Source organism: Lygodium microphyllum, chromosome 23 (assembly GCF_053477565.2).
Source record: "Lygodium microphyllum isolate KBCC chromosome 23, Lygodium_microphyllum_v1.1.10, whole genome shotgun sequence".
Taxonomy (NCBI): Eukaryota; Viridiplantae; Streptophyta; class Polypodiopsida; order Schizaeales; family Lygodiaceae; genus Lygodium; species Lygodium microphyllum.
This window is the reverse complement of record NC_141157.1, coordinates 132,414,663-132,558,841: the sequence shown is the minus strand read 5'-3', so window position 1 is coordinate 132,558,841 and position 144,179 is coordinate 132,414,663. Positions and strand designations below refer to the sequence as shown.

At 42.3% G+C, this 144,179-nt stretch overlaps 1 protein-coding gene across 3 annotated transcripts; it reads right to left on the bottom strand.

The window, feature by feature from the left end:
- Positions 1-32,982: 32,982 nt before the first annotated feature.
- Positions 32,983-104,093, bottom strand: LOC148016761 (filament-like plant protein 4). Of its 3 annotated transcripts, XM_087664278.1 has the most exons (6): positions 103,344-104,093; positions 102,374-102,496; positions 68,286-68,406; positions 65,602-68,185; positions 65,438-65,492; positions 32,983-33,923 (listed from the first exon to the last, which is right to left on the bottom strand). In XM_087664278.1, exons 2-6 carry the CDS (start codon positions 102,485-102,487, stop codon positions 33,312-33,314), a joined length of 3,486 nt encoding a protein of 1,161 aa, XP_087520404.1. In that variant the 5' UTR covers positions 102,488-102,496; positions 103,344-104,093; the 3' UTR covers positions 32,983-33,311. The 3 variants fall into 3 exon arrangements, with proteins under 3 accessions (XP_087520404.1, XP_087520407.1, XP_087520405.1); XM_087664281.1 differs by lacking the exon at positions 103,344-104,093 and having other exon boundaries at positions 68,286-68,396; XM_087664279.1 differs by lacking the exon at positions 103,344-104,093 and having other exon boundaries at positions 102,390-102,496.
- Between the last annotated feature and the right edge of the window lie 40,086 nt (positions 104,094-144,179).

Sequence of the window (144,179 nt, the reverse complement as noted above, 5' to 3'; positions counted from 1 at the left end):
TGCTGAAACCTCTAACCTAAGAGCCGTGACAAGAGGCCAAAAGGCTAAAGAGGTTGACAAAGATAAGGAAAAACCAGTTGAGGGAAACCCTAAGCAAGGGGATAAGGGGACGCAAGTCCAGAGTCCTAGCATGGAAGGTGGACCGCTAAGCCCCGCTGACAAGAAAGTCGACCCTAAAAAAGATGAGGAAGTGCCAAGAAAGAAGGCAAGAGCTAAGAAAGAAGCACCAAAACCGGTCCAAAGACCAAAAGAGAGGATGGTTTGTTGGCGAGAAAAGAGAGCTTTGGCTACCTATCATGACTTTGATTTAGCAAGTTCTCTTTGCGAAGTTAAACCAGATGTGAACCTCTTGCAATTGATTAAATTATCTCCTAGAGTACAAAAGGAATTTAAGAAGATCCTGCGTATTGGGTATATTGTAGAACCTTTGGGCATAGCACGAGTAGGGGAAGATTGGTTTGATCATGCTGAAAAGAATTGCCCTAGGGTTCCAGCTTATGTGGATAGAATATTGGTGGAACATGCTATTGTAGACAGTGGGTCCTCCGTCAATATCATGAGTTTAGAGTTGATGGAGAGGCTGGGTCTAGGCATCCAAAAAGATAGCTCCACCCTTCTTAGAATGGCTGATGATAGTTTGAGACAACCAGAAGGCTGTGTTACTAAGTTCCATGTTACAGTGGCAAGTGTAGAATGCTTCTTGGACTTTAGGGTAATTAGATTTGCAGGACATCCTAGCTATCGAGTCTTGTTAGGGAGGCCTTGGATCTTACGAACAGACTGTTAAGTCGATATACCCGCCGGTCGAGTGGTTTTAGGTAGAGATGCTAATCAAGTAATAGTCGATGCTTACCCAAAGTCTCCTCAGAGTGAGAGAGCTCCTTTATCCTCTACTGAATTAGAAACAGTAGATGATCCATCTAGTAGTGAGACATCATCCAGTGACGAGTCTAAAGAGGGGTCCACTATAGAGGATATTTATCAGATAACTCTAAATGAGCCGATAGAACCGCAAGATAGGATAAGAGATGCGGATGTGATTGAGTTGGACCTTGGCACGCCGAATGATTCGCGGCCAATTAAATTAGATTCCATGCTCAGTTTAGCCAAAAAGGGAGGACTATGTGTCCTTGATTCAAGAATTCCGCAACATCTTTGCTTGGAGTTATGATGAGCTGAGAGGCATTCCTCCCAGCCTGGCTGTGCATACTATTCTTGTAAAAGAAGGCAGTTGTCCTATGCATCAGAAGGTAAGGCGTATGCCTTTTGAATTAAGGGATGGGCTATTTGAGGAGTTACAGAAGTTAAGGAAAGCTGGTTTGATCTTCCCTGTTCAGCACACAAAATGGTGTTCACCAGTTGTCATCAGGAAGAAGCAAAACAACTAGATCCGACTATGTGTAGACTTTAGAGAGCTGAATAAGCAGACAGTTAAGGATTACTACTCGTTGCCATTTATTGACCAGATTTTGGATCAATTAGCAGGTAGGAAAATATATTCGTTTATGGATTGCTTTGCGGGATATAACCAGATGGCAATTGCAGAAGAGGACAAGTTGAAATCAACTTTTATTACTGTCTTTGGTACTTTTATGTACCATGTGATGGCCTTTTTGTTTATGCAATGCACCTGGATCATGGCAACAAACAGCAGACAAGACCTTTGGTGACATCTCCCCAGATGAGTTGAAAGTATTTATCGATGACCTAGGGGCAGCCACTGTAAGGGAAAGGATGTTGATTATTTTAAGAAAGTGCTTTGAGCGGTGCAAATAATTTTGTATCACTCTTAATCCACGGAAGTGTGTTTTTGGAGTGCCTTATGGGCTATTGCTAGGTCATGTGTTCAGTTCAGTAGGGATAGCAACTGATCCTGAAAAGATCAAGGTCATAGTCGCTATGAGTCCACCACGCACTCCAAAAGAGGTTCATAGCTTTTTGTCATCGATAGGATATTATTGGAGGTTTATAAATGCCTTGGTAGAAAGGGCATTGCCATTAACGAACTTATTGTCCTTTAGCTATCTATTTGAATGGAGTGACCCTTGTAAGGTAGCTTTCGAGGATGTGAAACAGGAGCTAGTAAAAGCACCCTTTTAAAAGCACCTAAAAGGAGCGAGGTATTCTATATATTTTCAGCAACCACCATGCATAGTATCAGCTTTGTTTAGCCCAAATTTGGGAGGAAAAGTGGTATCATCCGATAGCTTTTGCTAGTTGAAAATTGGGCATTTCAGAGATCAATTATACCTACATGGAGAAGTTGTGTCTTGCGATGGTCTTTGGGACTAAAAAATTCAGGCACTACATCCTCTATGAGAAGGTAGTTTTCTATACGAAGGCGGAAGAGCTTAGATTGCTTATGAACAAGCTACAACTGCCTGATCGTTTGGCAAAGTGGTTAATCACTTTGCAGGAGTTCGATTATGATATTAAGAGTAAGCCGCCGAGGTTGCAGGGTATTGTGGAATGCCTTGTGGATTTCGAGGAACCGAAAGAGACTTTGGCTGAAGGAAGTGATATTGAAGAAATGTTTAAAATTGATATAGCTTCTATTCCATCTTGGTATGCTACTATTACGCATTATCTATCAACAAGGGAGACTAGAGCTGGTCTATCAAAATCAGAAAAGAGGAAAATCAAACAACAGGCTTTGAAGTTTTCCTTGATCGCAGGGACACTATATCGGCAGGGTGTTGATGATATCTATCGCTGATGTGTGATGCCTGACAAGGTTCCTTTCATCTTGGAAGAGTGTCATGACTCTACATGTGGAGGGCACTTCGCGGGACGGTTGACAGCACAAAAAGCTTTACAAGCTGGATATTGGTGGCAGTCCATCTTCCAAGATTCTTTTGAGTATGTTAAGAGATGTGATACTTGTCAAAGACATGACAGCCGAGAGAATAGGAAACGTCCACTTACGCCTATCATGGCTATCCTTCCATTTGAGAAGTGGGGCATTGACTTTGTGGGTCCTATCACCCCGTCGTCTACTACCTAGAAGAGGTACATTATAGTATCCACCACTGATTATTTCACAAAATGGTCAGAAGCGCGAGCGACGAGGCAGGACAATGCAAAAGAGACTGCAAGTTTTCTTTTAGAGCAGATTATCTGTCGTTTCAGTCCCCCGAAGGAGTTAGTGTCGGACCGTGGCACTCATTTTTTGAACAAAGTGATCAAAAGCTTGACTAAAGCTTGGCAAATCAAGCATAATAAAACGACCCCTTATAATCCGCAAGAAAACAGGCAAGTCGAAAGTACTAATAAGCAGCTTGTGGGTATCTTGTCTAAGATAGTCTCTGAGAAAAAACGAGACTGGGACAGGAAGTTGTATGTGGTAGTATGGGCGTATAATACGACGTTCAAGCGAGCTACTGGCCATACTCCATTTAAATTAGTTTATGGGGAAGAGTGTGTGTCACCCCTGGAAATTGATGGCCCCTACAAGATTGTTAGGCAGGGGAAAAATAGGTCTACGGCTCTATTAGCTGATCTATAGGGAGTAGAGTTTAAAAATAAGGTTAATCTTAATAAGATTAAACCTTATTATTTCTAAGTATGCTAATACAAAGAAAATGCATTGCAGGTCCATGCTGGGGATGATTTGAGACCTCCAAAAGAGCTTAAAAGCTGGTTGATGGGTCGGTTAATTCCTTATTTGGCGCACCCATATCTGGAGCAAAGCTACCATCAGGGGAAACGTATCTGGTGGAGCAAAGGATACAAAGTGATTGAGCAAGAAGATGGAACCTTTGTGTGGGAGATCAAAGTCTTCTGCCATCACTGCTTACGACTATTGACAAGTATCCCTGTTGAGTTCAATGAAGAAGGTGGGATGGAGCCATCAGTTCATCCTCTTAACATGCTAAATTTTGATTATCATAATTACGAATAGAGGAGTTCGTGATGGCAGGCTGTGTAAACCCATTATGGACGTACACATTATATTTTGACGGAGCATCCAGGGGTCCTAATAAAAAAGGGAGTGTTGGAGTAGTAATTTGAGATCCCCGACGTAGAGTTGCAATGAAGTTAGCTGCTTATCTCGGGGTAGGATTCACTAACAATATGGCGGAGTATAAAGCCTTGATTATGGGACTGCATATTGCCAAGCAAGGTGGTATTCGGCGGTTGTTAGTAAAAGGGGATTCCCAGTTGATCCTGAATCAGCTAGATGGGACATACACAGTGTGGAATCCCATCCTTTCTATGTATCATCAAACTGCCATGACCCTACTTGAGGAGTTTGAGAGAGTGTCTTTTCAGCTGATTCCACGTTACTGGAATCAGTTTGCGGATTCACTGGCAAATCTTGCTTATGAAGAAGACATTTTCTTCAACTGTGGTCCTAGTTTGGATATTGTGATCAATGATGAAACAGGACCCGGTCGCTTGTGGGGAATGTTATCAGAGCATGCAATAGATGGCAGACGATTGTTGATATGGGTGATGCAAAGAGTAGCTGCGACCAATCTACTGTTGTTATCCTGGACCCATAGGCTGATTAGACAACATGTTATGCGTACGCCTCTTGCTATATATGCAGGAGGGATGGGTCATAACCTTATGCATTTAGTTTAGGACTGCGAGCCTGTTTTTCCTCCTTGGAAAGGAGCATATTATTGTAAATATGTACTATTTCGGGGAGGGATGTGTAGATGCTATTCTGTTTTATTTCGTTAGGCCAAGAGGGCCAGTTTTGCGAGGTTTTACTGTTTTATTTCATTAGGCCAAGAGGGTCGATCAAGTTTTGTAGTGAGGTGATTTATTTCATTATGCCAAGAGGGCCAGTTGTCTGTTTAGTACGGGTGCGGTTAATAGTTTCTTGTTGTAGTTCTGTGCTAGACAGGTTTGAAGAAGAGCTTGGAAGGAGCCTTTGTTGCGTGCGAGCTTCTCGTGGCCCTATCCAAGTGATATCTCTCCTTTATAAGTACCGTGTTTTATGCTCTATGCGTCTGTGTACTTGTTGGGGGATTTTCTTTTCTTGTTGGGGACCGACAACCAAGGCATGAAGTCCCAGGTTTAGGATAGGTATGGCTAAGGGAGGTCCGAGTAGTCGTTGCCTCCTGTAAAGACATTGCCAGACATTGAAAGACCTATTTTAGACAGTAGTCCTAGTGACCCTGTCCTGCTAGCCTGCTAGACGACCGTTCTAGGAGTTCTTGTTAGTTGTGAGGCAGTTAGAGAAGCCTGCCAGAAGAAAAATAATGATGATGATAAAAACCTTGAATATCTTAAAGAAAATAAATATATACAAAGGTGTGCAAAAAGAGGTTCTAACCCCCTATAAAAAATTGAAAAGAAAAGAAAGGAAAATTTATAAGCAGTTGATCATTGCCTTGCGAAGGCCTAGTAGGTTCTGGGGACGAGTCAGACCCGGGGCCGATGCTTTGTCTTCCGATAGGTAGCATCTTGCTAGAAAAGAAGAAAGTCAGGAAGGTTGGAGAGAAAATAAAAGTGAGTATCAGAAAAGGATTAAGTGTCGCCTTGTGAGGGCTTGGTAGGTTCTTGGGTACCGAAACAGGACCTGAGGCCGATGCCCTATTCTCCTTGGGTCACTACGCTCAGCTCCCTCCTTTTTACATGCCCGAGTATGGAAAAATACAACCCTAAAAGAAGAAATGTGCTAAACGAAAATACTTCTTGATCAGGCTATAGGAGTCCTCGCCTAGTAGGAGCTCCTGGTTGTGTTGTCCTTAGTTAGGTAGGTAGTTCAGACCGTCACTTAGGGCAACCTCTTTGATAGTTCTTTTTAGTTTGGCCGTGTTGGAGCAGTCGGTTAGTGACTAGCTTCGGACCTCCTATCACATTATGCTAGCCCGACTCCTTGTGGATGTCATGCCTTGGTTTTGTCAGGGGGTAGGGTGAGCACTGTGTTGTGTGTTTAGTATGTATCTATTTCGTATCAACTTGATGCTTCCTTTGGTTGTTTTGTGCAGATTTGTTGTGGGATTCGACATGCTGAGTCGCCCTATCCCGTGGTCACCATTGAGAGCGGAGTTTTGAGCTCGAGATGTACCTAAAATTTGCCAAAAAATCTGGAATTTAGGGGAAAAATATTTGACATCGAAGGCGGCGGCTCCAGCTAGGACGATTTTAAGCACCAAGTGAAATACGACTTTTAAAAGGCGCCCGAGCAACAATTGTTGATTTTTTATAATTTTTCAAACTGTCCTGCGGGTTGTTAGGAGTTGCCAGCCAATGCGGGATGTCAAGCCCGACGCCCAGGATTTTTCAGAGCTCGATTTGGAGCCCGAACAGGGAAATGGCCAAGAAATCGGTCACAGGTGGACTTATTTTTTGCCAAAGTGGGCATGACCCTTGGGGCCTTAGATACCATTTGATGTAGCATGAAATCGTGGGTACGTTGGGGATGAAGAAAACGTGGAGAGAGGAGGTGCCAGGATGCGCCAAAAAATGCGCTTGATTCTTGGAGATGGAGGTTGCAACCTCAATGCAACCTACTCAATGGACATTGGGCCTTGATTCCCCTCTGCCTGTTGATCATTTCACCGCCCTTCGCCCGAGCAATGATGGCCTGGATGAAGAATTCTGATTTTAGTCTTTCTCTCTCCTCCCTCTCTCTCCCCTAAGGGGCTGTTCTTGTGTGCAAGAGGAAAATGAAGAATGGTGAAGGAAAGCTTGTCGGGATGAGACCGGATTGCTTTCGGATCAATGAAGACATGAAGATTGCTGATTTTGAAGATGTTGGAGATTAAATGAGGGCTGACCCGTCGTCCCGTAGCAAAATCGAGATCCTGAGACACAAAGCCTAAGCGGTAATTCAATTTTTATGAAGGAAAAATGAGTTTTTATGCTATTTGGTTGATGAAATGTTGTTCCCATGGGCTGATTATGCATCATAATATTGTTTGCTATGAGTTTTATCAGTTTATGCTCTGAAAGTCAGAAAATCATAAGTGATATGGCTGAAATTAGTGTTATAAAACCCGTAAAACACGCGTTTAAGGGGTAAAGTGGGGGTTTTTTGCAAGATAAAGAGGAAATATGAGATATAATATCAATAAAACCTAAAATTTTGCTGTCAAGAAACCTAAGCGCCATAGCCCATAATTAATCTTAATTTCTAGTCATTTTTTATTGAAGAAAATAGAGGAAAAATGGTGAAAAATAGATTTTAAATGGGAGAAATTTAGGAAACGGTAAAAAGAAAATTCCAAAAAATTATATGTCTGTTTGTGCAATGTACAATGAAGGTAGAGCACGAGGTTGGCCTTGGTTTACCCTCGTTTCTATGTTTCTGTCCGTGTTTATCGCTTTCTTTATAAAGAAATACACATAAAATGACTCTTTCACCTATCAACGAATGCAAAACATTAAACGGTAGGATGAGAGGGGAGTTTGAGCATCAAAGTATAATGTTAAATCTGATTTATGTGTTGCATCATGCCTTTAGAGCATTGTTTTAAAATAAACGGAAAGGCAGCATGAGCGTAAGGCTCGGTGTCTCTCCTCGTTTCATTACATAAACGTTAATATGGAAATCATGGAAAGATTGGTTTTGCACGATGCACAATGCTGACTTTCTTTTGTTTGTGCACTAAACCATTCACATTTTGCACTATGCACGGTTCATGGTATCGAAGGAAAAGCTCCTGGACTGCATAGCAATTGTTTTCTTAGGACTTTGACCCACGATTGAGAGTGTGAGGTTATCCCTTGCCGTAGGATAGAGGGTCGGTTTCCTAAGGGACTGTGAAGTGAAGACACATGGTATATCTCCTGGAAATACGAAAGATATAAAAGAGAGGAGTTTGTATTTGTTTGTGTCATATATTTAACAGCGCATCAAAGGGCCAATCCCTACGATGTAGGAGAGCTGCAGTGGGGCCATGGTGTTCCTACCGTGAGGTTGCCTCCATATGTGTGTGATCGTGGAATTGCCAATGTGTATGGGTTCTCCCTCTGAGGATTTTAAGGAAAACGTTGGACTATAAACTATAAATGCATAGATTAAGCTTTAGGGTAGTTTATCCTTTAGCATTAGATTGACGCTCCTAGTCCGTGAGGCCGTGAGGGTGTTTGTGCGTCATGAGCATGAGGTCCATCTAGTGCTATAGCTAGTGTCGGCCCATTTCAGGTCCCATCAAGGGCCCACATGGGGCTACTTGATGAGTGGAGAGTGTAAGGTGGGCACTAGGAGTACCGAAGGAAGCCTTCGGATAAGCTCAATCAAGCTTGGAGCAAGCCAAGGCTTCAAGATGAAGCATAGCTAATCGTTGCTCTTGTAAATGACGTGCTAAGCTGAAAATGAGCTCTAAGATGATCTCAACCTAGCCCTATTGATCCCCTTCACCAAGCTCCAATAGCCATGATGAGTGCCAAAGCAATGAATAACTATTACAAACCTCAAGGCATGGAGCTATGCTACCAATAGACCCTATTGTAGGTAACTCAAATGAAAGCTAAATCAATGTCAGGGGCTCGAGCTCTCAGGGAATATAGATATAGCTCTGATACTAGTTGAAGTTAGCGAGTCCTGAAGTGGAAGCATGGAAGGAAAGCAAGAGCTATGATGGAAGGAGCAAGAGCAAGAGAGAGACACATACGATGTGGGAACTCCAATAGTCACAATGTGTGATGATCTAATTTCCCTTTATTCAAATGTCATTGAAAGAATAAAGAATGAAGTGATAGTGATGGATACATGTTGCATGTAGTGTACAGGTGTGCAGGTAACTAATGCACGGTGTGGGTACTATCAGTGTAACTAATACATGAGTAGCTAGGCACATGCTCGTTTAACCCCAACAATGTCAACTCGTCAAATACTACATCCTTACTCATTAGTGTCTCACAAGTAGAAAAATTGTAGAACTTATAGGCTTTTATGTCTTGTGCATAGCCAAGAAATACATTCTTAATAGCTTTCAAATATCTAACTTATTTATCTTCTCATCAGGCACATGTACATAAGAAATGTAGCCAAAGACTTTAAAATGGTTGATATCCTGTTTGTAGCCATGCCATTTTTCATACAATATGATATCATCAATGCCAGCTGTAGGTATCCTGTTCAAGACATAAACTATAGTTACAACTGCTTCATCCCAATAAGCATTCAACAAATTCTTTTCATTGAGCGTGGCCTTGGTTGCTTCCATAAGCACCCAATAACTACATGTAAGCTACCTTTTAATGCCATACTTAGTGAAGTACCTATCAAACTCACGAGAAACATACTCACCACCTCCATCACATCTCAAGCATGAAATATAACATCCAAATTCATTTTCAACCTGTGTTTTCAAATCCTTAAAAACATCTAGTACCTCATCTTTTTGCTTTAGAATATACAGCCATGTATATCTGTTGAAATCATCAATAAGCAATACATAATAGTTGGCACCACCAAAATATGCATTATGAGCTGGACCCCATACATCTGAATGCACCAACGGCAAAGGTCTAAAATTGTTTTTGATATGTCTAACAAACAGAAACCTTGTCTACTTTCCAAATTGACAAGTAGAACATACATGTCCTAAATCCATATACTTGAACTTTGGCAAGTCAAGTACGATCTCCTTCTGCTACATAGTTTTCAGCCCTTGTAGGTATACATGACCAATGCACTTATGCGAGGTTTTCATATCTCTAATTGCTCCATTATCATGGATAACCATGGCTACCTTAAACTTAGGAATATAAGTATCCAAAGTGAACATCATGCCACCTCTTTTGCCTTTAGCAATCAATTTGCAGCCATTTCCATACTCTTCTATAAAACAACCATCTCTATTGAATCTAACTTGCGGATTCCACTTTGGCTACCATTTGTCCAACAAACAATAGTTTGTTAGTAATAAAAGGTACATGCAACACATCATTCAGATTCTTTTTCTTGCCATCATGCACGTCTAATGGTACCAGTCAGTTGCTCTACGATTGGATTCCTTTTTGGGAGTCTCCATTTAGCTTCATCTCCTATGCAAAGATCCCAGTAGAATCTTCCAATCATGAAGTTTTGCATCCTGAACTTGCATAGAGCAAAGTTCTTGTTGTCAAGCTTGTCACCCACAAACTGAGTGATATTATCACTACCTATTGCATTTGCCATATCTTTAGCTTCTGTAAGTTTTTATTGCAGTATACAAACTGTCAATGCCTAACTCCCTCCAATCCAAGATGTCTTTTCACTAATAAAATGCTTGCATAACATTCAAGCAATACATGTACATTTCTAGGTACCCTACATCAAGTTTAGTCAAGCTCTTCTAAACATGTATTAGACATCAATTCATCAATTAGAACCCCAACACTTTCACCCAAGTAGCATAGATATGCCACTGTTCAGATAGGATAGTTTCAGTCCTAGAGTAAATGATAGTAAAAACTCTATAATAACCAGTGATATTTTAGCTCAAAATCATGTCAAACGTCTCCAAACATTCGTCATACTCTCTAGGAATGGTAACACTTCATGTAGACAACATTGACAACATAGTAGACATGAATACAAGTCTTCCAACCAATGACAGAAAAATAGTTTGTGAGACAACATACGTAAAATCTCTATTAAGGATAAAGTATTTTTAGCTTAGAACCAACTCAAAAACATCTTAAGCAAGTGCCATGACCTCTGGAACATGGGCGTAAGATTATCAATGCTTGTACACTCATTAAATAGTAGTGAGAGAAAGACTGCAAAAAGGTTATGACCAGCCAACTCTCTGATATAACCAACTGTAACTCAGCTTACAACTAAGAATTCGGTACTCAAAAAACCATTAGCCATTCTACAGCCATGTGGCATTATCCAAGAATAGGTAGCTACCAAAAATAAGTTTCAGTGAGATTCGAGTGTCAAATACAGGCTATCACAAATTTAAGACAACATCCTACTTGTGTATTCAATCAGCGACAGATCTTCAGAACCTTTGAATGGCATCCAGATGCATAAGTATATTTTCAAACTCAATGCCAAGCATCCTTCTAGTGTTTAGGCATAATATATGAACACCAAAGTAGAGTACTTTATGCAAGGACACAATCAACCTATTCATTCTGGCCTAAGAAGGCTTTTAGCCTGCTACTCACTGATACATATTGTGCACTTAGTAGTCCTGAGAATATCCACTCAATGACCAAGGTTGTTACTCAATATAAGGAGTGCAACAACCACGCAAACCTTCCTGCCCATTTGCAATAGATTGCATCAAGAGAAAAATAGGCACAAATCTTGATAGATCATGCTAATCTATTGCTATTAATGTTGGTCATGATGAACACTTCTCCAATCTCCAATGGATACTAATTAGCTTTGCAAGCGTCAATGGGCTGTCTTAGGAGTAGACACCAAAAACCATTGATACATACCACATCAAGTGTAAGCTATGTCTTCCAATGTTGCCAGGAAATATTCTTCACAAGCTACATACCACAGTCACTCTCTAGCTTCTAGTTCCTTCAAGATTGCACTCATGATCACCGTGACAGTGAACTCTCTAGCTTTGATATTGATCTGGGTTTTTTACAAGCCAGATTTCTACCTCAAAATTTGGTCAAAACCCCTATCAAGAGCCTTACCATATCACTTTGGGTTTACTCTTCAAGCACTAGGTATGCTACATTGCTTCTCGATTATGATAACTCTAGCAAATGGGGGGGGAACAAGTTCCTAGGAGGGATGTCAATGTAAAGGATAAAAGGTATGGTTTTCTTAGTGAATATGGAAATGGATTACACCTAGGAGTTGAGTGAGTGCATAGATTTTTCAAAGAACTAGCCTCCAACTATACGTGGATTCTGTCTGCATCACTAAGATTTGGAATCTATCACCATTATTAGAGGACACCTCACCCTAGTACACAAGTCAATATCCACATCATGGTGTCATTTGGATCCTACACAAAAGCTTACAAGCATGGACCTCTTCTGTCACATACTTATATGTATTTATATATATATATATATATATATATATATATATATATATATATATATATATATATAAGGAACTAAAGTCAAAGCAACTTTTCAAAGCCATTTTTTATAATCTCAATAACTCCCAAGGAAAAGTGAATTTCAAGAAAATTCTCGTGCAGCCTGATTGGTTTTGACCTGGTCTACAAAGTTGCAAAAGAAACTTTTTTCAGATTCTTCACCGATTTGAAGTTAAGAAGGCGCAGACTGCTGGCTACATGCAATTTTCTTCTCTCTTTCACCACATCAACTTTCCATTATATCCTTCTTGTAAATATATTATAATAATAGCTTTGGACACCCACCTCTTGTAATATAGCTCCCTTTCTCTATTTTTTCTACCACCACCCTTGGCTTCTTCCATGATGACCAAGATGGGGACTTGTCCCATCCACTATTCTCCATATTTTCAAAGATGCCATACATCATCTAGGGTTATGTTAATCAAAAAGATTAGCTTAAGCTAATCCCTCATAGAGGCTATATAAGGAGCCCATGGAGATGTAAAGGGGAGAAGGAAAATGACAAGCATATGAGAGCACTCTAGAATACCCTCATGCTAGTCCATCTCTTTGAGGTAAGCTATGAGTGAGTTCTTTTATTATGTAGCATAATGCCAAGCTTCCTCTACCTCTTCTCCTCTTGTCTCCCTCTCTTCTCATCTTCTCATTTCATGAATATATAATGGCAAGATTCCTCTACCTCTTCTCCTCTTGTCTCCCTCTCCTCTCATCTCTCTCTCTCATATTCTAATATGGTGTCTAGTACATATATTCTCTCTTGTGAAGTTGTGTCTTGGTTCTTTTGATTCTCTTTGAGAAAACGGATGTCCTAGCCCATCCTCCCTTTAGCTAGGTGGTGCCCCTCTTTAGTTCTCTTAGTGAGGATTGGAGGTTGGATGGGTAAGAGACAACCCATTCATCATTTCAGCCCTCATTTTTTGTGCTCCCACTGAGGAGTTCTCAAGCTACACTCTACAACTTCTATGAAGGAAGAAACATCTAAGGAGTTGTCCTCTTCTTCAACGAGTGTCTGTCAAGGAATCACTAAGGAGGAATCTTCATCAAACCCTATTCAATGGATTCATTGCTCGAGAGTACCACTATGGTCTCCAAAAAAATCTCAAGAGAAGAAAAATACTTATCGGCAAATGGCACGTATGCGGGTAAAGCAAGTTAATTACACACACCCTTCTTTGCTTCAAGAGAAATCTTGCTCTCATCAAGTCTCTAGGTCAAGGCATTGTGTTGAGTGCTAGGTGCTGAGTGTAAAGATACTCCCTAAGGAGCCTCGTCTTCAAGTGGTGAATGCGCTTTCAAATTCAGGGATTAACAATTTTTTAGAGGGGGAGTTACATATCAATGGTGTGCGGTATTGGTCAGAGGCTACATATGGTGATGCGCTTCAACTACTACTAGCAAGAAGACTCAAAGTAATTGAGAAGGTAACTATCGAAGCCTATGGCTTTACAAGGCTGATGATGGTCACACCAAAGCTACGCTAATCAGTGGTAAGAAAATCCTTCGCATCTCTCGAATGGTGGGATCTAAGAGGCTAGAGCTTCAACAACACGCTTTATGAAAGTTTGTAGTGGAAATTTGTAGTTAATGCATAAATAACTACTACTACTTTCTACAACTTTCAATCGGTTCAAAACATTTAGATGGATGTGTGCATTAGTAGAAATATACATTTTCAACAAAGGTTGGGTCTTCTATTTTGGAGCTGAGAGTATGAGAGACATCTTGTTGTCCCCTGATACCATAATATTTTCTATTTTGGATTATAACATCTCCTTTAATGTACACATATTCATTCAACTCTAAGTGTATCCCATGAACCATGGGGATTTGTACAGACCTATCCATCCACTTGCTAGGTAAAGTGTGCATATAATAGTTAGCACAAATCTTTATTTTCAAAATATCATAAGGGGCTTATTGGGCCCTCGTCGTCTTGATGAGATTAATGCATCTGTGAATCCATTTATTCTACCCTTAATAAGATATGACTTGGGTCTAGACGTGTTCATCTTTATTTTGTATTGAGCTAGATCAACATCTTCCTATCATGGATTTTCCAAGTTTTTTTGGGCACAAAGGGGATAAAGCTCTAGACTTTCTAGATGACTTAGAAATGGCCTTCCTAGTTACAGGTCGGGACGATGAAGCAACCAAAGTACGAGCCTTCTCTTTAGTTCTAAAGGGTGATGCTCGAGTCTGGTATCAAGCTCTCCCGGAGGTTACAAGGGGTAACTGGGAGGATCGCAAGACCGGATTCTTGCATGAGTACCAAGATACAGAGCCTCCTGAAGATATTTGGAGACAGCTCCTAGATCTTCGCCAAACCTTACCAGGGGAGTATCAAGCATATAAAGACATGTTTATAAAATTGTGGGATAAATGGACAGCCTCCTTAGCCAAGGGAGAGAAAGTACCTGGTTGCCTTAAGAAAGATTGTTTTCTAGCCGGACTCCACCCTCTACTAAGGGAGAAGGTCAAACGCAAGTTTCCCACATCCTATAAAGAATCAATCACTTATGCTAGGGAGAAAGATAGAAAACTAAAGTATCAAGCCAAGTTGAAGGGGGAGTTGAGCCCATGCAGGTTTTACCAACCATGCCAAGGCCTAGAGAAATAGTAGAGGCCCCACCCGAACCAGAGTTGCCACAACAAGAGCTCCTACAACGCATTACTAATCAACCTGAAAGCCTTTCATTGAATTTGGTGCAAGGAGTATGGCCCCCTCCCCTCACAAATGAAGGCAATCGGGATCCAAGGAGATAAGAAAGAGAGTATGTTTGCTATAATTGTGGGGAGACTAGCCATGGTATGTATTTTTTCCCTCATCCCAGGTGCTTGCCAAGAAATGGGTTCCAACAAAGGAGGGGACAACAAGTGACACCACCTAGGGAGAGGCTTGTTCCACCGAATCCAGGGCCTCCACCACCGATTCAAGTTCTCCAGCATCCTCAACAACTTGCAGAGGGGCCGCCCTTGCCTGTCCAGTCACCAGAGAATCGTGACGTCAGGATGATCAGTTTGGATGAGAGTGATGTCAAAGGAAATGTCAAATTAGTAGAGGTTGAAGCATTGCCTCTAAAGAAAGCCCGTAGAGTTGAGAGGATGGAGCCTACACCACCAGAGGAGGTTGAAAATATGGAAGAGGAGGCAGAGTCTTCAAAGGTTGCAAAGACACATGGCAGTAAAAAGAGTATGGCTTGCTCACGCCAACGCATTGAACTAGATGATTTTTCCTTGGATAAAGATACTAGAGCTTATGATTTTCTTGCTGATGTGAGGGATCAAGGGCCAAAAATTTCATGGCCACAATTACTATATCTATCTCCAACAGTGCGGCGACAATGGTCAAAGATGGTAAGCATTAGACCCATGAAGGATAGACATGTGAATGCAATCCAGGCTAGAAAGATGAAATATATTGTGCCTCTAGTGGAAGCCGAAATCAATGGGTAGAGAGTGTCAAAGACATATGTGGATGGAGGTGCAGAGATTTGTGTCATGACGAAAAAGTTGAAGCATCGTTTGGGATTAGAGATAAATGAAACTATTGAATTCAGGGCCAAAATGGCTAACAATGTAGTAGTAAATTGTTTGGGAGTTATAAAGAAAGTCAAGGTAAAGGTGTGTGGAGTGCAATTGGAGCTTGACATGTATGTGATACCAGTGAAGGGGGACGGCTATCCACTCATTCTTGGGTGACCATGGCTAATGGAAATAAAAGCTAGAAAAGATTGGGAGACAGGGGTTTTAGAGCTAAGGCCACAGAAGGGGTTGCAGAAAAAATGGAAGAGCACTATCTACTACATGAAGAAGGGCCGACAAGAGGATCTTGTGTTAGAGACCACCGCTACTGATGAATGGAGTTCAAGCAAGGGTCGGTCATCTACAACAGAGGGAGAGTCTTCGAATGAGGAGGAAGAAAGCTCTCTAGAAGTGATGGGGATTACATTAAAAGGGCCTTCTAGTAGTGAAATTTCACAGCAGCTTCCAAAGGTCGAGAAGGAGGGGTTAGAAAAAATGTTGGCTAAGGATCTATCAGTTGAGGAGAAGGCAGCCTACATGGAAGTGGTGACAAAACACTCTGCACTTTTTATTTCTGATTATGAACACATCACAGGTGTGACAACAGTACAACATCACATTAATCTAAAAGAGGGAGCAAGGCCAGTGGTGCAGCAACTATGATGGTTGGGAGTAGTTCAACAAAACGCTCTACTCATACTGAGATGCACCGACTTTTGAAGGCAGGTTTCATCTATCCAATAGGGGACTCGGAGTGGGTTTCAGCTATAGTGGTAACACCCAAGAAGAATGGCAAATGGAGGATTTGTGTGGACTATAAGCCGCTAAATGCTGCAACAAAGAGTGATCACTTTCCTCTTCCCTTTCAAGATGAAATACTCAACGAGGTGGCCGAGCATGAGAGATACACTATTTGTGATGGCTATTCAGGTTATTTTAAGATTTGAATAGTTGAGGAGGATCAACAGATGACCACCTTCATCACACCTTGGGGGTGTTTTGCTTACAAAGTAATGCCATTTGGATTAACAAATACCCCGGCTACCTTCCAGCAATTAATGAATTATGTCTTTCAACCATATTTTGGTAAGTCCATTAGGGTCTTTATTGATGATTTTTGTATTTATAGCTCTAAGGCTCTACATCTAGGAAAGGTGGATGAAGCTTTCAACCACCTCGCACAAATGGGGGGGCAATTAAAACCATGAGAAGTGTCGCATTGGCTAAAGTAGTGTAACTTTGTTAGGGCATGTCGTAAGTGAGAGGGGCATTGAAGCAAATCCAAACAAAGTTAAGGCCCTATTGGTGGTGCCATCACCATCTTCTGTGAAGCAACTAATCTCTTTCATTCAGAAGGTGTGATATATGGGGTGGTTCATTCATCTCCTCTCCCAATTAGTATTTCCATTGCAACAGTTGACCCACTCTGAGGAGCTCCTGTGGAGTGACGAAAGCGAAAGGTGCTTTCATGAGGTGAAGAAGGCTCTTAGCACCCTTCTTATAATTTTACAGCCGTGCTGGGATCAAGAGTTTTTTGTCAACCCGAGTTTTGGGAAAGATGCTCTAGGGCCAACACTAATACAAAAGGATGTTAAAATTGTCCTAATGAGGCCGGTTTACTTTTCTAGCAAAGTAATGACACCATCAAAATGAGGGTACAAGATGGTGGAGGTGATGGTTTTGTCTCTAATGTTTGATGTAAGAAAGTTTCATCCTTATCTTCTCCCTAGGCCATTCAGAGTGATCACGACAGAAGAGCATTTTCCCTATGCCTTATAGCACATGGATGTTTCGACCAAAATCGCTAAGTGGGTGATACAACTCCAAGAGTTTGACTACACCTTCAAGGTGGAGGACTCTACTCGGGCCTTCCTAGATGATTTGTTGACCCATAGATGCCATCAAAAGAAGGAAAAAGAGAAGGGAAAGGTAAAAGAGGAGACATCTCCTCTTGACGATCCACCATGGGTGGAGAATGCCCATGCCCTCTACTTCGATGGGGCCTATAAGCGTATTAAAGACAAAGCAGCAACAGCAGGAATAGTGGTGTTTAGTCCCGAAGGTGACAAACTTTATGGAGAAGGTATCATCTTGGAGGATATCCATTCTAACAATGAGGTAGAATATCAAGCCTTGCTTTTAGGTTTGAGGTGGTGTCTCTCACATGGTGTCACTCGACTTAATGTTTTTGGGGATTCTATGCTAATTGTTAAGCAAATGAAAGGAATCTGGGCTTGTAAAAATGATAACTTAGTAGTGAAAATGAGAGAACCTAAAACTCTCATGAGGAATCTACAGAAAGCCCAAATCTATTTTGTGCCAAGGCAAATAAACGACAATACAGATGCTCTAGCAGCTGAAAATTTGAAAGAGGTAATGGTGGGCATCATTGCAGTAAAGCTTCCCTTGTTTCAGGGTAAGTTTCAACTACAAGATGTGCTTTATTTTCTTAAGCATGGTGAGACACCTACACATATGAGTAAGAGTGAGAAAAGGTGGCTAGCTACTAAGGCCACTAAATACCACTTGATAAATGATGTGTTGTCTTGAAAAGAAAAGGATGCAGTGCTTAGAAGGGTGCCAACAGCAAAGGAGATTATGGATGTGATTAAGAGCTGCCATGAGGGGGTTTGTGGCGGACATTTTGCTCAAGAAATAACCAGCAAAAAGATTCTCCAAGCCGGTTTTGTGTGGGCTAGTTTGCATCGAGATGTATAACATTGGTGCCGCACTTGTGATGATTGCCAAAAGGCCGGACCAAGGAAGCTGATGCATGAGGAACAAAATCCCATAACTACATATGGCCCATTTGAGAAGTAGGGGATTGATGCAATAGGGCCACTCCCACGAACTCAGTCTGGCAAGGAATACATCATAATGGGTGTGGACTACATGACGAGGTGGGCAGACGCTTTAGCAACTAGTAGGATCACAGCCCAAGAAGTGGAAAATTTTGTGTTTGAAAATATTTGTTGCAGGTTTGGCACACCTTTGGAAATTATATCGGACCAGGGTCCTGGTTTTAGGGCCAATCTAGTAGGGAGAGCTACTGAAAAGGCTAAAAAATCAAGCGCGTGCATTCTACTCCCTACTACCCACAGTGTAATGGTTTGGTCGAAAAAGTGAATGGGTTGATTTGTAAGATAATTACCAAGCAAGTACACATGCACCCCGAGCACTCGGATAAAAAATTGAGTGCAGCTCTTTGGGCCTATAGGACTTCATTTAGAACCTCACTTGGCTATACTCCATTTCACCTCATCTATGGCCAAGAGGCTTTGCTTTCTATAGAGGTGGAACTGGCTAGCTTACGTATTTTAGTAGCCGATCGAGAGAAGAATCAAGATAAAAAGTTAGAGGAAAGGATCTTGGATCTAGAGAGGCTAGAGTTAGACAAAGAAGCAGCAGTCCAACATTATTCCATGCAGGCTGAAGAGAGGAGAAAGACATTTAATAAGAAACTCACTAGCAAACACATAAGGGAACGATCACTTCTACTACGCTATAATAACCGCTTTGATAACAGAAAGGATGCTAAACTTGTGTTCAAGTCGAAAGGGCCATTCATGGTCATAAGGAGATATCCAAATGGCATCTATAAGCTAGGTGACATGGATGGGAGAGTTCACAAGACAAGGGTAAATGGATGGCAACTCAAGCCTTATTTTCAAAGAGACATGGACACTTTGGAGTAGTCATTTGATGAAGAGCCACTAATGACGCGGTGCAGTCCTCCCTGCTCTATTGGACCATCATTAGCAAGCTAGACCCCTATCAAGAGCCTAATCATATCACTTTGGGTTTACTCTTCAAACACTAGGTGTGCTACATTGCTTCTCGATTATGATAACTCTAGCAAATGGGGGGGAACAAGTTCCTAGGAGGGCTGTCAATGTAAAGGGTAAAAGGGATGGTTATCATAGTGAATATGGAAATGGATTACACCTAGGAGTTGAGTGAGTGCATAGATTTTTCAAAGGACTAGCCTCCAACTACACGTGGGTTCAGCCTGCATCACTAAGATTTGGAATCTATCACCATCATTACAGGACACCTCACCCTACTACACAAGTCAATATCCACATCATAGTGTCATTTGGATCTTACACAAAAGCTTACAAGCATGGACCCCTTCTATCACATGCGTATATATATATATATATAAGAAACTAAAGTCAAAGCAACTTTTCAAATCCGTTTTTAATCATCTCAATAACTCCCAAGGAAAATAGAATTTCAAAAAAAAACTCATGTGACCCGATTGGTTTTGATCTGGTCTACAAAGTTGCAAAAGAAACTTTTTTTAGATTCTTCACCGATTTGAAGTTACGAAGGTGCAGACTGTTGGCTACATGCAATTTTCTTCTCTCTTTCACCACATCAACTTTTCATTATATCCTTCTTATAAATATATTATAATAATGTGCTTTGGGCACCCACCTCTTGTAATATAGCTCCATTTCTCTATTTTTTCTACCATCACCCTTGGCTTCTTGCATGATGACCAAGGTGGGGACTTGTCTTATCTACTGTTCTCCATATTTTCAAAGATGCCATACATCATCTAAGATTATATTAATCAAAAAGATTAGCTTAATCTAATCCCTCATGGAGGTTATATAAGGAGCCCATGGAGATGTAAAGGGGAGAAGGGCAATGACAAGCACATGAGAGCACACTAGAATACCCTCATGCTAGTCCATCTCTTTGAGGTAAGCTATGAGTGAGTTCTTTTATTATGTAGCATAATCGCAAGCTTCCTTTACCTCTTCTCCTCTTGTCTCCCTCTCTTTTCATCTTCTCATTCCATGAATATATAATGGCAAGTTTCCTCTAACTCTTCTCCTCTTGTCTTCCTCTCCTCTCATCTCTCTCTCTCATATTCTAATATGGTGTCTAGTACATATATTCTCTCTTGTGAAGTTGTACCTTGGTTCTTTTGATTCTCTTTGAGAAAAGGGATGTCCTATCCCATCCTCCCTTTGGCGAAAGAGTACTATCATTGCATTAGAAAAAGAGTGCAAGTACAATGCTTTATAGGAATTGAGTGGTAGCACTTTCTCCTACTGTCATATGGGATTCTAGTCTTGAGCCCTCACTGCTTCTTACAAAGGGACTGAAGTAGGTGTGATTGCAAAATATCTCAACACCCCTCCTCGATCATAACCAGAAGTACAAAGCGTATAGAGGCTTTAGTGAAAGAAACACCTACAAAGTTTGGGCACACCATAAACATGGCAAAACACTAGAGGCTATCCACAAAAAAGGCTAAGTGTGGGTACCACAAACATGATGGTCATCCAGAGGCTAGGGCTACGAAATACAAAGCTAAAAAAGTCTATTTGAATAGGAGGACTGATGAGGTTTGTCCTTCTCCTGGTGGTCTTCTTCTTCCTTTGCTCCGTTTTCTTCTTCTTCTTTGACTGCAACTAGGTAGGCCTTTTGGGACCTTTTTCTGGCGTGGCAGAACTTCTCACTGTGTCCGGTCCTTTTGCAGAAGCCACAGAAGAGCTGATCTCTCTTGCCTTTGTACCTGTTGCCAACATATAATGCATGTTCATATCTGGAGATGCTTGGTTCTTCCTTAGTTTTTAGCTTATTTTCCTCCTCTCATAGTGATGCTTGGATGTCAACAAGTTCACGGTTTGTCATATTGATTAGAGTTGTTGATACATTACTATATTCAGGAGGCAAACTCTTAAGTAGAACACCAATGCAAATATCTTCTTCCATTTTAATGTTGATTCCTGCAAGGTGGGTTAGAAGTCCTCCCATGTAATTCAGATGTGTGGCAAGTGATGTACTAGACTTTTTTTCAAGCCTGAAAAACTCAATCATAGGGTCATACTTTGATGATTTAGACTATGCACCAAACAAGGTGTCAAGTCTCTTCCATGTATCCTATGAGGTCTCACAGTTATCCACATGGTAGATATAGCTGTCATCTAGCTCCAATTTGATAATGGCATGAGCCTTATCATCGTTCTTTTGTGATAGCAAGGTTCCCATCATGAGGATTCTTTTCTTTTCTAGTGGTAATGGCCCAGAGGCCCTTCTTCATCAGGATGAGTTTGATGCGGGTCTGCCAGGTGTGAAACTCGACTCCTTTGAAGCGAGCAGTTGGAGAGTCTTTTCCCATGTTATACTAGTGGAAATAGCAACAAATTAACTTCAAAATTATTAAATTTTATCAGTGGAAGAGCAGATTACAGTGTTTTAAGAGACACAAGTAATGACAGTGTGAAAAACACACTATGTAAAGACTATGTCCGGGTTTATGTCGAACTCAAATCTTCTTAGTTCGGGGTCGTTGATCTTCCCTCAATGAATCCAAGTTCTTCTCCTCCTTGATTTGATTTTGGGATAGTAGATCCAAGTGGCAGTGGGTTGTTCCAGGTGGCAGAAGAGAGAAAATGACGAGATTTTTGAGCTTTAGGTGAAAATGGCTATGGAGTTACAGTTAGGGTTTCTGGGGGCAACCTGGTTTTTCTAACATTACAAGAGCTACATTTGATCATTTTGAAAACTTTTTTTATGGAAATCAAGCTCTCTTCATGCTCTACCGAAGCCCCATGATGATGGTCATGATTGATGCTGGATTTAAGCGCGCAAGGCGAACGACAGTAGCATGCGAATTTTCTAACAGTTCTCCACATTTTCTTCAATGCTAGTCTCAACATGCATCAATCTAGACAATTTTTATGATAGGATGGAGTGTCTTGATCTATCTAGGGAAGATCTTCATAGAAGGAAGCTCTGGGAGATGTGCCTTGGTTGAAGAGATCTCAGCCCTCCAAGTTAGGTAGGTCCTGCAAGTTAAGGCAGACACACAGTGCAGCAACTGTGAAGAATCACAATGCTGAGTTTGAAATGGCCTATTCTTGAGCTCTAAGATGACCAGGAGGAGCTCCAAGTGTAGGGCAACACTTCTCCATAAGAAACTTGTTAGGATCTCTTCTGGTTGAAGAGATCTAAGGGCTTGGAGCGGAATAGGTGCAAGGTGGCTATGGCTACCACAAGGTCAAATGGAGAGGAAGGAGTAGGAGATGAGCTCCTAGACTTAACCTGAGCTGGTGGATTGAGCTCAAGTTGAGCTAGATGAGAGTAGAATGAACCTGGAGGAGCAGTGCCATGCCCGACTGTGCTCTAACACCATGTTAAAATATGCAGGATCTAGAGCATGGCAGATACAGAAGCTATGGAGGTTGAAAGAGGAAGAAGAAACTCATGAAGACATTGACCCTGACAAAGACAAATTGTCACACAAGTGAATTAGGTTCCAAGATTGAGACTTGGACTCATAAACACAATCTTGTGTATTGACAGTGACAAGACACTTTACTGAAAGAAAGGAGTACTATCATCCCATTAGAAAAAGAGTGCAAGTACAATGCTTTATAGGAATTGAGTGGTGACACTTTCTCCTACTATGCATATGGGATTCTGGTCATGAGTCCTCATTGCTCCTTACAAAGGGACTAAAGTAGGTGTGATTGCAAAATATCTCAACAACTATGGTTGATTCTAACCAACTCATTTATTACCACACACATGGATGATGATAGCTAGGATTATAGATGTCTGACAAAGTCGATGATACTCATGAGCTTGATTTTCAACAAAAATTCGAATGCCAAACAAGCATAAGAATCTCAACGCATCATGTGTGTGGCATCTAGGCATTCAATATCCATATAGCAAACATCCAAAAGCATGGAACCCAAGCAATCTGAGGTAAAGCTCTTATTGTGGCATCCAAGTAGCATCCATAACAATGAATGACATCCAATCTCAATAAAACCAAGCTCCAAAAATTTGAGCTCAATATCATGTTAGGAGCACAATCAAGCATGTAAGATCAATGGTATACCCTAGTGTAGCATCTTAAGTACCCGGGAAGCATCTAATGGCAATAGGCATACAAGACCACTAATATAAGAGTATGCTACCCTATTATTCCAGCAAGGAGATCTCTAAGAAAAATTAGTCAAATGTGTGCTCAAATCTGTTTACTAGTATCTCACATCAATTCCATATCATCCTCCAAGTATCGTGCATCAATACGTGTGCATATAGGCATCCTAGGAAGCATATACAAGCTCCAAACAATGAAGTAAAGCCTTCATAGACCTATAAGCAATAGGTCTACTACTATTGTATACAATAGTGAACTGAAGTGTATGATTTGAAATATGATGTCCAATGCTCAATGCCAATGCTAAGGGTTCTGAGGAGTTGAGGGAAGAAGACCAAAGTTACCTAGAGCAGCTCACATGAGCTAAAGAGGAGATGCCAAATGGGGCCACAAAGTGGGAAGCATTAGCAACAAGCACAATTTATGCTATTGTTTCTACTCCTATGACTACTATGTTTATTGATAGCAATGGGGGCGGGGAAGCACTTTAGAGTGCTCAAAAAAGCCTACTTGGGACCCAGAAGAAGCCCACACAAAGCTAGAAGAAGATGAAGATTAAATCTGACCATGAATGAATGAAGTCGTTGCTACCATTGAAGAATATCTGAAACTTTCAAATCTAGGCTAAAGTAAAATGAAGGGAACAACTCCTCGATCTCAGCTCTAATACCAAAAGCTAAAGCGAGTAATCCTAGAGTGGAAGCAAGAGCTATCGTGGAAGGAGCAAGAGAGCAAGAGCAAGAGACACAATATCTAGGAACTCCAACTACCTATAGTGTACAAGTGTGTGGATACTATCAATGTAAGTAATACACGGATGGCTAGGCATAGGCATCTTTGCCCCCAACATGGTAGAGTCCAAGGTGGTACTCGTGGTCAAAGTTATGATGCATAGCAAAATAGAGGAGGACAATCCCAAGGGGGAGTCAAAGATACCAAGTTGTAGATTATAATAGGCAATAAGATTCTAATGATAGCAAGTGCTAGAATTGTGGTTAGAAATGCCACATTTCTAAAAACTGGTTCACAAGGAAGGCTAAAATTAAAAATGGGAAAAATTTGCAAGGCAATTATACATCCAGTAGTAGCAAAAACAATTATGACAAATGTGAACACTTGTTTGTTATACAACATTTGATGAATACTATGATTACTCATGGTTCATCAAATAATGATGTATGGTATGTACACTTAGATGGTGCCTCTAACCACATGACTTCTCAAGAGAGTGGTTTAGAGAGATGTGCAATCTAGAGTCTCCAAGCTATGTCGAGACAGTGGATGATATAACTCACCCCATTACTCATATTGGAAATTGTTCCTTTGATTATGCAAGATGTCGAAACTAAGTACTTGGTTGATGTGCTGCATGTACCAAATATTCCAAAAATTTTAGTTTTTGTTGGTCAGTGGTAAAACGGGGATTGCAAGTTCGGTTCACATCTTATGATTGTTATGTAGAAGATCCTAAAAATGATTGCAAATTGATTGAAAAAGGAAAACGTACTAGAAGAATATTTACTCTTGATGTAAGTCTACCTAAAATGTATGCAACCATGTTTGCACAAGGTTCAAGTATTGTAGCTAATATTGAAATTTGGCATAAGAGAATTGATCATGTGAATGTGCAACAGGCTGAAAGACATACAGTCAAAACATTATGGATGGTTTGCCCAAGTTTAGAGTTGATGGGGTGCATAAATTATATGAAGTGTGTCAATTCGAAAAGCAAGCAAGATATGCATTTTCATATGAAAACCATGTATGCAAGAAGCCACTTGGATTGATACATTCTGATATGTGGGGTCCTACAAAGACTCCAACTTTGGCTAGTTGCAAGTATTATGTTTTCTTCATTGATGATCAAACTCGAAAAGTATGGGTTTACTTTATGCATAAGAAAAGTGAGGTGTTCACTCACTTTAAAAGCTTTGAAGCTTTGGTTGAGAAAGAGATATGGTTGTATATTAAATGCCTTTGGTCAAATGGAGGGGAAGAATATCTCTCTAGTGAATTTTTTATTTTTTACAAAAAAAGATATATAGAAGTAATATGCATGTAGATATACTCCACAATAAAATGGAATTACTAAGCAAAAAAATAGGCATATTGATGAGGTGGCTCGTGTATTGATGTCACGAAGAAACTTGTCTCGTAATTATTGGGTTGAAGCAATTGCTACTACTGTATACATTATGAACTAAACACCCACTGATGTTGTACTTGGTATGACACTCAAAGAGACGTTTATGTGCAGAAAGCTGAATCTATCCCATCTGAAAGTATCTGGATGTATTGCTTATGTGCATACATCTAATGAGTTGCATAGTAAATTGGATCCCAAAGCAAAAAAAATTATATTTATGAGATATTCTCTTGAGAAGAAGATATATAGATGTTAGAATCCTATTATACATGACTTGAGAGTTAGCAGGGATGTTGTTTTTTATTAAATGAGTGGTTGGTAGAGTAATGTGTAAAATGCACTTGGGATTGATGACCATGAGATTGTGGCTATCCAGAAAATAGGTCATTAGAGTCACACACATTGAGTGGATCATAAGAGTCTCCTACTCATGGTTCTGTTGATAACCTTGCAATGGTTAGATTGAGGTCACATATTACTCCACCAAGTACCTCATAGATGTCAAGAAAAGGCAAAGAGAAAGTTGGGGACTCGCCTATTATGATAGATGTATCATTAGGTTTCTCTCACATTGATGTTGATTCAGATGGCTCTGAGCAGAGACCTTGAATGAAGAGTTTGGGATCCCGTTTATTAAAACAGCTAGTGCAGAAGGCATAAGAGGATGCTAAAGCACTTGGTTGTGATCCAGGCCCACGTAGGTCAACTAGAGTAAGAAATCCAACGCAACAATTGACATATGATAGCTATGTAGCTCATCATTATGCATACATGGCTAATGTTATGCAAGATGTGGAACCTACTTGTTTTGAGAATGCAGTGGGTAACAAGTCTTGGGATCGTGCTATGGGTGAAGAAATGGCTACAGTTAAGAATAATGACACATGGGAGTTGGTGCCTTTACTTGAAGGTAAGAAAGCTATTGGTTGCAAATGGATTTACAAGGTCAGATGGATCTGTTGTGCACTATAAGGCATGAGTGGTTGTCAAAGGGTGTGCATAGACCCATGGCACTATTTATGAGGAGACTTTTGCTCCAATGGCTAAAATGGCTGCTATAAGGACTATTATTGTAGTGGTTGTATCAAAAGGTTGAATCATGCATCAAATGGATATTAAGAATGCCTTCTTACAAGGGGAGTTGCAAGAGGAAGTTTATGTGGAGCAACCACCTAGTGATGTGAATGAGAGTCATCCAGTTCATGTATGCATGCCTTGTAAGGCCTTATATATGGGCTGAAACAAGCACCCAGGGCATGGCATACATCAAATGGACGCATTCTTGCAAGACAAAGTTTATGTGGAGCAACCACCTAGATATGTGGACGAAAGTCATCCAAATTATGTATGCAAGCTTCATGAGGCCTTATATGGATTGAAACAAGCACCTAGGGTAGGGCATGTTAGGATTGTAGAATACCTTGTTAGCATTGGATTTCATAGACCACATGCTAATTACTCACTCTGCATATGTGACAGTGATGCAGGTATTGTGGTTATTACTATATATGCATATGATTTGATCATTGTGGGTGATTATGGGATAAAGATTGCCAATGTGAACGATCTCCTCAAGATTGATTTTGAGATGAAAGATTTAGAGTGATGCCTTATTTTCTCAACATAGAGATAATCAGGACTCTAGAGAGAATATGGTTGTCATAGAGACAATATGCATTGGGTATGTTGAAGAAGTATTGGTATGGTTGATTGCAAGTCTATTTCTATACCTTTGGATACTAATGCTAAGCTTAGTGCACATGAAAGTGACTTGATTGAAGATGTCACTATGTATTGGAAGATTGTGGGTAGCCTTATCTATTTGATGATCGCTAGGCCAGACCTAAACTACACAATTGGTTTGGAGAGTCAGTCTATGCAGCTTCCATGGAAGCCACGTCTCGATACAATGTGGTGCACATTATACTATGTCAAGTCCACATTGAATTATGCCTTATTCTATGGTACATGTGTACCATTGAACTTGCATGGTTACACAGATGTAGATTGGGCTGGTAGTATTTCAAACAAGAGACCTACCCCAGTTTTATATTTTTCTTTGGTAGTGTTCATGTTACTTGGAGCTAAGAAGCATCCATCAGTTAGCTTGTCTAGTATAGCGACAAAGTACAAAGGTTCTACTTGGTGATTTGGGGATGCAAATGGTCAAGAATATTATCATATACTATGATAATCTTAATAGCATTCAATTGGTTAGGAACCTAGTGTATCATGTGTGGACCAAACACATAGAGGTCCGTTACCATTCCATTCGGGAGCGAGTTCTAGCAAGTGATATTGACTTGATTTATGTCACTGCACAAAGGATCAAGCTGTTGAGATTTTCACTAAGGCCTTGGGAGCTAAAAAGCTTCAACGCTTCAAGACTATGCTTCGAGTTTACAAGCTCATGCTAAGCTTGAGGGGAAGTGTTGAGACTTTATATGAGCTAGAATCCACCATGCGCCTTGGTGATGTAACAAGATATTATTCACTAGCATATTAGGTGACCTGCATGAGAATATGCCAGTGATTCTATAGTTGGACTACACCTAGGTATTCCATTCTTAGTTATGGCACATTGATTGTGCGATCTCTTCTTTCCTTTTTAGCGTGTTCACAATTAGTGACCACATGTACATACATTGTGATGCTTTCATATTATTCTTTTATCATGTTGTATACTTAGTTCTTTTGTGTGGAAGAAGAAGATTTCATCCCTATCTCTCTGTGTGTGCTCAAGTCTCCATTGATTTTGTGTGTGTACTCTTGGTTTCTTCACCTCTCTTTCACCTTGTCTATTTTCTAAGACATCATATGGACATTGCAAACTTTTCCCATAAGCATCAATTGAGCATTAAGTGATCAAATGCTTGTTGTCCAAACAATGTACATCTATCTATCCTAAACTATAGAGCAATGGTTGATCCACAACTCTTCGAATGATGCAAGATATCAAGCCAAAGGAAGTTGAGAAGAACCACAAAGTGTTAGACAATGGCTAGTATGAATAGTAGGATGAACTAAGGCTAGTGAGCCATGCAAGGAGAATCCCTAAAAATACGCCAAAAAATGTGAGTTATTCCTTACTCTCCTACCTAGCTACAACTAATAATGTTGGGGCTCTTGGCACTCACAAATACCTTAGGGAAGGCTGAGAAATGGACTTCGAAGTTGGGGAGCCCATTTGAGTATAATAAGGCTAATGTATACCTCAATGAGTCGCTACCATGGAAGCTAAGAATAAAGCTCATTGCTTAGGCTGAAGTGAATGTCGATGAAGCTCCTCAAATGCCCACTTTGATACCAATGGAAAGGTGGGGCAAGAGTGAAAGCAGAAGCGGAAGCAAGAGAGAAGTAAGAGCTATTCAAGTTCAAGCAAGAGAGAGCAAGACAATGTGTGGAAACTCCAACAATTACACTATGTGACCTACCTTTCCTTATTTTATTATCATAGTAAGAATAAAGAATAAACTGATAGTGACGGGTGGCCACCACCTATAATACACAAGTGTGCAAGTAGTAAGTACAAGTAAATGTAAGTAACTAAACATAGGCTGCCTTTAACCCCCAACATTTTCCTCATTGGTCACTAGCGCTCCACTTTTCACTTTCACTTACTAGACTTTTATTTAGGTTTCTTATGACAACCTAACCCAAAAAAATTTATTTTATTCACACAATATAGCAATGAATTTATAGTTATTTCTCCTCCAAAGATACCAAAAATACATTTTAGGGCCTTCAAGTGAGCACTCTGATACCAATATTGTTCAAATGACCGGAGGCCCTAGCATTATGAGACACTCCCCTCTTTCTTGTGATTAAAATCCCTAGGATTTCTATATGATGGAAAAGCCATTTTAGAGTCTCATGTCTTGCATTAGGTATTTGTGCTATACCTATCCAACATGGATCATTTTTCAAATTGAATACGTGAAGCTCTCCTTTAAAATGATAAATCCCTTACATGTTGTAGAGCTCTTTTCATGAGTGCAATTGTTACCTATTCCATTTTTTTATGTCTCAAGTTTTTTCTATCATGAAGATAAGCCCCCCTTACCCCTCCCCCCTAGTCCATCCACAATGTTTTTTGGAGTTGTGCTATAACCATGCACCATTGCCATTTATACCCTCCTAACTCTATTATGTTGAAATGTATGTGTAGTATTTTTCTTTTTTAGAAGCATTGAACGTCTTATGTGTTTGTAATCTCTCATACGTTTTGTGATTGCTATATTTTGTTGATGTTTCTCCTTTCCAATGATGCATAATCTAGGAAGAGAAAAAACATATAGATGATATTGACAAAGATTATTTACCACTAGTTTAGAAATTGTATATTGTCTAATATCTCTTCTTGCGAATTGGAATTGTTGCATGCTTCATGACTTGATTTTGGTTAGACTCAATTTTGGCAACCCTTAGTTATTTCCGTTCACACATTTGTATATAATGAACTTAAATTTGGATCCTTGATTATATTGATAATGTCTTCTCAATTCTGATGTGGTATTTTTCTCCAAAAGCGTGCATTTTTTAAGTCAATTTTTCATGTGCCTTGTTTTATTCTTAGCTTTAAGTTGTAATCCCTTGGTGCCAAGCCTTTGAGGCTTTATAGCTATGTATCTTTTGCTTCTTATTCTCCTTTTTCAAATTCTTATTTACTTATACCATCAATGAATTTGCCTTTATCTCTATCTCTATCAACTTATTTTTTTCCAATCTATACTTTTCATCCCAAGACACAATGGTTTTGATAAAGCATTGTCTACCCTTATTCATCTTAGTTTCTTGTTTGATATGCAAATAATTATAAGATCCAAAAAACCCACTATTTTCGAACCCCCTATCCAATAGATTAATAGTATCGTGAAACGTGCAAACTTTAGGTGATTCACCTATTAATAGCTCCACTAGATTTAAGCCTCCATACTACTAAATATCAATGTGTTTTTTGCATTCATCTATTAAACTTTTAGTTTCAACTTGATCAATAAGAATCTTGTAGCTTCTTCCTCCCCATGTTCAATACAAGTCTTCCATTACTATGCAACTATGAGTCTTTCTTTCTATTGGAGCTTTGTTTCTCTCTTTAGGCTTCACTTTTGGATAATATTTCAAATTTTTGCTTGCAAGGGGAGAGAGAGAGAAAGAGAGAGGTCTCCAACATTCAACACAAATATATTTAGTGCTTTTTAAACATATTGTAAACCTAAAAAGAAATAGAAAAAAAGGATTCGAATGTAAATGAAAACTATTTTTAAAATACTAGTGATATAAATACTAATTTCAAGACTCCCCTTCACTAATGGCTCATACAAGCACCCAACAATCCAAAGGACACCTCAAGTTATTCGCTTGTGTGTGCGTGGGTAGAGAGAGAGAGAGAGAGAGAGAGAGAGAGAGGCCTAAGATAGTCAAATATCAATTCACATGTACTTCCAAAATGCATTAAAATGCAAATGCAAAGAGAAAAGGAAGCATAATCTAAATGAGAAAGAGTGCTCTTGGTATTCTATATAATAAGTTGAAGACATCTTGCTTTTGGTACATGTAAGTACACCTTGTAATCCAAATGATACCTCGTGCTTCTTCCAATGGCAAATACAAATACAAAAAGGGAAAAACAAAAATAGAGAAAGAATGCGAAAATAAGAAGATGAAGAAGAAAATGAAAAAAACCAAGAAGAACAAAAGATGTAAGTGAAAAGAAGAATAAGAGTAAAGGTGTTGAGAAAACCAATCTCATAAATAAAAGCAACTCAAAACTTTGACAACTTACTTTTGAAGGATGCATTCTTAGCTATGTACTCCTAAATAAAGCCTCCTCTGTGTGCTATGAATATGTGACTCTGTTTGGAGGAGAGCCTCAGCCATCATGGGGGCAGCAACTAGCTCTACTTGTACAATCCCATGTAACACATGGCTTGTTATGCATCATCCTGAAAATCATCAACACTAGGAGCCTCTCCATTGGCCCCCATCCTGAAAATCATCAGCACTAGGAACCTCTCCATCCGCCCCCATCCACTCTGGAGATCAAGCCCCCACAAAGCAGCTTGCGGTGACGTTTCTATGGAAAAGCCATAGCTTCATGTATGGCTCTTGGAACTAGATCTGGGCACATTGTTTCTACAGGGCTACCAAGACTGCCTGCAAAACCTCATGTGAACAGAGCATCAGCACCTCTCCTCATGGTGAATCTGAGCCCAGAGAAGGTGATCCCAAGGTAAACATAAGACAATACTCGCTCCACTACATTGCCCCAATAGATAACTTGTGCTAAAGTGGCAATCCAACTAGCTGAGGTATTGAAGCTCATGATCTTGGTCTCACCATGGCATACCTCTGTGCAAAAGGCATGTAGGAAAATCTTTTCACATTGACATTTATCAATTCAGACAATTCACTATCTTTAGAAAAAAGCAAACCCACTCCAATTGCTTTTTCTCAGACCCACAAATAAATCTTGTTCTTGATCTTTGGCAATTTGCTTCTTATGTTGCCTCCTCGTTTGGTCAGTCATGGTCTTTCTAGTGCATTTCTCACTTTTGCTTTTACCACAACATCACATATAAGATCCCTCACTGGCCCAACCCTCATTAATCAAATCAATAACATAACACACCAAGCACTTGTTTCACAAATGGTGGAAGAGTCAAGAAAGAGATTTGTAAATTGTAGTTACAATCCAAGGACCAGACTCCTACTTTTCATCAAGCATTCTCGCTTCTGTATTACAACCATGCTACGAGCTTTCAACAAACACAGGTCTCAACTGCACAGTTTCTGTATGTTTCACTGATGTTGGTTGGCACGAGTCCACTTCTGGGGTACTTTCTAATTTATCTTTTTTAGAGTTCATAGCACTTCAGGGATAAGAAGTTACTGTGTTACTGACATGTCCAATGTTGCATCACAACCACTGATTTTATTAATACTAACGAAAGCCTATCCCAAAACTGTTTGACCTGCTGGGAAAAGCATGCGCAAAAAATGCTTGTAGAACACTAGCAATACCTAAAGGTGGCTGCAAGAACGATGTCAAGAATCATTGCAACTCCTGCTTACAATTGGATCACGCATGATTATTGCACAACCACAACGTTGTGTGGACTCTGAAGACAGAAATATTACCATGTAAAGTGCAAGTTTGCCAAAACATTCTCTATTTACTTTCTAAGGTTGCCAAATCCACCTTTGAACAGGAGAGTTTAAAGATTTTACTAGCAAAAGGCCATGATAGGAAAGGGGGGGTATGGGTAGCTGGCATAGCATCAGTCTTGAAAAGTGGATGCTAATGGCAACCATAGCAATCAATATCAAGCTCCACAACTTCCAAACAACCAGTATCAAGCTCCACAACTTTCAAACAATCAATATCAAGCTCCACAACTTTCAAACCACCAGTATGATGCAGATTTGAACATAGACCCAGTGGATATATATACCAACAGTACAAACGTAGGCCTAAGGTTGTGTACACTTCAGCTGAAAGTCCAACAATACTGTGGGTAGTAATGGCAAAACACAACTACAGTATATGTGAGCCAAAAAGATACAGTTGCAAGGATAGTTCCCCCATTGTACATATCATCTTATTCCACTCATGCAATCATGCAGAAATCTGGTGAAACTAACATTATTAGGTTCGGGTAAAAAATCTTGTTAGGGCTATTTGTACCATAACGCACCTCTACACTCAACAGCAGGCCACTGGCAACTTAAACAGCTGCTAGATCTGTACATCTCATTTCTTGTTTCTTGAGAAAAATCTGCTAAAGCTGTTCCCATGCTTATATGGAGAAGATGAAGGTGCAATGCCTGCAAATGTGCGTGCATTCTTCTTGGAGGCTGGCTTTGGAACATATTTGACAATCTTTTGATCTGCATCCAAATCCGGTAATGTCTTTGTTAGAGCTGCAGCTTCTACGTAATCTTCATGAACAGGTGATTTGGCACCAAACAAATCTGACATTTTCCTTCCTGAACCATGCACGCCATTCGCTGTAGAAATGTGTGCATCATCTGTAACATCAGATATCCGTGCATGTCCAGGGTCACTTGACACTCTTTGCTTAAACTTCTGTCGGCTGTTCATGTCAATATGCTCACTGTTAGGAGAGCTGCCTTCTTGATTACTCCTGCCACTTCTTTGACTTTCTCCTTTCAATGGTGACTCATTTCTGTCTATTTCTGCTGCCTGTAATCCTGCAACCATGACTTCTTGATCCATATTTACATCTGAAAGATTGAACATTGAACTCTTGGGGGATGCAAGCTCTTTCAACTGCCTTCCCAAAACTAAAATGGTGCGCTGACATTCTGCTAGTTTCTCTGTTGCATCTGCAATTTCCTGTCCCTGATAACACATGTATTTCAGAGGGTAGATTATAAAGCCGGAAAAACCTTATAATGGTATAGCATGAAACCAATCCTTTCTAAATAACCTGACATAAATTGGATTTAAAGGTTGATTAATGTAGCAGGAGATTCATTCTTAGCCCATTAATTGGCAGTAAGCATCAATCAGAAAGATATAGCATCTGAGAAAATCATACTTCCACAGACATATAATACTTTTACAGGTGAACAACAATCAAAATGCTCATTAGTACAAAGTTGGATCACTTTTCAAGTCTTTGTTTGCAAGTTTAAAAAGAACTGACTATTGGATGATCTATAAGAGAAATAAAGCTTGAAGGAACATGAACTCCTTGCAGTCTAGTCTCAGCAAAAAATTTATTCTCTTTGAAGTCTAGTCTCAGCAAAAAGCTTGAAGGGACGTGAACTCCTTCCAGTCTAGTCTCAGCAAAAAAGCTTAAAAGGGATATGAACTCCTTGCAGCCTTGTCTCAGCAAAAATTTATTCTCTTCTGATTTAGCGTGTTGCTGAACAAATAACAGTAGTGGATGCTTTGAGCCATCACCAATACTGGTCTCTCCTGTTCTGATTTAGCACAACCCTGGAGGAAAACACAATATTGTTAAGTCATGACCCAAGCATATGTTCACACAAACAATGTTTCCCTCAGCTAACGCATTCAGTAAGAGGCAGGCTTATGTAACAGAGTCTCACCAACTAATTTCTCTTCTGAGTCTCACAGACTAATTTCTCTTCTGAGATTTAGCATATCCCAATGGGATAGCAGATGCCTTGGCACCTCACATGTATCTTGTGTATTGACCAAAATTTCCTTGTAATCTCAATATTAGCAAAAAATGCCACCATGGGTGTTAAGCTTTTGCCTACATCAATCATATCTAATTACTGTTCAGGTTCTTCTTTGGGACGAATTGTTTGGTTAGTTTTCATGTTCTTCTCCTGCAAGGAGCTCATGATTCAGCTTTGTCAACCGATAAAAAGCCATGCACCAAAACCACAAACACGATCGATGCTAGCAGGAGATTGGAAGCATGACCTTACCATTGTGCAGTGGGCCTATTGTACTACAAAGAAGTCAAGGATCACTGTCAGTAGCACATGAACTTACTCTGAGCCTTGGCCCCTAGGGTTGATGGACATTGCGTTAGTGGTATGGTGGTATGGCAAATGGACACTCTTTGACCTTAGTGTTGTCAAAATGTGCAACAGTGCAGAGAGGCAGTAGCTTAGTACACTCTGATGTGTGCACTATGCCTGTTAATTCGTATGGAGATGCATGCTACTTTGTTACTTTCATTGATGATTTCAATAGAAAGTCATGGACGTATGTACTTAAGAGTAAAAAGAAAGTGTTGGATGCTTTTAAAAGCTTTCATGCTTTGGTTACCACACAGAAAGGGCTTAAGTCGAAAGCCATAAAAACAAATAATCGGGGTGAGTATGTCTCAAATGAATTCAACAAGTTTAGTGAGATGCATCGCATTAAGAGGGAGTTGACAACCCCTTATAATCCTGCATCAAATGGCATGGCTGAAAGATTTAATCGCACACTTTGTGAGAGAGTCAAATGCATGCTATCCACAGCTAATCTCCCGCATCAGTTTTGGGGAGAGGCTCTTGAAATTGCAGTTCATGTATGCAATCCCTCTCCCGATTGTGCATTGGAAAATGACATTCCTAAAGAGGTTTGGTCTAGCAAACGTGCTTCATATGACCATTTGCGTGTCTTCGGTTGCGATACCTTTGTGCATGTACCTCTAGAACAGAGGACCAAACTAGACATGAAATCCATCAAGGGCATCTTCATGGGATATGGAGATGAGGGAGAGATGGGTTATAGAGTTTGGCTTCCTTAGGGCAGGAAGATAGTACACAATTAAGACGTAGTATTTAATGAGGTAAAGTTGCTGAAAAATGCTACACATGGTGATCTTGACAAAAAGAAGGTCAAATTTCAGCATGAACAGCCAGCCATTCAGCAGCCACCATCAGCTGAACGTTCTGTCCCTTTTGATGCTGAAAATGAGCAGCAAGCTATTGTGCTACAGCCAGAAGATCATGGACAGCAAATAGATGCACAAGATGAAATAGGACAGCAAGAAGAGCATGCTGGAAAACAAATTACAGCAGCAAGAAAATGCTGCAAATCAGCCACCTGATGATGGTGTGCACATTCCTCATAATATAGGCCCACTACCTGATAATACAAATCATTGGATAAGAAGGTCTACACGTGTCAAAAGGCAGCCACAGGGGTTTCAGCCATCTTTGGATTGCATTTTGTTGACCGATGAGGGTGAGCCTCAAACATTTAAAGAGGCACAATCATGTGAAAACAAGAGAAAGTGGGAGCTTGCTATGCAAGAAGAGATGAAGTCTCTACATGCAAATAACACATGGGAGCTTGTACCTTTGCCCAAGGATAGGAAAGCTATTCCAAATAAATGGGTTTACAAAGTGAAATGTATTGATGGGAAGCCCAAGTACAAGGCACGGCTCGTTGGTAAGGGCTATTCACAGAAGGAAGGCATAGACTTCCTGGAGGTCTTTTCACCAATGGTGAACATGACTACGCTCCGTATTTTGTTTGCTCTCACTACATCCTTGGAGTTAGAGTTGGATCAAATGGATGTGAAGACAGCTTTTCTTCATGGTGACTTGGATCAAGAGTTCTACATGAAGCAGCCATAAGGATTTGTTATTCCAGGAAAAGAACATTTGGTTTGTAAGCTAAAACGCAGCTTATATAGGCTGAAACAAGCCCCTAGACAATGGTACAAAAAATTTTATACCTTTATGCTCAGCCATGGATTTAACCGCAGTCATGCAGATCACTGCTTATACACTAAAAAGACTGATGATGGAAGCCGTATTGTGCTGGTTTTATATGTGGACGACATGCTGATTGCAAGACAGCATAACATTACATTGAATGCTCTTAAAAGGCAGCTGAGTTCAGCCTTCTCCATGAACGATTTGGGGGCAGCTGAACACATTTTGGGCATGCACATTAAAAGAGACAGAGGGCAGCATTTGTTGTTTCTGTCACAGGACAAGTACATCAGCAAAGTACTTCACAGGTTTAACATGGCTGTTGCTAAGCCTCTTGGTGTGCCTTTACCACCACATGCAAAGCTTAGCAAAGTTGATTGCCCTAAGGATGATGCAGCTGCTAGTGCTATGAAGGGTATACCTTATGCATCAGCTTGTGGATCTTTGATGGATACCATGGTTGCAACTCGCCTTGACATTGCTCATGCAGTGGGAATTGTTAATAGATTCATGTTTAATCGTGGCAAGCCACATTGGGAAGCAATGAAATGTATATTCGGATACTTGAAAGGTATACGAGAAAAGTGTATATGCTATGCAAAGGGTACACTAGAGCTGCAAGGATTTTGTGATTCGGACGTGGCAAGAGATCTTGATGCTAGGAAATCTACCAATGGATATGTTTTTACTTTGGCTGGTGGGGCTATCTCTTGGTGTTCAAGATTGTAAAAAATTGTGGCACTAAATACTACAGAAGCTAAATATATTTCAGCCACAGAAGCTTCTAAGGAAGCTATTTAGCTTGGCTGTATGGTCAAGGATTTTGGCCTTTCTTCACGTACTCCAATGCTTGGTTGTGATAGACAAAGTGCAATATGTCTGGCTAAGAATTCCATGTTCCATGCACGTACCAAACACATAGATGTTCGGTATCACTTCATTCGACAAGTCTTGGATGTGTTAGCAGAGTATTTGTCAGCTCATGTGTGAGTCTGAGTTTGATCTAGGCTGGGCATTTTTATTAGGTATTTTAGGTAATTTTAAGGTGTGGCATTTTATGCCATTGGGGCATTTTATGCACCAGCCGGCCAGCATTAATGCTGTCCGACCAGCATTATTGCTCCCCACTTTTTCAGCCTATTTATACTCAGTGCTCCTCCTCAGTCAGTATCATCACCTTCACCATCTGCAGACTCTGTGGAGAGAGGAGCCAGAGCCAGTGCCAGTGCCAGTGCCCACGCAGCCAGTGACTCACTGTTGTATGCGACTGTCTCGTGTTCAGATATATGGATTCCATTTCCCGTGCATACATCTGAGTTCTCATCTGTATCGTGTTCTTTTCTTTTCTCTTTTTGTCTTGTGTTTCAGCAGTTTATTTCAGCACATGTTTATGCTTCCACTGCTGCTCCACTTCTGACAGGATGATGGTCTTGTCACACTGACTAAGGTCAAAACCCAAGATAACCTTGCAAATGTTCTCACTAAGTGTCTTGCAAAGACTCAGCATGAGCATTGCATTCGTTTAGTGGGAGTTGGTTAGCTTAAAGATACCACTTCGGGCCTTTAAGTGGGAGGTTGTTGGGTGTAAAGTGTCAGAGTGCAACGGTGCGGAAGCGTAGGACTGAGAGAGAGAGAACGCAGAGAGAGAAGAGAGAGAAAGAGACAGTGGAAGATGAAGATCTGCTGTATACAGTGTGCTGTATACAAAGATATGCAGATATATACACGGGCGCAGTGCGCTGGACTGCGTGTCTCCTCCTCGACGATGCAACCTGCTGTTCACCTCGAAGTCCGCTGCAGTCTGCACTGTCTCCTGTCTGAAATCTGCAAACAGAGACGGAATCTGTGCGAGCCACTAGTCTGTAATCTGCGAGCAGAAAAGTGTGGAAGACTGCTGAACAACTCGGCTATAAATAGCCAGGAAACATGCGCCAAAAATAGACCTGTCGGCTTAATGTAGCCGACTGACGGGGACTGCCACGTGGCAGTCCGACTGCACCTGGACAAAATCTGTCCGACTGCACCTGGACAGGATCTGACTACCTGCTAACACCCCTTCTCAGAGCCTGGGCGGGGCAGAAGCCTGAGGGATCTGGAATGTCTCCGAAGTAGAGCCTGGGGAAGTGCCTTCGTAAACAAATCTGCAAGATTGTCCTCTGTCTTGCAATACTCCACAGTGATGGTCTCATCCAGAAGCTTCTCGCGGATGAAGTGGTACTGGATCTCTATGTACTTTGTCCGGGCATGAAAAACAGGATTCCGTGCCAAGGCAATGCAACTCTCATTGTCGCATTGCAACAACGTAGGACGAGTCTGGAGGCAGCCAAGCTCCTCCAACAATCTCCGAAGCCACACAGCCTCACATGTGGTCGAAGACGCGGCCCGATACTCCGCCTCAGTAGACGAAAGGGCTACCGTGGGCTACTTCTTGCTACTTCATGAGATAACACCTGCACCCAAGGTAAAACAATAACCTGTAGTAGACCGCTTGTGGTCCACATCACCGGCCCAATCCGAGTCGCTCCAACCTGCAAGTACAAGATCGGAACCATCTGTGCCTCCTGGATAATGAATCCCTAAATCAGACGTCCCCCTCAAATACTGAAGTATCCTCTGAGCAGCCTGCCAACGCACTGTCTGAGGTTCACTCATGAACCCTGCCAAGAGCCCAACAGCAAAACAAAGATCAACACAAGTGTTGAGGAGCCAAATCAATGATCCAATCAACTGACGATAGCGGGAAGCATCCGCCATTGGAGAAGCTGAATGGGAAGTGGCCTTCCAGTTCGGATCCATAGGAGTAGAAAGAGTCTGACAATCCTCCATCGCAAAAGAAACCAAGAGCTCCTGTACATATCTCTGCTGAGAATGAAGATCCCCCTCGGAGACTGATAAATCTCATGGCCCAAAAAAAAATGAAGTAGAACCAAGTCCGTCATCTCGAACGTCCGATGTAAAGCTGCCTTCGTCTCTTGGACCTTCTGTGCATGATCACCGGTGACAATCAAATCATCAACATACAACACAAAAAGCACACAACCATCCTCGAAAGTGTGTACATAAAGCTGCGGATCGGCCTTAGAACGCCGATATCCCAACTGTGCTGAAGGAACGAATCAATCTTCTCGTTCCATGCACCCGGAGCCTGCTTGAGGCCATACAAGGCCTTCTTCAACCTGTAGACTTTCCCATCTGAAGATCCAAAGCCAGGAGGCTGCTCGACATAGATCTCCTCCTTCAAATCACCATTGAGGAAGGCCGACTTCACATCCAATTGGTAGACAGGCCATCTCCTATGGCCAGCCAAGGCAAGAATAGCTCGAATAGTCACCATACGAGCAGTGGGGGCAAAAGTATCATGACAATCAATCCCTGGGCGCTGTGCAAAACATTTAGCAACAAGGTGAGCCTTGTGCTTGTCCAAAGAACTATCGCTAAGGTACTTGGTCTTCAAGACCCATTTGACTCCAATCACCTTTTTATTCGGGGGGCGTGGCACGAGTGACCAAGTGTCATTCCTCTCAATAGCCTCCAACTCGGCTTCCATAGCTTTCTTCCATGGTACGGACTATAAAGTCTCCTTCAAGGAGGTGGGCTCTCGATCCTGCATAGCACGGGTCATCAAACAATAGTTAGAGCAAACAAGCTCCGTAGAATGTGCCTGGTGCCGCCGTGACTGCCGCGGACCATCCTGCGGTCCCCACTCCTCAGGAACTCTCTCAATCCCTAAATCACGGAGTGTGTCACGGGCCCAACGAGGAGGAGGCCGGTGGACCTCCCCTCGTCTCTCTCCATCAGCTGAAGACTCTGGAAACTCCACCGGTGGTAACTCCTCAGGGGTGGCCGGTGGAACAGTAGACTCTGTATCGGAAACAGAATCTGAATCAAAAGGCACGGGCTCCAAAGGAACTGTAGCAAGAGCCCAACTCTCCCCTGGATCTCCAAGAACGGAATGCTCCTCACCCGCTGGTATGGCCAGAACCTCCACAAACCGCACATCTCGACTGGCCGCTTGACGGGATCATACAAACGATAGCCTTGGGACTGGGAGCTGTAGCCAACAAATACCTGTCTCCGGAAAGCTGCTTCAAATTTATCACGATGAGCCTTGGGAATGTGAACATAGGCATCACACCCAAAGACTCTAAAGTAAGAAACATCGGGCTTAGTCCCAAAGTAAGCCTCAAAAGGTGTCATCCCATCAACGGCCGAAGTGGGGGATTGATTAAGGATGTGGACTGCAGTAGCCACAGCCTCGGCCCACAGAAATTGAGGTGTCTGTCGGTGCTCCATCATGGTGCATGCCATCTCGATCACACTACGGTTTTTCCGTTCAAGAATGCCATTTTCTTGAGTGTTGGTATTAGCAAACTCCTGGTGAATACCTTTATCTGCACAAAAACGAGAAACTCATTAGAAACAAATTCATCACCCTTGTTGGATCGCAAGGTCTTCAATCTCCGGCCTGATCGGTTCTCCTCAAAGAGAAGCCAATCTTTAAAGTGGGAGAAAGCTTCTGACTTCAATGCCAAAAAATAGGCCCATGTCATGCTGCTGTAGTCATCTACGATCAACATGAAGTACGAGCTCCCTCGCAAGGACTCGTTCCTCATAGAGCCACAAAGATCAGTAGATACAAGCTCCATCGGTGAAGTAGACTGCCGCGAAGTTTTGTGGGGAATGGCATCCCTATGCTGCTTCCCACGAATGCAGAAGACACATGGCTGCTGGCTCACCACTATATCCGGCAACCCTCGAACAAGTTGTCCACGTGACGCCCTCCGAAGATAATCATAGTTGAGGTGACCAAACCGAGCATACCATAACTCTGACTGTGTCTGAGAGGTAAGAAGAAGAGTAGAGAGGGCAGTGGAAGACTTCAATTTATAGATGCCGTTCTCCTCATATCCGAATGAGAGAACCTTCCTTGACCCACAATCAAGGACTCGCACCGAATCACTATCAAACTCCACCAAAAGTCCAAGGGAGCAAATCTTACGAACTGACAGTAGATGATACCCTAAACCTGGTACATGCAAGACCCCTGAGGTATGGTACCACCACGGCCATCTGGAATAAGCTGCATCTCACCCCGTCCTGCAATAGACATTGAAGAGCTATCTCCAATGAGAATTTGCCCACGCGAAGGTCGCAACTGGGCAACACCATCTGATGAAGGAGTCATGTGCCGGGAGGCACCACTATCAACGATCCACTCTCGAGCCTGGGGAGCCATCATCGCAGCATCAGAAGCATTCGGTGAAGAGTCCTCAATGACAGCTAGATGAAGAAATGCAGCTGATAAGGGTGCAGCCACCGCTCCAGAATCCTTCGTGTCCTTCTTGTTGGTGTCCTTCATGTCTTTGTCAGGGCAATCCTTCTTCCAATGGCCAGTCTTTCCACAAATATGGCATGTGGATTCTTTGTCCTTGTCCTTGTCCTTCTTTGACTTGTTATCCCCCTTCTTCTTCTTTTGGTCCTTCCCCTTCTTCTGAGAGGCTTAACCTGTCAATGCCTCCGACTTGGAAGCATTTGTTAGAGATCAGCGCCTGTACAGACTGCTGCACAGTCCAGTCGGACTGTGCAGTCGGACTGCCACGTGGCAGTCCGACTGCTTGCAGTCCAGTCGGCTGCATTTAATGCGGCCGACCAGCCCTCATTTTCGCCCAATTTCCTGGCTATAAATAGCCGAGGACTTCAGCAATCTCCTACACTTCTCTGCTCGCAGATTATAGACTGGTGGCACGCGCAGATTCCGTCTTTGTTCGCAGTTTTCAGACAGGAGACAGTGCAGACTGCAGCAGACTTCGAGGTGAACAGCAGGTTGCATCGTCGAGGTGGAGACACGCAGTCCAGCGCACTGCGCCCGTGTATATATCTGCATATCTTTGTATTCAGCACACTTTATACAGCAGATCTTCATCTTCCACTGTCTCTCTCTCTCTTCTCTCTCTGCGTTCTCTCTCTCTCAGTCCTATGCTTCCGCACCGCTGCACTCTGACATGGTATCAGAGCAGTGTTAGAGGGCTGATTGAGCACAGAACCAACCTGAAGAGGAGTTTCTATTGCGACACAAATTTGCGTTTTCAGCGTTTGAGGGCAGGCAGGAGGGCTGCGCCTCGGAACAAGGCTGAAGCGAGCGTAGGCGCGCAGGAAAGGAGTCCAGGTGGTGGATTTGCTGCTGTTTACTGCTGTTTGACGCGGAGGAAGTTTGAGTTTTCAGCTTTCAAGTACAGGTTTTGCTTTTTCATCGCCTCCGGCGGGTGAAGAAGTTTCAGGACACGGAAGAGCCTTAGCAGGCTGAGTTTTCACAGTCAGAGGGGGCTGCTTTTGCGTTTGTGAAGGCATTACAGGTGAAGATGTCTACAGAGATTGACTTGGAGTTCCAGACGATTATGGACCGGAAGGTGCCTGTCTTACCGGCTCTTCCCGCAGATCAGAAGCTCGATGGCGACAACTACCGCATTTGGCGTGTCATGATGTTGGCCATCCTTGAGTCCTATGATTTGGCGGAGCTTGTACAGGAGGAGATCGACCGGCCCTCGGTGAGAGATGAGTCCAAACTCTCTTCCGATGCTCGTGCGGAGTTGGCCAAGGCTTAGTCTCATTGGGACAAACTGAATGCCAGGATTCGTTCCTTTTTTTTTCTATCTTGTACTACAGTCGTGATAGCTCACATCGAGCACTTGACGGTGGCTCGGGAGATATGGCTGGAGCTTGATCAGATGTACAATCGGATGACCCTTATGAAGCGGGTTTCTTTAGAGGTACAGATGCAGACCTTGTCCGTAAACAAGTCTTCTTCGCTGCGGGAGCACATCAACAAGCTAAGGCAGCTTCAGATGCAGGTTCAAAATGCGGGGAAGCCGATTTCCTCCGCAGACATGGCAATCACACTATTGTCCCAGTTGCCGCCACGATTCGGTACATTCTACTCCGCCCTTATTGCTTCGGGGCGAGAGTCTACTCTTCGTTGGGAAGAGTTGGTTCCTATGGTCTTGGACCAAGAGGAACAATTAAAGGGACAAAATGCTTCCAAGTCGGAGGCGCTGACAGGTCAAGTCTCTCAGAAGAAGGGGAAGGACCAAAAGAAGAAGAATGGGGATAACAAGTCAAAGAAGGACAAGGACAAGGACAAGGACAAAGAATCCACATGTCATATTTGTGGAAAGACGGGCCATTGGAAGAAGGATTGCCCTGACAAAGACAAGAAGGACACCAACAAGAAGGACACAAAGGATTCTGGAGCGGTGGCTGCACCCTCATCAGCTGCATTTCTTCATCTAGCTGTCATTGAGGACTCTTCACCGAATGCTTCTGATGCTGCGATGACGGCTCCCCAGGCTCAAGAGTGGATCGTTGATAGTGGTGCCTCCCGGCACATGACTCCTTCATCAGATGGTGTTGCCCAGCTGCGACCCTCGCATGGGCAGATTCTCATTGGAGATAGCTATTCCGTGTCTATTGTAGGACGGGGTAAGATGCAGCTTATTCCAAATGGACGTGGTAGTACCCATACCTCAGAGGTCTTGCATGTACCAGGTTTAGGGTATCATCTCATGTCAGTTCATAAGATTTGTTCCCTTGGACTTTTGGTGGAGTTTGACAGTAACTCGGTGCGAGTCCTTGATCGTGGGTCAAGGAAGGTTCTATCATCGGGATATGAGGAGAAGGGTATCTATAAATTGAAGTCTTTCACCGCCCTCTCTACTCTTCTTCTTACCTCTCAGACACAGTCAGAGTTATGGCATGCTCGGTTTGGTCACCTCAACTATGATTATCTTCGGAAGGCATCACGTGGACAGCTTGTTCGAGGGTTACCGGATATAGTGGTGAGCCAGTAGCCATGTGTCTCCTGCATTCGTGGGAAGCAGCATAGGGATGCCATTGCCCACACAGCTTCGCGGCGGTCTACTTCACCGATGGAGCTTGTATCTACGGATCTATGTGGCCCTATGAGGAACGAGTCCTTGCGTGGGAGCTCGTACTTCATGTTGATCATAGATGACTACAGCAGGATGACATGGGCCTATTTCTTGGCATTGAAGTCAGAAGCTTTCTCCCACTTCAAGGATTGGCTTCTCTTTGAAGAGAACCGATCGGGCCAGAAGTTGAAGACCTTGCGATCCGACAAGGGTGGTGAATTTGTTTCTAATGAGTTTGCTCGGTTTTGTGCAGATAAAGGTATTCACCAGGAGTTTGCTAATACCAACACTCCTCAAGAAAATGGCATTCTTGAACGGAAGAACCGTAGTGTGATCGAAATGGCGCGCACCATGATGGAGCACCGACAGACCCCTCAGGTTCTGTGGGCCGAGGCTGTGGCTACTGCAGTCCACATCCTTAATCGATCCCCCACTTCGGCCGTTGATGGGATGACCCCTTTTGAGGCACCGACAGACCCCTCAGGTTCTGTGGGCCGAGGCTGTGGCTACTGCAGTCCACATCCTTAATCGATCCCCCACTTCGGCCGTTGATGGGATGACCCCTTTTGAGGCTTACTTTGAAACTAAGCCCGATGTTTCTTACTTTAGGATCTTTGGGTGTGATGCCTATGTTCACATTCCCAAGGCTCACCGTGATAAATTTGAAGCAGCTTCCCGAAGACAGGTATTTGTTGGCTACAGCTCCTAGTCCCAAGGCTATCGATTGTATGATCCCGTCAAGCGGGATGTGTACACTAGTCGCGATGTGCGGTTTGTGGAGGTTCCGGCCATATCCACAGGTGAGGAGCATCCCGTTCTTGGAGATCCAGGGGAGAGTTGGGCTCCTGCTACAGTTCCATTGGAGCCCATGCCTTTTGATTATGATTTTGTTTCTGATACAGAGTCTACTGTTCCACCGGTCATCCCTGAGGAGTTACCACCGGTGGATATTCCAGAGTCTTCAGCTGATGGAGAGAGACAAGGGGAGGTCCGGCCTCCTCCTCGATGGGCTCGTGACACACTCCGTGATTCAGGGATCGAGGGGGTTCTTGAGGAGTGGGGACCGCAGGATGGTCCACGGCGGTCACGGAGGCACCAGACACATTCTACGGAGCTTGTTTGCTCTAACTATTGTTTGATGACCCGTGTTATGCAGGATCGAGAGCCCACCTCCGTGAAGGAGGCTTTGCAGTCCGCACCATGGAAGCAAGCTATGGAAGCCAAGTTGGAGGCTATTGAGAGGAATGGCACTTGGTCACTCGTGCCCCGCCCCCCGAATAAGAAGGTGATTGGCGTCAAATGGATCTTCAAGACCAAATACCTTAGCGATGGTTCTTTGGATAAGCACAAGGCTCGCCTTGTTGCTAAAGGTTTTGCACAGCGCCCAGGGATTGATTGTCATGATACTTTTGCCCCCACTGCTCGTATGGTGACCATTAGAGTTGTTCTTGCCTTGGCTGGCCATAGGAGATGGCCTGTTTACCAGTTGGATGTGAAGTCGGCCTTTCTCAATGGTGATTTGAAGGAGGAGATCTATGTTAAGCAGCCTCCTGGCTTTGGATCTTCAGATGGGAAAGTCTACAGGTTGAAGAAGGCCTTGTATGGCCTCAAGCAGGCTCCGCGTGCATGGAACGAAAAGATTGATTCGTTCCTTCAGTCACAGTTGGGATATCGGCGTTCTAATGCTGATCAGCAACTTTATGTTCACACTTCCGAGGATGGTTGTGTGCTTTTTGTGTTGTATGTTGATGACTTGATTGTCACAGGTGATCATGCACAGCAGGTCCAAGAGACGAAGTCAGCTTTACATCGGACGTTCGAGATGACGGACTTGGGTCTACTCCATTTCTTTTTGGGCCATGAGATTTATCAGTCTCAGAGGGGGATCTTCATCTCTCAGCAGAGATATCTACAGGAGCTCTTAGTGTCTTTTGCCATGGAGGATTGTCGGACCCTTTCTACTCCTATGGATCCGAACTAGAAGGCCACTTCCCATTTAGCTTCTCCCATGGCGGATGCTTCCCACTATCGTCAGTTGATTGGATCATTGATTTGGCTCCTCGACACTCGTGTTGATCTTTGTTTTGCTGTTGGGCTCTTGGCAGGGTTCATGAGTGAACCTCAGACGGTGCATTGGCAGGCTGCTCAGAGGATACTTCGGTATTTGAGGGGGACGTCTGATTTAGGGATTCATTATCCCGCAGGGACAGATGGTTCAGATCTTGTACTTGCAGGTTGGAGCGACTCGGATTGGGCCAGTGATGTGGACCACAGGCGGTCTACTACAGGTTACTGTTTTACCTTGGGTGCAGGTGTTATCTCATGGAGTAGCAAGAAGCAACCCACAGTAGCCCTTTCGTCTACTGAGGCGGAGTATCGAGCCGCGTCTTCGACCACATGTGAGGCTGTGTGGCTTCGAAGATTGTTGGAGGAGCTTGGCTGCCCCCAGACTCCTACTTTGCTGCAATGTGACAATGAGAGCTGCATTGCCTTGGCACGGAATCCTGTTTTTCATGTCTGGACAAAGCACATAGAGATCCAGTACCCCTTCATTAGAGAGAAGCTTCTGGATGAGACCATCACTGTGGAGTACTGCAAGACACCGAGGACAATCTTGCAGATTTGTTTACGAAGGCACTTCCCCAGGCTCTACTTTGGAGGCATTCCAAATCCCTCAGGCTTCTGCCCTACCAAGTCTCTAAGAGGGGGTGTTGGAGATCAGCACCTGTACGGGACTGCACAGTCCGACTGCCACGTGGCAGTCCGACTACCTGCAGTCCAGTTGGCTGCATTTAATGCAGCCGACCTGCCCTGATTTTCGCCCAGTTTCTTGGCTATAAATAGCCGAGGACTTCAGCAGTCTCCTACTCTTCTCTGCTCGCAGATTACAGACTGGTGGCACACGCAGATTCCGTCTCTGTTCGCAGATTTCAGACAGGAGACAGTGCAGACTGCAGCGGACTTTGAGGGGAACAGCAGGTTGCATCGTCGAGGTGGAGACACGCAGTCCAGCGCACTGCGCCCGTGTATATATCTGCATATCTTTGTATTCAGCACACTTTATACAGCAGATCTTCATCTTCCACTGTCTCTTTCTCTCTCTTCTCTCTCTGCGTTCTCTCTCTCTCAGTCCTACACTTCCGCACCGCTGCACTCTGACAACATTCTGTCCCTTTAGTTGTTCCTCTTGGTCCAAGACCATAGGAATCAACTCTTCCCACCGAATAGTGGACTCTCGCCCCGAAGCAATAAGAGCGGAGTAGAAAGTACCGAATCATGGCGGCAATTGGAATAAGAGTGTGATCGCTATGTCTTCACAGGAAATCGGCTTCCCCGCATTTTGAACCTGCATCTGAAGCTGTCTAAGCTTGTTGATGTGCTCCCGCAACGAAGAAGACTTGTTCATGGACAAGATCCGCATCTGAACCTCCAAAGAAACCCGCTTCATTAGGGTCATCCGGTTATACATCTGATCAAGCTCCAGCCATATCTCCCAAGCTACGTCAAGTGCTCGATGTGAGCTATCACGGCTGTAGTACAAGACAGAAAAAGAAAGGAACGAATCCTAGCATTCAGTTTGTCCCAGTGAGACTGTGCCTTGGCCAACTCCGCACAAGCATCGAAAGAGAGTTTGGACTCATCTCTCACCGAGGGCCGGTCGATCTCCTCCTGTACAAGCTCCGCCAAATCATAGGACTCAAGGATGGCCAACATCATGACGCGCCAGATGCGGTAGTTGTCGCCATCGAGCTTCTGATCTGCGGGAAGAGCCGGTAAGACAGGCACCTTCCGGTCCATAATCGTCTGGAACTCCAAGTCAATCTCGGTAGACATCTTTACCTGTAATGCCTGCACAAACGCAAAAGCAGCCCCTCTGACTATGATAACTCAGCCTGCTAGGACTCTTCCGCGTCCTGAAACTTCTTCACCCGCCAGAGGCGATGAAAAAGCAAAATCTGCACTTGAAAGCTGAAAACTCAAACTTCCTCCTCGTCAAACAGCAGTAAACAGCAGCAAATTCACCACCTGGACTCCTTTCCTGCGCACCCACGCTCGCTTCAACCTTGTTCCGAGGCGCAGCCCTACTGCCTGTCCTCGAACGCTGAAAACGCAGCCTTGTGTCACGATAGAAACTCCTCTTCATGTTGGTTCTGCACTCAGTCAGCCCTTTAACACTGCTCTGATACCATGTCAGAGTGCAGCGGTGCGGAAGCGTAGGACTGAGAGAGAGAGAACGCAGAGAGAAAAGAGAGAGAAAGAGACAGTGGAAGATGAAGATCTGCTGTATAAAGTGTGCTGTATACAAAGATATGCAGATATATACACGGGCGCAGTGCGCTAGACTGCGTGTCTCCTCCTCGACGATGCAACCTGCTGTTCACCTCGAAGTCCGCTGCAGTCTAAACTGTCTCCTGTCTGAAATCTGCGAACAGAGACGAAATCTGCGCGAGCCACCAGTCTGTAATCTGCGAGCAGAAAAGTGTGGAAGACTGCTCAAAAACTCGGCTATAAATAGCCAAGAAACAAGCCCTAAAAATAGACATGTAGCCGACTGACAGGAACAGGTCGGACTGCCACGTGGCAGTCCAACTATGCAGTCCGACTGCACCTGGACAGAATCTGTCCGACTGCACCTGGACAGGGTCTGACTGCTTGCTAACATAAAGTCCCTTCATCTCCATGTAAATAGTCTTAGGGGTGTGAACACACGCTTATTATACCCTAACATATAAATACATTCTTTTATTCTTTGTGTACCATCACGATCTAGTACACCTATCTCTTCGTTTACTCTCTCTAACTCTCAACTCTGCAGCTCGTGCCTCGCTCTCGCACTCCATTGCACTCTCTCTTCCCTTGAAACAAATTGAGCATAATCTCATCATAAACTGATCTGAAAACTAGTCACTAAGTTCTGCAAATATGATTCCAAATTGATCACAAACTGAGTACAAAAACTAATTATAGGCTGATGCAAAAGATGTAAAATTGATGCAAAAGGGACCATGATCCGACCTCCTAAGTAATCAAAAACTGAGCTGAAACTAATCAATAATTGATCTCCAAAACAATGCAAAAACTCATGCATAAGTATAGTCTCAGAGCCCTGATAACAACCATACTTGTCTGCATACATCTCACAGTGACTAGTACATTGTGTTATGACCTCATGGCAAACATACTATCAGCACAGGTACCTTAGATGCATGTTGAATACATCTAAGATCCACTACATACGATAGCTATTTGCAACTAGAGGAGTGGAAGTGCTACCTCCCCCTTGAGCATTAGACAATGCTCCAAACCCCTGCTTTGCTTAACTTGATTGACCTCATACCAAAGTTGGCTCTAACTGAAAGGCAACTAAGAATGGTCTGCCAAGTCATCCTTTTCCATTCACTTAGCATCCATTGGTGAATAGTTCTGAAACTTCGCCAAATGTCTCCTGGCAACTTTACCTCTGACCTTTATTTCCTTATGTGTCAAAATCTACTTATGTAATATCTCATACAACTCAACCTCAAGCTCAATTTCAGCACATACATCCTCTGGCACATCACTAAGAAAAGGCCTTAATAAACTAACATGAAAGGCATTGTATATTTGCCAATGTGGAGGTAATTTCAGCCGATATGTCACATCTGTGATCTTTTTCAATAGTTGGAAAGACCCATAGTATCTCATACTCAACTTTAGATACAATCTCTCTCTTCCTTTCATCTTTTTCAGCCTCACCTTTTCAAAATGCAGCAATACATAATCGCCCTCTGCAAACTGCAAAGCACGTCTATGGTGATCAACTACCTTCTTTTGCTTTTCCTGTAATCTTTGAAGTGCATACTTTATCTTTGCATAGGCTGCATTCAAATTTTTCACATGGAGATCAACCTCAAAGATCTTATCCTTAGTCTATAAAATAGATGGTACCTTCTTGCCACCCTCAACCACTTCAAATGGAGCTTTGCTAATGGAACTATGCGCCATGTTATTATAAGCAACTCAACCAATGGTGTATCTTATGGTCTGAAACATAGCGCCTCAGAAGATCCAACACTCTAGAATTAGCCTCTTCACACTGACCATCTGTCTGTGGATGAAAGGATGATGAGAATTTCAATGCAGTACCCATATTCTCAAACAACCCCTTCCAAAATAAACTAGTCATCCGAGGATCTTGATCACTGACGATCAACTTTGACATACCATGATACTTGAGGATGCGTTGTAAAAACAATCATGGCATATGATCAACCTTTATTTTTTTCCTACCTGAATGAACTGGACTTGTTTGCTAAACCTACACATGATAGTCTATATCCCATCATTCCCTATAGATGTCCTAGGAGGCTTAAAAATAAAGTCCATTGCAATGCTCTGTCAAGGCTTGTTTGGAATAAAAAAGGGATGCAATAAACCCAATATCTTTTGTCTATCATACATTACCTTCTGACATATCATGCATATCGTGACAAACTACTCTACATCATGCCTCAAAGCTGACCAATAAAAGAAATGCTTCACTGCCTTAATTGTGGCATCAATACCTCTATATCCTATATATAAAGGAGCATGACTTTTAGTAATCACTCTAGGCCTCAACTGCTTTGTGACACACAATCATCCATGCATCATCAGAAATCCATCTCTTAGCATAAAGTGCTTATATCTTTGACCATTGCAAAGCTAATCATAAACATTAGCAAAATCTAAATCAGCAACTTATTGGTCCTTCATGGTATCCAACTCAGTGTGATAAACCATGCTGATGGCTGAAATTTGCGGCTTCCGTGATAGTGCATTAGCTACAACACTCGTTTTACGATCAATATATACAATTTGAAAATGAAGCATAGAAATTTTTCCCATCCCATATGCTTCTCTAACAACTTTGTGTGTGTCCAAAAGTATCTCAAAGTCTGATGGTTTGTCTGCGCTGTAATATCAACCCCTAACAAGGTTTCCACATAGATAGTGCAAGAATTACAACCAAGAGCTCTTTCTCATAGATCTGCAAATTTCTCTCTGCGCCGTGGAGACGTCGGCTCTCATAAGCCACAACTCGGTCATCCTGCATTAAAACAGTCCCAATGCTATTTCCACATGCATCACACTGAACCACAAATAACTTCCTTAGATCAAGCAATATAAGCATAGGATCTAAAGTCATCTTTTCCTTGAACTTTTCAAATGCCGAAATTTCCACTGCTATTATCTAAATTGCACATTTTTCTTCTACAAGGCATACAATGGAGATACAACTTCAACAAATCCTTATACATACTTTTTGTAGTAAGAACATAAACCCAAGAAGCTGCAAATCTCATGTATATTCTTCAAACATGGCCATGATCGTATTGCTTTAATCTTTGCAAGGTCTATACAAATACTATCAACCAATATAATATACTCCAAAAAGAAAATTTCATGCAAAAAAGATTCACTTTTCAGCATGTGCTTACACAACTCATTGAATACAATGTCCAAGTGCTTTCTATGTTATGCCCCATTCTTTGAGTAGACAATTATGTGATCAAAGAAAGTGTCCACAAATGCTCTATGTGACCTAAAGATGCAATCCATCATTCAATTAAAAGTGATATGAGCATTCGTAAGTCTAAAAGGCATGACAAGAAACTCATACAACCCAAAAGATGACTTGAGAGTTGTCTTATGCACATCCTCCGAACTAACACGTATCTGATGACATCCACCCTTTAAATCTATACAACTAAATGTGATTGCCCCCTACAATCTATCTATAACACCATCAATCCAAGAGATCAAGAACCGATTCTTTATCATGATTTTGTTCAAAGCACGATAATCAATGCACATATGCTAGAACCACCCTTTTTTTGCACCAAAAGCACTGTAGAACAAAAAGGAGATGAGTTGGGCTGAATCACTCATTTTTCTACCAGCTCATTCACCTAACTCGTAATCTCCTCCTGCTGGGTTGCACTAACTCCGTAGGGTGGCTTATTAAGTAGGCTACTTCCACGGACAAGATCTATGCCATGATCTTCAGGCCATTCAGGTAGTAGCTGTCCTAGAAATAACTGAGAGAAGAAATTGATATATATTTTCAGAAATGACATGCAATCCTTCTCTTAGGCATATTCCCAACATTCTCACTATGATCCTTATCCTTAGTAAAAGCCAAGTACGCTGAAAGATGATTTTTCATTACTTTAGAAATGGCAATAGCAAATACAACAAGGACGAAATTCCCTTTCAACTTTACATCAAGTATAACAATCTTTTCCTTATGCTAAATAGTAATCTCTTTTGCATGTGAATCAATCACTACATTCATATAGTGACACCATGGCATTCCAAGTAGCACATCACAACCCTTAACTAGAGTAATAAAGAAGTATTTATTGTCCACATATCCCCAAATGTGCAACCGAAGCTTTCCAATGAGCAGTGTGACAAGCTTTGCACAGCCTTTACATACCATTCCAACTTTCTCCATGGGTCCCATCTCATGCTCTCTAATGCCTTGACAAGAGCCCATGTCTACAAAGATAAAGTTAACCCGTGCACCATTATCAAAGAATATCAAGGCATGCTAATCCCTAATTTTGCCCAATGCTTTGCATAACTCCGTAGCATCATCATTGACTTTATCATTAACAACATTGGGCACCAATCTCACTTATGTTTTGGGCTTCTTTCCTTTAAGAGCTCCCTGATTTTCTGATTTTCCAACTTGCTACTATTGACCTAACATGAGTATTACATGCTGAACTAGCCACTTAAACAACCCCAAAAATGCTTAATTAATATAAACCCTAAATTGGTGTGTGGTTTGAGAGTTTTTTAAAATGGTGCGTGGTAGGAGGTTCTAAAACTTTCTATAAATAAGCAAGCTGCCCTCCATTCAGTCCTATCTTGTTTTTACAAGTTTCAAGAGCTGTCTCTACTGCCCACACCCCGTTCACGAGGACATCTCAATCAAAGCTTTCCCTTGTTGTCTACTACTATCTACCAGCTAATTTCAGCCTCTATCTCCTCGATCCAACTCTTGCCTACTAATCCAATCACTCGCAAATTTGTATTTGCTGCCAAGTGATATTTCCCAACAGAAGGCGACCACTTTTGTGCTGCATTTACACTGTCCAGGGGCTTAGAAGGCTGATGCCATCACTCCTACACTGTCGCCCCAAAAATTTGTTGGCTGTGTTTGGTGTTTTTCTCTCTCCACTGCTTGTTGCCTAGCTCCTACTGCTTGCATTTGCACTCCTCTATTATCGCCCAATTTTTCTCTCTCCTCAAGCACTTGAGTTTTCAGTCTTTCTCTCTCTTCATAGCCTATCTGCATTAGATCCCACTTTCATAGTTGCGTTTATTGGTGTTCAACTCTCAAAGCCTGCCTTTCCTGCATTTCAGGATCCATCAGGAGTAGGATACATTGTTTTGCTTAACACCTCTGTCTCGATCCTCAAGATATGAGAGTTCACGGCACAGCTTTCATTTTTACACAATTTGTTTACTACATAAGCATTGTATATTCAATATTCAGTCTTTCATTCAAACTCCATTGTGTTCATTGTCCTTGAGTTACCCTGACCCTAACTGTGTTCTTTAGATTTTATGCTTTGTCCTATACTTTCATTTATGTTTCTACGTTAGGGTATTTCTTCACAATCGCCTATTGGGACAATCCTTTGCACAATGACCCTCCTATTCACAAATAAAATATTTATTTGCAACCATCAATTCCCTACACTGTGCCAATGATTTCCAACCCTTTCTTTGTTGTTTTGACCTCTTTTTACGCTAAATTTCAGATCTATCCCTTTTCTCAACCTTAAACAACTTTTTATTCAGCTTATTCCTACTCTCTTGAAAGCCCAAATCCTTCCCACACAACAAAGCATCGGCTGTAGCAATAGTCTCTATGAGCTGAGATATGCTAGACATAGTGGATTTTCTACAAAAATCCCAAATTCCTTTAGGTAGTCCACATACGTACTTTTTCACTTGCTCATGAAGGGGTACCGGATAATAAGAAGTATCGAGCAGCAATGCATCTCAAAACGTCTTATTGTATTATTCTAAATTCTCACATTCCTTTGCATCAAGCTTATTCCAAGCTGTCATGATGTCCACCTCAAAGGTACTTGTCAACCAATTCGACGCATACATTTGCTTGAATTGTACCCATGTTGACGGTGCTATACCTTGCATCGATAATGTGGAGCACTACTACAATGCATTCCCTTTCAAGAAAGCACCTACCTTCTGAATAGGATTCAAGGAAGTTTCCCCCTAAATAGGCTACATCAACCTGTTGAATGAAAGTCAAAGCTTTCAACCTATCTTGTGTACCACTCAAGGACTCAAACTTTACTCCTTTTCCACCCCCATCATAGTCTTTTGCTTCCCCTTTGGGAGTCAAGTTCGCATACGCTAGATACTACAAAAAGGGTGCATTTGCTATATTTACATCGTGATCAAGCCCAAATGAAGCATTTGCATGACCAATACTCATTCCTTGATCCCCATAAACATTCGAGGGTGCAAATGCATTACCAAGCATGCCACTTTGTGCCCCGTGCATCAAACCAATGCTGCCATACATAAGGTTATGCACATTTTCAACCATATCCAAATACATTGGACCTTACACACCATGCATTGGTTGTTGCATACCATAGGGATTTGTGCCATACATTTCCATATGCGGTCCTTGTCCAACCATTGCATGAAAAATAGTTCTACCACCAAAGTATCCTAGCTACCCCATCATTGCATACATACCCAATTGTCCAAAATCCGGTGGATTGGCACTTCCATGATGGCCTTGCATTTGCACACCTTGCCATATAAATGTCCATACTAAGAGGCATCATCACTGCTTGATTCCATCTCTTTATGAAGGCATATTGCTATAATTTCTCAGCTAAGTGTAAAAAACAGCACTAGCACAAAGTTGTGGCTTACAATCAAGTGCCTCGGGCCCACCAAATCAAAGGATTGAGTGGTATCCTAAAAATGGAACCATGGAACCAATCTTCCTTCTTAGATAAGGGGGCAAAACTTGGTCAAGCACTTGAATACAGCATCTAATTAAATAGCATAAACTGAAATGTAAAATTTACCTCGACAGTCTTGGACATTGGACACCCTATTGACCCCAAAACCGATGTCCATTTCAGTATTTCTTTAACTTTAATTACTAATGGATTGAGTACAAGCTAAGATTCCACAATCTCCTTTGCTCATCCAAAAGCACCATGCTGAACAAACAATTAGCATACAATTCGAGCCAATTGCCCCTTGATTTTCACCCAAGACTTGCACAAATGGAATCCCAACTGGCCAAATGCTGCCCCCAATTCACAATGGATGAGCCGGCATCTACAATCCTTGACAATTCCTTCAATTTCAGGTGCTGATTTCAATGTTTGACACCGTTAACTGATGGCACGGTTCCTGAGGTGGCTACAAAACCCTAATTTTTTAAGAAATTTAGGGTTTACAATAGAATTCTTACAGCTATCCACCAAATTTGGCTGAGATCTTTTGAGAATGGCTAAGAAATGCTGAGATTTGCTGAGAGAAGGTGTGAGAGAGCTATGTAAAGAGAAATTCCATAAATCCTTCAGAGAGAAGCCCCTCAATTGGTTGTTGCTCTACCCGGATCAGCCCAAAGGCTGTTGCTTGCCGCCTAGAGAGGCCCAAATTGTTGTCACATGCTTCTAAATGTTGTTGCCAACAGCTGGAAGGCTCATAAATGTTGTCGCTTGCTCTCTCTAGCCTCCTAGCTACTGTCCTCTACCTCCAATGGCTGAAAATTGATCTGTAGCTCTCCCTCTCTCTTTTTCCCAAAACTAAATGAATTCAAATAGCCTCCACCAACCCCAAAAACGTTTTTCTCAATTGCATGGGTATTTATGCCAAGTGGCAGTCTTCTAATCCCACTACCTAAAGGAATCGCAGATTTTTTCATTAATTCACCATATCTAGCATTTCTTAGCTCATAGAAACAACTATACAACGGATGCATTGTTGTATGGAAAAGATTCGGGCTTCCAAGGGATGGATGAGCAGCCCATCAAGAAGTTTTCAAGGGCTAAGAAAAGGGGTAGATCTGAAAATCAAATTGCACAACGAAGAAAATTAAAAGCTCCAAATAAATGCTTTGTTTGTGAACAAAAGGGTCACATGGCTAAGGACTATCGCAATAGGTAGCAAGCTCAAAAATCAAAAAATCAAGAAGATCCAAAGGGAAAGAAGCCCAAAACATTTGTTGGTTTGATGCAGATGTTGTTATTGATCAACCCAATGATGATGCTACTTAGTTATGCAAAGCATAAGGGAAAATCACAAATCAGTATCATGCATTAATCTTCTTTCACAATGGAACACGAGCCAACTTTATCTCCACGGACATGGCATCCCATCTAGACATCAAAGAGGATGAGATGGGACCCACAAAAGAAGTTGATATGGCATGCAAGGGCCATGCAAAGCCTATTACACTGCTCATTGGGAAACTTTTCTTGCACATTCAAGGATATGTGGACAGAGGATATGTGGACAGCAAAGAGTTTTTCATTGCACCACTTGAGAATTGTGATGTCTTACTCGATATGCCTTGGTGCCATCATGTGCATATAGTGATTAATTCACATGCTAAAGTAATCACTATTCAACATAAAGGCAAGGCCCATACCTTGAATGTAAAATTGAACGGAAAATCTCTCCCTACTGTATCAGTTGTTGCCATTTCTAAAGTAATGAAAAATCAATGGTTAGCATACTTAGTTTTTACTGAGGATAAGATTGATAATGAAAATGTTGGGAGCATGTCTAAGTTAGAAAAGGAACGCATGTCATTTCTAAAAATATATGTTAATTGCTTTTCTCAATTATTACTAGGGTAACTACCATCTAAAAGGCCGAAAGATCGTAGCATAGATCTTATCACTCGAAGTAGCCCTCCTAATAAGCCACCCTACAAGTGTAGCCTTAACAAGAGGAGAGAATGAGTCAAGTGAATAAACTGTAGGAAAAAGGGTTGATTTAGCTTAGCTCACCTCCCTTTTGTTAACCACTGCATTTGGTTCAAAAAAAAGGGATCATGGTGTATGCGCATTGATTATTGTGCTTTGAATAAAATTGCGATAAAGAATCAATTTTTGAACCCCTCAAATCGATGGTGTTATGGTTAGATTGCAAGGGAAAGCCATATCCAACCATAATTGATTTGAAAGTGGATATCATCAAATTTGCATTAGACTAGAGGATGTGCCTAAGATAGATTTCAGGACATCTTTTGGGTTGTATAGGTTTCTTGTTAGGCCTTTCGGACTTATGAATGCTCCTACCACATTTAAACCAATGATGAATCATATCTTTAGGCCACAAAGGGGATTTGTGGGTACTTTCTTTGACAATATGATTGCCTATTCAAACAATTAGACAAAGCATAGGTAACATTTGAACATTTATTTAATTACGTAAGCATAAACTAGCTATAAATGACAAGAAGAGTGAGTTTTTCTTGCATAAGATCAACTTATTGGGCCACATTGTATTGACTGTTGACATTCATATGAATCTTGCAAAAGTTAAGACAATACGTTCATGGACATCTTTAAAGAAGTGTACGAGATCCGCAGTTTCTGAGTATATGTTTCTATTACAAGAAGTATGTGCATCGCTTTGCTGAAATTGCATCTCCACTATAAGAAGAAACGTGTGCCTTAGACAAAAGTGAAAATTTCAACATTTGAGAAGCTAAAGGAAAAGATGACTTCAAATTCTATGCTTATATTGTTGTCTAATCTAAAGAAGTCATTTGTTGTTCAGTGTGATGTATGTGGAAACAACATAGGGGTTGTTTTAATGCAAGATGACCAAGTTATGCCATGTAAGAGTTGTGTTCTCCATGGTGCAAAAAGAAATTTGTAAGTTTATGAGAAGGAGCTACTTATAATTCATGTACTTTCGACATGAAAACACTCTCTCTTAGGGGCTGATTTCATAGTGAAAATGAATCATTAGACATTGCCCTACCTTTTAACACAGACTTAATTGTCTAAGAAGCATGTGAGACGAACCAGCTTCTTATCTATATTTCACTTTTAGATTGTACATATAGATGGAAAAAAGAATGTGGCGGCTAATGCATTGTCTTGTAGGCCTCAGATTTTCAACTGTCACTATGTGTATCACACTAAATTGGATGCCATAAAAGATCAATATACTGCTAATTAAGATTTTGCAAATGTATATGATCAGCTCTGCAATGGCCAAAGACATGAGCACTTTGTACTTAGAGATGGTTTTTTGTTGATGCATAGATGAGTGTGTGTTATAAAGTAGTTTAGACCTGAGGTGATCATTGAGAGTCATGCTCCTCCTTATACAGGCAAAGGTATTGATACTATAGTTAAAGCAATGGAGCATTTCTTTTATTGGCCTTCTTTGAGACAGTTTGTCAGGACATAAATTGTATGTCAAAAGGTTAAGTATAATAAGCAAAAGATGCTAGGTTTATTACAGCCCTTGCGAATTCCAAATAGGCCTTGACAGAGATACCTACTGGGAATGATAGGATATGGACCATTAATTACAAGTTTAATAAGCATGCCCATTTCATTCTGTTAAGGAAGAAGATAAAGGCTAATCATATGACACACTTATTTTTATAGCGTTTGTTTAAGTATCATGGCATTCCAAAGTTCGTCATCAGTGATTCAGACCCTCAGATGACTAGTTGTTTTGAAATGAGCTAATTGAAAATATGGATGCTATGCTGAAATTTTCTTTATCATTCCATCTGCAAACGGATGGTCAGTCAAAAGAGGCAAATTCTATAATGCTTGACCTCTTGAGATGCTATTTATCTAAGCATAAGTCATAGTGGAAGCATTATTTACCTTTGGTAGAGTTTGCATACAATAATACAGTGTATAATTCCACTAGCAAAGCTCCATTTGAGGTTATGGAAGGTGGTAAGAAAGTATTTGCACATAAAGGACAAGATCTTTGAGGCTAATCAATATGTAGAAAACATGGATGTAACCTATGCAAAGGTTAAGTATGCTCTTCAAAGGTCTCAAGAGAAGCAAAAGAAGGCAACTAATCGCCCTAGACGTGCTTTGCAATTTGCAAAGGGCGACTATGTATTGTTATGTTTTGAAAAGATAAAGCTGAAAAAGATGAAAGGTAGAGAGAGGTTATTTCCAAAGCTGAGTATAAGATATTATGCACCCTTCCAAGTGTTGAAGAGAATCAGTGATGTCATTTATAGGCTGACATTGCCTCCACACTGGCAGATACACAATGCGTTTCATGTGAGATTGTTGAGGCCCTTGCATAGTTATGTGCCTCAAGATGTATCTACTGAAATGCAGCCAAAGGTTGAGAAATTGGCTGAGATATCGGTGCCCAAGCAGATTTTGACACATAAAGAGAGAAAGATTAGAAGTGAAGTTTCTAGAAGGTACTTCATAAAGTTTCAGAATTATTCCCCAATAGATACTAAATGGATGAAAGAGGATGACTTGACAAACTATTCTCAATTGTTGTAGCTTTACCTCGAGGCTTGTTAGTTAAAGTTAACTTTGGATCATGCTCAGTCAAGTTCAACAAAGCAGGGGTCCAGGGCATTGCCTAATGCTCAAGGGAAATGTAGCACTTCCAATCCTCCACTAATGGACAGCTCTTGTGTATAGTGGATCTTAAATGTATTTAGCATGCATCCAAGATACTATGCTCACAATATATCTGCCATGAGGTCACTATTCAACTAGTCACTACAATTGGTATACATATGGTATGGTTTTTCACCTGTAACTTTGAAACTATACATTTGTATTAGTATGCATCAATTTGCATCAATTTATAATCATTAGAGATTGATTATCAGTTGCTGGTTTTCAATGGATGATCATCAATTCTCAATGGTGTTCACATGGTTTTATGGACAACCATGTGTTTTATGAATGCCATTGATAGATTAGCCATGGTTTATGCTCAATTTATGCTTTGCTATGGTTGTTTGACCAAAACACTTGAGATACACTATTGAGAAGTACATTCTATGGGTTTCTAGTAGAAGTCTTAGATTATTTATGAGTCTTATGCTTTTGTTACACTTTTCGTGTTTCTCCTAAGTTCATGGTATAAATGCTCCCTTATCCACGTGCACTTTTTTTATCTTCTAGCTAGAGAAGGGTTTTCCCTAGTGTGAACACCCATCAATGGGTATGGTACTTAGTACCTTAGGGATTGTACTTTCATATCATTCTCACATAGTGGATGTGACATTCCAACATTCCCTTCTCTCTTGCGGTTCACTTGTTCACTGAGTGTGTGTGTATGTGTGTGTGTGCGCGCGCGCGCGCGTACGTGCTACTAAACCCTAACCTAACAGTGGTAAAAGAACCATACCTCTTTTAGTAGTTGCCGCCACCATTGAGCCTCGCACACAACTCATATACTCATTTCAGTCACCTATCTACTCATATATGCTGTGACTCGATAACACAACTTGCCTTTTGCACATTGATGAAGGAGTCTGACATTGACTATTTGCATTAAAGTCGCTAGTCTTGTATGCACCCAGCAGTAGCCCGATAGGCCTGTCGACATTCAATGTGTCCCTCGCCATCATTGCCTGTCAAGCACCAGCTATTCAACGCCTATTTGTCACAGATAGATTGCGTATCCAACTCGGCAATCCTATCACATCACCGCATCAGCCCAAACAACATGTTTCATACTTCGCCTACTTGCATAGACCCAACAGCTTGCTAGTGGAGACTCAAAAACTCCCATTTCGTCAACTAACATCCACTTCATGCTGCCGATTTAATACACGTGTTGCGTTCCTACCCGACAATCAATAAAATACTAAAATATATATGCTCCCTAGCCTTAATCAACATTTAGCCATACAAAATAACTCCTGTTCGCGCACAATCTCCATCTAGGCACAAAATTTTGGGGACTTTACAATAGGCATCAATTTCCCCAGAATTCCTTCAAAATTTTTGGGGCTTTTGCCTAAAATTGCTACAAGGCACATCTTGTTGCCACAGGACATGCCCAACCGCATGGGATGGACTATGATGAGACATTTGCACCCACTTCATGTATGAACACCATTTGTAATTATTATGATTGGCATGTGCATCAGTTGGATGTGAAGATTGCTCCTATAAATGGTGATCTTCGTGAGTAGGACTATGTCACGCAACCTCCTAGCTTTGTTCAAAAAGAGTCAGAAAGTAAAGTGTGCAATTTCAATAAGGCCTTGTATGGTTTGAAACAAGCACCTAGGGCATGGTATGGAAAGATACATGAATACTTGATTGCTCTTGGCTTCAACAATTCACACACTGAAAGCATACTTCATGTCTACAAAAATAGGGATAATCTCCTGATTCTCATTCTTTATGTGGATGACATGTTGTTGACTAGACCTCATGAGATATAGATTTCAGCCTCAATTCATTCTTTATGTGGATGACATGTTGTTGACTAGACCTCATGAGATATAGATTTCAGCCTTAAAAGTTGAATTGCAATATACTTCTAATGTGACAGATCTTGGCCACTAGCACTACTATCTTGACATACAGTTTACTGCAGTTGAGGGGGGGATTATTTTGCAGCAGTCTGCGTACCGAGCAACTTCTTGAGCGTTTCCAAATGCAAGCTTGCAAGCCTATCTCTATTCCCGTTGAGACAAGCCATAGATTTACACTTGAGGATACAAAAGAACCATTTGATGCTTCTCTTTATCCGTAAGATGTTGGTTGTGTATTATATTTGTGTAATGCATGGCCAGGCATTCAATTTGGGGTCTCTCACTTGGCACCCTTTATGTAAAGGCACTTCTCTCTGCTTGCATGCATACACCAACAGTGATTGGACTGTTTGTTTTGGCACGAGGGTGATTGAGCTAATTGTTTTAACACAAGGGTGTGAACTAGTGGTAGCTTCATACTTGGTGATTCATGCATTTCTTGGCCGAACAAGAAGCACTCTACAGTGGCCACATCTAGCTGTGAAGCTGAATACAAGGCAGCATTTACAACTACACTAGAATGTATATGGTCAGACGCCTTTTGGTCAACCTTAGTATGGGACAGTAGTCACCCACTCCTATCTATACAAACAGTCAAAGTGCCATGGCAATTGCCAAGAATCCAGTTTTTCATACTCACACTAAGCACATTGAGGTGCATTATCATTATGTCAAAGAAAGGCTCCATGCAAGGCAGACTAACTCAGTTTACATCCCTACATAGGATAACTTGGCAAATGTGTTTACAAAAGCTCTCTCTAGAGAGAAGTTTGAAGCCTTTCACAAGGTTCTTCGCTTGATACCATTTGGGGATTGATTTACCTACCCCTTGCATACCTTCACATCGTTCACTCGAGGGGGGTTGGTTATACTTATCGTGTTCCTCCTAAGTTCTGGTGTAAACGCTCCCTTATCCACAAGTACTTTTTACCTTCTAGCTAGAGAAGGGTTTTTTCCCCATGTGAACATCCATCAATGAGTGTGATACTTAGTACCTTAGGAATTGAACCTTCATATCATTCTCACATAGTGGATGTGACATTCCAACACTCCCTTCTCTCTTGTTGACTTGTTCACTCTAAGTGCATATATGCGTATATGTTGTTGAACCCTAACCTAACAGTTTTATTTATGCTGGCTGAAAATTTTCAGCAAGTGTTTGGCTTTAGTATAGTTAAACAACATTGGCCAATGTTTTCTTTACTATGATGCCTTTTGGAAAATTCTAGTACAATATGCTTTGCTTTGGCACATTATAGTGCAATCAATGACGATTGCAAGGATTTCAAGAGATGGTTTGTCACAAGGACGTGAAATTTTAATACTTTGCTTAGCATTTGATTAAAAGTTAATCAAATGTGTAAATGTGATTTGCACATATGAGGTGCAAATTAATTATTTTGCAATGTGGGACCCACAACCCTGATATATCAATTGGTGCCAAAGGCAAAAGTTGTAATAAGTTATGCCTGATACATACTAGATAGTACCCGGTGTCAACTTGGTGTAGAACATTTAAGTAGCCATTAGTGTTAGTGGTGACACTAGGGAATTGGCATTAATAAATTGATTAATACACATAGAGAGAGAGCAATGTTCATTCTAGTCTAGAGAAAGCTTATTTTGTGTGTGTGTGTGTGTGTGTGGGAGAGAGAGAGAGAGAAGGCTGCTATTGTCGTTGTGCAGTAGTTAACAAGCCAATTCCAACTAGTATGAGACCCTCCAAGAGTTGGTGACATGCCCAGAAGAGACTACAATAATTGCTAATAAGATTTTGAGGGTTGTTTCAGCCAAGCAACATCATATTTGGAGAGTTTCATCAATGGAGAGAGCTTACATGGTTGTCTAGATAGGGCACCAGTTAATTTCTTCCATTATGGAAGCCTGAAATTTCTCTCTCTTCAGCATTCTCTCGTATCCTCCAGCACCTATCTCATTCTTCCTCAACAATTTCTAGGAAAATCAGCCATTCAAGGTGGTGATTTTGACTAATCTTTGTTGTAAACCCTAACTTATAGCAAAAAGTAGGGTTTGACAACCACCTTGGGAAGCGTGCTTAAAGATTCAAGGCCTAGAGACTTGAATTTTAGTCACTAAAATAGGGGCCATCTTAGGAGATATAAATGGCCATCCAACCAACAAACATTTGGGGCTAAACTTCTCACCCAAGGAGCACAATTGAAGGCCAGTAATTCAAGGTGCAAATTAGTTTGAAGGCTTGCTGGTCATTTATGATAGCAAGAGGTAATTGGACAACCATGGAGATTCAAGGGATCTCATTGTATTCTATCCAAATTGCAACTCAAGATAAAGAAATGCCGCAAGGGGCACCAGTTTTGGGACCAACAAGCTGTCCATTGTCCAAGATTAAGCAATAACATTTGCATTTTCAGTTTATGTGAAAATTATGCTTGCTGTAATTGTTAATTAATTTTCAGGTCATTACCACCCTCTCCGAGAAGGCAAGCTGGCTTTCAGCACCTTGAAAGGGGGAAGGCAAGGGATAGACCACCAATCAGCATTCTTTGAAGAAAGACCTTGCATTTAAATGGGGTCTTATTGATCCACCCTTCCAAAATAGTCATTTTCCACCAGGCCCTGCTTTTATGGAGTCCTAGACGGCATTGGCCTTGGCCACGGACCAATAATGGCCGCTAATCAAGAGTTAATAAATCCGGTTAACTAAAGCACCCTCCAAATGCAGCCGACCCACATGTTTCCAATCCTGTGAAGGATGATCTGAATCAAGGGTGGGGGAAGGCTACCAATCTTGCAATTGCATTGAGATCATGCTCCACAAATCAGGGTACCTGAGAGGAATATGGAAAAACCATCTGGCTGGACAAAAAGACATCAACAAACTACACATGTATACATACATACATATATGCCCACACACACACACATGTTATGTATGTATGTATGTATGTATGTATGCATGTCACTCTCTATCTCAGACCATGCATTTGCTTTTGCAACAACAAAATCCATAACACAATACATGAGATGTACTGTACAAACCAAACATGTGAATGGCAGGTGCGGTGAACAGAAGTACCTCTGCTATGGACCCACTCCAAAAAGTGACAGGTTGTAGTGAGCTACGAGCTCTGTTACTACTGTTAGTTGTATGCACAATCCATGCACACACAAAATTGAATGTTTCTATTTACGGCCACACTATTATGAATAAAGCATTTTAAATAAAAAGAATAAGCAAAATGGAGATTTAAGTACCTTGTTATTTGTGCCATCAAGACTAGCCCCACAACTGGAACAAATCAGACTAGCACTGCAGAGTCATCCCAGAAAGTCAGCAATTCATGACCACATCTTCAGAATATACAGGGACCAACCAATTATTATAAGCATTGACTTAGATATCGGGGATCGAAGGTTACCTTTGCAGCCGTTGTTCCAGGTCTTTACACAATATATGCAACTCCTTATTTTCTAACTGCTCTTGTGTAAGACTCCTTAATACAGCATCTTGCCTTTCATTCATCTGGCTTAATTCTATTTCCTTGTCCTTCAGTTGTGCTTCCAGCTCTAACTTTGCTGCTGATAATAAAGCCAGCCGCTCATCTGCCATATTCTTTGATATTTCGGCCGATGCAAGCCGTACACGTAAATTGGCAACAAGTTGTTCGGCATCCTGTAATTGTCCCCTCATAATTTCTACTTTATCCTTTTCTTCTTCTACAATGACTTCCAGATTATATTTTTCTTGTTTTAACTGAGCAACCAACTCTTCTATTCCAGCTAGCCTACTAAATTCTGCTCTCATGTGAGACTCAAGAGCTGACTTCTCTGACCGAAGTTTCCGAAGTTCTTCTTCAATCCCTAAAGCATGGGGTTCTTTTAAGCCTGTCGTCTCGTTTGTACAAGGAACCATTGGATTGACTCCCTTAGCAACATGAGGTTTGCTTGTGTCAGCAACAGGGCTTCCAGCCACACTAACATCTTGTTGGTCACCAATTTCAGGATTTGATTCTCCTGCAGTTGATCTGTCCTGCATACTATGGACTGCAGCCTTACTTATATGGCCCAATACAGATGAAAGCTCTGCCATAAACTGAACGAGCTCTACCTTCCCATGCAAAAAGCTGTTACTAACAGATATAAAATTTTTCGTACTTGCATCTATGTCAACTGGATTATCATTCATTTCTGGGTGAAAGATATGATGATTGTCAGAATCTAAACCAGGAGCACTATTTGAAAACTCTTCAGGAAGAATAACTAAATGTTTTCTGGAAGCTGCCAATGCAAGACCCTCAATAAGATGGACCACTTTGCAAACAGCTGAAGTTAGCTCTGGACCAATCAAAGATGTGCCTCGGGAGGGTGAACTTTGCTCGGGAGAACTCTCAGCAGATGCGGTTGCGTTATGACCTTCAGGAAAGCCCGGATTGGAGTCATGTCCTGGTGATGAAACTTTGGAGAGCTTCATGACATGATCTCGAAGCCCATCAACAGAGCTGCACTGTGCTGCTGCAACAGCATTTTTGATGAGCTCTAATAATTTTTCTGGATCAAAGTCCCCTTTTTTAGACTCAGCAATCATAGTCAACCTCTGGTGCAGGCTATACAGATTCAATTCATTAGCAGCATTTTTTGACTGCAAAATATTCAAATTCTCTTCAGCTTTGGCGAGCTTGTCACAGACCTCTTTACACAATTTGTTAGCTGCATCAAGCTCTGCTTCCTTTTTAAGAAGTTGATCTGAGAGATCTTCAATTGATTCAACAGTTCCTTCCACTTGTGCACCCAGATTACTTGATGTTTCTAGCCTATCAGAATGTTGATTGAGAATGGCAGCACCAGTTGCTCGCTTTCTTGGTGAGAATGAAACCAGACGTTCTACTTCAATAAAATCATCTAATGAATCTAATCTATCAAGTCCTTTCTTTGCATTCTGTGGAAGCTTTTCTTTTGGGAAATGAGCAAGCTCAGTAATTAAGGCAGACGCCCATGAATCCACACAACTGCGGTCATCACCATCCTCTGACATTGAAGCCTGGCTGGGTTCCTTGCTTACACTTAAACTAATAGAAGCTTCAGTGCTTCCAAACAGAAGTTTCCTTGGTGACTTCTGAGATTGTGAGATGGAAGCTAATTGACTCTCAAGCATCGATACTTTGTCAGCAGCCTTCGTGCACATGATCCTGGCAGCTTGTAGTTCAATGTTTCTTTTTGCCAATGCTTCTTTCAACATCTTGGTTTCCTCTTCCATGGCCAACAGGCGCTCTGAAAGAGAACTTTCTGATTTTTGAGCAGGTTCCATAAAACTAGCTTTTGGTGACCCAGGAACTTTACTACCAAATTTCCACCTAGTATTTTCAGCCTTTTCAACATCCAACCCTTCGACTTCCATTTTCATCTGTGCCAATGCACCAGGACCTGGAAGCTTTTTACGTACCAAAACCCGCAAGCGTTGACATTCATTTTCCAACTTACTGATTTTTCTTACATGTTCTAAGTGTTGCCTGTTTGCTGCATCGGCAGACCTTTTATTCATTTCCTTTTCATGATTCCGAATCTCCAGCTCCTTGTTGAGAACAAGTACTTCATACTTCAATGAAGAATTTTCTTTCTCAAATGCCTCGATACGTATCTGTAGCATCTCAATGTCAGTTTCTGCTCGTGAACGAGTCCGGCTTAGTTCTGTGATAGTCTCAGCCTGTTCCTGCATAGTTTTGTACAGCATGGCATTCTGCCGCCCAGCCTCGGAAAGCTGTTGATCAGTGTCAGCCAGCCTCCCTTCAAGTTCTAGCCTTGTGTTATCCCAGTCTCTGGTCTTCTTCACGATAGCCTCATGAATTTTGTGCTCTTGTTCCTCAAGCACATGCCGTAGCTGCCACGTGCATTCTTTCAAGGCCCCATCCAGATGTAAGACTCTATCCTCCAGAATATGTTTTTGATCAACCAAAGCATCTAACTGTTGCTTCAAGGACACACATTCAGATTTGGACTTCTCCCATCCTAATAACAACCAAAGATACACAGATTAACCAAGGCTCCAAAATACACAAAGTGACAAACCCATCTTATGGATGCTAAATTATTGAAGCCTGAACTATACCTGACACAGCTTCTTCAGCTACCTTCACATGCTGTCTGACCAGGTCATTTGCTGCCAGTAACTTGTCATTCAGATGTCTAATTCTCTCCTCCATTTGCTGGTGTGACATCCCTGCAGTATTCTACCATGAGAAGAAAGTATGTTCAGATGGTGATAAATAGTCAGAAAAAGAGTCGCTTGCAAAACACCTTCCAATATTACTTCTGCAAAGAGAATTACCACACAGAAAGCCTTAAAATGCATGATTTCTGCAAAGAGAATTGCCACATAGAAAGCCTTTGAATGCACGAAAAAAGTTCAAAGACGATAAATCATGATCTCAATTTTATGGCCAAGGTAGATCATATAGCAAGATTGGTCAACCTCTTCAATAGCAAGATTGGTTCCCAGGCTACAATATTGTTGTAATGCTGTAATGAGCGTGATGGTTACAATGACCACTGCAGCAATAAGGGCTACCGTGATAATCAAGGACAGTGGACACATGCTGATGTGGCACCTACCACATTGCCAAGTCAACCAGCCAGCCCATCTAGCAGTCAAACCAGTTGGTCTAATCACCCAATCATGAAAAATTTTGGTTTCAAAACCACTCTCCTCTCTTTGTTATTTAAGCTTTGTGAAATGCACCCTTTTGCTTGCACTCCTGCCTCTTGAAAACTTTGTTGTCTTTTTTGCTTTTGTAATAATTTGTTGTTCTCTCTCTTTAAGATATTTTTATCTGTTTTGCACACAAGTAACCACAAAGTTGATTGTAATGACTGTGATGTAAAGTTCAAGGGATAGCATGAACATTAATATGTGTTTCTTGCTTTCTCATATGCCTTTTTTTGTTCATGCACATGTGGGGACAAGTCAGAACTTAAGAACTGTCAAAGGTCCACCCCTCTAGTTAAAGTACACACACTTAGGCATAACTACATCTGTGGTGCACCTGGAAGCTAGAAGCTACATGTTGCATTGAGTCACTGAGCAATCTAGTCAATCCCTTTATCCCACTTGGAGTTTTGCACAGAACCTTAGCTTAAGGAGCACTCACAAACGGTGCAACATTGCAAAAGCCCAAAGAAAGTTATAGAATGTTGTACAAGAGACAAGCAAATGAGTGTAAAAATAGACCGTTCCATGTCTTGCCGGATACGAGTTAATTGTGTGATTGTGGTTGGTTTGTGTGTCTAAATAAAATTGAGTCAGTCCCAAGTGTGTATGTGTGCTGGTGCGTGGCTGCCCTCTCCATCCAGCTCCATGGCTGTTGGTTCCGGCCATTTGATGCCCAGCTCAGGCCTGAAACTGATGTGTTTTACCCAGCCATGATCTGTTCCTGCCAGTTGGTTGTTTTGCAGCAGCAGTGATCAGTTCAAACACTGATTTTCAGCATTTTGGCCTGAATGCAGCAATCCCCAGATGCCCTCTGCACAATGATGTGTTTTGAGGTCCAAACAGTCCAACCAGGTTGCTTTCCATCATGAGTGTGCATAGCCGACTGGATTTTCAGCTTTTTAACAATCCAAGTGTGTTTCCCTGCATTGTGTCATTTATGTGCAATGCCAATGCCTTTATCATCAATGCTGTCTACTATTGTGTATTTGCATGAGTCCAGGTTTCCTTGCTTCATGTGCATGATTCCATAATCAGCTCATCACTACAGTGCAGTCCCAAGTTAAGCTTCACTTGTGTCCAGCACTCCTCAAGCTCAGGACTAAGCATTCAGGTTGAATAGTCAACCAGCTACTTCAATCATTGCACCTACTTCTCCAACAGAAAATCTAATACTCATTCAGAGGGGGCCTTTCATTGGGTATTGGGACCCTCTGAGAAATGCGAGGGCTAACAAAGGATGCACAAGAGTGTGAACAATACAATGTTAAGCCACCAAGGGTTTGCACTAATCCTGAATTGTTGTGCATTAACCCCTACTTATTTCTCCTCAAAACGGCCCCGAAAAGCAATTAGTGCTGATTACCAAAAAAAAAAGGCTTTATGTTTGAACAATAACACAAATGCATTGAAATCCTCTACAAGAAGCGTTAATTGTGGGCATCCCTTCATCCCTAATTCATTATCTTACTCTAGCACTCAGCCATAAGCCTTCTACCTTCACATAGCTTCCCACATCCCATCCAGAGCTGCTGTAGGTCATCGCTCGACAGTCACCATCATCCTATCCGCTCCTGCCCATGTCAAGGGCATGCGCATTAGTGGAGGAAACCTTCAGCCTACTGTCCAACCTATCACCTATTGTTGCCACCTTTCTCTCTTCTTTATATGCGTGAGGAAGCTTTGCCAAAATCCATCGATCTTTTTCCCTCTTCTTCACACATGCATGGAAGCTCTGCCAAAATTCGTTGAGCATTTCCTCTCTTCTCCATAATCGTGCAACAGCTCTACTAAAATTTATCAAGGCTTTTCTCTCTTCTCTATAATCACATGGATACTCTGCTAAAGCTGGCCTTTTCTCTCCTTTCACAATTGTGCAAAAGCTCTGTCAAATTTACTCTAAACAATGGCCCCTAAAGACGTCATGAAGGAAAGGTGGTTAGAGAAGGCACTTCTCGAGAGCTCAAGGAAGCCATTCTAGCCAAGAACTTAGAAGATGACATCAAGGATACAGACCATATCATACTAAACCACAAAAATCAGGTTTGAGTTGTTTATTTTAATCACTGCATTGTTTTTCAACTGATACCCTGTATTTTGTTGCTAACTACACTCTTGGCATCCAACTAACTATGGACTATATGTCACTCCCTCTCTTGTCATCTTCATCAGCAATCCAGCCCCTTGTATTGCTATTGCTCCGTTTTGGGATCTGTCATGAGTATGACAACACCATTCTCACACACCTCTACCATGATCCATCATCCTTGAGACATGGAGGTCCGAGGTCCCCCTAATTATACCATTCATATTCACATTCACTCATTCTCATCATAGTACCCCAAAACGCCATTTCGGGCAGTCCAAAACAAACCGGCCATTTCAGCTCAAAATGGGACCGCAAATACAACGTTTTGGCCTGGCCATCTTGGGGCAAAATGCGCACTATCCAGACATTTTCACCTCTTTTTCCTTTGTCTTTTGTGCACACATCTCGATCTCCTGCTTCCGCCTCCTCCCACCAGCTCCCAACTACTTGCAGCCCACTGCCCCCTTCTCCTTCTTCTCCCTCCTTCCTCCTCCTTCTTTCTTTCTTCCTTCCTTCCTTCCTTTTTCTTCTTCTTCTTCTTCTTCTTCTTCTTGTTTCTTCCTTTCTTCCTTCCTTCTTTCCTTCCATCCTCCACTTCCTCCTTCGTCGTTCTTCCTTCCCTCCTTAATACTACTACTTGAATCTTTTCTTTCCCTTCTTCTTCCTCTTCTTATTCTTCTTCTTCCTTTAATCCTAAACTTTCCAACTTCCCTTTTCATCCTTTCGGAAGTCATGGCACCAAATCCATATTGGGGCCTTGTCACTCCAATTGCAAGATATGAGGGCTCTGATTGCATGCCCAAGAAAGATATCAAGCCTTGCGTAAATGTACCGGCCAAAGTAATGGTAAGCCTCCATTTTTGGCATCGAAAGAGATTGGGACTTGGGATAAGTTAGGATGGGTACCCGCATCCAACATTTCATGGGACAAATGAGACTCAAGTGATCCAAACAAAGGCTAGTGTTGCTAGCCAAATTGAAAGTAAAGTATCAAAAAGAATTACGTCTATATCTATCTCGGGTCCTAGTGCGAAAAGAACTTTGTTGCCATCGTCTAGTGGATGAAGAGGGTCATTGCATGGTGCAAGTTGTCAGAGTGCAGCGGTGCGGAAGCGTAGGACTGAGAGTGAGAGAACGCAGAGAGAGAAGGGAGAGAAAGAGACAGTGTACACTGAAGATCTGCTGTATAAAGAATGCTGAATACAAAGATATACACGGGCGCAGTGCGCTGGACTGCGTGTCTCCACCTCGACGATGCGACCTGCTGTCCACCTCGAAGTCTGCTGCAGTCTGCACTGTCTGCTGTCTGAAATCTGCGAACAGAGACAGAGATCTGCACGGCACCGGTCTGTAATCTGCGACAGAGAATAGTGACCAGACTGCTGGAAACATCGACTATAAATAGTCGAAAAACTGCCTGAAATGGGGCGCCAGAAAATAGGGCGCAGCCTGAATAAGTCGGCTGCATTAAATGCAGCCGACTGGGCTGCTGACAGTCGGACTGCCACGTGGCAGTCCGACTGCACAGTCCGACTGACTGTGCAGGCTATGATCTGTCTAACACCCCCTCTCAGAGCCTGGACAGGGCAGAAGCCTGAGGGATCTGGAATGTTGCCGAAGTAGAGCCTGAGGAAGCGCCTTCGTAAACAAATCCGCAAGATTATCCTCCGTCTTGCAATACTCCACAGTGATGGTCTCATCCAAAAGCTTTTCTCGGATGAAGTGGTACTGGATCTCAATGTGCTTCGTCCGGGCATGAAAAACAGGATTCCTCGCCAAGGCAATGCAACTCTCATTGTCACATCGCAGCAATGTAGGACGAGTCTGGGGGCACCCAAGCTCCTCCAACAGTCTCCGAAGCCACACAACCTCGCATGTGGTGGAAGACGCGGCCCGATACTCCGCCTCAGTAGACGAAAGGGCTACCGTGGGCTGCTTCTTGCTACTCCATGAAATAACTCCTGCACCCAAAGTAAAGCAGTAACCTGTTGTAGACCGCCTGTGGTCCACGTCACCGGCCCAATCCGAGTCGCTCCAACCTGCAAGTACAAGATCTGACCCATCTGTCCCTGCGGGGTAATGAATCCCCAAATCAGACGTCCCCCTGAGATACCGAAGTATCCTCTGAGCAGCCTGCCAATGCACCGTCTTAGGTTCACTCATGAACCCTGCCAAGAGCCCAACAGCAAAACATAGATCAACCCTGGTGTTGAGAAGCCAAATCAAAGACCCTATCAACTGTCGATAGCGGGAAGCATCCGCCAAAGGAGAAGCTGAATGGGAAGTGGCCTTCCAGTTCGGATCCATAGGAGTAGAGAGGGCCCAACAATCTTCCATCTCAAAAGACACCAAGAGTTCCTGTACATATCTCTGTTGAGAGAGAAAGATCCCCCGCTGAGACTGAAAAATCTCATGTCCTAAAAAGAAATGGAGTAGCCCCAAATCCGTCATCTCGAACGTCCGATGTAAAGCTGACTTTGTCTCCTGGACCTGCTGTGCATCATCACCTGTGACAATCAAATCATCAACATATAATACAAACAGCACACAACCATCCTCGGAAGTGTGAACATACAGCTGCGGATCGGCCTTGGACCGCCGATATCCCAACTGAGATTGGAGGAACGAATCAATCTTCTCGTTCCAAGCTCGCGGGGCCTGCTTGAGACCATACAGGGCCTTCTTCAACCTGTAGACTTTCCCATCTGAAGAACCAAAGCCAGGAGGCTGCTGAACGTAGATCTCCTCCTTCAAATCACCATTCAGGAAGGCCGACTTCACATCCAGCTGATAAACAGGCCATCTCCTATGGCCAGCCAAAGCAAGAACAGCTCTAATGGTTGCCATACGAGCTGTAGGGGCAAAGGTGTCATGACAGTCAATCCCTGGGCGCTGGGCAAAACCCTTAGCAACAAGGCGAGCCTTGTGCTTATCCAAAGTACCATCACTGAGATATTTGGTCTTAAAGACCCACTTGACTCCAATCACCTTCTTCTTCGGGGGGCGTGGCACAAGTGACCAAGTGCCATTCCTCTCAATAGACTCCAACTCAGCTTCCATAGCTTTCTTCCATGGGGCGGACTGTAAAGCCTCCTTCACGGAGGTGGGCTCTTGATCCTGCATAACTCGGGACATCAAACAATAATTGGAGCACACAAGCTCCGAAGAATGCGCCTGGTGCCTCCGTGACCGCCGCGGACCATCCTGCGGTCCCCACTCCTCAGGAACCCCCTCGATCCCTGAATCACGGAGTGTGTCACGGGCCCAGCGAGGAGGAGGCCGAACCTCCCCTCGTCGTTCTCCATCAGTAGAAGACTCTGGAATGTCCACCGGTGGTAACTCCTCAGAAGGATCCGGTGGAACTGTAGACTCTGTGTCAGAAACAGAATCATAATCAAACGGCACAGGCTCCAGTGGAACTGTAGAAGGAGCCAAACTCTCCCCTGGATCTCCAAGAACGGGATGCTCCTCACCCGTTGAAGAAGCCGGAACCTCCACAAACCGCACATCACGGCTAGTATATACATCCCGCTTGACGGGATCATAGAGTCGGTAGCCTTGGGACTGGGAGCTGTAGCCAACAAATACCTGTTTGCGGGAAGCCGCTTCGAATTTGTCACGGTGAGCTTTGGGAATGTGAACATAGGCATCACACCCAAAGACCCGAAAGTAAGAAACATCTGGCTTCGACCCAAAATACGCCTCAAATGGAGTCATCCCTTCCACGGCCAAAGTAGGAGATCGGTTAAGAATGTGGACTGCAGTAGCCACAGCCTCGGCCCACAGAACCTGGGGGGTCTGTCGGTGCTCCATCATGGTGCGCGCCATCTCGATCACACTACGGTTCTTCCGTTCGAGAATACCATTTTCTTGTGGAGTATTCGTATTGGCAAACTCCTGGTGAATTCCTCTATCTGCACAAAACCGAGCAAATTCATTAGAGACAAATTCACCACCCTTGTCGGATCGCAAGGTCTTCAACTTCCGGCCTGATCGGTTCTCCTCAAAGAGAAGCCAATCCTTGAAGTGCGAGAAAGCTTCTGATTTTAGTGCCAAAAAGTAGGCCCATGTCATCCTGCTATAGTCATCCACGATCAGCATGAAGTACGAGCTCCCACGCAGGGACTCATTCCTCATAGGGCCACATAGATCCGTAGATACTAACTCCATCGGTGAAGTAGACCGCCGCGAAGCGGTGTGGGGAATGGCATCCCTATGCTGCTTCCCCCTTATGCAGGAGACACATGGCTGCTGGCTCACCACTATATCCGGCAACCCTCGAACAAGCTGTCCCCGTGACGCCTTCCGAAGATAGTCATAGTTCAGGTGACCATACCTAGCATGCCATAATTCAGACTGTGACTGTGAGGTAAGAAGAAGAGTAGAGAGGGCAGTGGAAGACTTCAGTTTGTAAATGCCGTTCTCCTCATATCCAGATGATCGAACCTTCCTCGATTCACGATCAAGGACTCGCACTGTAGAACTGTCAAACTCCACCAGAAGACCAAGGGAACAAATCTTATGGACTGAAAGGAGATGGTACCCCAATCCTGGTACATGCAAAACCTCTGAAGTATGGGTGCCACCTCGTCCATCCGGAATGAGCTGCATCTTACCCCGACCTGCAATAGAAACTGAAGAGCTGTCTCCAATGAGAACCTGCCCACGCGACGGGCGCAGCTGGGCAACACCATCTGATGAAGGAGTCATGTGCCGTGAGGCACCACTATCAATAATCCACTCTCGAGATTGGGAGGCCGCCATCGCAGCATCAGAAGCATTCGGTGAAGCGTCCTCAATGACAACTAGATGTAGAAATGCAGCTGATGAGGGTGCAGCCACCGCTCCAGAATCCTTGGTTTCCTTCTTCTTGGTGTCCTTCGAGTCTTTGTCAGGGCAATCCTTCTTCCAATGGCCAGTCTTTCCACAAATATGGCATGTGGAGTCTTTGTCCTTGTCCTTCTCCTTGTCCTTCTTGGACTTGTTATCCCCCTTCTTTTTCTTTTGGTCCTTCCCCTTCTTCTGAGAGGCTTGACCTGTCAACGCCTCCGTCTTGGAAGCATTCTGTCCCTTTAACTGTTCCTCTTGGTCCAAGACCATAGGAACCAACTCCTCCCACCGAAGAGTAGACTCTCGCCCTGAAGCAATAAGGGCAGAGTAAAATGTACCGAATCGTGGCGGCAACTGGGACAAGAGTGTAATCGCCATGTCTTCGGAGGAGATGGGCTTCCCCGCATTCTGAACCTGCATCTGTAGCTGCCTTAGCTTGTTAATGTGTTCCCTTAGCGAAGAAGACTTATTGACGGACAAGGTCCGCATCTGTACCTCCAAAGAAACCCTCTTCATCAGGGTCATCCGATTGTACATTTGATCAAGCTCCAGCCATATCTCACGAGCCACCGTCAAGTGCTCGATGTGAGCGATCACGGCTGTAGTGCATGATAGAAAGAGAAAGGATCGAATCCGGGCATTCAGTTTGTCCCAATGAGACTGGGCCCTGGCCAACTCCGCACGAGCATCGGAAGAGAGTTTGGACTCATCTCTTACCGAGGGCCGGTCAATATCTTCCTGAACCAACTCCGCCAAATCATAGGACTCCAGAATGGCCAACATCATAACGCGCCAAATGCGGTAGTTGTCGCCGTCGAGCTTCTGATCTGTAGGAAGAGCCGGTAGGACAGGCACCTTCCGGTCCATAATCGCCTGGAACTCCAAGTCCATCTCTGTAGACATATTCACCTGCAATGCCTTCTCAAACGCAAAAGCAGCCCCCTCTGACTGAGTAGACTCAGCCTGCTAAGGCTCTTCAGCGTCCCGAAGCTTCTTCACCCGCCGGAGGCGATGAAAAAGCAAAACCTGCACTTTTAGGTTGAAAACTCAAACTTTCTCCGCGACAAACAGCAGTAAACAGCAGCAAATCCACCACCTGTACTCCTTTCCTGTGCGCCCACACTCGTTTCAGCCTTGTTCCAAGGCGCAGCCCTCCTGTCTGCCCTTAAACGCAAAAAACGCAAATTTGTGTCGCGATGGAAACTCCTCTTCAGGTTGATTCTGCGCTCAGTCAGCCCTCAAACACTGCTCTGATACCATGTCAGAGTGCAGCGGTGCAGAAGCGTAGGACTGAGAGTGAGAGAACGCAGAGAGAGAAGGGAGAGAAAGAGACAGTGTACACTGAAGATCTGCTGTATAAAGAATGCTGAATACAAAGATATACACGGGCGCAGTGCGCTGGACTGCGTGTCTCCACCTCGACGATGCGACCTGCTGTCCACCTCAAAGTCTGCTGCAGTCTGCACTGTCTGCTGTCTGAAATCTGCGAACAGAGACAGAGATCTGCACGGCACCGGTCTGTAATCTGCGACAGAGAATAGTGACCAGACTGCTGGAAACATCGACTATAAATAGTCGAAAAACTGCCTGAAATGGGGCGCCAGAAAATAGGGCGCAGCCTGAATAAGTCGGCTGCATTAAATGCAGCCGACTGGGCTGCTGACAGTCGGACTGCCACGTGGCAGTCCGACTGCACAGTCCGACTGACTGTGCAGGCTATGATCTGTCTAACACAAGTATCCATGTAGGGCTTCAAAGGCACACCATTACAAAGGCAACTAGGAAGCTTACTCTCTTATTCATTCAGTGTGCTATGCCTTTTAATGGTGGCACTACTCAACAATTGAAAAAGGCTATCAAGACAATGAGCCGCATAGGGTGCAAGTGGGAGGGTCCCTCCGCGGGTGCCCTATGCACACAAGAGCTTAGGAGGGAAAGGGCATCTATAGAAGCTCAATTCGACCCATTGAAGGAGACATGGGTGAAATATAGATGCATAGTTTTATACAATGGATGCTCAAATATGCGCAAAAGGAACGTATATAATGTTTTGGTGTCTTCATGCAAAGGCACCGTGTTCATTAAGGTCATTGATGCCTCTGCCACAAGTCTTACCATCACAAGAGCTTACATCTTGCGGCACATACAAGAGGTCATCATGTGCATACGGTTCCAAAATGTGATGCAAGTGGTGAGAGATAAGGAAGTAACTGTGTATCTATGGGATGCATGTGTCAGAGTGCAGCGGTGCGGAAGCGTAGGACTGAGAGTGAGAGAACGCAGAGAGAGAAGGGAGAGAAAGAGACAGTGTACACAGAAGATCTGCTGTGTAAAGAATGCTGAATACAAAGATATACACGGGCGCAGTGCGCTGGACTGCGTGTCTCCACCTCGACGATGCGACCTGCTGTCCACCTCGAAGTCTGCTGCAGTCTGCACTGTCTGCTGTCAGAAATCTGCGAACAGAGACAGAAATCTGCACGGCACCGGTCTGTTCGGATGAAGTGGTACTGGATCTCAATGTGCTTCGTCCGGGCATGAAAAACAGGGTTCCTTGCCAAGGCAATGCAACTCTCATTGTCACATCGCAGCAATGTAGGACGAGTCTGGGGGCACCCAAGCTCCTCCAACAGTCTCCGAAGCCACACAACCTCGCATGTGGTGGAAGACGCGGCCCGATACTCCGCCTCAGTAGACGAAAGGGCTACCGTGGGCTGCTTCTTGCTACTCCATGAAATAACTCCTGCACCCAAAGTAAAGCAGTAACCTGTTGTAGACCGCCTGTGGTCCACGTCACCGGCCCAATCCGAGTCGCTCCAACCTGCAAGTACAAGATCTGACCCATCTGTCCCTGCGGGGTAATGAATCCCCAAATCAGACGTCCCCCTGAGATACCGAAGTATCCTCTGAGCAGCCTGCCAATGCACCGTCTTAGGTTCACTCATGAACCCTGCCAAGAGCCCAACAGCAAAACATAGATCAACCCTGGTGTTGAGAAGCCAAATCAAAGACCCTATCAACTGTCGATAGCGGGAAGCATCCGCCAAAGGAGAAGCTGAATGGGAAGTGGCCTTCCAGTTCGGATCCATAGGAGTAGAAAGGGCCCGACAATCTTCCATCTCAAAAGACACCAAGAGTTCCTGTACATATCTCTGTTGAGAGAGAAAGATCCCCCTCTGAGACTGAAAAATCTCATGTCCTAAAAAGAAATGGAGTAGCCCCAAATCCGTCATCTCGAACGTCCGATGTAAAGCTGACTTTGTCTCCTGGACCTGCTGTGCATCATCACCTGTGACAATCAAATCATCAACATATAATACAAACAGCACACAACCATCCTCGGAAGTGTGAACATACAGCTGCGGATCGGCCTTGGACCGCCGATATCCCAACTGAGATTGGAGGAACGAATCAATCTTCTCGTTCCAAGCTCACGGGGCCTGCTTGAGACCATACAGGGCCTTCTTCAACCTGTAGACTTTCCCATCTGAAGAACCAAAGCCAGGAGGCTGCTGAACGTAGATCTCCTCCTTCAAATCACCATTCAGGAAGGCCGACTTCACATCCAGCTGATAAACAGGCCATCTCCTATGGCCAGCCAAAGCAAGAACAGCTCTAATGGTTGCCATACGAGCTGTAGGGGCAAAGGTGTCATGACAGTCAATCCCTGGGCGCTGGGCAAAACCCTTAGCAACAAGGCGAGCCTTGTGCTTATCCAAAGTACCATCACTGAGATATTTGGTCTTAAAGACCCACTTGACTCCAATCACCTTCTTCTTCGGGGGGCGTGGCACACGTGACCAAGTGCCATTCCTCTCAATAGCCTCCAACTCAGCTTCCATAGCTTTCTTCCATGGGGCGGACTGTAAAGCCTCCTTCACGGAGGTGGGCTCTCGATCCTGCATAACTCGGGACATCAAACAATAATTGGAGCACACAAGCTCCGAAGAATGCGCCTGGTGCCTCCGTGACCGCCGCGGACCATCCTGCGGTCCCCACTCCTCAGGAACCCCCTCGATCCCTGAATCACGGAGTGTGTCACGGGCCCAGCGAGGAGGAGGCCGAACCTCCCCTCGTCGTTCTCCATCAGTAGAAGACTCTGGAATGTCCACCGGTGGTAACTCCTCAGAAGGATCCGGTGGAACTGTAGACTCTGTGTCAGAAACAGAATCATAATCAAACGGCACAGGCTCCATTGGAACTGTAAAAGGAGCCAAACTCTCCCCTGGATCTCCAAGAACGGGATGCTCCTCACCCGTTGAAGAAGCCGGAACCTCCACAAACCGCACATCACGGCTAGTATATACATCCCGCTTGACGGGATCATAGAGTCGGTAGCCTTGGGACTGGGAGCTGTAGCCAACAAATACCTGTTTGCGGGAAGCCGCTTCGAATTTGTCACGGTGAGCTTTGGGAATGTGAACATAGGCATCACACCCAAAGACCCGAAAGTAAGAAACATCTGGCTTCGACCCAAAATACGCCTCAAATGGAGTCATCCCTTCCACAGCCGAAGTAGGAGATCGATTAAGGATGTGGACTGCAGTAGCCACAGCCTCAGCCCACAGAACCTGGGGGGTCTGTCGGTGCTCCATCATGGTGCGCGCCATCTCGATCACACTGCGGTTCTTCCGTTCGAGAATACCATTTTCTTGTGGAGTATTCGTATTGGCAAACTCCTGGTGAATTCCTCTATCTGCACAAAACCGAGCAAATTCATTAGAGACAAATTCACCTCCCTTGTCGGATCGCAAGGTCTTCAACTTCCGGCCTGATCGGTTCTCCTCAAAGAGAAGCCAATCCTTGAAGTGCGAGAAAGCTTCTGATTTTAGTGCCAAAAAGTAGGCCCATGTCATCCTGCTATAGTCATCCACGATCAGCATGAAGTACGAGCTCCCACGCAGGGACTCATTCCTCATAGGGCCACATAGATCCGTAGATACTAACTCCATCGGTGAAGTAGACCGCCGCGAAGCGGTGTGGGGAATGGCATCCCTATGCTGCTTCCCCCTTATGCAGGAGACACATGGCTGCTGGCTCACCACTATATCCGGCAACCCTCGAACAAGCTGTCCCCGTGACGCCTTCCGAAGATAGTCATAGTTCAGGTGACCATACCTAGCATGCCATAATTCAGACTGTGACTGTGAGGTAAGAAGAAGAGTAGAGAGGGCAGTGGAAGACTTCAGTTTGTAAATGCCATTCTCATATCCAGATGATAGAACCTTCCTCGATTCACGATCAAGGACTCGCACTGTAGAACTGTCAAACTCCACCAGAAGACCAAGGGAACAAATCTTATGAACTGAAAGGAGATGGTACCCCAAGCCTGGTACATGCAAAACCTCTGAAGTATGGGTGCCACCTCGTCCATCCGGAATAAGCTGCATCTTACCCCGACCTGCAATAGAAACTGAAGAGCTGTCTCCAATGAGAACCTGCCCACGCGAAGGTCGCAGCTGGGCAACACCATCTGATGAAGGAGTCATGTGCCGTGAGGCACCACTATCAATAATCCACTCTCGAGATTGGGAGGCCGCCATCGCAGCATCAGAAGCATTCGGTGAAGCGTCCTCAATGACAACTAGATGTAGAAATGCAGCTGATGAGGGTGCAGCCACCGCTCGAGAATCCTTGGTTTCCTTCTTCTTGGTGTCCTTCGAGTCTTTGTCAGGGCAATCCTTCTTCCAATGGCCAGTCTTTCCACAAATATGGCATGTGGAGTCTTTGTCCTTGTCCTTCTCCTTGTCCTTCTTGGACTTGTTATCCCCCTTCTTCTTCTTTTGGTCCTTCCCCTTCTTCTGAGAGGCTTGACCTGTCAACGCCTCCGTCTTGGAAGCATTCTGTCCCTTTACCTGTTCCTCTTGGTCCAATACAATAGGAACCAACTCCTCCCACCGAAGAGTAGACTCTCGCCCTGAAGCAATAAGGGCAGAGTAAAATGTACCGAATCGTGGCGGCAACTGGGACAAGAGTGTAATCGCCATGTCTTCGGAGGAGATCGGCTTCCCCGCATTCTGAACCTGCATCTGTAGCTGCCTTAGCTTATTAATGTGTTCCCTTAGCGAAGAAGACTTATTGACGGACAAAGTCCGCATCTGTACCTCCAAAGAAACCCTCTTCATCAGGGTCATCCGATTGTACATTTGATCAAGCTCTAGCCATATCTCACGAGCCACCGTCAAGTGCTCGATGTGAGCGATCACGGCTGTAGTGCATGATAGAAAGAGAAAGGATCGAATCCGGGCATTCAGTTTGTCCCAATGAGACTGGGCCCTGGCCAACTCCGCACGAGCATCGGAAGAGAGTTTGGACTCATCTCTTACCGAGGGCCGGTCAATATCTTCCTGAACCAACTCCGCCAAATCATAGGACTCCAGAATGGCCAACATCATAACGCGCCAAATGCGGTAGTTGTCGCCGTCGAGCTTCTGATCTGTAGGAAGAGCCGGTAGGACAGGCACCTTCCGGTCCATAATCGCCTGGAACTCCAAGTCCATCTCTGTAGACATCTTCACCTGCAATGCCTTCTCAAACGCAAAAGCAGCCCCCTCTGACTGAGTAGACTCAGCCTGCTAAGGCTCTTCAGCGTCCCGAAGCTCCTTCACCCGCCGGAGGCGATGAAAAAACAAATCCTGCACTTTTAGGTTGAAAACTCAAACTTTCTCCGCGACAAACAGCAGTAAACAGCAGCAAATCCACCACCTGTACTCCTTTCCTGTGCGCCCACACTCGTTTCAGCCTTGTTCCAAGGCGCAGCCCTCCTGTCTGCCCTTAAACGCAAAAAACGCAAATTTGTGTCGCGATGGAAACTCCACTTCAGGTTGATTCTACGCTCAGTCAGCCCTCAAACACTGCTCTGATACCATGTCAGAGTGCAGCGGTGCGGAAGCGTAGGACTGAGAGTGAGAGAACGCAGAGAGAGAAGGGAGAGAAAGAGACAGTGTACACAGAAGATCTGTTGTATAAAGAATGCTGAATACAAAGATATACACGGGCGCAGTGTGCTGGACTGCGTGTCTCCACCTCGACGATGCGACCTGCTGTCCACCTCGAAGTCTGCTGCAGTCTGCACTGTCTGCTGTCAGAAATCTGTGAACAGAGACAGAAATCTGCACGGCACCGGTCTGTAATCTGCGACAGAGAATGAATGCCAGACTGCTGAAAACGTCAGCAATAAATAGGCGAAAATCTGCCTAGGATGGGGCGCCAAAATAGGGCGCAGCCAGAAATAAAATGGCTGCAGGCAGTCGGACTGCCACGTGGCAGTCCGACTGCACAGTCCGACTGTGCAGCTGGACTGTGCAGCTGCTGCCTGCACCTGCTGCCTGAAAACAGGCTATGATCTCTGACAGCATGCTTGAGGATGAGTTCCTCAAATTGCATGGACTCCATGCGCTTCACATTACCTCAACTTACTTATTGAAGATATTGGCCAAATATCTTGGGTGGATGATATCTTTGAGACAACAAGAAGTATAGTAAAATTTATGAAGAAGAGGCCATCCATCACTAGCATATTTCCTACCAATAGTACACTTGAGTCATTGAAGCCCTCTACTACAAGATTTGTGTACATATTTATTGTGTCGAAGAGGCTTATACAGGTCCATCCAAATATGATGTGGACCATTGCATGCCAATAGTGGCTTATTTGGAGTGAGAGATGTAAGAGTGTGCAATGAAAAGAGGGAACTAAACACAAAGAGAAGGAGACAATGAGAGAATGCAAAAGAGAGAAGAGACAATGTGACTCCAATGGTTGAAGGTACAAGGCTACATCCATCAGCCCCAACACACAACTCTACGCGTTAGTGTGGACACCACCCGATAGCATGAGGATGAGAGAATGAGGAGGCTTGGCTGATCACAAAGGATCAACAATGGATAATGAGGTGGAGCGCAGGCTGCCTATACATAGACGAAAAAGAGAAAAAAACCAAAATATGGTCAAACCCCTTAAAAATAGCCAAAAGTGCACAAAAAGAAATGCACTAATGTGCCCTCCCTCTAAAGTGTCTCAAACACATAAAATGACAAACAAATACAATGTCAAAGCTCCTAATGACCTTGTTTGACTCAAACTGAGGCTCACAAGCAAGACATAACCACAAAAGACACACGACTGCAAACACCCCCTCTCAGATCTTGGATGTGGCAAAAGTCCAAAGGAGATGCAAATCCAAGGGTAGCAGTAAGAATATCAATGCGGATGTAGTCCGTCGATGAAGAATGCCAGCCAAGGAGCAAGACCTCCTCTCCATAAAAAGATCCGATCAAAAGAAAGGCCACCAAAGAGGAAAGGAAACGGCAAGGCCTCGAACAAATCACTCCAGAAAAATCCAATCGAGAATGGGTGAGCCAAGCCTCTAATCCAACTACGAGATGATAGCAAGGAACTATCAAAGGCGCCATAAGCTACATAGAAACAACAAGGACCAAGTGCCAAGCGATAGGGGATGGTCGCTCGATGACGAAGAAAAAGGTTAGTCGAGTAAAAGAAAGGCTCAAAGAAGATTGGAAACCCTAAAGAAACTCCTCATAATCGAATGGAGCATAGATAGATCCATCTCATGCAAACCTATTACAAAAGTGACTCTTGTAGAAGAATCATCTACAAAGACAATCAGCTTGGTGAAAACAACAGAAATTCCCAGTCTAAGAAAACCAGACACTGAAAGAGGAAGGTCCAAATCCGGAACATGTAGCGCCTCAGAAACGGAGCTTGACAGATGGTCAAACAACAAAGGCAAGGTACCAACACAAGAACCTAAAATTTTGAGATGCTTTAATCTTATTGATAACATTTGATTAAGATATTAATCAAATTGTAAGGTTGTTTAGCACATGTGATGCACATAGCAACTATTTTATAATAATAGATCAAGGATCTCGAGAATGTAGTAGGTGTCAAAGGCAAAAGTTGTAATAAGTTATGTCTGATAGATACTAGGTGGTACCCGATGTCAAATTTTGACCTAGACCAATTTATTGGCCACTCATGTCATTGGTGACATTAGAGACTAGGTATTAGTTAATTAATTAATGCCAGTGTAAGGGCTAATAATTGCTCAAGGATACTTGGAAGACAATTCAGCCTAGCTAATTTAATTATTGACTAGTGAAATTAATCTTTTTTAGTAATAGAATATTTATTAAACTAATTTTCAAAATTAATATTTTAAAAAATAATTTAATAAGTTGGATAATGCTAGAAAATGGGATTAGAAGGCGACCGCTTGGCAAAACTTGCCCATGCAAGTGCAAAAAACGTTTTTAGGGGTTGGTGTAATCTATTCCAACCATTGTGAGAGAGAAGGAGACTGTTAGAGAGCAAGGAGAGGCTGCTGATGTGATTTGCAACCACCAAGGATCAGACCTATAGGATGTCATAGCAATTGGGAGCCCTCCAGAAGTAGGTGACAACAGCAGGTGACACCAAAAAACAGGGAGCAACAATCTTTTTACTGGTCCTAAGCTGTAAGTGACAGCTTCCATGGTTGTTTGAGCAGGGCAATAGTTTTTCAACATTTCTCGTGATCAAACTTTGAAATTTCTCTCTCTACAACATTCTCTCTCATCCCCCAACCATTTCTCAAGTTATCTTAGCATTTTCCAACAATTTGAGCCATCAAAGAAAGAGATTTCAGTCAATCTCTATTGTAAACCAAATTTACAGCAAAAATTAGGGTTTGATAGCCACCTCGCGACACATGCTCAGAATTGAGAGCCTAGGACTTGAATTCCAGTAGCTGAAATTGAGGAATTTCAAGGAGATTCAAGAGGCCAGCTAGCAAATGTTAGATTTAGGGCTAAATTTGTCTTTCAAGAAACAAGGTGAAGGCCAATCCCCAAGCAAACCAAGGGGCAGAATTGGTTTGGGGGCTAGCTGGTCGATTTTGACAACAAGAGGCACTTGGATTTGTTGGGTGTAAAGTCCCTTCGTCTCCGTGTATATAGTCATACGGGTGTGAACACACCCCTATTGTACCCTAACATATAAATACATTCTTTTATTCTTTGTGTACCATTACGATCTGGTACACCTATCTCTGCGTTCACTATCTCTAACTCTGAACCCTGTTGCTTGTGCCTCTATCTCGCACTCCATTGCGCACTCTCCCCCCTTCAAACTGGTATCAGAGCTGTTGGTTACAACATTTGCACTTTCCAAGGTGACACAAGTCGCGACACACAATCCAGCCAACAGACAACACTCAACACATGCATCAAGTCGAGCTGAAGTGAAGAGCTAAGGAAAAGCGATCAACACAGATCGCACAGATCGCCAGCACAAGGTGCATGTTGACAAACTGACGGGCACCAGGTTGCAAAGGCGACAATACTACTGCAAGCGTGTACATCAGCCATGCTGCGAGGAGCAGGTCAAACGGACGGCTGGAGGAGAACTGACGGCCTGACCAGCACGTGGCAATAGGCTAGGAGTCAGACGTGCACGACTGGACAGGCCCAATCGACAGCGCTGACAAGGTTCCAAGCCATGCAACTGACAGGTCACACAATTGGCATGTGGGGTTGGACGAACTGACAAATGGACAAGTCAACGAACCCATTATTTTTATCAAAAATTTAGGGTTATTTTATTTCCTCTTTTCGGATGTTTGTGCACGCAAGCATAGTGCGCAGATTTTTGCAAATTTAGGCCAAAAAACTTGCGGCTTTTCCAGATTTAGTGCTGTTCATGCATAATTGAGGCATCTGAATTAGAAATTGCAGACATTGTGCGCAATTAAATTGGGGATTTAGCCAAATTTACTAAAATTTTGCTCATTTGAGTGAATTTTCTCAACGTTGGACCCATAAAATTTAAGGCTTTTGCTGTATTGGTGAAATTTTGTTCAGCTGAGTCGCATTGACTGACATTCGTGCACACTTGCAACCGGAAACCTTGGGACTTTTGTAAAATTTTGTGAAATTTTGCTAAATTTGCCCCTTTTATGCTCTCAAGAACATGTATTCATGCAATCGGGGCAAATTTGATACTGAAATTTTGGGACTTTTGCTAAAATTTGTGGATTTTGGTAAATTTGATGGTCAAATGCACTTTGGGAATATTACTGAAGCAATCTTGTTGCCATAAGCAAAGTGATTTGAGTATTTTTATCTCCCACTTGTGTGATTTTGAAGAAATTGCTGAGATTTCTTGGTGTTTTGTGTATCAGAAATTGATACGAGCACATATGTATGCAATACACATGTTGCACAACTCCCATTGAGTTGATGTATTGCTGATCATTCATGTTGCATCAATCTTATTGATCATTTTTAGATCTGGGATTGTTGCAGATGTATTTTTGGTGATATTGCTGAAGTGGGACTTACGTGGCAGTGATGTACGCATTTAATATATGCTGAAATTGCAGTCATACTGCTGAAAGTCATTCGTTCTACTACTGTACATGTACTTGGATTGAATCTTGCTATTATTTGCTGAAAATTTGGGCTGAAATCAGCTGAATATTCAGCTCATTTTTGCTGTCATAAATTGCAGCATTGAATTTCTGGTGTATTGCTGAAAAATGGCTGCAAATGCTTCTGGCAGCAGTGACACTAAATCCCTCTTTGAAATCAAGAGGTTTGATGGCACTGGCTTTGACTTGTGAAAGGATAGGATGCAAGGCATATTGTTTCTCAAGGACTGTGAAGATGCTCTCTTGGAGACTAAGCCTGCAGCTATCACAGATGTGGATTGGGCTAGACTTAACAAGAAGGCCATTGCATACATTAAGATGGCAGTGTCTGATGTACTTACAGACATCAACCGTCTTGATACAGGTTATGCTATATGGAAAAAGCTTAAGGACACTTATGAAAATACAACTCCTGTGAATCAAGTGCATCTTATGCGTAAACTTGTGAACATGGAGTTGGATGAGTCTAAGCCAACATCTGAGCATTTGAGTGCTTTCACAAGGGTTTTGAGTCAATTGCAGGACTCTGGTTTGGTGGCTTTCGATGATAAATCGAAAGCTATTTTCTTATTGATGACTTTGCTTGACAGCTGGGAATCTTTGGTTGTGTCACTCAGCAACAACCCCACTTTGACTTTTGATGGTGTTAGAGGTTCAATCCTTAATGAAGAAATCATAAGAAAGTCTAGCGGTGAAAGCAGTGGCTCAACTTACCATGTAAGAGGCAGGTTTGAAAAGAGAGGTAATGCAGCCAGTAAAGGACAAAGCAGAAGTAAAAGGAAGGAAAAACAGCAAGACGTCACATGCAATCAGTGTGGCCGTAAAGGGCATAAAAAGCCCGATTGCTGGTACTTCAAGAAAAAGCAAGAAAGAAAGAAACAGCAGGGTAAGAAAAAGAAGGATGATAAGAAAGATGATGACAGCTCTTCCTCAAAAGAAGTTACAAAGGCAAATGTTGCATCTAGTGTGGTCATTGAAGAGCTTCCTGACACTGAAGAGATACTTATTGTAGCCTCATGTAATGATGCAAATATTATGGCAGCAGCAGGTGATATGCACATCACCAAAAAGGAGATAATTGATACCTTACTTTCAGCTCATGATGGGCTATCACAATCATGGATAGTGGATAGCGGTTCCTCTTTTCATGCTTCCCCCTCTTTGGAGTCATTTTTTGAATACACTGTAAGTTGCCTAGGCAAAGCTTTACTTGGGTAATAGCTATGCATGTGAGACAGAGGGTGTTGACACAATTCACTTGGCCCTTGAAAATGGCCAAGAGCTGATTTTGCATGATGTCAGATTTGTACCTGGCATAAAGAAAAGTCTACTATTAGTTGGAACTTGGATAGCTTGATGCTAAAGGTTATTTTACTACCTTTGGTGGTGGATCTTGGAAGGTCCATAAGCAACCTTTGCTGATTGTTAAAGGCAACAAAAGGGGGACTTTATATTACTTGCATTGTAAAGCATTAACTTGCAAGTTCTTGGCTATGGCTAAAGTATATTCACAAACAGAGCTTTGGCACAAAAGACTTAGTCATATGAGCCAAAAAGGCCTTCAAGTTCTCTCCTCTTTAGGGAGATTGCTTATATGGAAAACAAGTGAAGTCTCCTTATTACTCTGGTGTCGTTAAGAAGTCTAATGCTCTTGACTTAGTACACTCTGACGTGTGCACTATGCCTGTTAATTCGTATGGAGGTGCATGCTACTTTATTACTTGCATTGATGCTTTCAATAGAAAGTCATGGGTGTATGTACTTGAGAGTAGAAAGAAAGTGTTGGATGCTTTTAAAAACTTTCATGCTTTTGTTACCATACATAAAGGGCTTAAGTCGAAAGCCATAAAAACAGATAATCGGGGTGAGTATGTCTCAAATGAATTTAACAATTTTTGTGAGATGCGTGGCATTAAGAGGGAGTTGACAGCCCCTTATAATCCTGCATCAAATGGCATGACTGAAAGATTTAATCGCACACTTTGTGAGAGAGTCAAATGCATGCTATCCACAGCTAATCTCCCGCATCAGTTTTGGAGAGAGGCTCTTGAAATTGCAGTTCATGTATGCAATCGCCCTCCCCATTGTGCATTGGAAAATGGCATTCCTAAAGAGGTTTGGTCTGGCAAACCTGCTTCATATGACCATTTGCGTGTCTTCGGTTGTGATACCTTTGTGCATGTACCTCTAGAACAGAGGACCAAACTAGACATGAAATCCATCAAGGGCATCTTCATGGGATATGAAGATGAGGGAGAGATGGGTTATAGAGTTTGGCTTCCTCAGGGCAGGAAGATAGTACACAATCAAGATGTACTATTTAATGAGGCAAAGTTGTTGAAAAATGCTACACATGGTGATCTTGACAAAAAGAAGGTCGAATTTCAGCATGAACAGCCAGCCATTCAATAGCCATCAGCTGAACGTTCTGTCCCTTTTGATGCTGAAAATGAGCAGCAAGCTATTGTGCTACAGCCAGAAGATCATGGACAGCAAATAGATGCACAGGATGAAATAGGACAGCAAGAAGAACATGCTGGAAAACAAATTCCAGCAGCAAGAAAATGCTGCAAATCAGCCACCTGATGATGGTGTGCACATTCCTCAGAATATAGGCCCACTACCTGATAATACAGATCATTGGGTAAGAAGATCTACACGTGTCAGAAGGCAGCCACAGAGGTTTCAGCCATCTTTGGATTGCATTTTGTTGACCAATGAGGGTGAGCCTCAAACATTTAAAGAGACACAGTCATGTGAAAACAAGAGAAAGTGGGAGCTTGCTATGCAGGAAGAGATGAAGTCTCTATATTGCTAGGCGCTTGTACCTTTGCCCAAGGATAGGAAAGCTATTCCAAATAAATGGGTTTACAAAGTGAAACGTATTGATGGGAAGCCCAAGTACAAGGCACGGCTGGTTGCTAAGGGCTATTCACAGAAGAAAGGCATGACTTCTTGGAGGTCTTTTCACCAATGGTGAACATGACTACGCTCCGTGTTGCTCTCACTGCATCCTTGGATTTAGAGTTGGATCAGATGGATGTGAAGATTGCTTTTCTTCATGGTGACTTGGATCAAGAGTTCTACATGAAGAGGCCAAAAGGATTCATTATTCCAAGAAAAGAGCATTTGGTTTGTAAGCTGAAACGCAGCTTATATGGGCTGAAACAAGCCCCTAGACAATGGTACAAAAAATTTGATACCTTTATGCTCAGCCATGGATTTAACTGCAGTCATGCAGATCACTGCTTATACACTAAAAAGGCTGATGATGGAAGCCATATTGTGCTGGTTTTATATGTGGATGACATGCTGATTGCAAGACAGCATAACATTACATTGAATGCTCTTCCCACCAAATCAAGGGATTGAGTGGTATCCCGACAATGGAACCATGTAACCAGCCTTCCTTCCATGGAGGGGTGGTAAATCCTTGATTACAACTTAATTACAGCAGCAAACAATTAGTGCAAATCTAAAAATACAAATTTACCTACTGATCTTAGACAATGCTCACTCAATTGGCCCCAAAATTGGCACCCCTTTTGGTATTTCATTAGCTTTATTGAAGAAGAAGTTGATTTACAATGAGATTCTCTCAATCCCTTTCGATATTCCAACTCCCCTTGCTGTGATGAATCACCAACAAGTCTTTAATCCGATTTGCCCCTTGATTCGGGCAACCAATTGGCCTTCACCCGCTTTGATGGGGATGGAAAATGCTCCGAATTCAATTATTTATTGGTCCCTCCACTTGGATAGGCTAAAAATAGCGTCAGCCTTGTTGAAACCAAGTCTTGGATCTTCCAATTTCTAGCACACTTCCCAAGGCTACTGCTAAACCCTAATTTCTGTTGCATATTAGGGTTTACAATAGAGAAATTTGAAATTTCTCAGCCTCCAAGGGTCCAAATGCTGAGAGCTTCGGAGCAAGGCTATAAAATGGTTGGGAGATGAGAGGAAAAGTTGTAGAGAGAGAAAATTCAGAGTTTTGTTGTGAAGAATGACTGAAAATCAGTCAAATGCAGCAGTTGCTCTACCACAACAACATGTAGATGCAAAGAACTGAAGAAAATCAATCATTTACCACTGCTGCCCTATCTCAACAGCCTGTAGATGCTGTCACCTACTGTTGATTGGTCTTCTTCTGCCCCTAGCTGTCTCAAAAGGTCCTCCAATGGCTGCAAATCAAACCAGCAGCCTCTCCTCCTCTCTCTCTTGCAGGTTGAATCATAAAAATGCCTCTCCAGTCTCTAAAGACGTTTTTCAGTCTTATATGGACATTTTTGACAAGTGGCAACCTTCCCAAATGATTTTTCCGACATTTTTCATCATTAAATATTAATTTTCAGTCTTTAAATGCTGAAAATTAATCTAATAATTATTTCAATGCCCTGAAAAATAATCTGACTAGCCAATAATTAAATTGACTAGGCAACTTCCATTCCTGAGTGTCTTTACGCCATCTTTGACCATCATATTGGTGTTAGGTACCATTAAACGTCACTTCTCTAGTGTCACCAACTGACACTTATGGCCAAATGGATGACTTGACACCAGATACCACCAAGTACCTGTCCAACATAACTTATAGCAACTTTTTCCTTTGATATCCCGTGATTTCTTCGGGTCTCGAGCTCGTAAATTTACTTTAACCCCAGTTGCACCTCACATGTGCAACATTTACTTAATCATGTGATTAAAAATTAATCCATATGTTAAGTGAGATTTCAAAAATACATGTCCTCATGAAACCATCTAAACTCTGCTGCTCGTGCCTCTATCTCGCACTCCATTGCGCACTCTCCTCCCTTCAGGATTAGCAGAGAAGATCAAAGAATCTCAGTTGCATTCCTTTCATTTGCAATATAAGATAAAAAAATACCACAAGGGGCACCAGTTTTGGGGCCAACCAGATGTCCAATATCCAAGATTAAAGTGGTAAAGTACGCATTTTCAGTTTATGTGAATTTTATGCTTGCTGTAATTAGTACTTACTCAGGTTATTTACGACCCTATCCAAGGAGAAAGGTTGGTTTCAACACCACTAATAGGCACCAAAGAAATGTGACCAATAGTGACAATACACTCTGACAAACAAAGATCTTACAACAAACCACCTCGAGGAGTCATAGGACTCAATACACCATTGTCAATGAGCCAAGGCTACTCAGAAGGCAAGAGAGTCAAAGAAGGCTTCTCCACTTGAAAAATGTGTAGAAACATAGACTTGATAATTGAGGTTCTCCTCAAGGTGCGAGGTCTTCCCAGACACGTGAGATATCCTCAGCACTTCCCCACAAAATCTATATCAAAGTCAAAAGATGACTCCAACTTTGTCCTCTTTCCTTTCTTCTGCTTGGCATGTCTTGTACCTGAAGAGATAGCCACATAAGCACAACCATGTGCACAAGCTCTGCAAGAATCTGTCTCATTGTGAAGTGCATCCTTCTCAAGCACCAATGGGATGAGCTCCTCCCAAGTGAAACTCTTCCTGCTACGAGAATTGAGAAGATTGGTATAGAACACATCATATGTCGGTGATAAAAGATGTGAGAGAAGTGTCATAGCTAGGTCCTTCGAAGAAATGTCCGTACCACGGGACGCAAGCTCATCTTGAATCTCCTCCATCCTCTGGATGTAATCCCTCAATATATGGAAATCTGGGCGATATAAAGTTATCATAGATTCAACTCTAGATAATTGATGCCCAAATGTTTGGATCTAAAAGAGAGATGCCAATCTCCTCCAAATCTCTGCAACGGTGTGGATACATCTAATATGCACGAACACATAATTGGTACAACTCAAAAGGAGAATAGAGTGGGCTTTGGCATTCAACCAATCCCATACAGCTGTCAAATCCACGGTCACACCATCATAAGGTTCCACGGTAGGTCGAGATATAGGGACAGTAACAAAATCCCAAACGTCACAATTGTCGAGAAGACACTCTATGCGGCACAACCATAGAAAGTAGTTCATCCCATCTAGCTTGTCGAATGCAAGTAGAGAGAGTAGGACTAGCACCTACTTAGGAGATGCCATCAATGCCAATCGAAGACTAGAAGCCCCGAAAGAATATAGCGGGAAAGAGAGATAGAATGGTGGCCGCAGTCTAAAGTATCCTGAACCACACAATCCCCCATAGCATACACATCGGTCATAGATGTTCTCCAATAAAGTACCTGCAAGAAAATAATTTCTTTTACATGTTATCCTAATCTAGAAGTTGTCTATAGTTTTATGGCTTTTTACAAGAGATAATATCTAAAATATCAAAAATTGGCTAAAACTTGTCCAAAAATCTAATATTTTTGAACCATGGACACTAACACTAATGTCTAAAATGACATTGGCTCTCTAAATCAATAAGAAACCCACGCTCTAGATTTTTTTACACGCTGTGCACGTAGCGGCACGACAACGAGCTATCAAAGATCAAGGATATGATGAAATCTCTCTGAGATGACAACTGCTATCAAGACAACTCCTAGGCAGCCAGCTGGAGAAGAAAATAAAATTTGATGAAGATCTCTCTGTGTAAGTGGGTGCAGATAGGCGACTACTGGACAGCCCTTCAAGAGTGAAGAAAACACAAAAACGCAGATATCTCTCAACACTCCTCTCAAGCCCAAAAAGGAACCAAAAAGAGGAGTACAAGAGAGAAGAATATCAACTCAAAGAGCCCAATATTTCACCTTTAAGACTAACATGTAGTGAAGAACAATAGACATGATGAGCTGATAGAACCCAAAACTCAACCTCGCAAGAGAAGCCACAAGCTCCATCACTCCATGCTGGAAGATATATACAGGCCTAGCCACCAAGCCATGCTTGAAACATCCAAAGCCCCAAGCTAGGAAAAACCTGTAGATCATGGGTGTCAATGGGAAAAAGAGAATGAGGAAATACATAAGGGAATGGGTGATGTGGCATGGAGATGTCAACCACGCCAAGAAGGTAAAGGATTGTCAACAAGGTGGGTGAAGAACCATAGGATGAGAGAAAGACCCCCTCTGAAGCCGAAGGAATGGGATCCCCCTCTAAAGAAGGATAAACCCCCTCTAAATCCCCTGTTGAATCCCCCTCTAAGAGAGACAGGGAATCAAGAAACTCATGGATCACGGCCTCTGAATCATCTAAAGACGAAGGAAATGCCATTGGCAATGCCGAAGAGAAGGTATCTGTGGCTCCAATGGAATAGAGGCTAGGTAGCTCCTAGAGGTGGTCTCTTGAATCGAAGTAGAAAAGGAAATTGAGGGAGGGGTATCATGCAGAATCTCCTCGATGCCTACATCAGAGTTGATGTCCATGAAGCAAAACAAGGGAGGGGAGGAAATGGATAACTCCCAGGGAGCCAAGGGTGGACAATAGTCACTATCTCTCAGTGGAGTAGACTACGGAGCCAAAGAAGTGGAGAGTTGAACAGCCTCTGTCTCTTGAAGGAGTAGACTCACGCAAAGATGGTATCCAACAATCATTGTCTCTTAGTGGAGCAAACTACAAAACCACAGGCCGTGGCTATGGAAGCCATTGGACCTGAAAATAGGTGGGGGAAACCTCTACAATACGTTGTGCCAGTCTCCAAGAGGTTATGGCGCCTAATGATCCTCCTTTTGCTCATAAGGACTTAGGGCGCATTGTGTCAGAAGTGGAGCAGCGGTGAAAGCATAAACATGTGCTGAAATAAACTGCTGAAACACAAGACAAAAAGAGAAAAGAAAAGAACACGATACAGATGAAAACTCAGATGTATGCACGGGAAATGGAATCCATATATCTGAACACAAGACAGTCGCATACAACAATGAGTCACTGGTTGCGTGGGCACTGGCACTGGCTCCTCTCTCCACAGAGTCTGCAGATGGTGAAATGAAGTGCTTGACTGAGGAGGAGCCACTGAGTATAAATAGGCTGAAAAAGTGGGGAGCAATAATGCTGGTCGGACAGCATTAAAGCTGGCCGACTGGTGCATAAAATGCTCCACTGGCATAAAATGCCACACTAGAAAAATACCTAAAATACCTAATAAAAATGCCCAGCCCAGATCAAGCTCAGCTGACAAATACTCTGCTAACACCCTCTCTCAGATCATGAGTGATCTGATACAATACAATAGTACAATGAAAAGGGATCAGAAACTATACAACATAGAACCACCAAGGAGAACCATGGATACCCAAGCAGTGGGTGATCAAGCCACCACCAAGGTGCCTCGGAGAGAACCTGATGTCGATGTCGATCGTACCAAACACCTGAAAATAGAGAATATCATAGCATGTCTCTGTGTCCATCACCAATGTCTCGCAGTAGCATACAAGACCAACCTGTCAAAAATGCCTCTGAACATAGGTGACCATGGAGTCCCTACCTTTGGCCAGACCGCCAAAGTGTCCCCTCATCTGAGCTCCAGACAAAAGCCTCCCGCTCTCTGTCAGATAACCAGCTCATCGTGAACCTGGATGTCAATCCCAGCTCCAGGATTTGATTCCGCCAGACTAAAATCGATGCGTCAGGGACATCCCTCTCTGGAACCTGTGCACCTGTATAAAAGTATAGATGAGGCGCGGCTGCCCCATCTAAACACCCGCTCACACTCCCTCTCTGGCACAAGAGAGTCGTGAGGGATGACCTCATCACCACCACTAGAAAGCAGCCGAGGAAGGGGCCACCAAGCCCTTCCCGTGATCCGAAGAAGAGGATCCCTTCCGCTCCTTGGACTTCACCTTGGTCGGAGGATCGGAGTCGGAGTCTGATGAAGGAGAGGACTCATCGGTAGAGTCAGCATCCCGCTTCGTCTTCTGCTCCTTCCTGGAAGCCGCTAACTTCTTGCAGTCCTTCCGCAAATGTCCCTTCTTGCCACAGTGGTAACACTGGGCCTTCGACTTCTTCCCGTCACCCCTCTCTGAAGCTACATAAGCCTCACCTCCATAATGTGCCGGAAGCCGCCCTTGTAATCTCAAGGATGTCGCATGGTTGTCCTCATCAAAATCTTCAGGAAGAGGAAAAGGACGGAGAGGTCGAGCAATAACTCCACAGACGATGTACCATAGCCGCTTCTGCACAAACCAAGCTTTCATGACAGCACTCCATGTGAGATAATCAGGTCCATGTAACTTATCATCAGTGGAAGTGCACGGAGGAGCCATATGGAGAGGATAAGAAGAGAAGGAGAGAAGAGATGGAATGTAGAGAGGAAACACAGCCAAAACACAAGCACAGACTATAGAAAATGAGAGTTCACATGCAATATAACCCAAAATCTGATCAATAGAAGACAAAAGCTGCTGCAGAAAGTCAAAAAATCAGTCAAAAACTGCCAAAAACAGAGAAAACGGCCTGAAGGAACAGCCACCCAGCCATGAGAGATGCTGAATCAGCAAAACGCAGGCTGTAAACTGGAGAAAACAGGTAGTAAACTGTCGCCAGCAGCTACAGATGAAAAACGCAGGCAGCAGAGGGTGCATAGGCAGCAGAGGGTGCGGAGGCAGCAAGCGATGCAAAACTGCAAAAAAACGCAGGCTGAAAACAGCCCCAAAACAGGTCGCCTGGCTGCGACAGCAGTCGTCAGATCAGCAGGGGTACTAAACAGTCCTGAAATCAGCAAGAAAACACAGCAGAAACACAAATCCTGAAAACTGATACCATGTCAGAAGTGGAGCAGCGGTGAAAGCATAAACATGTGCTGAAATAAACTGCTGAAACACAAGACAAAAAGAGAAAAGAAAAGAACACGATACAGATGAGAACTCAGATGTATGCACGGGAAATGGAATCCATATATCTGAACACAAGACAGTCGCATACAACAATGAGTCACTGGCTGCGTGGGCACTGGCACTGGCTCCTCTCTCCACAGAGTCTGCAGATGGTGAAATGAAGTGACTGACTGAGGAGGAGCCACTGAGTATAAATAGGCTGAAAAAGTGGGGAGCAATAATGCTGGTCGGACAGCATTAAAGCTGGCCGACTGGTGCATAAAATGCTCCACTGGCATAAAATGCCACACTAGAAAAATACCTAAAATACCTAATAAAAATGCCCAGCCCAGATCAAGCTCAGACTCACACATGAGCTGACAAATACTCTACTAACACATTGGATGCATCTTATTGCCTTGAGTATAATACTCTAATAGCCAATGAGCGTTCTCTATGGCCAAAAGGGACATGTAGCACAATGAGGGCCAAGTGGGAGACACAAATACTTCAGTGGTGTGGGGAGCAAAGGTCGAAGTCAATAGTCTTTAGTGGTATGACCGTTCTTGCCATAGTAGGAGCACTCAGTGGACTGTCCATCAAGAGAAGCCATAGCAACAAAGTGTCAACCTAGAAAAGGAAGGGTAGGAGGGAGAAGAACATAAGGATAACTCCTGACGATGCAACGAAAATGGGTTGGTCAGAAGACGTTGCCGTCCTGCAACCTACCTTTGTCTTCTCCGATGAAGAGCATCTTCTTGGCTCTCTGAGTGCCTCTAGCTCTTATACCACATCAAAATATTACTTTGCAAAAGCAAAAGAGAGACTAGGGTTTGCAAGGGGAAACACCATGTGTACGGCAAACACTAAGTTAGGAGAAACTCATAAAACATAGAAGAAGATGAATGATGAATCATTGAATCATAATAAGTGAATCAAGTTGATACAATGGAGCCGAAGCTCTAAAGATAACTGCACCATCCTGTCTGAATCAAGCGGCAACACCTATAGGGAATCTGCACAATGAAGGGAGTGAAACCTAATCGGAAATCCTCTAGTAATAGGATATTGAAGGTAAATGTTGAAGGGTGAAGGAAAGGATAGCAACCAAAGGGAGTGAAATGCAATCCTCAAGAGCTGTCAAAGATCAAGGATATGCTGAAGTCTCTCCGAGATGATGGCTACTATCAAGGCAACTATTGGGTAGCCAACTGGAGAAGAAAACGCAAGAATACCTAATGAAGATCTCTCCATGTAAGCGGTTGCAAATAGGCGCCTATTGAGCACAACCCTTTAGGAGTGAAGAAAACACAAAAAAGCAAGAACCCGATGTACGACCGATAAAGAGGGGGTAATGTGCTATAGACAGCCTAAAACTGCTGCAAACGCAAGCCTGATGATGATGCAAGGTGAAGAGGGGTGACGACAAATGATGTAGGCTACAAAACACCAATGGAGATGGATGCAAACACCACAAATCGCAATGTCCTCCTTGCGGGGTGTGCATGGCAATGGAGAAGATGGAGAGAGGAGAGAAAAATATGGAAGAGTGACACTGTCAAAAGGTTTAAGGAATGAATGTGTGGAATGATGAATGGGTGAAGTTAGTGCCGTGTTTATAGGCATAGAGTGTCTTAAGCAATGCCCCAACTCTCTTGAGTGGTGCCCATTGAAGTCTCTCGAGTGGCGCCCCAATACTAAATAATGATCCAAATAAAGCCTTTTTCGGGCTGATTTGGAAATTGACTGCATTAGGGGAGATTTGGACTCAAGTTTGGGCCTTTTAGTTTTAGAGAGACAAAGCCTCTCAATCAATAGGAGGAGAGTTACCATCACGATAAAATAGGGTTTTTCCAAATTTGAAGTCTTTTATCTTGTTTTTATAGATTTTTAAAAAGAAGCATTTTTAGGTATTTTTGGAGCATAAATTCGTGGAGGCGCAAGAAACAAGACGTATTTGCATGATTAAAGACTGTAGATGGAGACATTTCTTGTCAATCCCACACAACCTTGCAGTAGGGAAACCAAAATAGTACTGAAGTAGGGGAAATTTACTGAATGACTTGGTTTCTCAAAAGCGCTCACCCTGAGGGCCAATCTAGTGTCATCCTACTGTGCAAGCACAATCTAGCTCTTAGATTCTTTGTCGCCTATTTTCTTTGCAGAATTGAGCAGTGTATGTACTGTAAGTTTATGTTCACTGCTTTATAGATTAGATCTACAGGCTGGTTTCATTCAGCTCCTATTGGCATCAAATTATGCACCCTCAGACAGCATTTTGAAAATTATTTTCTTATTTATGTCATTTATGACAGCAAATCGTCCCATTTTTTGGTCCGAGCTGGCTCTAGGATCACTGTATTTATTACCTGCACATGTGGTTTGACTATTTTAGACAGTGTGTGAGAGATTCAGACAGTCGGCATGAGGTTCTTTGAATGAGATACAACTACACACTGTTGTACATATTCTACCTTCATGATTCAACAATAAGCATTCATATTACGAGTCTTTCTTTCTCCCTCTCTCTTTCTCTTCTGCATTCAATTTTATGATCAACCCATGCATTTGCTTCCCTATTGCAGCACTCTGACTGCTATGAAGTATGTGGCTCCTAGGCACTTGAATCCTGAATCTCAAGCTCACTCTCCTCAACAGGCCTCAATGGAGAAACAGGAGAAACCTAGGGGGTTCCCCGGTGGCTAACTTAAGCTGAAGCCTAGGGGAAACCTTTGCCGTAACCTGGAGTGTAGGTGGAAGCGGGGTAGGGGCACTCTACAAAGTAGAAAAGCAAAAGCAAAAGCCAAAGTTGAAGGGGTGGCTCCTAAATAGTGAAAGATTGTACCTCTACTAGAAAAACTAGTGATAGGACCACCTAGTAGAGTGGTATGATGAACATCATCCTCAAGAAAGATAACATCCCGACCAACTGTGAACATACCAAAGACAGGATCACAGAGGTGATAGCCTCAGGTGGTTTGGCTATAGCCAATGAAGAGGTGAAGCTTCGACTTAGAGTCCAGCCCAGCTTCCCCCTCTTCTCCTTAGGTACATGGAAATAAGAATTACCAGTCAAAAAACATGAAAATGAGGAAGAAAGGGCTCTCCCATAAAAGGCCTCATTAGGAGTCATTTGCCGAAGACAACTGCAATCGAAGAATGGTTGCGGATGTGAACCACAATGGACACAACCTCACCCCAAAAGTATGAGGCAGCCCACAATGCTTAAGCATGGAGCTCACAGGAGGTTACCTCTCCACCATGATCGTCTCTCATAATCTGAACTCTATGAGTGGACTGCCTTTCCACTATGTTCCTCTAATCACAAAATGGATGAAAAGCCTCAACTTAGCTTTCAAAAAGAAGGCCCATACTAATCTAGAGCAGTCAACAACAATCAACATAAGGTACCTAACCTTGCCTAATGTTGGAGTGCATACAGGTCTGCACAAATCTATGTGGACAAGCTCAAGAATAGTGGCTCAACTAGAAGCTTTATGTGGGAAAGGCTCTCAATGTTGCTTGCCTTGTATGCAATTGAGACAAGGTGCTGATGTGCACCCCAATATCTGCCAATCCCTCAACAAGATACACATGACTAAACTGATGCAAGGCCTCATCGTGCAAGTGGCCATAATAAGCATACCAAAGAAGACCAAATTGAGAGGAAGACAAGACTCATTGTAGGGGAGATGAGCGTATACAGCCCACCCTCTTGAAGAGCAGTCTAGAGAAGCTTACTGGTAGCATCATCCTAAGCCTGCACATCACAGCTGGTGAAGACAACCCTTGTGCCTAGCTATGCAAAAGCATAAACAAAAAGAAGATTAAAACTAGAACATAAAGGACCTCAAAAACTGTATTCCGGCCCCAACAGTCTGGCAATAGATGTAAGGTGCCCACTTCCACTCAAGTAAACAATTAAAAGAGAGACAATAAGTGTTTGCTCTTATCTCACTAGTAGCCTCATGAAAGGGAAAAGAGAAGTAAATATAATGAAGCATTAAGTGCATATACAAACTGTTCTCGTGTTATATTTTCATCACTCAGGAAGTATGTATTCTGATAGAGATTGAGTATGATGTTAAGAAGTGTGTATACTACAGACGCTGTGTGCACTTTATAACAGTGGCAAATGATACACTTCGGAAGTGCATCCTAGCAAAAGGGTACTGGAACCTCATGCAGTGCTTGAGTACCCTATAAAACCTACAGCATTTTCATCTCAATTTTGTTGTTTTAAAGGTGTGTTTGGAAGCAAAGAAATAAGGTTCCTTAACCTCTTTCTTTTTTCCAGAAGAAATTGATTCTTGGGATTGATTTTTGTGTCTTGACACCATGAATCATGATTGTCCATTCTCATCAAAATCTTCAGGAAGGCATGGGACAATTGATCATGTTCCCACTTCCACTCAAATAAACAATGTGAAAAAGAGACAACCCATGATATCACAGAGGGAAACCTACTTTCTTAATTGAAACTATTGCAGATTGCTGCTGGCAGATGTGCTTCCATGGATACCTTCAATCGTTGGAGTCCTTCTTTTTCATTTACAACCATAGTAAAATTACATACTAATTTTCTGTGACTTTTTCCTCCTCACCTTGATATATGAGAGAAATTTCCCGCCTAGCTACTTGCATCACTTCTGTCTAGAAATGTAAATTATTGCTTCCTGAAATTTTGTTAAACATCTTTTCCCCAGGAGAAAAGGAGAATTTGGACAAGTTTTCCACAATTTAGCAAAATGCTAGTTCTACAGTATTAGGTTTCAGCTCTAAGCTTTTAGTTTTGAGTCGTTGATTTTCAGTGTTCATCCTATCCTATCTCTCACAAACCTTATGGTCATTTCTAGACATCTGATACCATCTCGCTTGCTATGTACAAGCCATTTAGACCAATGCCCACCACCCTACAGCCAAAAGGCAGGCCAGGACAGCAGCATCTGGAACCTGCCAAGGCAATAACAGCATCCACCAAAGTGATGATTACTTGGGAGCCTGTAGTCATACACAGATAGATTGCTGTAGGTTGCAGTCAATGTACCAATCATTCTGATGGCACTATTGTCTTCCCTCTGGCTCTATATAAGCTTGCATACATTTACTCCATGCTGCATTTTGTACCAAATGGGATGTGGAACTACAACTGTGCATGATTTCATGTGTGCCAGTCCTGAGTGTCTTTTACAGAGCCGGTTGAGAGTTCAACATTCTCCAGCATCTCCATTCTCATGTGCAATGTGCATGCCTTCTGTACTGTTTCACATCATTTAGTATAGCATCTCCAGCAATTTAGATAACAGAATACACTTATATTTTGTACAAAGACCTGTAAAACAGAACTAGACCTCTAGAGCCTCAATATGGAAGATTGGTATCCCATCCAATGTCTAATGATTATTGAAAGAGCCACACATGTTGAGTGATGAGAAATACATGATCGTCCAAGGACCTGAACAGCTGTGTTGGTGAGGACTCTCCTGGTTCAAATGAGGCCGATAAGCTCTTGTCAGTGGCCTTCTTTTTCCAGGGCCAGCTCCGTTTATCCATGTTCCCAAGCTGCATAAATTAAAACTGGTCTTATTACAACCATGAAACAAATTCTACAGACGGTAGGCACCAAATACAATGTTCCACTTTTTGGTTGCAGGTGCAGCAATTCTATAGTGACAGCATCGTTGTTTTTCCATTTATGATCGGCAATTTTTCGAGCAAAAATTTGCCAGAAACTGAGACTGTTTCTGTATTTGCTGTTGAATGACAGTCTATCTACAACTTTCTCCAGAAGATGAAGTGAAAGTCAAGGAACTAACTACCAGAGGTTAAAAAGCTGAAGCAACTTTTTTAGGACAGAGGACTTCTTGGCCTGGGCCTGAATCATATGGTGCTTCACATAGAGCAGCATGTGAATTGTAGAGAATCCAGCTGATAAGACAACGTTCACAACTAGCACTATAGAGGTACAAACAATCCTCTTCTAATGTTTTTCGACCCCAGTTAGCAGCCTAAAGCGCTAGCTTCATTCTAGTATCTATGAACCAGAACTCAGCTAAAAAGAGTGCTACTGAACTAGAAAGGGTTCTAACACATGTCAATCCACTGTAAATGTTGACCGCTGCAAATAGAACTGGTAGTGATGTCGTACTCCACGGATCGACAATTCAAATTGCAGGGGAGGAAGGATAAAAGGTGCTTAATCTCTTCAGTAGAGGACACTTTGAAGCTGCTTCTAGCAGAAAGAATGGTGCTTAATCTCTACAATGGGGCACATTTAGGACATGCTTCTAGCAGAAAGAATGAATCCAAAACCAGTAAGCTATTGATATTAATTTGCTTCCCGGGTGTTTGAATTGAGGTGGCACAAAGAGTTAAAAGTCCAGGTGAAATGCAGAGTATGTTAGCTCACCAGTCTCAATGAGGGAACAGAGCTGTGAAGGAAAGCAGGGGGTGAGGTTGAGGAAGGATATTCTGAGGGCAAAACATCTAAATGTGTCCAAGTTGCATCTTCTACGCGCAAATGTATCCAAGTTGCATCTTCTACAGGATATACATCCGCGCTCAAGAAACCGCGCTCTTGCTCTAAGGCGGGGTGCCGATGAAGCAGAGAGAGAATGAAGGAAAGGAGGGAGTAGCAAGGAAAGATGGAAGAGAAGGAACTGATGATGATAAAGGAGGAGGAGCATCAGGAGGAGGAAGACGAAGGGGAACAGGGGAGCGGGAAGGGGGGTGGGTAAAGGGGCACTGGCGGGAGTTGTAGCAGTGAGAGGGAAAGGCGAGCGATGCAGAAAAGCTCTTGCGAAGAGGGGTCCGCCATGGGGAGAAGCCCCAAAGAGGCAGCAGCTCAAAGCTCCCCTTCATCGCCATCGCCATCACCACCATCACCGTCGTCGTCGTCGTCATCATCGTCATCATCGTCATCTTCTCCTACCCCTGCACGCTCCATTTCCTCCTGCGCCTCCTCCTGCTCCGTCTTCGTATTCATCGTCTTACGAGTAGTCTTATTCATATGACGCTGACGGATAGCGCGGCGATGTCCCAACAAGGGCTTCCCAAAAGAAGAAAACGATATTTCCCTGTCATCCTCAATCGTCAATGCCTCCCATCGTCAAAGGGAGAAAAAGGACCACCGGCACTGCCGCGCCTATGTTCTCGTTCATAGTAGGCTTCTCTCTCTCGCGACTCGCAAGAGCTTCTCCAAGTGGCAATGGGAGCTAGCTTCTGTCTGCGACATGCTAAGGGCCATGTCACACGCACTACTTGCTATATCCTTTAATAGATGTATTTCAAGTAAAGTGGGTTGCCTCTAGCACCATGCTTAAGCCTTATGCTTGTCATGAAAGTAGTTACCTTTAGTTATTAGACGCTTTTCCTTTCCTAGTCATGACCTATGTGTGACATCACCATTAGCATGTTGTCTTACCATTTTTTTTGTCGCTCTTTACATTGTACAACTACAATACATTACCCACACGAGGGATTTTAGAGTATCTCACAAAGGATCTCATGAGAATGTTATCATATTGTCTATCTTCCATGGCCACTTGTAGTGATGATACACTACACGCGTAAGGGTTTCTAAAGCATCGCGTAAAGGATCTCGTGAGAATATAATGACATGGTGTAACCTTTTTCCATTACCTTATGCAGCTACCATGATGATCAAAATTTTGGGCATTAGGCTTGGTCTGACATGTCACATCAAATATGGAGATGTTGATTGGTCAATTTTCTACAAGTCCCTAATGGTTGAGCTCTTTTTCCTCTTACTGTGTGTTCAAAAATCAAACATTGGTGAACGACGAGGTGCTTAGGGCGACTTCTCACATCCCCTTTTTTGAACAGATAATGCACATTCTCTTCGCCTTCCCACGCGGCCAAATGATGCTACAATTGAAATGAGCAAGAGATGTTTAGCAACTTTTGCATAATTCCAAAAGTTATGAGATGCACAAAATCAGGTATAATTGATTTTCTTGCATTTTATGTGAATGTGAAACAAAAAGAGAGAAGCAATCACAAAGTAGAGTTGAGACTCTATGCCTTCAAGTACACTAACTAAATTGTGCATACGTGTGTTAAAAAGACTTTTGATCTATGTTGCTTTCAACATTTACAATTGATTCAGTGCATCTCTTGGTCCCATAGAGTCAACTAGCTCGACGAAGTCTCTCATAAGAGAAGATATGGATATCTTATTGAAAGGAGCCCAGCGAACAAATAGACACTCATCACCATTAGTCCCAACTAATAGTTTTGAAGTGCACGATCAATAGATACTAACTATAGGTTCCAACTAGGTGCTTGAAGTTGTCACACGTATTAATGAATTTGGATAGGAGATGGCTTATGTGGGCAAGCTTGGCTATTATGTTAAAATATATTATATGTCCCAATTACACACTTGAACAAGTCTAATGTCTTAGTGAAACGGTGTGGAGATAGCTCATGTATGGCATGGTTGGTTGCCATGTGAAAACAAGCTAATGAAGATTGGGAAGTGACATGTTGGTCTATCCTAGCTCAAGTAGTTACATTGATTCAAGAATAAGCCAATCTTGGAATAATTTGAATGTTGTACAATGTGACCTACCTCGATATCTATTAGCCTCTATATAATAGTTTTTAAGGTTTTCCAAATAGGTTTTGAATTGCTCACCCCACATACCATTTGTCTATCTAGTCAATACTTGTTTCTGTGGGTACATGGATGTATGGCATTCGTTGTATAGTTAGGTTTGTAAACCACAATTTATAGTTTCTCTCCTCTTTCTTCTTTCACAAGTTTTTTCTGATTTTAATGCCTAGGTTTTTATCATATATGTGCATTACAGGAACACAATTCAAAGGGCACAAGAAGAAACTTGGAGTGGTGCTCCAACGGCATCATTTACAATTAGTTTAGCAACTCCCATCAAGAATCTACAAATTTACCAACTAGGCTTCACTATAATAAAGCTATATATAGCATGAAGTATACGTATTGCAACTTCAAGACCAATAGCATTGTAGATGCTTACATGTTGCTAGAGATTCCCTAAGAATGATATTGGCTCGATGGTGATGTTGGACCCCATTAGTCATGATCCCACTTGATCTATTCCTTTTTTTGCATTGCTATGGAGACCAAAAGTAACACAACTTGATCCCACTTGATCTATCCCACATTATATTGGCTTATGGAGACCAAAAGTAACACAACTTCTCCTTTAAGAGAGAATGTGATATTGAAGAGAATGTCAACCACCAAGATAATGCACTCAATAGAATGGCTTTTTAAAGTGATTCAATCACACTCTCTTTAAAAATAGCATGATGCATACTAAAGTGGAAAGCATTTCCCACTTTTATTTAGTGAATGAACACAATGGTGTACATCCCCAATGTTATGCCTAAGCAGAGAAGGCTACAAAATGATAGTCAAAGTCAAAGGTCTTGTCAAATGAGTCAAAGGAGAACAGTTATCAAAATAGAAGTAGCCAAAGCCAGTTGCAAGTTAAAAGGCTATCAAACATGAAGACCATAATTTTTTTAGAAAATATCAAAAACCCATAGGTATTGAAAGTTTGCAAGTGGAATATTTGAATTAACACTTTGATCATATTTTATCATATCACAATATATTTTAATTAAATAGTGAGAGAAAAGCTCGCTCTTACACATTGTAATATCTCCTAAAGTCACATTTTTTATCTTTTAATTTTCTATTCATATACGTAGACGAGACCATGGAATAGGTTGATTTGCTAAAGAGAAGCATCATTGTGGTGAATTAGAGGAGCTTCTTAAAAGAATAGAGCATTTGCTCTTCATGTACATACTTTTCCTGATACACATGTTGACCAAAATAGGAAGCACCAGTCAAAATGGAACTAGCTTTATAGAAATGGAACAGGGAGTAGATTAGCATATGATTCTTTCTTCACTTAAAGATCCAAAAACACTTTTTAAAGCCATGAAATATATGACTTCAATAATGTGTTAATCTTGGGATCATGAATACATCCAATGCATTTCTTTACATACATGAATTGAAGGATCTTAAGCCTCATCTTACTTATAAAGCATAAAACAGAAGCATATGGATTATGAGTATCCTTGCATTTTGCGTATTGATTCTCATATATTTTTAAGTTCAAAAGTGGTAGAGGAGTGGCTACACATCATGCTTACATAGTAATTGAGTGTGGTTGCTTGGCACTTTTGCACATGTGGAAGCGATTTGTGTTTCTTGAACGAGTCTTGGAAAGCATACATGCATCACCTAGACATCATGTTTGATCATGTTGACTCCTGCAAAAATTTGCTAAAAAGTCATCCTCTTATTATCTTTGTGTATGCAAATCTTGTGTTGAATATCTAGATAACAAGGTTGAGTGCTAGCACAATAAAAAAGCATTTTGTTGAAACTTCATGAAATCATGATCACCTTGATTACTACTCCACATCACCTTGACTGCACCATTTTCACCTTTAAAATACATATTTATATGATTTGTGTTGCTTAATATTATTATATGCAACTAAAGACTAATCTATGTGTACCATAGTTGGCGTGCAAGTGTCAAATAATTGCTTTTAGCACATTTTTAGAATTGTACATATCATCATCTTGATTGAGAGAAGCAATCACCTCAACTAGATACTCTCTAGGCTAAAAAGCTCATTTTGCATGGTTTTTAAGGTCGAAAACACATATTTGGGACCATTTGTGATGTAAACAGACAAAAGGAGAGAGAGATGAAGCAACCAACATCATATGCACACAATGCATACTCGAACACATAGAGAAGTAGGGCTAAAATCTTCTTCTTCTTTCTTCTTCCATGCAAAAGAGCTTAGTCTACAATGTAATAAAGGACTAATATGAAAGTACTAGAACATATGTACATGTGGTCACTAAGTGTGAACCCCCTAAGGATAAATGAGGTGGCACAATAAATGTGCCATAACCAAGTGTGGACTACATGAGTATAGTCCAAGTGTAGAATCATTGGCATATTCTCTATGTCGATTACCTAATGCACTAGTGAGTAAAGTCCTACCACATCACTAAGGCATGTAGTGGATGCTAGCTCACGTGGAGCCTGATATCTCAACACTCCCCTTCAAGCTCAGCATGACCTCATCTACATTAAGCATAGTCCTAAAGAAACGGAGCTTCTCTGCTCCCAATGCCTTAGCGAAAATATCTACATCCTGCGTATTGACATAAACCAAGTCAATATCACCTGCTAGAATTGGCTCTTGAATGAAATGAAAATGGACCTCTATGTGTTTGGTCCCTACATAATACACTAGGTTCTTAGCTAGCTAAATGCTACTAAGGTTATCACAATAGTTAATAATCTTCTTGTCCACTTGCAACCCCAAATCATCAAGTAGATTATCTATCCAAGCTACCTTACATGATGCAACCATAACACCCCTGTACTTTGCCTCAAGACTAGATAGTGCAACTATAGGTTGTTTCTCACTACTCCAAGTGATAGCACCACTCCCCAAGGAAAATATAAATCCACTAATACACCTTCTTTTTGAAATACCACCAGCTCGATCTGCATCTGTGTAACCATGCAAGTCCAAGGGTACACATGCTCCATAGAACAAGGCACAATCAAGTGTAGATTTGACATTGTGCAATGTGTGCTGCATTGCATCCAAATGTGGCTTAAGTGAAAGTTGCATGAACTACCTCTCCAAACCAACTGTATAGTTTAGATCTAGCGTAGTGATCATTAAATAAATATGGATACTCACAATCTTTCTATATATAGCAACATCCTTGATCACATCGCAATCATGTGCACTAAGCTTAACATTAATATCCAAAGGTATCGAGATTTGCTTACAATCAACCATACCATACTTTTTCAACATATCCAAAGCATATTGTCTCTGACAACCATATAGCATGTGGAATCTTGATTATCTCTATTCCAACAAAATAGTACAACTCTCCCAAATCCTTCATTTCAAACTCAACCTTAAGGAGATTCTTCACCACATGTTCAATCTTTGTCCTACTATCATCCACAATAATTAAGTCATCTACATATATATCACCCTCACATACATAAAGTGAGTGATTAGCCTATGCTCTACAAAATCCAATACTAATAACCTATTTTGCAATCATGTCATGCCATGCTGTGGATGCGTGTTTCAACCCATATAAGGCCTTTTAAAGCCTGCATACATAATCAAGATAACTGCCACCCACATAACTAGATGGTTGCTCAACATAAACTTCTTCTTGTGACTCCCCATCATGTAAGAAAGCATTTTTAACATCCATTTGATGCATGACCCAACCCTTTAATGTAGCCACTACTATGACAAGCCCTTATATTAGCCATTCTAGTTACTAGAGCAAAAATCTCCTCATAATCAATACCATGAGTCTACACATACCCTTTGGCAACCAACCTAGCACTCAACTAATCCATTGGACTCACGTTTTACCTTATGAACCCATTTGCAGCCAATAGCTTTCTTACCTTTAGGTAAAGGCATAGAATCCCATGTGTCATTTTGCTCAGGTGCAACCATTTCTTTATCCATAGCATTATCCCAATGCTCATTACCAATTGCATCCTCAAAACTAATGGGTTCTATATCTTACACAACCTTAGCCATGTATGCATAGTGATGAGCTATATAGCTATCATATGTTAAGGCTTCCTTACTTTTATTGACCTACGTGAATCTAGATCACTGCTAGGTATCTTAGTATCCTCTTGTGCCTTTCTCACACCAAGTGACTTAATAGATGGAATCCTAAACTCTTTATCCAAGCTTTGCTTAGAACTATTTGAACCCACATCAACATGAGAGAACCCTGATTATACATCAATCATAATAGTTGAGTCCCCAACCTTCTCCTTACATTTCCTTAACACTTGTGATGTACTTGATGGAGTGACTTGTGACCTAATCTAGTACTCCAAGGTCTATTAATGGATCCATGACTAGGAGACTCTTGTGGCCCACTCAATGTTTGTGTTAGTTGACCTGTTTTCTACGCAACCACACTCTCATGCGCATCAGTCCCAACTATATCCTATACATTGGTATACCAGCTGCTTTTTTCATCAAAGACAATATCCCTGCTAACTCTCAACTTATGTCAATAGGGTTATAATATACGTATCCCTTCTGCTCAAGAGAATCTTCCACAAATACACATTTTTCTACTTTGGAATCCAATTTATTGTGCAACCCATTAGGAATATGCACATAAGCAATACATCCAAATACTTTAAGCTGTGACAAATTTGGCTTTTTACCTACATACTTCTTGTAGTGGGAGCTCACGCTCATCGGTCAAGACCCATTAACCGCTTATTGTTTCAAGCATTTCAAGCGAGCACAAATGGCTATCTCTTACCTAGCTGACACAACTTGAATCCTACGGAATGAGTAGCTTCCTCCCTCAAGTGAGGCACTAGCTCCACAATTTGAGATCCAAGCTCAAGCAACCTCAAGCCTCCTCCTTTGAGCTCCATCTTCCATAGCCGTGTTTGAGAAAAGAGAAGAGGAAGAGAGGAGATGATGGAGAGCTTCTTCACCCCAGTTCCTCACCCTCACACACTCACTCCCTCACATTCCCTTTGCATTATAAAATGCACCTTTGTCTTCGACTTGGCCTTTGAGGTCGCCCTTGCGCTTTTGACCTTTCTTCTCTTATTCCTTTGCCTGGCTACCTTTTTCTGCATTATTCCATATTTTAGAATTTTCTTTTTCCCGTCTTGTATCAGGGTTAACACTTCTCCTCATGTGTCATACCATATACAATAGCCATAGATGTTCTATTCATAATGGCTCCCCCTTCCTCAGGACTATTCTCCCCTATTTTGTTGTGCACCATAACTTTGACTGTGATCACCACCTTGACCTTGGCCACCACAACCTCTACTTCTACTAGTAGAGTAAAATGTATGTTTAGGCTTGCTCTTACATTAAGAAGCAGAGGAATCCAAGCTAAGGTTCTTCTCCTCAAGTATCAACATAGAGATCAAATTTGCAAAGTCAAGGATATCATCTTTGATATTCATAGATGACCCAAAGCTCTTACACTTATCTCCAAGTATATCTAAACATGCTCACATAAGATCATCATCATCAAATACTACACTGCTAGATCCAAGAGCTTCCACAATACTCTTGAGATTTAATGCATAGTCATTGATAGACAAATTTCCTCTTTTAACTTGTTTCAGCTCTAACTTGAGCTAAATCTTTTTGGCCTTCATGTTTACACTCAAACGACCTTGCCAAATTCTTCCAAGCAAGAGTGGGGGTTTTAGATTCTTGCAAATAGCTCATCGTACTGTCTATGACACTCACATATACCCAATATTACTTTACTCTATGACACTCATAGATAGCCAATACATTACTTTATGCCTACTCCAAATCCTTATTAGCCTTAATCTATTTTGCAGTAGCATTTTGTTGAGGTACTTCCAAGTGCCATTTTCCCTTCAAGAAAATTTCCATCTTGAACTTCCAAAAATATAATTATTCTTATCAAGCTTGTCACTAACAATCTAGATAAAATTGTTAGACATTTTGTCAAGACAATCAACCTTTCAAAATCTGGAAATCTCAACTAAGTCGATACTAGGTGCACTATAATCAAAACACATAGTCTTTTTCATTTGCATAGTCATGGGACTGCCCTGATACCATGTAAATAGATAAGAGGAGAGAGAGATGAAGCAACTAAGAGCACACACCCACACAATGGATACTTCAGTACACAGAGAAGTAGGGCTCAAATTTTCTTCTTCTTCTTTTCTCTTCTTCCACACAAAAGAGCTTAGTCTACAACATAATAAACAACTAATATGAAAGTAGTAGAACACATGTACAAAGTGTAATCTCACCAAGGATAATGAGGTGTCATAAAAAATGTGCCATAACCAAGTGTAGTCCAACTATAGAATCACTAGCATATCCTCCATGTTGATTACCTAATGTTGTGCCAATGAGTAAAGTCCTACCACATCAATAAAGCGTGTAGTGTATGCCAGCTCATGTGAAGCTTGACATCTCAACATGTGAGATAAATATTACCTCTCAAAGTATTTGGTAGAAGCATTAATTGAAATTTGGGCCAAAAACAAAAGGTGTGAAGAACCACCTCGATTGAAATACCATTCATCTTGATTGCAACTTGGGATCTAAAAATATTTTCAAATCGAGCTTTACTCTAATACACAACCAGAGGTACATGTAGGGAATGCACATTAGCTATTATTGATGCTAGCAGGCATATTACACTGTGGATTCCGTAAACTTTTATTACCGGGGCTCATACACAAAGTGGATTCTTTGTGTGAGAAGTTGATGGGGACGCCTATCCTTTTCGGGCGTTTCGTTAATTTAGTGTGTACATAGGTGATTCTGCAAAATACATATTTAAATTAATAAACGTTTATGAGTTCAGAGTGCGCACTTGTGATAAATTAAGGTTAGGATTGATTTCTAACCAATTGATTTATTTATGTAGCTGAAGACTGCTAGGTATTCACTTTTGTCAGTTTAATTGTATTATTTTACTAACGATTATGAATGCTTCAGTTGATGTGTAGAGATAGCAGCGGTGGTAGTAGAAAGCATTGGAGGATAGCGTGTATTCAAATTATCGTCAATATTTTGATGGGTGCGTGTCTTAGGCATGGCGCCTATATTTTGTCGCGCCTATTTATCAAGGCGTTTGATATTTATTATTTCTGTATGCGCATGGACGCATGATTTAGATATTTGTATTTGGACATTGTATTGGGTATGCCTGACTTCTTGGGCGCTCGCCCATTAGCTTTATTTCTGTATGGCACTAAAGCAAACTCAAAAGCTAGAAGCATGCTATTTTGTAATTTGGGCTATTATTTGAGCTTGAAGATGATTAATACATAAAATACATGCTTTGTGGAGCACTCACACAAGGCATGGGGGGAGATTGCACCCAATTGGTCTCTTGTTCATGTCGTGCAAGTCTTCTACATTGATTTGTGTGCAAAAAGTAGAGTTCTTTTGTTCTTGGGGACCTTCTGATGCTTACTATGCGCGCTTACGGCATCCGATCTGTGCACCAATTATCAGTCTAACAAGAGTCCTTATGGGAAAATAGACTAGTCTAAGTACTTGAATTGATCATCTTGATTGATTTGAAGTGTTATCTTATTACTTTACCTTGACTAAGCTTGATCACATCTATTGATTCACCTCCACCACTTCACATCCACTACATCATCTAGACTAACTATACATAGTATGTTTCTAATCAAGGTATAAGTTACCCTAATTGACTCAAATCCATTCGAATTGGTCATCACCATGCATAATTTCAATCACCTTGGTTAAGGTGATTATCACCTAATTTATTTTGTAAAAATATTCAGGTTGGTTTTCACCTTGACTAACTCATTCCACTTGAGGTGGTCTTTCATTTGATTGTGTAACACCCATAATCTCCACTCAATATGGTTATCACCTTGAGTGAGCATTACCTCTACTAACCTTCACCCTAATCAAGATGATAATCACTTTTATTGAATTTAAGATCTTGCTTGGATCTATTTCACTAAAGGGAAATAAATATGACATCCAGTCAAGGTGATTATTACACCTTGATTATATCTATCTCAATTGGGTTTCATCCTCATTGCAGTCCATCACTTTCACTCAAGGATCTTCACCTTGACTAGATCAATTAACTCATTTTAATAAGCTTGATCAAGGTGATTATCACCTCCATTTACACAAAACCACTAAAGGTGATCATCACCTTTATTGTACTATTTTTAGTCACTTGTATTATTTTTGTACTTCATGTATATCACATTAGTATTGTGGTTGTATTAGTTTACAAGAGCCAATCTCACTACTCCCATGCGCATTGTAGTTGTATTTGTTGTACTTGTGATAATGTAGGCTAGGTCTATTTAGGTTAAGCCACACGCATGCTTCGACTTGCCTAGATCCCACCAAGTGGGTAGGATGCCTAAAAGAGGGTGCAAATCCTAATTCACAAATGTGAAAACCTAAATTACAAAAGGTTCACAACCCTAAAATAGAAATGCAGTGCTGCCCTAGAGAAGTGACCTAGCCCTAACCTTAATCTTAGTTTATATAACGGTGGGAGGTCTTGGTTGTATTGACCCCTTTTGGTGCATCCATGCTATGAAATCTCTGTCACTGCAACTATTGAAGCTTTCTATTCACTTCCTCTATTCTATCATCTTGCCTCCATGAGAGAGAGAGAGAGAGAGAGAGAGAGAGAGAGAGAGAGAGAGAGAGAGAGAGAGAGAGAGAGAGAGAGAGAGAGAGAGAGAGAGAGAGAGAGAGAGAGAGAGAGAGGTAGGTGTGATTAGCAAGAGACTTAGGGAAAGTGAAGCTCTACACCATCTTCTTTCTTTTCTTATTATTATTCTTCCCCATTAGCTTCTCTATCTTTGGAGTGCTTGGTAGTGGATGTGAAGAAGCAATGACATTGAATCGTGTTGTTTGGATTGTAAAACCATCTTCAAGGCCTTCAAGATTCAAACTATAATATAGGAAGACAAGATAGGTGAGCTTATTACATCTCAAAGCTAGTCTTGTGTTTTTTGCTTTCTTGGTATAGAGAGAAGGATGCATAGTTAGTTAGAGTGAAGTGTCAAGAAGACAAGGTGAGAGATTGCCATCGAAGTGAGTTGGAGCTTCTGAAAGAGTAGAAATCCATTCAATGTGTTGACTATTGTGCATTTAATCCAACATTTTGGTTTGATTACCAAGACAAAGGATGATGCAACCATTGATATTCTCACACTCCTACTATGTGGCAGAATGGGAGGCTTGTTTGCTTGAGTGTGGATGGGATCAACAGGGTATCAATTGTCCTTGCTCATGACTTGCACGCTTCAAAACACATACAACTAGTTTAGGAAGACCACATAGGGAGGAACTAGTTTGTTGGATTGAGATTGGAAAGATTGGATTTATGAGAGTAGGATAACGCACAAAACTCAAACTCAAAAAAAAAAAAAAAAGAGACTGCAAAAACACAAAACTCAAAACACAAAATGCAAAATTCAAACCTTCTTGCTTGAATATGTGTGTGATAGGGATATGTGTGAAATACGTGGGATCTAGAGCATGGCAGATACGGAAGCTATGGAGGTTGAAAGAGGAAAAAGAAACTCATGAAGACATTGACCCTGACTAGGACAAATTGTTACACAAGTGAATTAGGTTCCAAGATTGAGACTTGGACTCATAAACACAATCTTGTGTATTGACAGTGATATGACACTTTACTGGAAAGAAAAGAGTACCTTCATTGCATTAGAAAAAGAGTGCAAGTACAATGCTTTATAGGAATTGAGTGGTGGTACTTTCTCCTACTGTGCATATGGGATTCTAGTCCTGAGCCCTCACTGCTTCTCACAAAGGGACTAAAGTAGGTGTGATTGCAAATATCTCAACACCCCTCCTCAATCACAACCAAAAGTACAAAGTGTGTAGAGGCTTTAGTGAAAGCAACACCTGTAAAGTGTGGGTACCATAAACATGATGGACATCCAGAGGCTGTAGCAAGGACCTCACAAAGTTTATAGAGACTGTAGTACAAGGATAACTGAGGAGTTTACAAGTTTATGTTTGAGGCATTAGGGCTAGGAAATACAAAACCAAAAAAGTCTATCTGAATAGAAGGACTGATGAGGTTTGTCCTTCTCCTGGTGGTCTTCTTCTTCTTCTTCCTTTGCTCCATTTTCTTCTTCTTCTTTGACTGCAACTAGATAGGCCTTTTGGAACCTCTTTCTGGCATGGCAAAACTTCTCGGTGTGTCCGATCCTTTTGCAGAAGTCACAAAAGAGCCGATCTTTCTTGCCTTTGTACCTGTTGCCAACATATAGTGCATGCTCATCTCTAGAGGTACTTGGTTCTTCCTTGGTTTTTAGCTTCTTTTCCTCCTCTAACAGTGATGCATGGACATCAACAAGTTCAGGATTTGGCATATTGATTAAAGTTGTTGATACATTATTATATTTAGGAGGCGAACTCTTAAGTAGAACACCGATGCAAACATCTTCTTCCATTTTAATGTTGATTCCTGTAAGTTGGGTTAGAAGTCCTTCCATGTAATTTAGATGTGTGGCAAGTGATGTGGTGGACTTCATTTCAAGCCTGAAAACCCAATCAGGAGACCATACTTTGATGATTTAGATTGTGCACCGAACAAGGTGTCAAGTCTCTTCCATGTATCCTGTGAGGTCTCACAGTTATCCACATGGTGGATATAGCTGTCGTCTAGCTCCAGTTTTATAATGGCCTGAGCCTTATCATCATTCTTTTGCCAAGTGATAGCAAGATCCGCATCACGAGGCTTCTTTTCTTTTCCAGTAGTAATGGCCCAGAGGCCCTTCTTCATCAGGATCAGTTTGATGCGGGTCTGCCAGGTATGAAACCCGACTCCTTTGAAACGGGCAGTTGGAGAATCTTTGCCCATGTTCGACTTGAGAGACCAGTAGCAAATTAGTTTCAAATAACTGAGAATAACCAGCAATGAGTTGATCTTTGTATGTGTTAAAAGACACAAGCAATGGCAGTGAAGTATCAAAAGATACTAGTTTGAAATTTGATGTTTGTTGCTTGAGTTTGACTTGATGATCTTCAAAAACTCTTCATAGCTTTCCCTCCTTGCTGATTTGATGGTTGAATACTTGCTGAAAACTTCAAATTAGAGTGGCCTTGGCTTAGTTAAAGTGGCAGGAGAGAGAAAATGAGGAAAAAATGAGCTTGAAGGTAAGTGGCTATGGCTGTCCTACCAAAACAGGGACCAACAACTGGTAAATGAGATATGGCTGCTCCAACAGAGGTAGGTAGGTGCTGTCCACAAACACAGTTATGGCAGCAACTCTGAAAGAGGCAATGCTGAAGTTATAGTTGCCCAATCTCAATGACTGAGGTGCCAAGGAGGATATTTGGAAGTAGAGAAACACTTCTCTAGAAGGAAGTTTAGAGAGATTTGGCCTGTGGAGAGAGATATGAAAGCTTCAAGCTAACAGGGTACTGCTATCTATGGCTACCATGGAAGCTTCATTGAAGGTAGGAATGCAAATGAAGTTGGAGATAGGGTCCAGTACTCAAACTGAGCTGAGTAGAGATGGAAAGGAGATGAGAGGAGTGAAAGGAGAGTTGGGCCATGCTCAACTGGGCTCTGATACCATGTGAAATACGCGGGATCTAGAGCATGGCAGATGTGGAAGCTATGGAGGTTGAAAGAGGAAAAAGAAACTCATGAAGACATTGACCCTGACTAGGACAAATTGTTACACAAGTGAATTAGGTTCCAAGATTGAGACTTGGACTCATAAACACAATCTTGTGTATTGACAGTGACATGACACTTTACTGGAAAGAAAAGAATACTATCCTTGCATTAGAAAAAGAGTGCAAGTACAATGCTTTATAGGAATTGAGTGGTGGTACTTTCTCCTATTGTGCATATGGGATTCTGGTCCTGAGCCCTCACTGCTTCTCACAAAGGGACTAAAGTAGGTGTGATTGCAAATATCTCAACAATATGTACCAATAGTATGATTAAAAGTTTGTGATACGAGGGTAATGCAATGATGTTTACTAAGATGTTACACATGATATGATGCATGTTACGGTTTGGGCCTTGGCTCACACATAGACACACACAACTTACACATGGACACTTGTCATTAGAATAACTTCCTTTAAGTATATAGTTCTTGATATCATGTGGCACATTTACATGCATACAAAATATGTACACATACAGATACCAATCATACTTATTAATGTACTCTTACCCAAGCTTACACCTTTATATTATCATGCAAAACACATATACACACATGCGTGCATTTCTAATGGTTGACATCTTTCTATAATGGAACTTATGCATTTATGTAGCCATAGCTATATTTGCAAAGACTTGTCTATTTACATACATACCTACTACATGACCTCTTAAATGTACAAGATCTGTAGCTTCTATTTTAAAGACTTTTTAAATGAAAGTTGTATTCCCTTTTTATAAATATATGCCTCTTCTACATCAATGTGCAGATTGCAGTGTCTATTTTTCTTTTCATTTTTTCTTTTTTTAAAATAAATAATTATAACCCACATTCATAGTCATGACAGAAGTTAGTATCTGTCATCTGAGTGGGGTGGAGATGGGAGCCTAATAGATTTATTAAGGAATCGGTAGCTTTGGAGATACTCCTTGAGGTTTAGGTGGACTTGAAGGGTGGTGGTGGAGAGGAATGAATGATTGCAACAAGTGAAGCGGCTATCATTCATGCCCTATAGAAGAGCTAAGCAAAATGAAGGTAATAAAGCAGCTTGCATCATTAGTTGAGCCATCGCACAGCTATCTATAACATTAGGATCAAAATGGAGTACTGGAAGGCTGTGCTCCTGTGGGGTGGGGTCTTGCCTAAGGAGTATCCTAAGTAGTTTGAGGATATTACAAGTAGTAATAAAGGCGGGGTCAGGGCATGAATAGAATTCTTTAGTGAACTATATTAGGGTATCGTACAAGTTCTCTGACATGAAGACGAGGGCATCTTCATACGTAGTACAATGAGGATTATAGATTATAGGGAAGTCATAGTGGCTGTGGACACTGGAGTCAAAATCCACTCCCACCCTTTGAGGGTAGGACATAATGGTTGGGTCATTCTGCTCGAAGGGTTGGGTGTTGCAAAAGGCCATCCAAGTGTCTAGGTTGGTGTCGCAGACCCTTCTTCTCTAGGCAGGTTAGCATATGTAGCTAGGCACAGACGTTGGTACTTCAAAAATTTTATTTTGCCAAAATTCGTCATCTTCAATGGCCCTTAATGTGGGGTTCTACGCTCTCTTCTCCAGCCATTTCTGTCCGAGCTTACTTCTAATGTTAATTACCTCCTCCACCACCTTGATGGGCAAGATCCTATGCAAGGTGTGTAAAATATTACACGGCGCAGCGAACAGAATCTGAGAAAGAGATAGAGAGTACACAACAGATAAGAGGAGAATCAGTAAATTCTTTAACTCCAAACAACTAATACAAAGATGGCTCTGTCCACCCGTGCGCTTCCACTGTGTGAAGCTTAGATGGCGATCTAGACAGAAGATAGGTGGAGCTTAAGGCTAGCTGGGACAACAACTCTGACTGGGTGAAAGATGAGTGTTAGATGGCTGCGAAGGGGTTTAGCTTTTATAGCCCGCGAAGGTCATTAGGTCAGCCTGCTGACCGACCTACCATATGAGCCTCCACTAGTCGGCCAGGGAATATTCCAGGGAATATTCCCTTTACCGTCAGGCCTCGAGTTGCTACCAGCTTAACCACTCCGTCTAACCCAAAGATTAGACCCACAACAGTCACCTTTTTGCCATCCGGTCACATAGACCTCATCTGATATACAAGTCAGGACTCAACCAATGTCCGGGCTCACATTTGGCTTCTCCTCATAATGGGGGCCTTACAACTTTGAGCACCATGGATCATTGGTAGCACCTAATGAGGGTGGGGTATTGATTATATCTAACACCCCCCCTCAATGTCCACCCATAGGTGAACTATCTCCTCGGCCCAATGCCGAGTCTCTGAAGATGAACTTGAAGCAGATCCTTCGTAAGTGCTTTGGTGAAGATATCTGCTCCATTCTCCTCTGTTGGACAGTAGACCAATTCCACTATCCCATCCTCCATCAAATCACGCACATAGTGATACTGGATCTCTATATGTTTGGTGCGTGCATGAAACACTGGATTTTTGGCAATGGCGATGCAACTCTGATTGTCACATCTCAGCACAGTTGGTTCTTCATCCTGCACTCCCATATGCCATAGAATCCTTCTCAACCATACGGCCTCACATGCAGCAAAACAAGCTGCCTTGTACTCTGCTTCGGTAGAAGACAATGCCACTGTTGGTTGCTTCTTACTAATCCAAGAGAAAATTCCTGAACCCAAAGAGAAACAATAACCAGAAACTGACTTCCTGGAATCAATGTCTCCTGCCCAATCTGAGTCACAGTTCCCCACAAGAGAAGTTCCGAAACTGTATGTGATACCATAGTCAAGAGTTTTCTTCAAGTATCTGAGCACCCGCATCCCAGCCTTCCAATGACTCTCATGAGGTTTGTTTGAGAACCTGCTCAAAACACCAACATCAAAACTGATATCTGGTCTGGTGTTACACAAGTAGATCAGACTGCCGACCAACCTCCTATACCTCCCAATGTCTGCTAGTGCTGATGTATCCTCGACGGATAACTTTGCATTCACCTCCATAGGTGTAGCTATCTCCTTGCACTCGGTCATGCAAAATGACTTCAAGATCTCCCATGCATACTTCTTCTGAGAGATGAAGATCTTTCCTGGCTCTTGCCAGACTTCAATCCCCAAACAATAGTGTAGCAAGACCAAGTCTGTCATTTCAAACTCAGAACTCAAAGCCTTTCGAGTTTGGTTGATCATATCTTCATAGTCACCTGTAATAAGAAGGTCATCCACATATAGGACAATCACTACAGACTTTTTACCATCCCTGTAAACATACAAGTTAGCATCTGAGGCACATCTTTTGAAGTTTAGGTTTAAAAAGAACCTATCTATCCGCTGGTACCATGCTCTGGGGGCTTGTTTCAGCCCATACAATGCCTTCTTCAGTTTACACACTTTGTTCTCAGAATGGGGGGCCTCAAACCCTGGTGGCTGAGCCACGTACACCTCCTCCTTGAGGTCACCATTTAAGAACGCTGACTTAACATCCATTTGGTACACTGGCCACTTCTTATGGGCAGCCACTGCAAGTACCGTGCGAATAGTGGTCATTCTGGCAGTTGGGGCAAATGACTCTTGAAAATCAAACCCTTCAACTTGTGAAAATCCTTGGGCAACCAGTCTAGCTTTGTACTTTTCTAAGGTACCATTAGCCTTGTACTTTACCTTCCAGATCCACTTGGTGCCAATAACCTTCCGCTTTGCTGGTCGATCCACTAGCTCCCAAGTGTCATTCTTCATTATGCTGTCATACTCTGCCTGCATAGCAGCCTTCCATGATGGATCTGCAAGTGCTTCTTCTAAGTTAGTTGGCTCCTTTACTTCTCTCATAATCTCAACCATCAAGGCCATATTGACTATGTGAGCAGAAGCCCTCCTTTGCTCCTCTATTCTCTGAGACCTCCTTGGTCCGTCTGCCTTCTCCTCAACAGATGCAGGCATAGGATTATTGTGGTCATAGAGCTGCTTCACCCAGCGCGGCAATGGCTTTTCCGGTGGGGTGATGTCAGGTTGGTGAACTTTTTCCTCATCATCTGAAGATGATGCTTCCTCCTCCTTAAGGATAGGGATAGCTCTCGGGATAGGTTCATAGTGGACTACTTCTTCGCTTGATGATAAAGTGGAAGAACTTGCCTTCTCCTCCTCCACTGTATGCGGCTCCTCCTTGAACACCACATCACGGCTCGCGATGATCTTCTTTGCCTCTTGGTCATATAATTTGTAAGCCTTCTGCTCATCACTATAACCCAAGAAGATACATTTTCTGCTTTTTGGTTGTAACTTGTTTCCCTTCTCATCTGGAACATGTGCATAACATTCACATCCAAAAATTCTGAAATGTGAGACAGATGGTTTCTTACCAGTGTAAGCCTCATGAGGTGTTTTTCCCTTGAGAGCCTTTGTATAGCTCCGATTTAGAATGTAGACTGTAGTATTAACAGCTTCAGCCCAAAAATTGTTAGGCAATCCCTTGCCCTTTAGCATGCATCTTGCCATCTCCACAATGGTGCGATTCCTGCGTTCCACAACACCGTTTTGTTGAGGTGTGTGAGGCGTTGTCAATTGACGCTTGATCCCTTTACTCTTGCAAAAGCCTTCAAACTCCTTTGAGTTGAACTCACCACCACCATCTGTTCTAAATTTCTTTCCACTTTTCCCTGTTTCATTCTCAACAAGTATTAGCCATTCTTTAAACTTACCAAAAGCTTGAGCCTTATCACGAAGGAAGTACACCCACATCTTCCTACTGTAGTCGTCGACAATCAACATAAAATAAGAAGATCCCCCCAAGGCCTGTGTAGGCATCTTACCACACAAGTCAGCATGCACCAACTCTAGAGGAGCCTGTGCTCTATTCTTGCTTTCTTCTGGAAATGCCTTTCTTTGTTACTTGCCCATCATACAAGCTTCACATGGTTCCTTCAATTCAGTTATTGTAGGTAGGTGAGCAACCATACCTTGCTTTTGCATCTCCTTCAATACTGCAAATCCGATGTGTCCAAACCTTTCATGCCAAAGCTTACTTGTGCCCACTCCAGCGGTGGCTGTAAGAGCACTTAGCTCATACAGGTTGTTCCTTCTTTCTCCTTTGCCAACAATTGTGCCAGCACTATCAATAATTTCTGCACCTGTCTTCTTGAACCTCACTTCATGACCAAGATCAGTTATGGCAGCAACTGATAAGAGATTTCTCCTGATTTTGGGAACATACAACACATTTGAAAGCTTTTTGACTTCACCATTTGCAGCAACAGAAGAAATAGTACCTGTGCCCGCAGCAGGGCATTTAGCATCATTTCCAACCGTCACAGTGATGGATTCTTGTAGAGGCTACATAGAACTGTATAGACCTTTCTTGTTGGTCATGTGACGGGAGGCCCCATTATCCAACACCCAAGAGTCAGTGGTAGATTCTTCTTGCGCCGAGGAGCACACTTCCTCAATGGTCGCCATGAATAATTCCAACTCTGCTTTAGTCGTATTGGCTGTCTCTTTCCCTTTACTTTTAAGGGTACCATTCTTTTCATCTGCCTTCTTGACATGACAATCTGCAATTGCATGTCCTTTCTTCTTACAGTAGAAGCACTCTCCTTGAAACTTCTTCTTGCCGCCCTTCTTCTTTTTGTTACCATCATTTTTGGTGGAGGAAACACCTTTGCCTTTTGCATTGGCAGAGAATGCAGCATCTCCATTGTTGCTTCCTTCTCGGGCTTTCAGCCTCAACTCCTCCTCCATTAATAGTGCACAAAACTCCTCAAAAGTCAAAGCTTGAGGTCTCACCTGAGTATTAAGGGTAGTTACTAGTCCATCAAACTTTTGTGGACAAATCCGAAGACACCTCCGAGCTAGCTCTTCACTAGTCTTTTGTATCCCAGCGCCAGCCATCTGGTTGCGCAGATTCTTAATCCGAGTGATGAATGCTTCAACCGTCTCTCCTTCAGCAAACTTCTCCGCTGCTAGTTGATTCTCCAAGTTTTGAATCCTTGTTTGGTTTTGTGTTTCATACTGACTCCTTAGTACATTCCAAGCATCTGACGCTTTGGTTGTATGCTGAATCAGAGTCAAAACACTATCAGAACAGCTTGTAACTAAGGCACACAATGCATCTGCATTCCTTCGTTTCCAAGCTCGTAGAAGATCTGCATTCGGAGGAATCATCACACTAGGATTTGATGGGTCGGGGGTAGGCTGTGGTTCTGCGTCAATCCCCAGCACAGTCTCCAGAAGCTCATAAGAATCAAGGATAGTTGTAATTTTGAACTTCCACAAGGTGTAGTTTGTACCATCTAACTTGCCTTCGCTGAAGGTTGGTGGACGAATCCTCAGTGTTTGAATAGCCGGTACAGCAGCACCACCTCCTGCACCGCTTCCTGATGCGCCAGAACTGCTTCCCGGAGTCGTCATCGTTTCTCTTTGCTGTTGAAGCCTTTGCCTCTTGCACGCTCTCCGATCTCTAGAGCCCCTTGGGCTCTGATACCATGTAAAATATTACACGGCGCAGCGAACAGAATCTGAGAAAGAGATAGAGAGTACACAACAGATAAGAGGAGAATCAGTAAATTCTTTAACTCCAAACAACTGATACAAAGATGGCTCTGTCCACCTGTGCGCTTCCACTGTGTGAAGCTTAGATGGCGATCTAGACAGAAGATAGGTGAAGAGCTTAAGGCTAGCTGGAACAACAACTCTGACTGGGTGAAAGACGAGTGTTAGATGGCTGCGAAGGGGTTTAGCTTTTATAGCCCGCGAAGGTCGTTAGGTCAGCCTGCTGACCGACCTACCATATGAGCCTCCACTAGTCGGCCAGGGAATATTCCAGGGAATATTCCCTTTGCCATCAGGCCGGGGGCGCTGCCCCCGAACCCCCGCCAGGGGGGCCGCTGGCCCCCCTGGGACCCCCCAGCCAGGGGCCGCTTCCGCGGCTCTCAGACCCCACAATAGGGGCCCCTTTTAACTCCCTTACCACGCAACTCAATGCAATGTGCCTCGAGTTGCTACAAGCTTAACCACTCCGTCTAACCCAAAGATTAGACCCACAACAGTCACCTTTTTGCCATCCGGTCACATAGACCTCATCTGATATACAAGTCAGGACTCAACCAATGTCCGGGCTCACATTTGGCTTCTCCTCATAATGGGGGCCTTACAACTTTGAGCACCATGGATCATTGGTAGCACCTAATGAGGGTGGGGCATTGATCATATCTAACAAGGTGGTGGGAATTTGAAAGTTAAAATCGAAGGGGCTCCTAGACATTTCTTGTCTCTCCCAGATCACAAGGTCGGTGTGGAAGCTTGTTGGGGCATTGTCTTCACATGGTGGGATAAGTGCATGGGGTACCCTCACTCCCTTGGCATTCCATTTTCTCCTTGTCTCCTCCACCATGTGTTTTCTTTTCTCCCTCAATAATGTTGCCTTTCTTTCTGCAGAGGTGTTTGCATGTTGCTGCTCTTCGGGATGCGGGGAAGGAGGTGGTGGGACAAGCTCTTCTTTGTGTGGTCTCGTTTCAAAGTTCACATCCACCTCTCTTTCCTGGTTTGGCTCTTGCTGCTCTCCTTCGATGAACCCGAGTGCATCCACTTCCTGTGAGGTTAGGCTTGCCAATAGGAGATAATGGCATTGCTCTTCCAGGCTTGGGCCATCCCTGCTAGGTTGTGGTGGCGTTTGTAACCTTGCTTTCAGTGCTTTGTGAGCCATTCCAAGTTTCCTTGTCATTGCCTCTATGGACTCTCCCTCTTCTGTTTGGGTGACGTCCAATAGGGTATCCAAGAAGGTGCACTGTTGGGTCTAGAAGCTCACTTGGGTGGCCTCTACTCTACTTTCAGCAAGTATCTTTTCTTTTTCTACTTGAGTGAGTTGGCATGCCAAGGCTTTACCTCTTTTGTCGTTTTGATTAGCCCATTCTTCTGCCCTCCAGTTCATATCTGTGAGGTTCTCTCCCTATCTCCAGGCTAGCACTATTAGTGTGTGTTCTTGGTCTTTCATCTCTATCCTTAACTTGTGCTGCTCTTCTTGTGTTGTGGTAGCCTCTTGTGTTAGTTTTTTTTGCCTCTCTTTCATACCTGGGGGATCTTTCCTCCCTCAGCTCCTCCGGCATGCCACAATATCTTCATTGTGTCATCGTAGGCGTCGCGTGGCCTTGATTTCTTTGTTCAAGCGCAACTGCCATTCCGCTTCCGTCTCTTCCTTAGCTTGTAGTTTCTCTTTTAGCTCATCGACTTCCCGAGCCATGACCATTTGACGTATTCTCTCCAAGTGGGATGTAGCCATGGCCTCTTTTCTAGCTCTACTACTGCGATTCTCTTCTCCTCCTTTGCTTTCTCTAATTGAGAGAGGGGCTGCTCGACATACTCATCGTAATCTTCAGCCACCTTTTGCCTCTTAGGGTCTTGTCTTGACTCGGTGTCTGCTGTAGCCGGCCTTTTGGTTCCTACTAGGGGGGTTTCTTCCCCTACTCCTTGCCCCATTTCTTTATTCACAAAGTACTGGACCCAAGCCATTAGGTTGCTGGCATCTACTTGGGTCATAGAACTTGGAGTGGGGATGGTGCTGGTGGTGGCAGGCATCAGGAGAGTGGGAATGGGGGTGATTGGGGCCTTGCACTTACGTTCTTGCACCGCAGGTGGCACAAATTCTGGCACCTGGGTGCTTGAGCTTGGCCCTTTGTTTCTGATTGGGCTCACAGGTTTCGTCTCATCGTGCCTAGACTACTGCTCAATGGACCTGCCCGTGGCAAGGGCTATGTCTTCCTTCTCCTTTTTTCTCAACTCCTCTTCCTCCTCTTCCTGCTTTCGCTTTCTTTTCTCTTCAGCCTTTTTGGACTCTCTACGAGCCTTTTGCAAATCTGCCTTTTCTTGTTTTCTCCTCTCCTCTTTTTTTTGTCTTCCTAGTCTTTCCTTGGCTAGTTTGCTCTTGTTGTTCCCCGTCTTCTTTTTCCTCACTCAGTGTCCTTTTGTTGGATTGCGCCTCGTGTTCTTGGTGAGGTGGCGACCTGCTTGGTGTTTCATCCACCCCTTGTCCCAAGGCTTCCCTGATGATTGCGGTGAGGACCACCGCAAATCCAGTGGTTGCGGCCTTTGAAGATGAGGCTTTTCTTTTAGCTTTGGTGGCGGAAGATTCCCCTCCTATAGCCTATCCTCTCATACCTAAGGCTTTTGTAGAGGACTCAATGGTCTTCCTCACAAACCATTGAGGTTCACCTCATCCAACGTCCTTGCCGTGATGCTCTCAAGTAGGGGGACATTGATGCGGCTCATGATGGTGTTGTATCTTTTACTAGAAAACAAGGTGTGCACCATTTTGGCTTGGAGCTGGATTTTGGGGTCAAGGATATCTGCCAGGTAGATGCCGCCATTGGTGTGGACTTTTACTTTGTCCATTCCTAGCAAGGCATATACATCTCTTTTTGGTTTCACCCTCACACACTCACTCCCTCACACTCTCACACTCCCTCCCTCAAGCACACACAAGCAAGCAAAGAGAAGAGAAGAAGGTGAGTCTCTTGTTGCCACACACCAAAAGAATGAGCTCTCATTCACTTTTTGAACTTTATATACAAAGACCTAAATCCCCTTTGTACATGGACGGGGCCTAGACCCTTTTTTCCATTGTTCTCCTATCTTTCTAGTTTCCTTCCTACTACCCATTTACATTTACAATTTGCACAGGTTAGAGCCCTTTAGAGCCCGGTGCTCTTAAAATAAATCATGGTGCACCTTGTGCTTTTTTACAAAAGTATTGACTTGAGATTTATCTTGTGCGCCTCTCCTTGATTTAGGACTTTTTCACACTTCTTATGTTTCCTGATTTTTCTTGTCGTGCCTTCGTTCTCCATTCTGCTTTTGCCCTGGCTTTGTTTTCTGCTTTAGATTTTCTGGTATTTCCACCTTGTTCGTTTGAGGATACCACCTTGTTCGTCTGAGGGTAACAAGCTTGATGGGACTAATTTCACCTATTGGAAGATGCAAGTATGGTAGGTACTGCTTTAAAAGAAGCAGGTTCAGCCATTGAAAAACAAGACTATAAAGCCCAAAGGCATTGATCAAGATACTTGGGATGAGTTGGATGAGCTATGCAAAACCACTCTTATATTGTCACTATCTAAACAAGTTTATTTCAATGTTGTGGTACCTAGGATAATGCTTGGTAGTTATGGGAAAAGATATGTAATCTTTATGACAAGAAAAGTCCTATTTCATAGATGTATTGGTTGAAATAGCTCATGGAGCTTTGTATGAAGGAAGGAACCCGTGTGTTTGCACATTTGAATGAGTTTCACTTGATTTTTAGCTAGTTGACTTCATAGGCCATTGAATTCAAGGATAACCTCTCTCCCTTGTTCTTGCTTGTGATAGTTTTTGAGTCATGGGACACTTTTTATACTACCATGTATGTTAATATACCTAAGGATGGTTTGAAACTCCAAGATGTTGATGGTACCTTATAGAGGAGATAAAAAGAAAGAATATTGAGGTAGTCTATACTTCTCATGCATTGACTATTAGGGACAAATATTATGGTAAAGAGCAGTAATGACCACCGTGGTAGAGTCTTATAATAGTCCCACAATAAGTCATGTGGTCATAAGGCCTCTCCTACATGTCATTACAGTGGGGAGCACAATCGTATTTGACTGCAATGCCATAAGATGCACAATGATAAGCTCAAACAAAAAGACAAGTAAAAAGTGCAAGAAAAGTCTAATGATCACAACATTGTCCCTAGTAAGTCTAGTGTAAAAATTAAAGAGATAAATGTAGTGCAACGCACGTGAGTTAGATAATGAGTCGCAACATTGTCCCTAGTAAGTCCAGTGTAAAAATAAAAGAGATAAATGTAGTGCAACACACTTGAGCTAGATAATGAGTACATTTTTCCAGCTTCTTCTCTTTATGAGAATTAGTTGGTTGTCTACTTTTTCTCAGTGTTGGCTACTTGATTCAAGGGCTTATTTCCATGTTACTTTACATAGGGATTAGTTTTATTCCTATCATAGCATGGCAGGTTCTGTTAGACTAGGAAATGAGTTTGCATTGGACATTATTGGCATTGGTGATGTTAGGCTGCAGTTTGCTTCAGACATCACTTTTGTCATGATGTATGCCATGTTTTGGCTTTGACCAAAAGCCTATTAGATAGTTGAATAATGCAGGCTATCATGTATCTTTTGGTAATTCTACGTGGAAGATTACTCATGGGAATCTTGTCTTTGCTGGAGGCACCAAGATTGACAGCCTCTATCCCTTGCTTGTATCTACACCTATTGACCATGTTTTGGCTATGGCTGACATATCACATATATCTTTATAGTGTCCTCACCTTGGGTATATATACTTAAAAAAGGGAATGAAAATGCTTACTCGTTTGTAGCATCTTCCATCTCTTGATTATAAATGTTTTGATTCTTGTGACTATTGTCTTTATGGCAGGCAAAAACACAATTCTCATAAGAAGTCTGGCATTACACACACAGGTGAGCCTATAGCTCTTATTCATTCTAATATATGTGGTCCCATGCCCTTTTAGTATAGGTAGTGCTAAATATTTCGTGACTTTCATTGATGATTATTCGCATAAGGTCTAGGCATATCCTTTTAAAAATTGGAATCTTATCTATCTTTCAATGTTAGCATGCTCTGGTTGAGAGCTAGTCTAGGTATAGGCTAAAATGCATAAGGTCTAACAATGGGGTTGAATATGTCTTTAAGGCATTTGAGTAGTTTTGCAATGAGATGGATATCAAGTATTAGTTAACCGTTTCCTCATCCCCCCCCACAATAGAGTTGCTGCAGAGCACATGAACAAGATGATTCAAGAGAGAGTCCATCGTATACTTAGCCACACAAGCTTATCACGACATTTTTGGACTGAGGTAGTTACTATTGTCACGCACTTGATAAATATATCCCCATGGACTGCTATTGGAAGTAAGCTACAAATGAGGTATGGGGTGAAAAATGTTCGTCATATGCTTATTTGTATGTCTTTGGATGTAAGGCTTTTTGCCATGTTTCTAAGGATAAATGCAATAAGATGGATCCTAAGTTACTAAAATGCATCTTTCTTGGTTGTGGGGATGCAAGTGAGATGGGCTATTGCCTATGGGATCAGTAGGCTTTGGAAGGTTATCTGCAGCTATGATGTTGTTTTCCATGAGGAGAAGATGCATAAGCAACCTGAGTAGGTAGTTGAGGTTTTCATAGGGTGATCTTTCAAGAGAAGCCTCTTGTTATCATGTAACTAGCTAGACAATCTACAATTGATGATTCCATGGCCCATGACCGTGATATTAGACAAGATGTACATGTTCTAGGGCCTATTTTGTGATGGTCTATTAGAGATACTTATTAGTTTGATCCATTTGCATCCTCCATGGACTATGCTATGATGATAGATTGTGGTGAGTCTATTACTTATGAGAGACAAAGTAGAAAGGTGATGGTCACTCTTGGGAGAGGGCCATATAGTCAGAGTTTGATTCATTATAGAAAAATCATACATGGGATTTGGTTCCTTTGCCTAGTGGAAAACATGCATTGCCATGCAAGTAGGTATACAAGTTGAAGAGTATCCTTGAACGACCCATGCTATCATATAAGGCCAAACTAATTGCTAAGGATTTTAAGCAAGAGCATGATTTTAACTTCAATTAATTCTTCTCTCATGTAGTCAAGGTGAATATCTTACGATTGATTTTGGCTTTGGTTGCATAAATAGATTTGGGCCTCTATGAGATGGACGTGAAAATGGCTTGTCTATATGGGGACTTGCATGTGGATATCAGTATGCAGTAGCCTAAGAACTTTATGGAAAAGGGTAGAGAACACTTAGTGTACAAGATGAGAAAGAGCATGTATGGTCTTATGTAGGCACCTAGGGGGGATGGTACCATAACTTTGATGCTTTCATGCATTTCCATGGATATACTCATAGTGATATGGATCCATCTTTATATCAATGACATGTTGATTGCTGGGAGAGCTTGTGATGAGTTGAATGCTTTGAAGACTCACCTTAAGAAGAGATTTGAGATGAAGGATATGGGACAAGCCTCGTATATTCTTAGCATATGCATCAATCTCGATCATTAGGAAAAAATAAACTCAAAATGGGCCTTTCAATCCCCTCTCTCTCCTTCTTAAAATAAGAAAAAGAGAAGAGAAGAACATTAAAATAATCATCTTCTCTCTCCACCATTCCAATCTTGTTTTTCCTTTTTAATATTATCCACAAAGGATTTGCTTATATTTCTTCTCTCTTCATTCAAGAACCCTTTTTCAACCAAATTTTATATTCAAAAAGCAACTAATTACAAGAGTGTGATGCTTGGTTTTTAATACAAAATTATTAGTAGATATGAAGTAATTGATATTTCAATAAAAAATGAGAAAAAAAATTCAAAACTTCCTTTAGAGATATTTTGGGATTTTTTATATTCTAGCTTTTGATTTAAAAAACAAAAATGTTCATCAAAATTTCCATTTTTTTAGAGATGTTTTTGGAGGTAAAATTGAAATTTCCAAAATACAAGAACTCTTGGATACCTCTACTCTCTAAGCCATTTTTTCCCTTTTTTAAACTCTCTCATGGCTCTACTATGACCTATTCTCTATGATTGTGTACTTCATGAACATAGAGAACTACTTGTACCTCTCTTGCTTACAATTACTAATCCGTATCCATTATGTACAATCTATCTATGTCTGTCTATATATTCTCCCTCACTACAGTAAGCTATCTTCTTCCCCTTAATACCTTTGTGTACCTCTCTATGCATCTCTACTATATCTCCTAAGACACGCAAGTAGGATTCCCATTTCTATTAATATCTCTGTGCATCCCCTCTAACCTATCTCCATATAGACACCAAACTAACTATTTTCATTAACCTTAGTGTCTCTACTTATGCCTCTCTAGTTTATCACTGTAAGCTCAATAGTCCTATTCCTATTAACATATGATTATGTCATTTGGCTTCTCTCTTGTCTAACTCTCTAGATACTAACCTCATATTCTCATTAGCATCTTTGTGTAATAAATTCATATACCTCCAACTGGGGCACTATCAATAAGTAAAATAAATATAGGAAATAGGGAGTTGCATATTGAAGTAGAGGTTGAATATGCCCCATTGCTAAAAATGACCCAACATAATAGTGACAACCCTTAAGTTCTATAGAGTTATAAGTAGATGGGGTTGAAACACATGGACTCGTGGGTTGATGAAAAAATCTATCCAATTGATCCCCTAACCAATACACCTCCAACTTTATCAAGAATGATAAATTTTCTAAAATATGTGTGTGAGGATAGTAATGGGTTTCTCGATTACACTAAGCAACTCAATGATCAAGGATTCAAAGTATTTAGAACCTACTAAGCAACCATAAAAGATTGGCATGACGTGATTGCTACACATCAACTTCATATACAATAGCTCATATGACAAGTGTTGTAGCTAAATGAGACTATAATTCAACAAAATAATCAGATTGTCACAATGTAGGTTACTATCCATGACATTACTATCTCATACAAGGAGGCAAAGCCACAATTATGTCACCTTATAAAGTTAAAAAATAAGTTAACACATGAGCACAAATAAAAGAAGAAGCCAATCAATGAGTTAATTGTGAATACCAACTAGTGGAAGCAATGTCTTAAAGCATGCAAGGAAGCTTGGAATCAAAACCTAGATAAGAGTAAGCTTGGATTATCTATTAGAATATTGCTAGAGGAAACAACGTTGGAAAATGCTTTGGGTAATCCAAAGTTCAAGGCTATGAAGGAGTAGATGATTGAGTCCACATTGAAAGATGTATCAAACAAGTCCTTAGCAGTGGATGCACAATCCATTTGTGATAGGGCTATTATTAGTATCACGACTTAAAAATATTCAAGGATATGAAGGTTTGGTTTGGTGATGTGCTGAAGAGAAATAGGATCATGCCTCTTCCTAGATCTTTTTCTCTCTTGCTCCATTTTCCATAGCTCTTGCTTTGCTCTTGCTTTCCCTTGTGTGTATCCACTCGGCCTCTACCTTTCAAGAGGTAGAAGGCATCTTGCAATATGATCTGCAGTGCACAACTTGTTTACCAAGATTTTCAATCAAGATTTTATTCTAGTTAGACACATGCATACAATGATAATCATTGATGAGACTCCCAAAAAATGAGACCCTCTAAGTCCCTAAGATTAGTCAGTGGCATAGTTAGATGTAACCTTGATGGCATGGTGGTTGTAAATTTGGCTTCTCAAGGTGTTCTCTTAGCTTATAATGTTGCAACCTTAGTGCATGGACTTAAAATGAGTCTCTTGTCAAGCTACTCAAGAGCTTATAATGTTTTAACCTTAGTGCATGGACTAAAAATGAGTCTCTTGTCAAGCTACTCAAGAGCTTGGGTGATGTTCCATATGATGCTCATCCACCTTCCCTTAACTCTCTACTAAGTTTTGAGTGTATAACCTATGCAGCCATGGACTCTCGCTATCTTATTGTTTTCCAACTCCCCTATCACGCAATAATTTGAGATTGGTCTCTTGCAAGAATATTCATCTTCCTTTTGGATTTTGATGTGTGCTATTCAAGGGTTGAGTTGTATATCCTTGCAGGTATGTGATTTAACAAGGTTAAACAATATAATGTAGTAGTGGCTCATGCATTTTCACATATCTATGCATACTTTGTATCCTCTATATCTACTATTCATAAGGATTGGATCAATTACTTGAGAATTGAAAAAATTTAGCTAACACTATCAAAGCCTAATTGCAAGGCCATCATACAAGAATTGTCAAAAGACCTTAAGAGATCATCAAGAAAGACAATTGATTGCACACTAATCGTTTGAATTAGAGGACCAATTGGTAGAGCCAAGCAAAAGAAAACACGATGCCATAGGACATCAAGCACATGCATCTAAGACTACAAAGGTGAAATAGACTCTAGGTCTAGGGGAACCACAATTATCAAAAGCAATGTCTAGAGTGGATTAGTCATCCAATGATAAAAGCACTAGAGAGAAAGACTAAGAATATGCATACTCCATGCAAAGTAACTAGGAAAAACCCACGAAGAGAGAGATATTTGAGGAGGATGTAAAATATTACACGGCGCAGCGAACAGAATCTGAGAAAGAGATAGAGAGTACACAACAGATAAGAGGAGAATCGGTAAATTCTTTAACTTCAAACAACTGATACAAAGATGGCTCTGTCCACCTGTGCGCTTCCACTGTGTGAAGCTTAGATGGCGATCTAGACAGAAGATAGATGAAGAGCTTAAGGCTAGCTAGAACAACAACTCTGACTAGGTGAAAGATGGATGATAGATAGCTATGAAGGGGTTTAGCTTTTTATAGCTTGTGAAGGGGGTCATGATGGATGACCTTCCATATGCACTTGTGTCTGTTGACCTTCCATGTGCCCATGTGTCTGTTGACCTTTCATATGCACATGTGTTTGTTGACCTTCCATGTGCCCATGTGTCTATTGACCTTCCATGTGCACCTCCACTAGTTGGCTAGGGAATATTCTAGGGAATATTCCCTTTACCATTGGCTAGGGCCCCTGATACCTCTCTTACCCCGCAACTCGATGCAATGTGCCTCGATTTGCTACCAGCTTAACTACTCTATCTAACCCAAAGATTAGACCCACAACAGTCACCTTTTTGCCATCCGGTCACATAGACCTCATCTGACATACAAGTCAGGACTCAACCAATGTCCGGGCTCACATATGGCTTCTCCTCATAATGGGGGCCTTACAACTTTGAGCACCATGGATCATTGGTAGCACCTAATGAGGGTGGGGCATTGATCATATCTAACACCCCCCCCTCAATGTCCACCCATAGGTGAACTATCTCCTCGGCCCAATGCCGAGTCTCTGAAGATGAACTTGAAGCAGATCCTTCGTAAGTGCTTTGGTGAAGATATCTGCTCCATTCTCCTCTGTTGGACAGTAGACCAATTCCACTATCCCATCCTCCATCAAATCACGCACATAGTGATACTGGATCTCTATATGTTTGGTGCGTGCATGAAACACTGGATTTTTGGCAATGGCGATGCAACTCTGATTGTCACATCTCAGCACAGTTGGTTCTTCATCCTGCACTCCCATATGCCATAGAATTCTTCTCAACCATACGGCCTCACATGCAGCAAAACAAGCTGCCTTGTACTCTGCTTCGGTAGAAGACAATGCCATTGTTGGTTGCTTCTTACTAATCCAAGAGAAAATTCCTAAACCCAAAGAGAAACAATAACCAGAAATTGACTTCCTGGAATCAATGTCTCCTGCCCAATGTGAGTCATAGTTCCCCACAAGAGAAGTTCCGAAACTGTATGTGATACCATAGTCAAGAGTTTTCTTCAAGTATCTGAGCACCCGCATCCCAGCCTTCCAATGACTCTCATGAGGTTTGTTTGAGAACCTACTCAAAACACCAATAGCAAAACTGATATCTGGTCTGGTGTTACACAAGTAGATCAGACTACCGACCAACCTCCTATACCTCCCAATGTCTGCTAGTGCTGATGTATCCTCGACGGATAACTTTGCATTCACCTCCATAGGTGTAGCTATCTCCTTGCACTCGGTCATGCAAAATGACTTCAAGATCTCCCATGCATACTTCTTCTGAGAGATGAAGATCTTTCCTGGCTCTTGCCAGACTTCAATCCCCAAACAATAGTGCAGCAAGCCCAAGTCTGTCATTTCAAACTCAGAACTCAAAGCCTTTCGAGTTTGGTTGATCATATCTTCATAGTCACATGTAATAAGAAGGTCGTCCATGTATAGGACAATCACTACAGACTTTTTACCATCCCTGTAAACATACAAGTTAGGATCTGAGGCACATCTTTTGAAGTTTAGGTTTAAAAAGAACCTATCTATCCGCTGGTACCATGCTTTGGGGGCTTGTTTTAGCCCATACAATGCCTTCTTCAGTTTACACACTTTGTTCTCAGAATGGGGGGCCTCAAACCCTGGTGGCTGAGCCACGTACCTCCTCCTTGAGGTCACCATTTAAGAACGCTGACTTAACATCCATTTGGTACATTCGCCACTTCTTGTGGGCAGCCACTGCAAGTACCGTGCGAATAGTGGTCATTCTGGCAGTTGGGGCAAATGACTCTTGAAAATCAAACCCTTCAACTTGTGAAAATCCTTGGGCAACCAGTCTAGCTTTGTACTTTTCTAAGGTACCATCAGCCTTGTACTTTACCTTCCAGATCCACTTGGTGCCAATAACCTTCCGCTTTGCTGGTCGATCCACTAGCTCCCAAGTGTCATTCTTCATTATGCTGTCATACTCTGCCTGCATAGCAGCCTTCCATGATGGATCTGCAAGTGCTTCTTCTAAGTTAGTTGGTCCTTTACTTCTCTCATAATCTCAACCATCAAGGCCATATTGACTATGTGAGCAGAAGCCCTCCGTTGCTCCTCTATTCTTTGAGACCTCCTTGGTCCGTCTGCCTTCTCCTCAACAGATGCAGGCATAGGATTATTGTGGTCATAGAGTTGCTTCACCCAGCGCGGCAATGGCTTTTCCGGTGGGGTGATGTCAGGTTGGTGAACTTTTTCCTCATCATCTGAAGATGATGCTTCCTCCTCCTTAAGGATGGGGATAGCTCTCGGGACAGGTTCATAGTGGACTACTTCTTCGCTTGAAGATAAAGTGGAAGAACTTGCCTTCTCCTCCTCCATTGTATGCGGCTCCTCCTTGAAAACCACATCACGGCTCGCGATGATATTCTTTGCCTCTTGGTCATATAATTTGTAAGTCTTCTGCTCATCATTATAACCCAAGAAGATACATTTTCTGCTTTTTGGTTGTAACTTGTTTCTCTTCTCATCTGGAACATGTGCATAACATTCACATCCAAAAATTTTGAAATGTGAGACAGATGGTTTCTTACCAGTGTAAGCCTCATGAGGTGTTTTTCCCTTGAGAGCCTTTGTATAGCTCCGATTTAGAATGTAGACTGTAGTATTAACAGCTTCAGTCCAAAAATGGCCCTTTAGCATGCATCTTGCCATCTCCACAATGGTGCGATTCCTGCGTTCCACAACACCGTTCTGTTGAGGTGTGTGAGGCGTCGTCAATTTACGCTTGATCCCTTTGCTCTTGCAAAAGCCTTCAAACTCCTTTGAGTTGAACTCACCACCACCATCTGTTCTAAATTTCTTCACACTTTTCCCTATTTCATTCTCAAGAAGTATTAGCCATTCTTTAAACTTACCAAAAACTTGAGCCTTATCACGAAGGAAGTACACCCACATCTTCCTACTGTAGTCGTCGACAATCAACATAAAATAAGAAGATCCCCCCAAGGCCTGTGTAGGCATCTTACCACACAAGTCAGCATGCACCAACTCTAGAGGAGCCTGTGCTCTATTCTTGCTTTCTTGTGGAAATGCCTTTCTGTGTTGCTTGCCCATCATACAAGCTTCACATGGTTCCTTCAATTCAGTTATTGTAGGTAGGTGAGCAACCATACCTTGCTTTTGCATCTCCTTCAATACTGCAAATCCGATGTGTCCAAACCTTTCATGCCAAAGCTTACTTGTGCCCACTCCAACGGTGGCTGTAAGAGCACTTAGCTCATACAGGTTGTTCCTTCTTTCTCCTTTGCCAACAATTGTGCCAGCACTATCAATAATTTCTGCACCTGTCTTCTTGAACCTCACTTCATGACCAAGATCAGTTATGGCAGCAACTGATAAGAGATTTCTCCTGATTTCGGGAACATACAACACATTTGAAAGCTTTTTGACTTCACCATTTGCAGCAACAAAAAAAATAGTACCTATGCCCGCAGCAGGGCATTTAGCATCATTTCCAACCGTCACATTGATGGATTCTTGTAGAGGCTGCATAAAACTGTATAGACCTTTCTTGTTGGTCATGTGACAAAAGGCCCCACTATCCAACTCCCATGAGTCAGTGGTAGATTCTTCTTGCGTCGAGGAGCATACTTCCTCAATGGTCGCCATGAATAATTCCAACTCTGCTTCAGTCGTATTGGCTGTCTCTTTCCCTTTACTTTTAAGGGTACCATTCTTTTCATCTGCCTTCTTGACATGACAATCTGCAATTGCATGTCCTTTCTTCTTGCAGTAGAAGCACTCTCCTTGAAACTTCTTCTTGCCGCCCTTCTTCTTTTTGTCACCATCATTTTTGGTGGAGGAAACACCTTTGCCTTTTGCATTGGCAGAGAATGCATCATCTCCATTGTTGCTTCCTTCTCGGGCTTTCAGCCTCAACTCCTCCTCCATTAATAATGCACAAAACTCCTCAAAAGTCAAAGCGTGAGGTCTCACCTGAGTATTAAGGGTAGTTACTAGTCCATCAAACTTTTGTGGACAAATCAGAAGACAACTCCGAGCTAGCTCTTTGCTAGTCTTTTGTATCCCAACACCAGCCATCTGGTCACGCAGATTCTTAATTCGAGTGATGAATGCTTCAACTGTCTCTTCTTCAGCAAACTTCTCCGCTGTTAGTTGATTCTCCAAGTTTTGAATCCTTGTTTGGTTTCGTGTTTCATATTGACTCCTTAGTACATTCCAAGCCTCAGACGCTTTGGTTGTATGCTGAATCAAAGTCAAAACACTTTCAGAACAGCTTGTAACTAAGGCACACAATGCATCTGCATTTCTTCGTTTTCAAGCTCGCAGAAGATCTGCATTCGGAGGAATCATCACACTAGGATTTGATGGGTCGGGGGTAGGCTATGGTTCTGCGTCAGTCCCCAGCACAGTCTCTAGAAGCTCATAAGAATCAAGGATAGTTGTAATTTTGAACTTCCACAAGGTGTAGTTTGTACCATCTAACTTGCCTTCGCTGAAGGTTGTTGGACGAATCCTTAGTGTTTGAATAGCCAGTACAGCAACACCACCTCCTGCACCGCTTCCGGAAGTCGACATAATTTCTCTTTGCTGTTGAAGCGTTTGCCTCTTGCAACCTCTCTGATCTCTAGAGCCCCTTGGGCTCTGATACCATGTAAAATATTACACGGCGCAGTGAACAGAATATGAGAAAGAGATAGAGAGTACACAACAGATAAGAGGAGAATCAGTAAATTCTTTAACTTCAAACAACTGATACAAAGATGGCTCTGTCCACCCGTGCGCTTCCACTGTGTGAAGCTTAGATGGTGATCTAGACAGAAGATAGATGAAGAGCTTAAGGCTAGCTGGAACAACAACTCTGACTGGGTGAAAGATGGATGATAGATAGCTATGAAGGGGTTTAGCTTTTTATAGCTTGTGAAGGGGGTCATGATGGATGACCTTCCATATGCAGTTGTGTCTATTGACCTTCCATGTGCCCATGTGTCTGTTGACCTTCCATATGCACATGTGTCTGTTGACCTTTCATATGCACATGTGTCTATTGACCTTCCATGTGCCCATGTGTCTATTGACCTTCCATGTGCACCTCCACTAGTTGGCTAGGGAATAGGGAATATTCCCTTTACCATTGACTAGGGCCTCTGATAACTCTCTTACCCCGCAACTCGATGCAATGTGCCTCGATTTGCTACCAGCTTAACTACTCTGTCTAACCCAAAGATTAGACCCACAACGGTCACCTTTTTGCCATCCGGTCACATAGACCTCATCTGACATACAAGTCAGGACTCAACCAATGTCCAGGCTCACATATGGCTTCTCCTCATAATGGGGGCCTTACAACTTTGAGCACCATGGATCATTGGTAGCACCTAATGAGGGTGGGGCATTGATCATATCTAACAGAGGATATGCTTGAGAGATAGAAACATTCAAGAGAGAAACAAATCCTTGAGAGACCAAGGTGCCAACACCTTTAGTTATTTTCTTGACCACACTTGGAACATATAACAACAATTCATGGCCATGCAAGTGGAAATTAATGGAATATGAGATATCCTAATGAACATAGGGACTAACAATGCATTTATAAACCTCATTCAATGTTGATTTTCAACCATAAGGATCAATCTTAAAAGGTACCCACATGGCCCAAAACATACACATTAGAATGATTGATACTCAACTCAACCAAAGCAAGCCAAGGCTTTCCTTAAAGCTGAGTAATTAACTATTAAAAGGGAGAGACGGATCGAAGCTTGGACTCGAGAGCTATGGCGGGAGAGCAAGAGCAAGAAAGAGAGAGACAAGAAATGGGAACTCCAATAGTCACAATGTGTGACCGGGTCTTCCTTTATTTAAACTATCACTAAAAGAATAAAGAATAAAGTGATGGTGACAGGCGCTCGCCACCTGCAGTGTGCAGTGGCGGTGACTGTCAGTGTAATAATACACGGGTGGCTAGGCAGAGGCGCCTTTACCCCCAACAACCTCCCACTTAAAGGCAAATATGCCCTATTGAGGAGTGAAAAGAAAAAGAAAAAAGACAGTACAACATGTACACATGTACAATAGGATGAGGAAAGACGTCATCTCATCCCATGCTCATCAACCTCCTGAGGAAGGCAAAGCGCTCTGTAGAGAGGCTTTTCGTGAGCAGATTTGCAAGATTCTGGTCATTCGAGATCTTGACAAGGTCAACAGACTTGTCCTCAATGGCCCCACAGTGATACCTTACCTCAATGTGTTTCGTCTTCGCATGGAAGATCGGATTCTTGGCTAACTGAATAGCACTCATAGAATCTGAACGTAGTGTAGGGATAGCATCAATACCAAGGTCAGCCAACCAAACGACCCAACCAAATGGCCTCCTTGCAAGCCTTAGTGGTTGCAACATACTCGGCCTCTGTAGTAGAAAGGGCCGTGCATTTCTGCACCCTGGACATCCAAGAAACAGAACCTCCAACATAGGTGAATACATAGCCAGAAGTGGACTTCCTACTATTTGCATATCCTGCATAATCAGAGTTAGTGTACCCCACGACTCCTGTATCCTGGTTGCCATAGCATATGCACATATTTGCAGTGCCCTTCAGGTACCTCATGATACCCTTCACAGCATCCCAATGCTTCTTGCCAGGTGTAGCTATATAGCGTGTCACCGAGTGGCTATCATGGCATACATAAGATTGCCCATTGCGGATGCATAGGGTATCTTGGCCATCTCAGCCCTCTGCTCATCTGTCTGTGGACAATCAGCCTGTGATACCTTCATATAAGAAGGCAATGGACAGCCAATAGGCTTTATGTCCTGCATGCAGAAGCGTTCAAGGACTTTATGTCAAGATTGTGGGAGAGAAGGAAGGAGTCTCACTTGTAGCTTTCTTGCTTGTACAATGGGGGAATACACACAAGGGTGGAGGCTGAAAACAGTTTTCCTCTTCTTAGTTGTGTAAGCCAAAAAGAAGTCTAGTACAAAGAAATAGAAGAACCCTATATATGGGTCTCAAACCAAACTCAACTAACTAAGGTGGCATACTAATTGAGCCACGAACTAGAGTAGATAAGGATAGCTGTCATCTAGCTATTATTCATGGGCGGTGTACCAACTGCATCTGCAACTTACAAGTCGGTGACATAAATGCACAACGGTCACCCTGGCATATCACGAGTGGAGCTCGATATCTCAACACTCCCCCTCGAGCTCAATCCCAATTCCTGCACACCAAGCAGGTCTCTGAACTTGCGCAGCTTCTCTGCGCCCAATGCCTTCGTGAATATGTCAGCTACCTGATCCTCTGTGTGCTGACATAAACTAGATCAATAAGACCTAGTAAAACCCTCTCTCGTACATAGTGATAATGCACCTCAATGTGCTTTGTTCTAGCATGATAGACTAGGTTATTTGCCAAGTGTATACTGCTCATGTTGTCACAATAAATGACAACTGGCCCATCTGTAGGCTGATGCATATCATAAAGTAGCTTATGCAACCAAGCTACCTCACATGCAGCCATTGCTGCACCCCTGTACTCAGCCTCTGTGCTCGACAAGGCAACTGTAGGCTGTTTCTTGCTCCTCCAAGTGACTGCAGCACTCCCAAAAAAGAACACATATCCACTGGTAGATCGTCTATCAGAAATACTACCAGCCCAATCAGCATCAGTGTATCCATGCAACTGTATCTGAACCCCAGTCTCATAAAATAGTCCATACTGCAATGTGGACTTCACATACCTGAGTATGCGTCTAGCCGCATCCAAATGCGGTTTCTTGGAGCCTGCATAAACTGACTTACCAATCCAACAGCATAGCTCAAATCTGGCCTGGTAATAGTCATATAAATCAAGCTTCCTACTATGCGTCTGTACATAGTAGGGTCTTCCAGAAGCTCACCTACATCTGTGCTCAGCTTCACATTCTACTCCAAAGAAATTAAAATAGGCTTACAGCCTGTCATCCCATATTTGGACAGCATGTCCAATCCATACTGCCTCTGCAAGAGCTGTATCCCACTTGGTGATCTAATCACCTCAATGCCCAAGAAATAACGCAGCTCTCCCAAATCCTTCATCTCAAACTTCTGCTTCAATAGCATTTTCACATGAAGGATATCTTCATCACTGTCACCTGTCATAATCAAATCATCAACATAAATGACAAGTAGCATAATACCTTTCTCTGTTTTTCTCACATAGAGTGAGAAATTTGCCTTGGAAATCTGAAAGCCAATAGTGACAAGATACTGTCCTATCTTGTCAGACCATGCTCTAGGTGCTTGCTTCAAGCCATACAAGGCTTTCTTCAACCTGCAAACAAACTCAGGATGAACAGCATGCACATAACCTGGTGGCTGCTCCATATAGACCTCTTCTTGTAAATCACCATGCAAGAAGGCATTCTTTACATCCATCTGATATAAAGACCATCCCTTTGATGCAGCCATAGCAATGACTGCTCTTACGGTTGCCATCCTTGCAACCGGACTGAATGTTTCTTCATAGTCAATGCCATATGTTTGTGCATATCCCTTGACTACAAATCTTGCCTTGTATCTGTTCACAGAACCATCTGCATTGTGCTTCACCTTATAAATCCACTTACAGCCAATTGCATTCTTACCTTTAGGCAAAGGTACCAATTCCCATGTAGCATTTGCTTCCAAGGCATCCATTTCTTCATCCATGGCTTTCTCCCATTTTTCTTTTCCCATGGCTTGCTCAAAAGAAGTGGGTTCTGGTTCCTGTATCACTTTGACCATATATGCATAGTGAATGGCTGTAAATCCATCATATTTCAGCCTATCCACAGGATACCTAGCTCTCGTAGACCTGCGCAAAATATGTTCACTCCCAAATGCTCTCAAATCATCCCTGGTCTTCCTTACTCCAGGTGTAACAATAGAAGGAATACCCAACTCATCATCGATGCTCTGTTCTGAGCCACTGGATTCACCATCCACATAAGAGTGACCTGCATTCACATCAAACATGGGCTGATCAACCTTCTCTTTTCCTTTTCGTGATACCTGCATACCACTATCTGCATTGCTTTGAGAAGATTCTCCTGATCTCAATCTGCCTGTCCATGGTGAAGAATGTGAACCACTGCTAGAGGACGCTCCAGGTTCACTAATATTTTGTGACTGCTACTGTGAATTCTGTGTAGCATTACCATTTTGTGCATCTACATCATCAATCACATTTACTGGTTTATACCAGCTACTCATCTCATAAAAAACAACATCTCTGCTCACTGTAAACTTATGAGTAGAAGGATTATAGCATCTATACTCTTTTTGCTGCAGAGAGTAACCAATAAAGATGCACTTCTCAGCTTTTGGATCCAACTTGGATCTCAACTCATCTGGCACATGTACATAGGCAATGCAACAAAAAATTTTCAAATGAGAAATATCTAGTTTCCTACCAGTATACCTCTCCTCTGGAGTCATCCCATGTATTGCTGCAGTGGGAGTCCTGTTCATTATATAGACTACTATAGCAACTGCTTCAGCCCAATAAAAATCTGGTAGGTCTTTTTCATTGAGCATGGCATGAGATACCTCTCCAATATGCCTGTTTTTCCTTTTTGCAATTCCATTTTGTTGTGGGGTATGACTGCATGAATATTGTTGCTTTATGCCATGCTCCTGCAGGAACCTTGCAAATTCATTTGAGAGGTACTCTCCCCCTCCATCTGACCTTAGGCATTTTATTTGCAGGCCTGTTTCTTTTTCAACCATAGCTTTAAGAGTTTTGAAATGCCCAAAAACTTCACTTTTCTTTTTCATAAAATACACCCAAATTTTTCTACTATAGTCATCAATAAAAGTGACAAAATAATGACAGCCTCCAAGAGATGCAACTTTAGTAGTCCACACATCAGAGTGGATTAATTCCAATGGCTTCTCACTCTCTTGAACATGTCTAGAAAATGGTTTCCTTGCCTGTTTTCCAAACTGACAGGCTTCACATACCTTATGCATTTCTGCAACCTTGAATTTTGGCAATCCTGCAATAATGTTTTGGGCCTGCATTGATTTAAGTCGCTGTACATTAACATGACCAATGCGTTTATGCCAGATATCAATATCTGCAACTACATCGGTCCCATGTGCAAACATTGCTATACTCAATTCAGGCATGTCTGCATCCAATGTAAACATTCTACCCTTCTTATTTTCTTTTGCTATCAAGCGACATTTATTTTTCATATCCTCAACAAAGCATCCATGAGGATTAAATCTGACCTGCAAGCCCTGCTCAACCTTTTGACCAACAGAGACCAGATTCTTGGTGATATTCGGGACATGAAATACATCAGACATGTATTTCTTTTTCCCATCCTGCATGGACAAATGAATTTTTACCCTGCTATATTGAACCTTTTAAAACTTATACGAACCATGTCTCATATACTAAGATATGCAAAGAAATAAGCAACTTAATCAAATATCTTTTCATTTTAGACCCACACCCCCTATAGTTCAAATTTAGATTTATTGCAAAATTTAGGGAGATTTCATGACAATTTTCCATAGAAACAAGCCTTAAAATACACACTTTAACAAATAAAAAAAGG

Coding starts and splice junctions, on each gene's coding strand:
- LOC148016761 (XM_087664278.1), bottom strand. CDS start 102,487: ATGGATAAACGGAGCTGGCCCTGGAAAAAGAAGGCCACTGACAAGAGC. Junction 68,186..68,285: donor AGCTGAAGAAGCTGTGTCAG/GTATAGTTCAGG, acceptor GGTTGTTATTAG/GATGGGAGAAGTCCAAATCT. Junction 33,924..65,437: donor TTGATGGCACAAATAACAAG/GTACTTAAATCT, acceptor ATGTGTTATCAG/GGACAGGAAATTGCAGATGC.